This window comes from Nyctereutes procyonoides, unplaced genomic scaffold (assembly GCF_905146905.1).
Source record: "Nyctereutes procyonoides isolate TBG_1078 unplaced genomic scaffold, NYPRO_anot_genome, whole genome shotgun sequence".
Classification (NCBI taxonomy): Eukaryota; Metazoa; Chordata; class Mammalia; order Carnivora; family Canidae; genus Nyctereutes; species Nyctereutes procyonoides.
The window spans coordinates 29,020,981-29,157,069 of NW_026575046.1; the positions used below are offsets into that span (position 1 = coordinate 29,020,981).

At 45.2% G+C, this 136,089-nt stretch overlaps 4 protein-coding genes and 1 long non-coding RNA gene across 16 annotated transcripts; 2 read left to right on the forward strand and 3 right to left on the reverse strand.

The window, feature by feature from the left end:
- Window positions 1-7,201: 7,201 nt before the first annotated feature.
- On the reverse strand, window positions 7,202-8,703 carry LOC129509843 (uncharacterized). Its single transcript, XR_008664420.1, has 2 exons — window positions 8,487-8,703; window positions 7,202-7,846 (listed from the first exon to the last, which is right to left on the reverse strand). It is a non-coding gene; the product is annotated as an uncharacterized LOC129509843 (long non-coding RNA).
- A 233-nt stretch (window positions 8,704-8,936) lies between these two features.
- On the forward strand, window positions 8,937-29,571 carry SLC26A2 (solute carrier family 26 member 2). Of its 2 annotated transcripts, none has more exons than XM_055325334.1 (4): window positions 8,937-9,130; window positions 20,603-20,780; window positions 21,442-22,179; window positions 23,724-29,571. In XM_055325334.1, exons 3-4 carry the CDS (start codon window positions 21,472-21,474, stop codon window positions 25,242-25,244), a joined length of 2,229 nt encoding a protein of 742 aa, XP_055181309.1. In that variant the 5' UTR covers window positions 8,937-9,130; window positions 20,603-20,780; window positions 21,442-21,471; the 3' UTR covers window positions 25,245-29,571. The 2 variants fall into 2 exon arrangements, with proteins under 2 accessions (XP_055181309.1, XP_055181310.1); XM_055325335.1 differs by having other exon boundaries at window positions 21,447-22,179.
- Window positions 29,572-34,861: 5,290 nt separating this feature from the next.
- On the reverse strand, window positions 34,862-40,960 carry TIGD6 (tigger transposable element derived 6). 5 transcript variants are annotated; one of them, XM_055324774.1, is made up of 2 exons: window positions 40,846-40,960; window positions 34,862-38,175 (listed from the first exon to the last, which is right to left on the reverse strand). In XM_055324774.1, exon 2 carries the CDS (start codon window positions 38,090-38,092, stop codon window positions 36,518-36,520), a length of 1,575 nt encoding a protein of 524 aa, XP_055180749.1. In that variant the 5' UTR covers window positions 38,093-38,175; window positions 40,846-40,960; the 3' UTR covers window positions 34,862-36,517. The 5 variants fall into 5 exon arrangements, with proteins under 5 accessions (XP_055180749.1, XP_055180745.1, XP_055180746.1 ...); XM_055324770.1 differs by having other exon boundaries at window positions 40,797-40,960; XM_055324771.1 differs by having other exon boundaries at window positions 34,862-38,786; window positions 40,797-40,960.
- Window positions 40,961-41,020: 60 nt separating this feature from the next.
- On the forward strand, window positions 41,021-88,381 carry HMGXB3 (HMG-box containing 3). Of its 6 annotated transcripts, XM_055324763.1 has the most exons (21): window positions 41,021-41,520; window positions 44,139-44,277; window positions 45,185-45,359; window positions 48,474-48,971; window positions 50,234-50,332; window positions 55,782-55,913; window positions 61,097-61,243; window positions 61,340-61,515; window positions 63,551-63,726; window positions 63,849-63,946; window positions 66,160-66,258; window positions 68,177-68,326; window positions 72,240-72,541; window positions 73,051-73,178; window positions 77,545-77,682; window positions 78,506-78,690; window positions 82,014-82,233; window positions 83,065-83,198; window positions 84,031-84,147; window positions 85,756-85,965; window positions 86,972-88,381. In XM_055324763.1, the coding sequence occupies exons 2-21, from the start codon at window positions 44,141-44,143 to the stop codon at window positions 87,437-87,439; spliced, it is 3,789 nt and encodes a 1,262-aa protein (XP_055180738.1). In that variant the 5' UTR covers window positions 41,021-41,520; window positions 44,139-44,140; the 3' UTR covers window positions 87,440-88,381. The 6 variants fall into 6 exon arrangements, with proteins under 6 accessions (XP_055180738.1, XP_055180736.1, XP_055180737.1 ...); XM_055324761.1 differs by having other exon boundaries at window positions 61,097-61,515; XM_055324762.1 differs by having other exon boundaries at window positions 41,022-41,520; window positions 61,097-61,515; window positions 77,545-77,676.
- A 157-nt stretch (window positions 88,382-88,538) lies between these two features.
- CSF1R (colony stimulating factor 1 receptor) lies at window positions 88,539-118,469 on the reverse strand. Of its 2 annotated transcripts, XM_055324767.1 has the most exons (21): window positions 118,265-118,469; window positions 113,778-114,035; window positions 113,054-113,338; window positions 111,692-111,828; window positions 110,865-111,024; window positions 107,166-107,352; window positions 104,373-104,488; window positions 104,062-104,182; window positions 103,775-103,962; window positions 101,966-102,081; window positions 96,520-96,646; window positions 96,277-96,381; window positions 95,683-95,793; window positions 94,885-95,047; window positions 92,789-92,880; window positions 92,565-92,662; window positions 91,400-91,522; window positions 91,205-91,316; window positions 90,535-90,634; window positions 89,544-89,652; window positions 88,539-89,447 (listed from the first exon to the last, which is right to left on the reverse strand). In XM_055324767.1, the coding sequence occupies exons 1-21, from the start codon at window positions 118,311-118,313 to the stop codon at window positions 89,301-89,303; spliced, it is 2,904 nt and encodes a 967-aa protein (XP_055180742.1). In that variant the 5' UTR covers window positions 118,314-118,469; the 3' UTR covers window positions 88,539-89,300. The 2 variants fall into 2 exon arrangements, with proteins under 2 accessions (XP_055180742.1, XP_055180743.1); XM_055324768.1 differs by lacking the exons at window positions 88,539-89,447; window positions 89,544-89,652 and adding an exon at window positions 89,814-90,272.
- Window positions 118,470-136,089: the final 17,620 nt, after the last annotated feature.

Here is a 136,089-nt window from a genome sequence, read left to right on the forward strand (position 1 = left end):
GACACAAAGGAAAAATACTGAAATTAAACATAATTCCAGATATTACCATTGCAATATTTTTTGGATATTTTTAAATATATGGAATATATATATTCTTTTGGAAGATATTAAAATATGTATTTTAAAGATTTAGGCATAAAAGTAAAAAATATATACATAGTATCAATCTTGACACTTTCAACATTTTGGGCCTAGTAACTCTTTGCTCTAGAGACTGTCTTACATATTGTAGGATGTTTAGCAGCATCCCTGGCCTCCACCTACTAGACACCTACTAGTCACCTGACCTCCATCTACTAGACTAGAATTCTTCAAATTGTGACAGCAACCAAAAATAAATCCAGACATTTCTGAATGTCCTCTAGAGTCATAATCACCTCTGTTGAGAACCACTACTTTACAGTTAGACATTTAGGTTGTTCATAATTTTCAAGTATTATAAACAATGCTGTAATGAACATCATTATATTTTTTAGTAAAAAACAAAAAACAAAAAGCAAACAAACAAGAAAAACCTAGAAGGGAGATCCAGCTTATAGCTCTCTAAGTGTTTAGATAAAGAATGCTACTTTTGCTCTCCAAGGCTATACCAGAGTATATGAGACTGTTCTTACCTCCACCCCTCCCATCAGAAAGTAAGCGATTTTTTTTAAGATATATTTATTTATTCATGAGAGACACACAGAGAGAGAGAGAGAGAGAGAGAAAGGCAGGAAAACATATGCAGAGGGAGAAGCAGTCTCCTCGCAGGGAGCCCAATGTGGGACTCAATCCCAGATCCTGGAATCACGACCTGAGCCAAAGGCAGGCACCCAACCACTGAGCAACCCAGGTGTCCCAGCAATTTTTCTTAATCTCAGCATTAACAGAAATCCAGAATGTGGCTCCAAAACTCTTTCTGCTTTGTTTTTCACAATTTCTCTGTAAACACTATAAGCTCCACCCTACTGTTTTTCATTCTGGTTTTTGCACCTTCATACCTGCCGTGCCTCCTGTTTGTCCAGTTCAAATGCCATTCCCTCCATAGATTCTTTGATGCCTCAATTAGACTCTTTTTCTATTTGGAACCCCTAAGCTATTGGTTTCCTTCCATTCCAATAGGAGTTTCTTCATTCTAGGTTGTATTACTTCTGCTCATCTGTCCTCTCACCAAACTCAAGCTCTTTGAAGATAGGAGTAAAACTTTACCTTTTCTTAAAATCTCCAAAAAAACCCAGCCCAAGTATTTTATCACAATATACCAATGGGTTATATTGGGTTAGTTGCAACTGGCTTAGGAAGCAACTGTTTTTTAAAGAATATTTTATTTAAATTCAATTTGCCAACATATAGTGTAATACACAGTGTTCATCCCATCAAGTCCCCTCCTTAGTGCCCATCAAGGAAGCAACAGTTTTGTAAGAAATCTACTTTTACCTCACTTTTCAATATGCCAGAATGAGGAAATCGAGCCTGTTGAAAAACTTCAGTTCTAATCGTTGGGTAGGTACATATAAGCAGATGTTTGCAGCAGGTGACCTCCTAACTTGCTTGCCAAATGGTCCTGATTTCAGGTATCAGCAGAAGGAAATCTGAAACTTCTTTTATTGGGAACAGGGACTACCAGTAGGGTTAGGAAAGATTTTTTTCTGTAGTCTAGTCTTGAAAAAGAAACAATACTACTAGAAAGAAGAAAACAAGACTGTAGGCCCAGCAATGCCACTGATTCATTCTGTGACTTTGAAAAAGTCTTGTCTTCCTTCAAGGTTTTGTTGATTTCCCAGTTCACAGAAACATCTAATAATGTGTCTCAAACACATCTGGATCCATGACTCCAGATGGGCTCAGAGGGATGACTGACCAGAAACAGCTGACTTGTCCATCCCTGACCATAAGCCTTGCTAAAGGATTCTTTTGAAAGACTACCTAGAACCATTTATTTAGAATGATCTCTATTCCAAGATCCATGTTTCATGGGTGAAAAAAGTGAAAAGTTTTGAAAAGTTAGATGACTCAAATCATCCCATTTGACTATTTTTGTCCTACACAAACAACAATTTATATATGGTTCAATTTAAAAGTAGTTATCCTATTGTCATTAATTATCACAACTTTCAAAGACGAACTGGATTAACTTGAAGATAGTGTGCTCCCTGTCTTTGAAGGTATACAAGCTGAGGACTTGGCAAAGAGGTTTCAAACACCAGCATTAGAAAGATGAGTCTGGGGCTAGGAAGTCAGTAAGGAAGCTGTCTCAATCTTCCCAGAGGAAAAGAACAGGTCTAGGATGGAGGTTGAGAGAGTGAAGAGAAGTGAGTGGGCATAGAAGCAAGAGGAAGGCTGTTGAAGACATCCTGGCTGACTGGGAAAGAGAAACATAAGAAAGAATGGGGTAGGCCTGGGTAATTTGTGTGTTATTGGATCCCTATAGGAAACTTGGCACTGTGTGGCCCCCTTCAGAACATTTCACTGGTGTCCAATGTTGACTTGGTCTCCATTTCTTGGTTGAAGGCCTTTCCTCTTCAGGCTTGCCAAACCCCATGTCCTTGTGAGGCCACAAAAGAGAAGGCCATTCTCTAGCTACATCCTTAGAACTGCTGAAAGAAATAGTTTGGTTGGTCTCCACCCTCGTTTATACTTAGCTTGGCTCACTTCCATGTTTCACGTGTTCATACCCTTGACCTACGGTTGTTATCATTTCCTAATTGTCCAGTCATCTGTTGACTTAGTAACTTTATTCAACTCCTTGTGTTACCTGTTGGTCGATCCTTGCTACTCGGCTAGTCCATGATGTTCTCCTTGTTTGACTTTCAGGGTCTTATATGGGTCAGTGGATGCGTCTAGTAGAAGTTTGTCCTAAGTGCATTTTAACCTTCTGTTCATTTTCCCAAAGGTCAGATTCTGAAAGGAATCTGTAACTCAAAAATAGTTAGGAACTCTAGGGAATCCTGAAAAGACAAGTAAAATTAGGTCCTAAATACCTGCCCTGTGACCATAGCAGTAGAAAGGCAACAAATAGGAGAGTATACCTGGGCTTTGGATGCAGAGTGGTTTGAGTTTGAATCCTCTTCCTATATCATTCACAAACTTTGACATTTGGCAGATTACTTAATCTCTAGTCCCAGTTTTCTCATGTGCAGATTGTGGATAACAATACTTAGAGCGCTGTTGTGAGGATTGGAGGCAGTGTATCTACTGAACTTGGTTGATGGCCAGTTCTCAATAAATGTAACCTTTAATAATGATAATATAGTGGAATATGAGGCAGTGGTATTTGTAGAAAACAGAAGTAATGCAAATATATCTATTTTCCCATTCTTTTATAAGCAAAAATTCTTATTATTTTTCTCTTTATAAAGTTATACATCTTGTTATAGAAAATTGAGGAAATACAGGCAAATAAAAAGAACAGAATGGTTACCACCCAGAGAAACATTTTGATGTACATCCTTCTTTTCTAATCATATAAATATGTTCATAATGTAACTGTGACTATGTAATCTTGTATTTTATTCATTTAATAACATATGCAAACATCTTTCTGTGCCATTAAATATTCTTCTTTAATGGCCTCATAGACTTCTGTTGGGTGACTGAATCATAACTTGTCTAATGTATTTCTAGCTGTTGGTTATTTAGGCTCTTTCTAATTTTTTGGTATTCTCAATGAATATTTTTGTGGTGAAATCTTTGCATACTTGCCTGGTTATCTTCTTACCTTGTTATTAAAAAACTTGACCTGAAAGACAGAACAACTTCATTACTAATCTTTGAAGATTTTCCTTGGCTATCCCAAAATACGAAAGTTTAAGTAAAAGTTTAAGTAAAGAAGTAGTGGGAAAGTCAATATTTTAATGCAAAGATCATGTTCTATTTTGAATGACCGTCTCCCATAGCACCTGACACATACCTGTGAAGGAACAAATCTGGAACTCTGGGGCTTGTGATTGCTGAGACAAGTCAAATAACAGATTACTTTCTGTACCTAAATATTTGTAGGAAAAGTGAATTATGCTTTTTTACCCTGGTTAAGAGTCACATGTCTTTTCTTTCTCCAGATTAAATGTTCTCTGTTCCAAGCCCCCATCCCACAGTGCTGGCAAGATATTAATCTGGATAATTATTGTGACTGCTGCCCACCCCAGGTTCATGTGAAAGTCTGTCAGTCTAACTCAGGGCAGCCAGGGAACAGCCCTCTGGCCTTCCGTTCACCCTGATACCATAAATGTGGCCCTCTTTCCGTTTGGTATGGCCCCTGAAAGGCCCACAATTCTCCTCTTCCCAGGGGCTCAAAGGTCCTCCAGCCTCCCAGGGCAACCCATGTGGGAGGATTTCCTGCCTGCCCAGGGTAGAGAAAGGTCTAGATCCTTGCCACTCAAGTGTCCTACAAGGCCAAGCCCACATCAACCTTAGGGAGGCTTTCAAAAATCTCCTTTCCCCCAATGACTTGGCTCTCCATTCTTTCCTTGTCTGGGACAGTTCAGCACAATTTCCCTCAAAGGTCCAAAGAGGGAGGGGATCTCTTCTTGAGCCTGAGAATGGTTACTTCCTGTCCTGCTGCACAGTGGCCCTGAGAGGTAAGTGATCAAAAGACCAAGCCCCTTCTAAGGAGTGGGGATAGGGAGCAGAAGGAAAACATCCATAATAGTTCAAAGCACCCTTTGTAATATTAAAAGAATGGAAACAACATAAATGTCCCTCAATGCTTAAATAAATGACAGTATACCCAAACACTGGAATACTATTCAGCTGCTGTGACCAAAGATAGCCATAATATTTCCCATCCCAGGGATGCCTGGGTGGCTCAGTGGTTGAGTGTCTGCTTTTGGCTCAGGGCATCATCCTGGGGTCCGGGATCAAGTCCCACATCGGGCTCCTTGTGGGGAGCCTGCTTCTCCCTCTGCCTATGTCTCTGCCTCTCTCTGTGCTTGTCTCTCATGAATAAATAAAATCTTAAAAAAAATATTTCCCATCCCACATCCTTCTTATAATGTGACTTTGACACCTCTCCCATGGAGATTTGCGGTCTACTGCCCTACCCTTGAAATTAGTTAGGCTCGCTTGCTCCTTCCTTCCTTCCTTCCTTCCTTCCTTCCTTCCTTCCTTCCTTCCTTCCCTCCCTCCTTCTTTTCTTCTTTCTTTCTTTCTTTCTTTCTTTCTTTCTTTCTTTCTTTCTTTCTTTCTTTCTTTCTTTCGGCTCCATGCCTACAGAAAGCATGGAGCCCAATGTAGGGCTTGAACTCAAGACCCTGAGATCAAGATCTGAGCTTAACCAACTGAACCACATAGTCAGCACCCCTTGGTCAGGCTTTTATGATTTTCAACCTACTCAGTGCAATAGAAGTGAAGCTATGAGCCTTTCAAGGCTGGAAGGCTGGATTGTAAAAGGCTTATCCAGTGTCCTCTTTGGTGGAACACTGGCTCTAGAAGCCTTTAGCTGTCATTTAAACAGAGACTTCTCTGAGACTGCCATAGTGTGAGGAAGCCCAAACTGGCCCACACAGAGCCACAAGGAGAGGCCCAGACAGCCTTCAGCTTGATCCCTATGCCCTGTCCCCAACCTGGCCACTTTCTGACTATAGGTCTATGAGACACCACCCAGTCAAGCTCTTAGCAAATTCCTGACCCACAGAAACTGCAAATTAGCAAAATGATGAGCCACTAAAAGTTTTGGAATGATTCGTTATTCAGCGGTAGATAGCCAGAAAGCAGCTCTTTATGCACTGATATGGAACAGTCTTCAATGTATAATATTAATTTTTTAAAAGTGTAAAATAGCGTATATTGTCCCTTCTATTTAAAAAGAAATAGTTTTGTATATGCATAGATCACTGGTTTGCCAATCCTGTGTTGGCATTAGAATCTCCTGGGTTTTTTTTTTTTTAAATATATCAATGCCTGAGCTCAGGCATTCTACTTGAATTCGAACATAATATCTGGGAATGGGACCCAAACATTGTTATCTTTTAAAAGTTCTCTAAGAGAGGGACACCTGGCTGACCCAGTGGTTGAGCATCTGCCTTTGGTTCAGGTTGTGATCCTGGGGTCCTGGGGTCCTGGGTTCTAGTCCCACATCATGCTTCCCACAGGGAGCCTGCTTCTCCCTCTGCCTATTTCTCTAACTCTTTCCATGTTTCTCATGAATAAATAAATATAATCTTAAAAATAAAAAAGTTCTCCAGGAGATTCTGATGTATAGCCAGGATTGAGAACTGCTGGTATAGAATAACCGGAAGCTAACACAGGAAACCGGTGCTGTGTTTGACTCCAGAAGGAACAATGGGGTAAGAATGGATAGTGTGGGAGACTTACTTTTCATCCTAAACTCTTTGATCTATTGAATTTATTTACTTATACATGTTACCCATTTTCAAGAACAATCACTTTTTTAAAAAAGTAAAGTTAACCCATAGCAGTGAAAATAAATCAGAATAGCAAATCGGGAATAGCCTATTCAATAATGGGAGTCAGTCTGGGGCCCACTATAGCAAGGCCTCCGAGCAAGTGACCTGTACTACCTGGGAAGTGTGACTGGTCAGAAAGTGCTGCAGAGGTAAATCCTGACGTGGCCTCTCACCTGAAATGACTTACTTGTTGACCCACAACACCCTCAGTTTAGTTACACTTTGGAAAGCAGTTTAGGACAGAGTAATGGCTATAATACGTGACCCTCCAGCTGCCAGCACCTCTGTGAACCCTGAGACCAACAGGAGGAAAATATCCAGGCTTACATGGGAGGGGTAAACAGATCTGGGTTCTGGCTGGCTGGGGCAGCTGACCTCCTGTTATTGAGGAAAAGCAGAATAGCAAGGATTTGGTAATCTGTTTTGCCTCTTAGATTCCTGCAGGGACCTAAGCATTGACAAGGATAAGGTAGGAATGGCAGACCAAAGTCCGCTTCCAGGGGCCCTGGGCATGTGTGTGAAGGGAGGCACAGAGGCCCACTGCATTAAGTTACAGTTGGAGATGCTGAACTGGGAAGGAGAGAGGCACCAATGACTTGCCTAAACTTCCTCTCTAGCACCTTCCCCTTGCATTAGGTCATAGCACCTGTTCTTGTGTCTTGGCATCTGGCAGTTCCAAAATCCATCTCTATCCCACCTCAAAATCCACTACTTACCAGTTGTGTGATCTCTTAAATAACTTAATATTCGGACCATCAGTTTCCTCATCCATAATGTGGATTAAAAAGTATGGAATAAGAGAAAGAAAACCATAGCCATTATTAAATTATTAAATAGACGCCAGTTTTTATTGGTGTCTATTACATGCAAGGATGCAAGGTGGATTCTTACATTTGACCAAAATAGTGGGTGTGGTGGTTAAAAGTGGGCTTTGCAGTCAGATGTAACTGAGTTAAAATCATATCTATGTCACTTATTAGCTGGGACCTTGGGCAAGTCACCTAACACCTCTGAGTCTCATTTCCTCACCTACAGGACCTTCTCGAAAGTGGCTATAAGGATTAAATAAAATAAATGGAAAGAGTTTTGTGCATCCAGAAATATACATCCAGAAATCAGCATCTGTTGCCATTGTATGTTTTGTAGCCTACAGGGAGTCGGCAAAGTACCTTACATTCGTTGTTTTACTTGACCCTCTCCAGGACTTGGAAGGAGGGGTACATTAGGTGTGAGTTGGCAGGCCGGGAGCAATCAACTAACTATATTGGAGACATGAGAACACTCATCATGCCTATTGACTTAACCCTGGTTACAAGGGACAGCAAGAGGAGTAGAATCCAGGTGTTCTGATTCCCAATACGGCTTGTGACTTCTGGAAGCTCTGGATCTGATGGTTGATGGAAACATGAGGATCATCTCTAGACAAGAAATGGAGTTACTTAAAATTACTGTGACGAGGTTCACTGGAAAGGGAAAGAAAGGAAGTGAACCACTTTTCTTCTTTCGCAGCTGTTCTTGACCTTCCACTCAAGGCTACTGGCACCCGCCCTCCCACCCTGGAGGCTATCAACAGGAGGAAGAAAAGAATAAACACGAATTCGGTATCAGAGAGCGCCCAGCTAGGGGGCAGATCATTAAAGCAGGATGACACCGTAGGATGTGACTGGCAGGATACATACGTGGGCCTCGCTGGGGGGGGGGGGGGGAGGGGGGGGGAGGGAGCTCCAACTTTTAGCCCAGACCTGAGACAAGAAAGAAACCAGGCATTAAGCAGCAGTGTTCCCGAGTCCCAAAGGAGAACAAGCTTGGCGGGCAAAGGAGGCCAGATGCGTGGAGAGCAGAGAGGGAAAGACGGATACCTAGCGAGGAGAAAGGTGCCAGGGCGGGCCCAGAGCATTCAGGGCCTCAAAAGAATAGGGAGGAATTTGATTTTGATTAACAAATGTCAAGAAAAGCCTCTTGAGGATCTTAAAAGAGGCTGGAATCTCATCTCATATTTATCCTTATATTTTTATTCACATCTGAAAAGGCAACTCCGGCTCTTGGGACCTTCAGTGGAGAGTGGGTTACCCTGGGGGCAAAGCGCCTAACTTCCCATCTGACCTTTCCCCATCCTGGGCCTTCAGGCCCCGTCTGCAGAGCGGAGGCGGGAGGGAAGTGGGTCCCAAGGAGTCGGGGACAAGGACCTTGCCCCGCGCAAACGCACACCACTTAACAGCTCGAGACAGAGAGCTTCCGGGTCTCCGCCGACGGGTCTCTTTTCCTCCCCACGCGTCCAGAGTTAAGGTGCAGAGCGGGTGACACGTCCCCGCGAGCGCGAGCGCGAGCGCGAGCGCGGAGGAGGCCTATGCCTAAGATTCGGGAACTCCTGGCTCCGCGGCTCACGACAGCCAATGGGGAGGAGGAGAGCAGCCAGGGGGCGGGACCCCCGCGGGCCGGGCCGCGCCATTGGCTGGCGGCCGCGTCGCTCGCCCGCGGGGCCACGTGACCGCCACCTCGCGAGCGGTCGTCCCGGCTGGGTGTTCCGCGCCTCTCGGCGGGTGCGCCGGGCGCTCCCCGCGGTGCCGCCCGGCCGGGCCCCGCCTTCCTCGGGGCCGGGCGATGGGCGGGGAAGGGGACGGGCAGGTTAAAGCGAGGCCGGCCCCTCACCGGGCTACCGCTGCCCGCGCCGTCGTGTCCCCTCGCTCCCGCCACGGCGGAGGACGCGCCGCGGGGCCTCGTCGCGCCGGGAGGCCCAGGACCGACAGGTGAGAAGGGAGGGACAGTGCCGGCCCCGCGCCGGCAGCGGCGCCCCTGGGGGCATCCTGGCCCGCGTCCGAGGGCCGTGGCGGGAAGCGCGGGCGTCGCGGGTGGGCGTGCGTCGGGGATGTACCCGCGGGCGGCGGGGGCGGCGGCTGGGGCGGAGCCCGGGTCTCCCGCCCCGGCTCCCCGCTCCCCGGGCCTCTACCCCGCCCCCCGCTCCGCGCCCCCCGCCCCGCGCCCCTCGCCCCCCGCGGATGACGGTGCTGTTCTTCTGCCGGAGTCTTCCGTCCAGCCGTCTTGAACCCAGATAACCGGGAGAAAGACCGAGGAGACTGGAGCCACCAGCTCCACCCAGCCTCCCGCCTTTGGACAGATGGGGAGACTGAGAGGCTCGGACACGCGAGAGGACTTCATTATCTTGGCTTTTAAAACCACATACCTGGTTAGGTACAAACGGGCAACTGTACTTCTTGCAGTCTCGTGTAGGCCAAATTGGAATTCTTTCGCTGGGTAAGATGGAGAGACGCTGGAAGGACCCAGAGAAGGCCAGATCCTTGCCTGATGTTACACAGCAAGTCATTTGCCGAGATGGAACTTGCTCCCAGCTCCCCCAAACTCAGACTATCAGGCTGGGCCCCTTCCTTTGCACAGATTGGGGGACCACGTGAGTTAGAAGCATACAGGACTTAAAACTTTCTGGCACCCTAGTACCGTTTTTCCACCTCCACCCCCTCCTTATCTCTAGGGACTTTTATGTAAAATCTGGAACTCGTGTGAGATCCAGTATTGGCTTAAGCAGAAGTTCTTGTTTTTGAAAATCAAGCAAGATTGCTTCTCGGCCTTTTGGGTACGACCAAGTGAAAATCGAGTTAGAAATGGAGAGCCAATCCTGTTGGAAGAAATGAGCACATTTTTTTTTTTTTCCTTTTAAGAATCTCAAAGGACAGACTTAGTAGCTTTCTTATTGAACAAATACTATATGCCAGGCACTGCACTAAGTACCCATGTTAGCTTTATACAACCTGCAAGTCAGATAATATTATCCCCATTTTACAGGTGAGAAATTGATGTTGAGTAAAATGGGACTTTTACACCAATGCCATACAGCTGTTGGATAGTGTAGCTGGGATCTGAATAGAGATTTGTCTGATTCCAGTATATACCCAGTGATTCTCTTATGGACGTCACCTCACTGGCTCTGAGTCACCCAGGGTGCCCACTTGCATCTCATTCCTGAATTTGCCTGAGAATCTGAATTTTAACAGATCTCTGCATTTGAATATCATTGTACTATAATATGCTGCCTCCCAGGGGAAGATCTAGAGTTAACATAGGGCTTTGGAGAGGTTTAGACTAGATTTATGAGGGGTGAGCATTTTGAACATTGACATTACTTTTAGTGAGCGTAAACCCCCAAGCAGATGCTTACCAAACTGTAATTTCTTGATGTAGCTTAGTTATGGTGTATGGAGGCGGAAAGACAGGGTTCACTCCTTTCTCTTTACTCCATAGCTGTTAACCTATCATCCATTCACTCGACAAATGTTTAAGCACTTACTAGGTGCTGTATATATGGTTCAAGGCACAGGAGATACAGCTGTGAACAAAACTGCAAGTTCCTGCCCCATGAGAGAGAAACTATAAATAAGTGAATGAATGAATGTGAATGTATATAGTGCAAGACAGTGAGAAGGGCCATGGAGATAGATAGATAGATAGATAGATAGATAGATAGATAGATAGATAGATAGATAGATAGATGTATATAGTGTGAGACAGTGAGAAGGGCCATGGAAAAAAATAAAGCTAAGTAAGGAGAGGTGTGGGGATAGGAATGCAGGGCAGAGATGGGCCCAGGAGGGAGGCATGGTGTTGGTAGTGGTGCTGTTTTCTAAGTTGTGTCTGAGAAGGGACCAATTAGGGCAGTATTTGAGCAGAAACCTAAAAGAAGCAAGAGGCAAAGCCATGAACCTAGCCCCGAGCAGCATTCCAGTTAGAGCCAGCAAAAGTAGATGGAGGGAGGAACCTGCTTGGCTTGTTTGACTCTTGGCTGGGATATGAATTTGAACCCAAAGTGTAGTTACAGAGGTAAATTTTACATTGTTCCTCCTGATAGAAAAGGTAAATGAAAATGTTACCAATGCATATGTGTTCATATGAAAGATAAAAGTAATTTCACTCTTATTCCTTTACCACACCTGCTTCAATAACGTTGTGTAAACTGCTTCAGGCAGTTTGTTACCTTGACTTATTAAAATTAATAAGATTCAGAAATGAGTTGAGCACTTGACCGCGAAATATTGATTTGAGCTAGCCTTAAAACTTCTTAGCAAGGAAACGAATTTAGGGGTGAGTGGTATTTTAGAAAGAGAGGGAGCCTTGGAAATTGGAAAATGAAGGTTGAGAATCTGGTCCTGCTAGTTGAGCAAGTGACTGAAGGAAAGGATTCATAATCTGTTCTCAGATTTATTCAGGAGGCAGTTGGGAAATGTATATAAAATCTTTTTGAAAGCAGTGAATTACTGTGAAGGAACTATTAAATAATTCGATTGTGGTTTTACATTGTTATTTTCCTCTTGGGTATTTTACTTTTCTGTCTTACATTGGGCTTTATACCAGAAATGATATGTCATAGTGCTTGTACTACTGTATAAGCCTTATGGTGGTTCTTCTTTTTGAATCACAGACATAAAAGAACATTGTTGATTATTTGTGATGACTGGAAAATAGAGACTTTTTTGTCTTCATTCAAATTACTTGAAACTTCACCTGTTTGTCCATTTCAATAAATATAGGTATACCACCTACACACCAATAGAGGCATTGTGTCAGGTGTTGGGTTATGTAGGAACGAGGATGCCTTTAAATGTATACTCTAGTTTGAAAGACATGGAACCTTAAGTGCTAAAGGATTATATGGAATATGTCAGGGCAGCATAGCCACAGAAGTTTTAACCTCTTTGTCCTGTGGCATTTGAGGTAAACCTTAAAGGATTAGGAAAAGGACCAAGATCGATGGAGATAGAAGGGAAAGGCATTCCAGATGAACGAACAACATGAGCAAAGACCCAGAGAAACAAAGTGTGTGTAATATTTTCGTGGATTGGTGACTAGAACAGTAGTGCATGAAAGGAAGCAAAAGAAAGGCAAATTCAGCTCATTGATAGAAGCCTGTACTAAACTTTTTAGACTGTATGCAGGAGGAGGTGGGGAGACATTGCAGGTTTTGAAGGGTGTATCCAAATGGTTTGATCTCATGTTGTTATTGAATGCTTCTTTTGGAAAAAGAGGCAGCATAGCATGGTGGTTAAAAAAACATTGGTTCGGGGATCCCTGGGTGGCTCAGCAGTTTAGCGCCTGCCTTTGGTCCAGGGCATGATTCTGGAGTCCCAGGATCGAGTTCCTCATTAGGTTCCCTGAATGGAGCCTGCTTCTCCCTCTGCCTGTGTCTCTGCTTCTCTCTCTCTCTCTCTCTCATGTAAATAAATAAAATAAATAAGTAAATAAGTAATAATAAGTAAATAAAAAATAATAAAAATAATAAAAAATAAAATATAAATAAAATAAATAAATAATAAATAATAACATAAAAATAAATAAAAATAATAAAAATAAATAAATAAGTAAATAAATCTAAATAAAAAAGTTAGTTCCATTAAGTGTTTAAGGCTGAAATATGTCTGTAATTTTCAAGTTGTTGAATGGAAAAACCCCAAACAAGTACGTTTGGAGAGTGCAAAAGTGCAGATGTAGCAAAACATTAACAATTGATAATTGTTAAATTGTGTAATAGGTGAATTGTGAATATACCAGTGTTCCATGTATCATTCTTTTAACTTTTCTGAAGATTTGAAAAGTTTCAAAATAAGCAATCCAGAGACGGAGTAGGTGTGAATCAGACAGGCTTTGGTTCCAGTCACTATTCCAATGCTTATAAGCAGCATGGGTACTGGAAAATTATTTCCAAACTACACAGTCCACGCCAATTACAGCCTAGTTTAGTTGAGATTTTTCCACTTAAGAGAGTCTTTTGGCAGAGGACTTGTTCACATTAATATTAGGTTAATGTTAAAACTTCAAGTTTTCCAAAAACTTTAGATCTAGGTTACTATATATAGTTGTTATTTATTTCCCCTTTTCTGCTTTTGGGTTATTCAATATTTTCTGTGATTTCATTTTATCTCCTATGTTGGTTTTTTAGCCATAACTCTGTGTTATTAAGGGAATTGCACTAGAATTTATAGTAGGAATCCCGAATTTATCATAGCCTATCTTCAGTGATACTGTACCGTTTTGTGTCTAGCATAATACTGTACTTCTAATACTATGCTTCCTCTCCTCCTACTTTTGTTTATGTTAATATATATTAAACATAAAATTGGCCATTTAGCCATTTTATTTTTTTTAATTTTATGTATTTATTCATGAGAGATGCAGAGAGAGAGAGAGGCAGAGACATAGGCAGAGGGAGAAGCAGGCTCCATGGAGCCTGATGTAGGACTTGATCCCAGGACTCCAGGATCACGCTCTGAGCCAAAGGCAGATGCTTAACTGCCAATCCACCCAGGTGTCCCATTTAACCATTTTAAATTTACAGTTCAGTGCATCAAGTACAGTTCACAATGTTGTATAACTATCTGCAGTCGATATTTTTAAAACTTAAAATAGAGACTGTAACTATTAAGCAAGAAATCATTCTATGTAGTTCCTGGTAATCTCTAATCTGTTTTCTGTCTATAAATTTGCCTGTTGTAGATATTTCATATAGGCGGAATCATATGGTGTTTGTCCTTTTGTGTCTGGTTTCTTTTGCTTAGCATAACAGGTTCAGAGTTCATCCATGATGTAGATGAGGAGTATCAGAACTACATTCATTTTTAGTGGCTAAACAATATGGCTTGTACCAGTTGTATCTATCCACTCATCTATGGGTGGATACTTAAGTTGTTTCTACCTTTTGGGTGTTGTGAGTAATGCTGTTATGAACAGTGGCATATAAGTATTTGTTTAAGCCCCAATTTTTAAATTTTTTTGGGAGGTGTTATATACCTGAGAGTGGAATTGTGTCCTACAGTAATTCTCTCTGAGGAATACCAGACTGTTTTCCACAGTGGTTGCACCTTTGTACATTCCCACCAGCAGTGTATCAGTTATCTTTTCGAGAAACAAAAATCAGATTTTAAAAGTCAAAGGTAATTCTTTTTGGAGTTTTTTGTTAAAATAACTTTTTAAAAATAGAGAGTAGTTTGTCGATTAACAAAATATTTATTAAATGTCTTCTCTGTGTGCCAAGTTTTATGCTACAAATTGTGAGAGTATGCAAAATGTGTGAAACATCTCCTTGAATGATTTTTAATCTAGTTGAGAAGGTAAAGCATATATTGAACATTTATTGAACATCTATACAATGGGAACTCAGAGAAAAATGAGATACCATTTATGTGCTAATGATCAAAATACTTTTCCTTTCTTCATTTATTTTTCCAGTTTTGGCTTCTCTCTTGTACTTGACACCTCCATTTCGAAGTACTCAGTGAACATCCTCATTTGGACATCTAATAGAAATTTCAAACCTGTGAAACCTAAAGTCAAGCTTTTTGTTGTCTTCTTTCTTTCCTTTTCCTCTTCCATATTCCTGTACATAATTCTTCCTTTTGTGTGGTCCATCTCAGATTCATCTTAGATTTGTTCTTCTCCTTTACTGTCTCTTGTCTGGTTGTACACTGAAAAGTCAAACCTCTTCCATCCCTGCCCAGTCTGAGGGTTTTATCGATTATCTGTTAATAATTATTTTAACCCTTTGATTGTGGGTAAAACCTGGGTTTCTTATTTATTTTCATAGGAACTTACTGATCTATCATGTGCTAAGCATTGTTTTTGGCACTGGGGATACAGTATGTGTGAGAAAGACTGTAATAGTTTCTTTAATGTATAAATACATAATATAATTTCAGAAGTCACTGTGAAAGTATTCTGAAGGAATAAAGCCAGGTAAGGGTTTAAAGAATGATGGGATGGAGTATTATTTTATTTGGAATGGCCAGGGAAGGTCTAAGGAGATGATACATCAGCTGAGACCTGAAGGATGAGAAACAGCCTCCAAAGACCTGGGGGTGATTGTTTCAGGCAAAGAGAACTTGAGCAAGTTCAAAGACCCTAAAAAAAGGAATCAACTTGGCATGTTCCAGGAAAAGCAAGAAAGCCAGTAAGAAATGAGGTGGAGAGGTAGGCAGGGTTCAGATTTTGTAGGCTATTAGAGAGTAGCCCAGATAAGATGTGATGGTGGTGAAGAGTGAAAAGTGATTAGATTCCAGGTACTTTGGGCAGTAGAGAGAAGAAGAATATCTTATCTGAAGTAGAACAGACAAGACTTACTAATGGATTATATATATATAGGATTGATTAGTGGGGTAGGGAAAAGAAAGACTGACTTCTCAGTTTGGAGTCTAGGTTCTTTTGTTTTTTAAGATTTTATTTATTCATGAGACACAGAGAAAGGCAGAGACACAGAAAGAGGGAGAAACAGGCTCTTCGTAGGGAGCCCAATATGGGACTCGATCCCCTGACCGGGATCAGGCTCTGAGCCAAAGGCAGACCCTCAACTGCTGAGCCATCCAGGCGTCCCAGGGGTCTAGGTTCTGATGCGTTGTGTCTAGCACATTGGTTAGCTTATAGTAGGTGCTTAGTAAATATAATATAATGGAAGACCAGTACCCAGTCTCTAGGAGCTCACATAGAAAAGTTAACCAATCTAGCCATGGAAGGCTTGTTGGCACTAATGAACATTTATGGAATAAGCAAGGGTTGCAAACTCATAGAACAAAGATAAGATGGGTCTGAATTTTCATCTGTTGGGGACCAGTCTTTCCTTTTCCTCCAGGAGTTCCTATGCTCTCAGTGTTAATTTCTTAATCTAGGTCAGGGGCCCGGAATAGTAGTTTAGGCGCCAGCCATCCTGGCCTCAGGAACCTGTGAGTGGGATGGAGAGTGGAATGGAAGCTATGCTCTTCCCTGGATTTGTCTGGCAACAAACAGTTAAGTTGGAGGATCAGATGGCACTGTGTAACTGGAGACTCTCCCTTAGTTGTACCTGCTTATGGTTTAGTTTTTTCTAAAACAATCTTAAGCCTATTTCTGTATTCATAAAAGGCAAAAAAAAGTAAAATATTAATTGCTTAATAGGAAAATAATTAAAGAGTGTAACAGACCAGAAGATGTAGTAAGATAATACATAATCATTTATCAAATGAATAATATCTGAAAACCTTCTCAGAAACCTTTAGGGATGCTGTACTGCCTGCAGATCAAAGTCTACCTTTTTAACCTGGCATATAGGACCCTCCAGAATCTCTCCCAGGTACCTTGGCAGCTCCTACTTCTACCAGTTCCCCATGTACATCTGGTGCTTTAAACATTCTAATTTCTGATTCTTTTCTAACCTCAGAACTATCTCTGAGTTTTCTTCTCCCTCCTACATTTTCCAAGTCCTCTCCTTTCAATTCTGACCTAGAGTTTAGAGCCCAGGTAAGACATGAGACAGGTTCTTCCCTTGAAGCATTTCTAAACTAGTCCAGCTCTTGGAGATATCTCCCCTGTGTAGATGCTGTGATCATAGTAGTCGGCAGTTTCGGTTTTATGTAGCAGTAAGTTGTGGCACGCACATACAGGTCAAACAAAGCGTAACTACGGAACCATAATGTTTCAGAGGTAGACTCTACCTTTGTCCTCTGAAAACGATTGCCCCCTGAAAAGGCATTTCGGTTTCACAAATTGCAAAACTGCTATATAAGCACCATTAGTTAAAATGATATGCTATAATTACCAAAAGTAGACATTGTTTTGCTTATAACCAAATCTTCAAAAAAAAGTTGGCTGACCACTCTTGGGCATATATAGAAGAGATGCAACCTCTTGGGGCGTCTGGGTGGCTCAGTGGTTGAGTGTCTGCCTTTGGCTAAGGTCGTGATCCTGAAGTCCTGGGATCGAGTCCTGCATCGGGCTCTCCTCAGGGAGCCTGCCTCTCCCTCTGCCTATGTCTCTCATGAATAGGTAGATAAAATCTTAAAAAAAAAAAAAAAAAAAAGAGGAAGAAGAAGAAGAGATGCAACTTCTCTTCTAGTCCAGTGCTCTAGCTTCTCATTCACATGGGAATGATGCCAGTGCTGCTGGTTACTCATATGGATCAGACCACTTTCTAGATAGTCAAAAAAGAAAGGACAGAATATCTTTCCTTTTTGTGCTGCTTGACCTACTGTTGTACTTTATGTATGAATATGTAAATGTATTTTTCAAATGTTATGTTTTTTTCTGCAAAGTAATGTGGAAAGTCCAAGTGTCTTCCCCTTGAGCCTTTCCTTTTCTCACTCTCAGTTATCAGTGTTAATAAAGGGAGAAACTACCCTAGACAATCAATACAGTAGAATTGTCTTTTATTGAACTTCATGGGATGAATAGTTTGTATTTCAGTCTCCTTAAAATGGATGTCTGGATGTAGGCTCTATTCCAAGAATAAACACTGTCATCTCTTAATTTTCATGAAATAATTGATGAATACTGTAATTAAAAGCAGTAACTGGTTTGGGAAGTAAGAGGATTTTTGTGCAGAAAGGAATATTTGGAAAATATGTTCTGAAGTAGATATTTCCACTTGAAAATAAATACTGCTTTGCATCCTACTTTTTCTGTATTTGAGTTATTTGCTTAGCAGATGTTGTAGTTCCTACTTTAGAAAGCACATACCTGGACATTTTGGGGGATACAAAGATGAATGAGAGTGGAGCTTGCTCTCAAGGAGCTTCGTTAGTATGAAGGTCATACCTACAGTTTAGTTTAAGGCACTTTTAAGTGTAGCTTTATGTTGCTTTGGGTTTTAAGATATGTGTGAAAAAGAAATATAGTGTTGAAGAGAATTTTAGAAGGTGAATAGGACAGATAAAGGAGACTAGATGACTTTTGGGTTCAGACTGATGGCTGTGTCAGTTCTACTTCTAGGATTGTTTGTGGATGAATACCTAAATTTTTGAGAGCTTGAAGTGGAAAAGGACCATGGCCAAGAGTATAGCAAATGGAGAGGGCACAAGTTTATGGTTGTCAGTGGTAAGTTTATGGTAGCAGGGAGGTAATAGTGAGATGTGAAGGATAGCTGAATTCTAAAGTGTTTGGAAGTATCTGAAGTTAGAGAAAGCTAATTAGATAGGTGATAGGAATAGTGCCATGCTCTAACAGAGCTATGCTTAGAGTCCTAAAATCTGGATTTTATTACTTGGCTCAGTCACTTACAAGCTAAATAAATTACTATATTGAGCAAGTCCTTTCACTTTAATAATCTGTTTTTAAAGTGGGTTTCTTAGGGTACCTAAGTGGCACAGTTGGTTAAGTGTCTGATTCTTAAGACAGAGAATGATTTCGGCTCAGGTCATGATCTCAGGGTCGTGAGATCTAGCCCAGTGTCAGGCTCCACACTGGGTGTGGAACCTGCTTTAAGATTCTCTCTTTCTCTCTCTGCCTCTACCCCTGCCCCCAGCTCTCTCAGATAGGAAGGAAGGAAGGAAGGTTGAGTTTCTTATAGATAGCATATAGCTGAATCTTATTTTTTTAATCGAATCTGACATTTGCTACCTTTTAATTGACATGTTTAGACCATTCAATTGATGTAATTATTTTTATGTTTGTTTTAAATTTTACTGTCTTGCAAGCTGTTTTCAATGTGTTCCATTGACTTTTGGTCCCTTTTTTCCTTTTTTGCTTTCTTTTGGATTGAGAATTTTTTATGATCCCACTGTATCTCTACAATTGACTTACTATTTATACCTTTAAAAAATTAGTGATTACTCTTGGATTTATAATATACATCTTTACATTTTTTTAAGATTTTATTTACAGTCTTAAATTTTATTTATTCATTCGTGAGAGACACAGAGAGAGAGGCAGAAACATAGGCAGAGGGAAAAGCAGGCTCCCTGCAGGAGCCTGATGTGGGACTCAATCTCAGGACCCTGGGATCACGACGTGAGCCAAAGGCGGTGCTCAACCACTGAGCCACCCAGGTGCCCCTACAATATACATCTTTAATCAGAGCCTGCCTTCAAATAATAATCTATCACTTCACATCTAGTTTAAGACCTTACAATTCCCAATTCCTCCACTCACTTTTTGTGCTATTTTTATATATTTTATTTTGCTTATGCTATAAACAAAATACATTCCTATTTTTGCTTAGATGTTTATCTTTTAAAGCAATTAAATATATTTTAAATTAAAAAATGAATTGTATTTAATTTCCGTGTTTTCCATTCCTGGACTTTATTTCTTTGTTGTGTATTGTGTAGACCTAGTTTCTGATATATATGTACAAAGGACATATATATGTATATGTATATATGTATATATGTATATATAGTAGTGATGGTCTACTAGAAATTCTCTTAGTATTTGTCTGAGAAAGTTATTTCTCCTTTATCTCCTTCAAAGATACTTTCTATGGGTAAAGAATTCTGGGTTGACAGTTATTTTTCTGTGATAAAGGTATTACTCTGTTATCTTCTGATGTTTCAAATAAGTCTGCTATAATTTTTGTCTTTATTCCTGTGTGTTTTGTTTGTTTGTTTTTTAAAGATTTTATTTACTTATTTGAGAGAGAGAGTGAGCACAAGTGGGGGCATAGGGGCAGAGGGAGAAGCAAGCTCCCAGCTGAGCAGGGAGCCCCACATGGGTCTCAATCCTAAGACCCTGGGATCATCATCTGAGCTGAAGGCAGACACTTAACTGACTGAACTACCTAGGTGCCCTGTTTAACGTGTGTGTCCGAGCCAAAGGCAGACAACCACTTAGCCACCCAGGTGCCCCTTAATGTGTGTTTTTAATTTGGTTGTCATCAGGATGTTATCTTTGTCTTCAGGATTTTATTTTCATTTTCCATAGCTTGACTATATGTGTAGGTGTGGGGTTTTGTTTGGTTTTTGTTTCTATATTTTTGTTTTTTGGTATTCTCTGAGATTCTTGGATCTATAGTTTGGTGTCTGTGTTTAATTTTGTAAAATTCTTGGCTACTATGTCTTCAAACATTTTTTCTGACCACTGTTTGTCCTCTCCTTTTGGGATTCCAATTATACATAAGTTAGATTGTTTAATATGCCCATAGCTCTTGAATGTTCTCTTACATTGTTCTCATTGATTTTTTTTTTAATTTTGTGTTTCTCCTTCTTTTTCAGTTTGGGTAATTTCTATTGACCTGTCCTCAATTTCATGGATTCTTTCTATGGCTCTGTCAAGCATGTTGATGATACTGTCAGAGGCATTCATTCTTCATCTGTTACTGTCTTTTTCACTTTTAATATTTCAATTCAATTCTTTCTTATAGTTTCCATCACTGTTGGACTTTCTAGCATTAATTTTTATCTTTTTCCATCCCAGATAGCAGCCATGTAGGGCAAGATTTGGATTTTGTTTTTTTCTTATGCCTCTTTTGCATATCTTAGGTTTGGAAAAGCCTTTTGACCCAGGAATCACTAAAAGCTGTTCCAAAATAGAAGGACATAAGAAATGTATTCAAACTAGCTTGGCCTGAGTAGGAAGTAAGAAGAGAGTTATAGACGAGTTGCATTGAGGAATGAAGAATTGCTGTGTGTATCCACAAATTTGATTGACTTGCTCAGGGTAAGTGGTCATCTAAATCTGTTTTTTTCTTCTTTATGTACTTAATAAGACCATCAAGTAACATTATTTTACTCTTATTAAGTGGGATGACCAGCTATAGCCCCTTCTTCCGAACAAAATTAATGTGGGTTAATTTTACAGTAAAGGATGTATTTTTCTATCAATTCCAAAATAGGAAATTTTCTGAGTCTTCCATCTAATATATCTTATCTGTATTTGGCTAAAGTCATAAAGTTGTGTGTTAATTTGTTCTTCGATTCATTCAAATATTTTGTAAGCCTACTATCTCAGAGTCGTTATACATTTGTTGGTGATTACAACGATGAACAAGATATCCTTTCCTCCAGGAGCTGGAGAGACTCTTATTTAACTAACACAAGATGGAGAAAAATTCTTCATGGTTTATACTTTTGGGAAATCCTATACCCAGTGACTTATTTGCTTTGACTGGCTAATTATGGTTTGTTGGTTTTGTTTTGTTTTGTTTTGTTTTTTTGGTTTTGTTTTCCCATCAAGACATATGAGGGTCAAATAAAGAAAGTAAATATGAGATAACTACCTCCAAACTGAACTCCTCTTAATTCTCATGAATGACAAATAGAACCGTTAAAATGTGTGAACACTGAGAATTACTTGGTTAATTCTGGTGTTTTTTTTTCAGGGTAGGAGGCTGAAGTGTCTATCTCCAGAAATGTCTTTGGAAAGTAAACAACAACATGATCTGTCACTCAATAATTCAGTTGAAGGAAATGACCAACACAGTCCTCTGTCTAATATGCATCCAGAGCTTGAAAAGCAATCAAGTACTGACTTCAAGCAATTTGAAGCCAATGATCAATGCACAATTTATCGTAGGATCCATATGGAGCCTCGAGAGAAATCAAGTACTAACTTCAAGCAATTTGTCATTAAAAAACTGCAGAAGAGTTGCCAGTGCAGTCCAGCCAAAGCCAAAAATATGATTTTTGATTTCCTTCCTGTTTTGCGATGGCTCCCAAAATATGATCTGAAGAAAAACATTTTAGGGGATGTGATGTCTGGTTTGATTGTGGGCATCTTATTAGTGCCCCAGTCCATTGCTTATTCCCTCTTGGCTGGCCAAGAACCTATCTATGGTCTGTACACATCATTTTTTGCCAGCATCATTTATTTCCTGTTGGGTACCTCCCGTCACATTTCTGTGGGCATTTTTGGAATATTGTGCCTTATGATTGGTGAGGTAGTTGACCGAGAACTACACAAAGCTGGCTATGACACTGCCGATAATGCGCCTTCTGATTTAGGACTGGTTTTGAATGGGAGCACGTTATTAAACCAGACATCAGACTGGATATGTGACAGAAGTTGCTATGCAATTGCAGTTGGCAGCACTGTGACCTTTATGGCTGGAGTTTATCAGGTAAGAAACAATGGAACAAGTGGTTATTGCTAGCAAAAGAAATCACTGTAAAAAAAAATCACTGTACATGAAATCTCAGGTCTGCAGGGGATGTCTGAGATCATAATAATCAAAGCTATCATTTACTGACTGCTTAGGATATATGAAGGATAGAGCCAAAATTCAAACCCTGATTTGGCTTTACAGGTAAGATAAGGCTGCTTCTCTTTTCTCAACTTTAGGCTACCTCTTAGCCAATCAATTTCAGTCAGTCAGATTGTAATTATTTGCTTGTAAAAATGTTTACCAGAAAGGGACCTTAGATCATTTAGTACAACTCCTTAATCTTATATGCTGAGAAACATTGGGTTTGCTTGAGTTTATTTGTGGTTGGTTATTGGCAAAGTCAGCATTAACAAGCAGGAGAAGGGTAACAGGATAAGGGTTGGCAAAGGGAGGAGTAGAGGAGGTCTCAAACTATAGGTGTCTCCCCTCCATACTTCACCCCGCCTCCTGCCTGCCTTTAGGTTTGCTGCTCTAGTGAGTGACCCTCGCCAAAGAGAGCAATTTTCTTGGACTTCTGGGGAACAAGTTGAGAACCACAATTTCATATTAATCAGCCAAAAGAAAGGATTAGAAAATGAGATTCTCTTCGAGTCTCTCATAGAGTCTGCTAACCCGCCATTATTATCGTGCCCCTGTCTTTGGCATCCAGGAGACATTGCCAGCATTAAACCTCTTCTCTGTTCCAATATGGGCATTTGGTTCCAATATGGGCAGAGGAAGAGTAGCTCACTTTATATGGTGCCTGGTGAAGAGGAAAAGGAGAAGTGGGGGATGTGCAGAAGACTGGTGTTCTGCAGGGTCTCTTTTTCTTTCTTTTATTAGTATGTCTCATCAAGAATGAGGAAGGGCTCGGCAGAGTTCTGAGGAATCATTGGAAAAAGGAAAAAATAAAAAAAGTTCTCTTTGAGGATACAGAATTTGTATGGGAAGTAGTTTGGCATAATAAGCACATATACCCTGAATGAGAAGAGTTTCTCTGCGTGAGGCTAAAGAAGTGTGTTCTATAATCATTTTAAATGTGATTCTTTGATATGAATCCAGTTTTGTTTATCAGTTAAAACTTCACTTTATTATAGTAATGATTTGTAATTTAATGAAAATACATGGTTTTTTAATTAGAATTTTTTCAATTTGAGTTTCTATAATTTCTTGTGGGTCTTTAAGAATTCTTTTCTTTTCAAAAAGGTCTGAACTTTATCCACATTTAAGAAAGATTATATAAGACAGTAGGAATCCTAACTACTTGTCTCATCCAGGCTGAGTAACAGTGTGACTTTGGGCTAGTTGCTTAGCCCTCTGAGTGTCAGTGAAATGAGCCCTCCCTTTGTAAAATAAGAGCCCTCTTTGTAAAACTGATGTACAATTGTGTTTTTTCTACCTCCGACATTTTGCGATGGTCTGATGGTATGTCTCCACACAAAGTAATGCCAGGGTATTTATTAGAGTGTTTGGAAGCTCTTTTCCATTTATATTTAACACTTGTATATCCTTCCTTCCAGGTAGCGATGGGCTTCTTTCAAGTGGGCTTTGTTTCTGTCTACCTCTCAGATGCCTTGTTGAGTGGATTTGTCACTGGTGCCTCCTTCACTATTCTTACATCTCAGGCTAAGTATCTCCTTGGGCTCAGCCTTCCTCGGAGTAATGGTGTGGGCTCGCTCATCACTACGTGGATACATATCTTCAAAAACATCCATAAGACCAATATCTGTGATCTCATCACCAGCCTTTTGTGCCTTTTGGTTCTTTTGCCAACCAAAGAACTCAATGAGCACTTCAAGTCCAAGCTTAAGGCACCAATTCCTACTGAACTCATTGTTGTTGTGGCAGCCACATTAGCCTCTCATTTTGGAAAACTAAATGAGAAATATAATACCAGTATTGCTGGGTCTATTCCCACAGGGTTTATGCCACCCACAGCACCGGACTGGAACCTAATTCCTAGTTTGGCCGTAGATGCAATAGCTATTTCAATCATTGGTTTTGCTATTACTGTATCACTTTCTGAGATGTTTGCCAAAAAACATGGCTACTCAGTCAAAGCTAATCAGGAAATGTATGCCATTGGCTTTTGCAATATCATCCCTTCCTTCTTCCACTGCTTTACTACTAGTGCAGCTCTTGCAAAGACCTTGGTTAAAGAATCAACAGGCTGCCAAACTCAGCTTTCTGGTGTGGTAACAGCCTTGGTTCTTCTGTTGGTCCTCCTAGTAATAGCTCCTTTATTTTATTCCCTTCAGAAAAGTGTCCTTGGTGTAATCACCATTGTAAATCTCCGGGGAGCCCTACGTAAGTTTAAGGATCTGCCCAAAATGTGGAAGGTTAGCAGAATGGATACGGTTATCTGGTTTGTTACCATGCTGTCCTCTGCACTGATAAGTACTGAAATAGGCCTGCTTATTGGGGTTTGTTTTTCTATGTTTTGTGTCATTCTCCGTACTCAGAAGCCAAAGACTTCATTGCTTGGTTTGGTGGAAGAGTCTGAAATCTTTGAATCCATGTCTGCTTACAAGAATCTGCAGACTAAGCCGGGAATCAAGATATTCCGTTTTGTAGCCCCTCTCTACTACATAAACAAAGAATGTTTTAAATCTGCTTTATACAAAAAAACACTCAACCCAGTCTTAGTAAAGGCAGCTCAGAAGAAGGCCGCAAAGAGAAAGATCACAAAGGAAACAGTGATTCTCAGTGGAGTCCAGGATGAAGTTTCAGTGCAACTTTCCCATGATCCCTTGGAGCTTCAAACCATAGTGATTGACTGCAGTGCAATACAGTTTTTAGATACAGCGGGGATTCATACGCTGAAAGAGGTTCGTAGAGATTATGAAGCCATCGGCATCCAGGTTCTGCTGGCTCAGTGCAATCCCTCTGTGAGGGATTCCCTGGCACGTGGAGAGTATTGCAAAAAGGAAGAAGAAAACCTTCTCTTTTATAGTGTGTATGAAGCAATGGCCTTTGCAGAAGAATCTCAGAATCAGAAAGGAGTGTGTATTCCCAATGGTCTAAGCCTTTCCAGTGATTGACTGAGAAAGTAGATGGAAAGAAGAATGATGTCTAGCCAATAGCTTAAGGTTTGAAGTATGTAATACTTTCTAGTTCCACAGTGGAAAATGTTGTACTTGAAAATTTAACCTATGGAGAGATATTATTCCTTTGAAGTTGATGGCTTTTGTAGATACACAAATACAGTAGAGCTTATAGTTAAGAAAATTTTGTGGTTTTAGGCCTTTTTGCAGATATGAGGTATTCTTGAAATTAAATAAATACCTATTGAATTGAACTGTAAAGTAGGCTTCAAACTCAGTTACCATGCTGTTTTAGAAGATAAGCATTTGGACTCTTCCTTCTCCTGGAGGTAAAGCTGACATTGACGTGAGAAGTGCTAGAGGCTACTTGATGTGACTCTTAGGAGAGAATAGAAAGGAGGCAGGGAAATAGTGTTGTACCTGCTCTGATACCAGCAGGTCAGGGGACTTCTGTGGCAAAGGTTTGTTCTTACTTGTACTTCTCCGGTCCCAGTCTTTGCTCCCTATGGCAGTAGGATCTCTGGCTTTTAGTAGGAGAGCAGCATTCCTTTCCTAGGGCTAGGAACTCCACAGGCATAGTCTTATTAGGAATTTGATGGCTGGGTGGGCTGACAGGTGAAATCCTATCAGCCAGCCTCATGTTACTTAGAACATTCTTTGTAATACATTTGATGTTTTTATTCATGCCTCTTTATTTAGAGTAAGTAAGTAAGCAAAGAGCTCTTCTTCATAATCGGCCAAATACTAGGACACCTCCATGTCTTTCCTGTGATCTCAGTCTGTCCCTGTTACTGAGTATTCCTCTACTGTTACCTCTGTTGTAGCTTTCGTTCATTTAGTGTTTCCCACAGAATCTGTCTTATACTGCTACACATTACCTGCTACAAGATTGTCAGGTAAAGGGCAGAATGCTGACTACACAATTCTAGACAGCATTTTAAATGAGCTTGAGGCTACTGTAAGGATGGATTGAAAAGAAGAAATGATTGACGGTTTCCCTTAAGAATTTGTTTACTGGGCAGCCCCGGTGGTGCAGCAGTTTGGCGCCACCTGCAGCCCGGGGTGTGATCCTGGAGACCCTGGATCGAGTCCCACGTCAGGCTCCCCGCGTGGCGCCTGCTTCTCCCTCTGCCTGTGTCTGCCTCTCTGTCTCTATGAGTAAATAAATAAAAATCTTAAAAAAATAAAAAATAAAAAACAAACAAAAAAAGAATTTGTTTACTTAGCAGTGAATTTTTTTTTCCTTTCCATGGCATTTTAGCAAGGGTCCACTGGGGATTGACAGTCTTTCTCAAATAGAAGCTACTATTCATCTTTATTCAGTTCCTTTTGAAAAGCAAGAATGTCCCACATTAAAAGCATATTCTGTATGTGGACCTTGATAGTCAAGAAAAAAAAAAACAAGTTTTCCAAAGTTAGGACTAGGAGAATAATTTTTTTTTTGAGAATAATTTTTCAAGATTGAAACATTTACCCACACTATTTAAAGCAAGCAAAATAATAATTACAGAAATGTGAATAATTTTTTAACTTGTTACTACATTCTAAACAACTTAAATATTTATGAGAAGCAAACCCTATCTGTTGGGCATCTATTGGAGTTGGACACTTTTAAATATATTTAACTTTCTTTTTGGTTCCAAAACCTTCAAGTGTTGCTTTTCTACTGGTAGAACTCTGTCCATCTGTTTACATGGAAAATGCCTTTCTATTAAAACAAAGCAGTTTCTCAATAGAAAAGTGGATTTCTGTCTTGAAGGTGATTGACTTCATGATTAAGTATAATAGTACTAAATTTTGACATCCTTTTAGAATTTAAATCTAGAATTTCAGAAATATTAGCTGCTGTTTGTATTTGTGGGTTTTTTTCCTTTTGTTTTTTAGCCACTATTTGCCCTTTCTATCCAATTTTAGGAATAGTAATAGTACAATTATAGTGTCTTGGTTAGTTATTTATTTTTAATCCCTCTTATCCACCCCCTCACCCTCCAGGTTTGAATCCAGATGTCGAATGCCATGTGAGAAAGTAAATGAGTACATGTTAAAGATGACCCTATAATTTAGCAAACACTAGCACAGGAAAAAAAAAAAAAGGATCCAAAGAATTTAGAAAATGCCTTAGAATGGAGTAACAGGATCTTCTACCTGACATTTCTGTCCATATATGGATATTAACAATTCTGGAGTTTTATGCAATTAAGCAAATTCTTGAATTATGTTCTGGTTTGTTCCTCTTCTACCCAGACAAACAAACATACAGGAGATTCTGCTTTTGGCAGCCACTTGTAAAAACATTTAAGATTCACTGGAATTTATATCTCACTTCTCTGCTCAGGTTGCGGTCCACCTTTTGTGACACATTGTTGGTTGCTAGTATTTAAAGAAATCAACCTAAAGCCAAAATCTAACTCACCAACAAAACTATTTTCATTTTCTTTCTTGCTCAAGGCTTGGACTTTAGTTCAAAAGCTGATACTTTACACACTTTATTGATACAAAAATATCTTGCTTATGCTACACTTTAGAGTCTAAAGCATTTTCTCATTGCTTATTGACAAATGTATAAAATTCTAAATATCTTAAAATAGTCATTTAATTGAAACATAGTGTATATATTCTTGATGGTTAAAAACTTAGAGCCAGAGACAGAGTATGCTAAATGTGCAGAGTAAGGATAACATTCAAAAGGAATGAAAGGAATATACTGTTGAAAACAACTCTTGGGGATGCCTGGGTGGCTCAGGGCGTGATTCCCGGGTCCCGGGATAGAGTCCCACATTGGGCTTCCTGCACGGAGCCTTCTTTTCTCTCTGCCTTTCTCTCTGTGTCTCTCATGAATAAATAAATAAAATGTTTTAAAAGAAAAAAGAAAAAACCCTCTTTGACCAAAAGAGGGATATAAAGGAGAGGACTAAGTTGAACAGGATACAATCCCTTTTTAGCCCCATGTAGCAGTAGGGAGATCAGAAATAGGAGCCACACCTTAGTTTGACAGCAGGGTCAGAACTGATTTTGGTTTCTAGAAAGGGAGGGTGGATTCACCAAAGATGAAAGAGCTGAGGAGCATGTGGAACCCCAGAGTTGGGGCAAAGGCCCGGTTGACCTAATCTGGAGCATAGACTGAGTAACTGTAGCCTCTGATGGTGGTAAAAGGGACAAATGTCTAGTTGACAATTATTACTATTTTTTTTTAGTGGAACCAAAGGAAAATCTGGATAGTCCAACTTAGCTTTTAAACAGTAGTAGTCATTGAAGCCAGAATTTGTTGGTAAATTTATAGTATGATAAATGGTGATCTTTAAACATGTATCAAGATATTAGATGAGTTCATTAGACTATTCTAATGCTAATGAACATGTTTTAACAGGAACAGTTATTCTCTGCAGGTGTATACTTAAATAGTTTGTCACTGAAGAACAAACACATTGTCTGGGTGTTAGCCCTGATCTTATTATAAAAATGAAAAAAAGGCAGTGAATTTCTTGGGAACTAAAATTGAGTCTAGAAGTTACAATGATAAATTTCAGCTCTATGGTCTTTGTTACTGTTCTTAATGAATTGTTTTCCTCTATATATTGCTATAGATGAGCTATAGGATCTTTTTTGCACCAGTGTAGATAATACCTCACTACTTACTGAGGACTCGTGCAGGGGTCTAGAGTCCTGGGCCAGGTGCTGGGACTATGGTACCAAATCTAGTAGATGGGCCATATGATAACTCTCCTAGGTAACACCGGGGCACTTGGAGGAGCTTTCTGGAGGAGCCAAGCTGAGCCTGGACCGAGGTCTGAACAGGAGACAGGCAACTGAGGCAAACAAGGAGGCATGGATGCCCCTGATCTATTTAGGGAATGATTCTACAGTGAGATCGCAAAAACCCAGTCAACAGAGTTTAGGCTTTTTGTTTAGTTTTTCTGTTCTTTGATGTTTTTCTTTTCTCCCCCTGTTTTCTTTATCTATTCTAGTGATGCCTTAATTTGAAGCTGGGTTTTAAAAACTGGAAGGAGGAGGAAATTAGATCTAGGAACCTTTTCAGTTTTGAACTAACTTGGCTTTTTTCCCCTTTTGTATTAAGATTTTATTAGATAATCAAGATTGGAATCATCAAGTGTTAATACAAAAATGAAAAGTAGAATGGGGGTCTCCTGGGTAGCTTAGTCAAGTGTCTGCCTTCGGCTCAGGTCATGATCTCAGGGTCCTGGGATCAATTCCCCTGTCAGGCTCCCTGCTCAGTGGGAAGCCAGCTTCTCCCTCTGCCCCTCCCCCTGCTTGTGCTCTCTCTTTGAAATAAAATCTTAAAAAAAAAAAAAAAGAAAAATATAATGAAACAAGCCAAAATAATAAACCTACTGCTTTGTTATCATAGGCTATTATTAGAATAATTATTGAAATACTGTAAGTTAAAGGTACATTTTAGTTGTGTGTGTGTGTGTGTGTGTGTGTGTGTGTGTTAACATTAGTAACTCTCGGGAAGGAGAATTTAGATTTGGGAGTAGGGGAAGATTTATTTTTATAAGGTCATTTTTATCCTGACAAGGACTATTGTTTTTAAAAGTGTTTTGCACCTATTTTTTAAGTAAACATGTTAAATACAGTTGGGAAAGTTAAATAAGCAATATACTAACTAGTGGATTTTTTTGGTGTGTATTCTATTTTTCTCTTAGTGACATAAAAGAAGGAGGAGAAATTGAATTGTGAAAACTAGAATAATGAAGGACACTAAATGCCCTTATTTAAGATACCATGTTTGCAAGTCTACACTGGAACCTTGTACCTTTCTTGGACTTGAATTATGGCTCTGAAAAAGGCCAAATAATTATAATCTTATTTTGAAATACCAATGACAGAATTTCTAACTGAAGGTTTTTTAGTTGGCAGATAGACAAGCAGCCTTAGCCAGAAGAGATTTTTAACGGCAGCTTTAATAAACTTACTTTAGGGAAGTTCTCTCCCCCTCTTTCCCATCCCCTAACCCTAAAATAATAAAACTGGGAATCAAAAAGCTCCTGTCTTTTTCATTCAAATCAGGTGGGAAATTACTGTTTAAGTTCTGATGCTACTATGATTTCTCAAAAATTGGTGGGAACAAATCAATTTATATGAAATGCTATCCTTTTTGTCTCTGCAATTTTATATACAAAACAAGACATTATCAGGTGACAGGTGAATGAACATAAAGTCTCAGTTCTGTGTACTCAGTATACTGCCCTGTTTTATCAATTATTCACAGCTAATGACTTTTAGGAACATATTTTATACCACATATATCTTTTTTAATTAAAGCAAGTGCCTTGATGCCATTCCATATAAATCAGGCTTAACCCTTTATGGGATGAGGATGAGTTGATGGATTGCAGCTTGTTGCAGGAGAGGGGGGAGTAGTTGGTTAATAGGTCTTTTTCTTCTGGAAGGATATGTTCGTGTTGTTTATTATGTAAGATCCAACATGTGTTGAGATCTAGAGTTGTCATTTTAATTTCTGCTAATAAATTGTTATGCTAATAAAATATTGCTCTGTGTCTAAATTATTTAAGTGCAACTAAGAAACACATTCAGGTCACCAGTAAGCTTTGAAATACCATCTCTTTATATTTGCAGAGTGATTCAGTTATTAATTTTTCCCAACTATAACAAGAGGATCTGTCCTTCTAGAAAGACATAATGCACAAAGACACATTTCTTTCCTTTTTGCTTTGTGGTTCTGAGTAAATACATTAACCCTTTGGGGACTCATCAGTGAAGAGGAGAGGAGCATTAGATTGTTTGAGGACCTTTCCAGTTCTCATGTTGCACGACTACTATTCTATACCATGTTGGAATCAGAAACCCCCAAACTGTCTAATGATTTACTACTCCTAACTCTGAATTTTGATAAGTGAATTTTGAGCCACTTTTCCCCCATGAATAGGTTGAGGCTACCTACCTGATATACAGAATGAAGGAGTTGGACTGAATGGTCTTCTAAGGGCCTTTCCAATTTTACCATCCTATATACTCCCCAGGCCTTTCCAATTTTACCATCCTATATACTCCCCCAGGGCCTTTCCAATTTTATCATCCTATATACTCCCCCTGTGTGCACGCGGCACCTGGGATCCAGAGCTTTGTGATGTGCCTCACAGTCTCTGGCATCTCTCCAGCTACCTTGGAAGGCTCTGCTTCCCCACCTGTCCTTTCAGTGTTTGTGTCTTTGGCCTCTTTTCTCCTCAGCATCATTGCTTAAGTTTTGAATTTTCAGATCTGATTGAGACTGATGAAAGTATGGCTCTTCTTAGAGAAATGCCACATGTGCATGTATATACACACGATTATAAAAAAGGCTGGTTCATGGACCCCCGTGTCATGAATGCTTCGCATATAAGCTCTCTCTAGATGACTACATCCACATCTATGGCTTCAATTGCTTTATTATCGGTGTGCTGATGGCAGCCAAACATTTCTAGTCTTTCTAGAACACCAGTCAGTGTATCTGTCTATATATAAATCTTCAGAGCTGTCCAATAACAGGTGGATGCCCAGAGGCACCTCACATGCAACACATCCTCAAACTCATCTTCTCTTTCTCCGTTAACCTGTCTTGATCATGGCATGACCCAGCAACTCAAGCCAGAAACCTAGAAAATTTTAGAATATTCCTCTTCAACTCCATCACTAAGTCCATCTACCTGGTAAGAGTCTGAAATCTAACATCTCTTTCTTGCCCTCAATGTTCATTTATCTTCAGGACAATTCCACAGCCTTACTAGTTAATCTATTTCTCTATAACCCAGCCTCCACACTATCAATTATTTTCTTAAAGAAAAAAAAAAAAAACCTTTGTTACTTCTAAGTGGTTCCCCAGTGTTTTCAGAGTAAGTTCAAAATCAATACTATAGACAACAAGACCTTAAAAACTCTGGCCTTGCTTACATCTTTAACCTTTTGTCCTATCACACATCCCTTTGCTCAACCTTGGATGATCCCAAATGGGCCATTTAAAAATATCCCAGGCCTTTATATATATATATCCTGTTCCTTCTGCCAGGGGTAGCCTTCCAGCCCTGTATGTGTAACTTTTTACTCCTCTTCCAAATACTTCTTACTAAATGTCCCTTTGCTCTTGCAATATTTCCTATTGAATTCCTCTTCTCATGCAAAGTCTCGTTTGGACTTCATCTCTCCATATTCTCTAAAATGGCATTTACCACTCTATTATTTTTTCCTTTCTAACTCACCTACTAACTGGACTCGCTGAAGATGGGCCCCTGTATTTCATCCTTAAAACCTCTATGGCCGGCAGTGGGTATAAGGTCCAAGCATGGATATTTTTGGTGGATAGTTAGTCCTCTAACATTGGTTCATCTGCAGAGCATGTCTATCTGTCCAGGGTCAATTACATGGCCTGTGGTTATCAATAGGTTGGAAAAATTCCCCGGTGGAGGGATAGGTGTGTAATGGGGTAGATTAGATAGTCCAAGCTATGATTATTTCTTAGTTGCCTGAACAAGCCTCACATCCTGTCTTTTTTATCTTTCCTTGTTTTCCTTTTCAATCTCTACCATGTCAGAGAAATTACACGCGGCTGCTTCTAAGGGTTCTGGAGTTGGCTAAGTGGTCTCCATTATATAGTCTCTCTCTGCCCTCTGGTGGCCAGAATATTCTACCACATTCCACTTCAAAGAACTATGGCTTCTGGTAGCCTGAACAATTCTTTAATTGGTATGCAACTTTGGAATTCATTATCTGAGCCCATTCGTCCTTTTGCATTACACTTTTCTGGAAAGATTGAATGACAAGGAGTAAAATGGTGGTTGGCATGTAATAGGCAACAATTCTCAGCTTTCTTCTTTTTTAATGAAAGAGCCCATCTTAAGAACAGGGCAAAGAAAACTTGAGTTTTATCTAATAATCAGGCTTGCTGGTTCTGGAACACTAAACCCCAAAATCAGTTAGTGAAAGGAAAGTCTGGTAAGGGAGGGCCCTGCCTTTAGATAGTACTTGTAAAGTTCCAAATAAGGATGGATAGTAATGACATAACATTTGTAGAATACTGCTCATTGCCAGATACACTTTCTTTTCCTCATAATAGCTCAATTGAGGTAGATGCCTAGTTCCAGAATGTTGGCCTACCAAGTGAATTGGTCAACTGGGGCGAAATAAATCCTCAAGTGGGGAAGGAGGGACCAGAGAGTCAGGGAGAAGCTATACAGGCCTGATGAAACAGCTGATTCAGAAGGGATAATAGCAACCTCTTTTAGTTTAAAAAACAAAATATCAAACAAAACCATAATGTACCAACAGAATCAAAGTAAAACGTTTAGCCAATGTAAACCAGACTGCAGAAGCTCTCTCTTTTGGCTATAATTTCCACCTACAAGGGTTTAATTCATTATGATATATTAAATGAATCAAGAACGTGGTATTTTTTTAAAGCAAGTTTAAGCACATATTTACTGAGTACTACTATGTGCAAGGCACTTAAAGCTTTCGCCCCCAAAGTCTTATGTGTGTAAATCCTGCAGTGACTTTATGTGGAAGGAAATAGGCTTAACTTTATATATTGGAACTATTCACTATCAAAAAACAGATGATAATCTGGACTGGAATACTATTTGAGGCAATAATATCCATGGAAAATTTTTGCAAATTCTTTCAAATAGAGGACAGCCTTACCCTATCTTCAAGTCATTTTCTAATAGAATCAGTGCTTCATGCAGTTTTATAAAAAGGTGGCATTGATGCATTATATGTATATATCAATTTATACACAAATGTTTATTGAAGTGACTGTGATGGGCCCAGCACAGTGCTAGGCACCATTAAGGTTATAACAAAAGGTCCCTGCTTCCATGGAGTTTACAGTCTAGTCCAAGAGCCACGAAACATTGATAAAAAAATATTTTTTTCATTGATAAAAATTGGTAGAGACTGTAAGTGCCAAGGAGTTGAGAAAAGGGTAAAACAGGTACTGAATCTTCAAAAAAGGCTACAAGAGAGAACTCCAGTTCTTGAAGGGGTTTTTGTGGAGGACCTATATTTGTAGAGAGCAGGGGGAGGCATTCAAGTGAAATCATGCCAGCACACGTGGGTACAGAGTGAAAGAAAACCGGGGGCAGTGCCCACACTGAATTGTACTGAGCAAGCAAGCTGGAAATGTAGGTTGTAGCCAACTCTAGAGGGTGCTAAAACTCAACTGAATAATTAGTCTTGTATTTATTTATTTATTTATTTATTTTAGGCATTTGAGAATTACTACAGACACTCAGGCAGGGGAAATGGCAGGATGTCAATAGATCTAACATTATGTGCCAAACAGAAGAAAAGTGAAGAAAGGAATTTGAAATTGTGTCAGTAATCCTGACACAAAACGATGACACAGCAATGTAGTGAAGTTGCTGTCAATAAGTGGAACCACAGGACTTAGCTAGAAGACACTATTTTCTTTTCTGAAGTGTTAGGAATTTAAAATATGTGTAGTACTTTTAATTAAAATTATACTTGTTAAAAGGAAAAATATACAAAATAAGGTTTCAAAAATCCATTTAAACATGCTTTTTGTGATTGTTGTTTTGTTCAACATGGAAGCCGTACTTTTTTTTTTTTTTTTTAGATTTTATTTATTCATGAGAGACAGAGAGAGGGAGAGAGGCAGAGACACAGGCAGAGGGAGAAGCAGGCTCCATGCAGGGAGCCCGACGTGGGACTTGATCCTGGGTCTCCAGGATCACGACCTGGGCCAAAGGCGGCGCTAAACCACTGAGCCACCCGGGCTGTCCCATACATTCTATGATATATCTGCCTTATATATGTTTTGATTAAATGATTACAGAAAGAAAAATAACTGAATTGCAATGGGTTCCTGAAGTAACCACAAAATTAACCTGTATGGAAGGAAAAACTATACTACAACACTGACAGGTATTTGTATGTATCTTCTAAAAATGAAAGAGACACCTATCTTCCATATTAGGAACAGATACTAGGGTTATAAAGGATATTAAGGATGACTTCTTCATAGGAGAAAAACTTTAATATAAATCTGATTATAAATTTATGTAGTTCTAAATAACTTAAAATCAACTCTGCTCTTGCAGACGTCTATGCAGAACAAACATAAAGGAATTAAAGGTGAAGTGATTTTAACAAAGGCAAACAGTGTGCCTTCATCTTAACCACAAAATCTGGGCTGGATTATCCACAGGTGTGGAGAGCAGCGTGAATAATCCAAACAGGAACCAATCCAAATCCTGTCACACGTGTCCTCTCTCCCACAAACTTCCCTCTCACCTTGTCTGGAAAGTCAGAGAGGTACACAAAACTGTATGTTCTCTCCCAGGATTCTGATATACAAGGCCCCCCACATTGTATCATACCTTCTCCTTAATTCTCAAATTCTCCTGTGCCCCAGCTCCCTCTGGGTAACAAGCCTCAAGCATTACGAGATGTGTTAATATGCTCGGTGGCTCCTGTCAATGCTTTGGGCACAGACAGATGTACCTCTACTCACTACTTGGTTAGCTGGTGGGGCATTCAAGAGAAAAGCTAAGAAGATTCTAGAGTTACCAAATCAGTAGAAAGGAGTTAGTGGATCCGGAATAAGAACAGCTAATGCTCCCCTCTTTTTCTTTTGCTAGTGAGTGTGAGTATTCAGTTGGTTTGCTGAAGGGAGAAGTACTAGAATCCAGCTAGACCAGTGGTTCTCAAAGTAGGGATCCTGGACCACATTAGCATCAGCATGACCTGGGAACTGGTTAGAAATGCAAATTTTGGGGCCCCATCTAAGACCCACTGAATCAGAAGACTGGAGGTAGAGCCCAGCAATCTGGGTTTTAGCAAACCTTCCAAGTGAGCTAACATTTGGAAACCACTGAGCTCCAGACCCACAGTGTGCTTGATTTTCCTGTGGTCAGCACAGTAATTCCCAAACTTTTCTGCACATTGGAATCACCTGGGGAGTTTTACAAACTACTAAGGCTTGTGACCCAGCTCCATAGATTGTGATTTCATTGGTCTGGGATAAGGCCTGTGCTTTGGAAATTTTTTAAAGATCCTCAAGAGATCCTTAGGTGCAGACAACTTTGGGAACCACTTGATTAATCAAAAGATAACACACATTAGTCAAATTTCATTTCCAGATTCCACTCAAGGAAGTTTCCTGATTATTTCAGAGGACTGGAATGTTGTCATTATAATATTGCTTACATTTTAAGTTCAATAGCCTATCTTAAAAAAAAAAACTTTATTCTCATAAACTACATTTTCAAAATGAATAGAGGTAGGAAATGCCTATGTTATTTTGTTTCAAGGAAATCTGCAATTTTGGAGTCAACAAGAGTTTGTGTCATTTTTCTCATTAAGTATTCATCAATACCATTCAGCTGTCCAAAAATGGCATCAGGAACCCCTATGCAAGTGGAAAGGAACTGTCTAAGTTTCTGTACACTTGAGATGGCCTCTGTGATGGTGATTTTTGGCTGCTGTGCTAAAGATGCCTCCTCTTCCTCTTCACTTCCGGCTTCATCTGTATTTTCACCAACCTCCATGCCCGGGATGACCTCTGTGTCTATCAGCTCTTGCGAGATGATGAGGTCATCATCTGCAGTGATAAAGTCCTGGACATTGACTTCATTGGGGACACAAGTGGCAATAGCCACGGAGTGCCACAACTTCTCAATGGCTACCTCTGGTTCACTGACTGCTGCTTCTGTGTCAGAATCCGTCAGTTCCATAGGGATGATGCCTGCCTTCTGCCAGCACCTCACCACCGTGGACTGCTTGACTGACCACCATGCTGCAGCAATCATGTCAATGGCCTGCCTAATGTCCACCTCTTCGTGATCTTCACTGCTGCGGAGCTTGAGGAGGATCTGTTTCAGGAGGTGGCTTCGGTACAGCACTTTCGTGGTGTGAATTATGCCGAGATTCAGTGGCTGCAGGACGGCAGTACAGTTAGAGGGCAGGTAGCCCACCTGAATCCTTTCCAAGCGGGGCAGCATGTTGTGAGCAGAGCAGTTGTCGATGAGCAGGAGGATGCGGCGCTCTGCCTGCTTCATCCTGGCATCCACTTGCATCAGCCACTCATTGAACAGATCCTGCGTCATCCATGCCCACTGGTTGGCTCGATAATCACATGGGAGGGAATGGACGTTCCTGAGACAGTGTGGGTTGGCTGACCTACCAACAATCAATGGTCTCATTTTTTCAGTCCCGGAAGCATTGCAACAAAAGAGTGCTGTCAACCGCTGCTTTGCTTTCTTGCCTCCTCTACAATGGTCCCCTTTAGCAGCAAGCGTGTGCTGGGGAAGCAACTGGAAAAACACTCCTGTCTCGTCAGCATTAAAGATATCATCTGGGCTGTAGTCTGCAATCAGTTTTATAATTTCCCCTGCATGCCACTCATTAACCTTATCTATTCCTAGACCATTCATTAATCTGTCACTATCCTCTCTACAGACTGCTTTCAAAGCAATTCCGTGGCGGTCCCTAAATCTGTTCAGCCAGCCCACACTTGCTTGGAAATTGTCATAGCCAAGCATGTTGGCCAAGTTTAGTGCTTTTTTCCGAATGACAGAACCAGTCACAAGAATGTTTTTGGCATGGATTTCCTGAAACCAAGCAAAAACAGCCTTATCAATGTCGTCATAGAGAGCGTTCCTCATCCTTTTCCGCTGGGGTCCTACAGATGCCTCCCGTACCTTCTCTTCAAATTTGGCCCTATCCTTTAAGAACGTCGACAAAGTAGAAGGAGTGATACCGAATTCTTTTGCCACATCACCTTTCCTCTTTCCTGAGTCTACAGCTTCCACAACTTTCATTTTCTCCTCCAGGGAGAACTGCCGACGTTTCTTGTTCCCCTTGTTTGCCATATTCACAGAATGAGTGCTGGGTTACAACTACCAGGGCTGAGTGTGTTCCTCCTCTTGGCTTGTTTTGCTGCAAGTGTAGAAAACTGAGGAGACAAAATGTGGCGTACGTGTCAGGAACCAAAGATAATGAATTCCCCCTAAAAGATGTCAGATTTTTCAAAATCCTACTAGGAAATGATAACATAAGGCCAAAGCCAAGAGAAAATAGGATTTATACAACTGACTTTTTGTAAGGATTACTTACATAGGCTCAAGGAGTGTTTGAAATAGAAGAGATCTTACAGAGGATCTAGTTCACTTAAACTTTTGGAGCTTCTATAAAAATAATGTCAGTTCTATTGTGGGAATAGATTGAAATGATATATGGTAAAAGAGGTTCACAAACAGCAGTGCACTGTATAAATTCAAGGTGTTATTACCTGGGTCATTTTATAACAGAAACTGAGGCTCAGAGAAGGGACTTACTCGAGTTCATACAGCTCAGATTTCGTGACTCAATTAGTGCCATTTCTGCAATTCCATAATCCTGCTGGATATTCCACCCAAATCAGATCTTCAAAGCTCTATCACTATTTGGCTTGGATGGATTTTCAGTGAGGGAATATTTCTGGTAGCCACACATTCATTTAGTGAATATTTATAGGTGCCAAGTGGTAAGGATACAGTGATGAACAACACAGTCAAGGTCCCTGCCCTTATGAAACATACAATATGTTGGAGTAAGATAAACAAAAGAAGAACAGATAAATAATTATAGAGTGTTATATGACCATGAAGGAAGTAAACATAATCAGGCAGTAGCAGTTTTGGTAACTGCCTGTGAAGACATTTTATCATGAGAGTCCTCAAAGGACAAGAGAAGCTGCTGTGACTGCCCCTTTGCAAGGGCTGACTCCTACCACCACCTCCACACAAGTATCTATCCATTCTTGGCATCCCCTATGTGCAAAGCACTGTGCTCGATGCCAGCCAACCAAAGACGGAAGGAGCATACTGCTCACCATTGAGAAGCCTATCCGGGAAGCAGGGAAGATGAACACTGGAGTGCATGAAAACTATAAGAGGTTACAGAGTACTTATGAACTAGAATACGGAAATGAGGATGATCAACTGGGTGGAACACGGATGGGTAGTGTGCCTCAAAGAAGAAATGATATTGATGTCTGACCTTAAAGTATAAACAAGTGGGAGTTCATGTGATAGAAGGAAATATGTGTAAAGGCAACAAAGTAGTATAGAAAACAAGATGGCATGGTCCGGGAAAAAAGTCTTTGGAGAAGAAAACAAGAGCCAGATCATAGAAATTCTAGCTTGATCCTGGGACAATAGAAGCCATAGAGGTCTGTTTATTTAAATGATGCCATCAGGTTTGCACTTTAGAAGAGTCCTTTGGTTGCAAAATGGAGAACCTAATGGGTAAAATCCATTTTCCTACAAGGTGGCCCTAAATAAAGGCAAGCTAGGTTAGTAGGCCACAGACAGTTGGGATACGGTACTTTGAATGCAAAGGGAAGCTACTGAAGTATTTTAAGGAAGAAGAAAGACAACTACTAGGTAAAGAATGGAATTGAGAGAAATAGCAGGGGACTAGTTGGGAGGCTGCTACAGGAGTCCAGATGTGCGATAATGGTGGCTTGGACTACAGTAATCGTGGATATGGTAAGCAGCAGTCGGTTTGGGACTACGTTTTTGCAGATCTTGCTAATGGACTAGATGTCAACTGCAAGAGGAGTTCAGGATAACTCCCAGATTTCTGGCCAGAGCACTGAGCCATCAATGGATGATCGTGCCATTTTTACAGAGATTGGGAACCAACTGAAGGGATGGAAACCAGTTATTGAAGATCTACTTCGTAATCAGAATTTGTTACTTTACATGCTTTAATACAGCTGACACAATGGCAGGACTTGGATTTTCAAATCCAGGGAGACTCTGCACAAAGCCGGTGTTCTGAACATAAGAGTACTACACACCTTGTTCTGGGAACTACCAATATGGAGAGGTGACCTGAGAAGAGAATGACGCAAGGGCCAGGCCAGCGTCTGGTAGGTCAAGCGAAGTCCGAATTTTATCCTAAGTGAATGAAAAGACACTGGAAGGTTTTGAGCAGGGACTGACTGAATCAGTTACGGCGCAAAAAAAAGATGCAAAAAGATCAATCGGCCTGTTGCGTGGAGAATGGGCTGCAGAGCGCCAAGAGGGGAGGTGGGAAGAAACTGCATGGATCCAGGCGGGGGGATAGTGGGGACTCGGAGACTGGGGACAGTGGTCCAAGGAGGAAAGTATGCAGGTTGGAAATACACTTGCAAGAGAGTGGGGGTGGGGTGGGGTCGTGCAAGGACTTGTCCAAACGTAGAACAGTCTGTGACGCTGGCGGGAACGACGTACAGCATCCTTGTCTGATTGCAGAGCCTCTGCACTTGGTCACTCGGCGCAGTTCCAATCACTCGAGGAACTCCCTACCTAAGTGTGTGTGCGGGACGGTGGGGCGGACGGCTCGATGCGGCACTAAGCTGCGAGAACCGCATCCTGAACGCGCAGGGGGGGGGCAGGCCGGGCGGGGCCGGGGCCGGGGCCGGGGCCGGGCCTCCAACACCGCGCTGACAGGGTGCTGCTGGGGCTCCCCGGGCCCGACGCGGCCCTGAGAGGCGAGGCGGGGCCTCGACCTCCCGCGCTCGGCACAGCCCCGCCCCGCCCCGGTTACCTGAGCGCCCCACGGCAACGCCCGGGGCTAAGCGGCCTGCGCGTCCCACCGCGGGCGGCCGCAGCTTCCTCCTCCTCCCGGAACCTCTAGCCGGAAACAGTCCGTCCGCCTCACCAGCCCCCTTCGGGCGTCTAGGCCGTGCCCGGGGGCCCGGCCCTCCACGGGGCTGGACTGTCGCGCATGCGCCAGGGGACGCACGCAGTCACGCGCGGCCGGCCGCTTCCGGTGCGCCGCGAGGGCCGCCGGGAAGGGTCTCCCTGGCGATCCGAGGTGTGCTGCCGCCGCTGCTGCCGCCGCCGCCGCCGCCGCCGCCGCCGCCGAACCGGTGCTGCGGGGACGCCCGTGGTCCTGCCGTCTCCCTCGGGCTCCCCGGGGCTCGACCCCCGGGGCCCTCGGCAGGCGTCGGCGAAGAGCCTGCGGGGCGGTCCCGTGCTCCCACACGCGCCCTCCGCGACCCCACATCGCGACTCCGACGAGGGGGAGCGAGAGGAGCTGTCGCGACTCCGCGCCGTGTGTCGCCGGGCGGGGCCGCGGGGCCGGGGCTCCTCCAGCCCCCGGGATGCGCGCGCGAGCCCTCGCCTCCACTTCCTTGTTGCCGCTGTCACGACCGGAGCCGCCTCTCGCCGGCAGCGGGGAGCGCGAGCGCGCCGGCCAGCCCCCTCGTCCAGCCCCCGGGCCGGGCGCGTCCGGGAATGTGAGCCGCGCGGCTCGCACGCTCCTCCGGGTAAGGCCCGCCCCCGAGCGCCGCGCTGCACGGTGCCGCCGGCCTGCTGGGCGACCTCGGGCGGCTGCCGCGGCGCTCCGAGCCCCGTGCTGTCGCCCCTGCCACAGACCGGAGCAGTCCGCCCTAGTCGGCTCCTCCCGCGTTCGGTACGTGCGGGACACGCGGGACACGCGGGACACGCGGGACCCGGAGAGCGAAAGGAGCTAGCCCAGAGGCAAGCCGCGGGCCCGGCCGGCCGGACTGTCAAAGGCCACCTCCTGAGGTTTGGAGCAGCACCTGCTGGAACAGCGGAAGTGTCTCCGATTCCGTGTACTGCCCGTAATCCTGTTTTACAGATGAGAAAACCGAGGCCGAGAGCAAATAGGTTGCTCAAGGTCATAGAGCTCTGTGTGGGTGTTCTAGAAACGTGCAACTTAAATCCTCGCCTTTTGCCTTTCAAAGCCCTTGGTTTCGACCTTTGTATTGTTCTGCCTTCTTGGGCATTGCTGTACTGAGGCCGAGGGCTTGAAAAATCACCTCATAACCAGGCTGAAAATGGGGGTAGTCAAACAAGCAGAAATCCAGAGTGGTCCCTTCCTGCCCCCCACCCCAAGGCGGTTGTAATGACCACGTTTCCTGAATTATTTTGCTCTGGGTGGTAAAACCGATATGTCATCCTTTACAGATGCGCTCCTGCAGTTAACTGCTTCCCTGCAAGACTGTTAAGGGCAGAGAAAAAAAAGCACAGATCCCGCATAGCCTTGATTTGAACTCTCGCCTTCCCCTGTGAAGGCACTGGCCTATGGCTTGCCCAACCAAGTTGTGGACTATGTTCTCTTCTTGGGTTGCACCCTGGCGGAATGCAGGATTTATTCGACTTCAGTGGGAAGGAAAATCATTAAGAGATGGCGCAGAACAAGAAAGAACCTTAGGAATAACGTGTTTTTGACTGGGAGAGGCCTTTAAAACTGTAGGTCACGTTATTGTTTGTCTGCATTTGCCAGGGGAGAGTTTTTGGCTTTCCCAACATTCTCAGAGGTATTCTTGCCTCCCCCAGATTTAGGAGCTACTGATTTCAGCCTTTTTGGTCTCACATGAGGAACAACTGAAATTCAGGGTGGAATGTAGACATGTCTGAGATCACATGGTCAGAGTTGAGCCTTGGAGCCGGGTCTCCTGAGGTATCAAGCAGTGCTCTTTTTCTCATTTTACCTTACCAGGTACCTCATTTGCAGAGTGAGGTTTAAATGAGGTGTGAGTGGGTTTGTAATACACAGATCTATCCTGTGTTTATTGCCGCAACTCCCGTCTTTCCAGAATCCTAAGTTCTCTTCTGACCGATCTTAAGAGCGACTGCAGTGTATCATTTGTCTCATAAAATTGAAGTGGTTTCTGGAAACCTTTCTCCCTTCAAGGATTGAGTCTTTTGGGTAAAACCCCAACTAAGAATGTGGCCACAAATAGACTGTTCTTGAACTAGTCATTCAGGGTTTTTTTGTGTGTGTGCCTTCCTTTTCCTAGGAAAAGCTCTTATTAGATTTTCTGTTTCTGAAGCCAGAGAACCAACTGAATGCTGGTCTGTCAGATTACTGTTTAGACCTAAGCTGTCCAGTACCATTATCACTAGTCATATGTGGCTAATTTAAATTAATTACGATTAAAACAATTCGGTTTCTCAATCACGCTAACCACATTTCAGGTGTTTAATAGCTGTATTGGAGAACGCAGATACAGAACATTTCCATCATTGCAGAAAGTTTATTGAACAGTGCTGGTTTAGAGGGTTGCCAGTGGAAATAGGGAGCAGTGTAGTGTAACAAAAGAAGGCTTAGAGAGTTGGCTTTTTGAATTAAAAAAAAAAAAAATCTTGTCTTTCAAGTCCCTGTTTGGGTGTGGTGGCCTTAGGCGGGTCATTAAGCACCTCAGCCATAAGTTATTAATCTTTACTGGTGAACCCTTTCTTTTGCGTAGCACTTGACTGTTCTCAAATAGAGTTATATCTATAATATCTTTTGAGCCTTGTCACCATAAATCTGTACTAAGATGGGTGAGATACCTATCTTTTTATATCTGAAAAAATTGAACCTGAAATAGCTAAAGGACCTGTTCAAAGTCACACAAGCTGGCAGGGTGTAAAGAAATGTCTTACATATAGGCACTTCATATCTTATGAATAACCGAATGAATCAATGAAGCAGTTTGCTTAAGGTAATTAAACATGAGAGAAGGTCCAGAACTTCTGACTACTGGCCAAGTTTATTCCTTTCACCCGTTACCATATGGAATTCTTGTACTGTGGGCCTAATCTTTGAGTTGAAGAATTACTATATCTCATGAGTGAATATAAGCAAATGAGCTGTCAAAGCTAGTGATCCTAAATTTGCCTGGTCAGAGAAATCACCTGAGGTACTTAAGCATATAGAGTTCCATACCCTCTGGAGATTTCTGATTCAGAAGAGCTGAGGTGGGAACCCTGGGTTCTGTATGTTTCTTAAGTACTCCCAGTGCTTTTTAGGATCTGCTGAGTTTGGGAGATGACAACCTTGAGGCCCCAGCAGGGATAGGGGATCATTGGATCAAGTGGCTGCCACCTTTAGGATAAATTCTTGAAACCTGTTTGTATTTGACTTTTCCTCTAGCCATGGATGCATCATATGATGGTACTGAGGTAACTGTCGTGATGGAGGAAATTGAGGAAGCCTACTGTTATACCTCCCCTGGGCCACCCAAGAAGAAGAAAAAGTATAAAATACATGGAGAAAAGGCCAAGAAACCCAGGTTAGCCAACACCTTTTGGTAGCTGACATTTATAAACACAAGCTGCTTGGAGAACTGTGTTGGGGAAGACTTTAGGCTGTGTCTGGATTCGCCGAGGGTGCCGTGTCTGTTGTTGAAGTCTCTGGATGGGCATTGGTGTTGTGGGGAGAGGGAGATGGGGAATAGGAAGTGGTTGATTGATACCATCAGTTGCCATTCCTGGCCGGATCTTGATCATGTTTTCAGGCTCTCATAGGAAATTGTACAATACAAATGGTGGGAGCTGTGTACAAATGAAGTATGTTATTTATTATTAACATTGTCAACATTTAAGGATGGAAAATAGAGAATTAATGAAAGTACAGCGTTATGAGTAGTACCAATGATATCTGTAAAGATTATCCATGTTATAGCTCTAATCTCCCTCTTAACTGGACACTCCAACTTCTTGCTGAGGTCACCACTTTTGGGTTATTTTGGTAGTTAATTTACTTCTGTTTCTCAGCTCTCGGGAGGTGCTGTTGACCCGTGCGGTGATCAGAGGCTGTGTAGAGGAGTAAAGCGTGTGTGTGTGTGTGGGGGGGGGGGGGGGGCATAACCTGACTGATTAGCTCCACGAGTAACCTTTTCTGATAGTGGGATGACAGGGCACATGTGTATCTGCTCATACTGACCTTTAAAGCCAATCATTCCTGCAGAAAAAGTAGTCCATGGAAAAGTAAATCAGACAAGCTTTTGCTTCCAGGTTTCTAGAGGGAGAAACTTCCTATATACTATCTGGGGCTTTTCTTTGTTTGCTTCAGCCCATATTTAGATAAGTGCTTTGAAATGAAAAGCTAGGTTTTTGCCTCTTCACTCTCAGACCTGACCATTGTACTACTTACTGGTTGAATGAAGGAAAATCTTAAGAAATCCTTGTTTCCTTTAGGTCGGCTTACCTTCTATACTATTACGACATCTACTTGAAAGTGCAGCAGGAACTCCCCCACCTCCCTCAGTCTGAGATCAATAAGAAGATTAGTGAAAGTTGGAGGCTCCTCAGCGTGGCGGAAAGGAGTTATTACCTGGAGAAAGCCAAACTAGAGAAAGAAGGTTTGGATCCTGTAAGTAATTTTTTTCCCAGCTAATTTCTCCATTGGGTCAGTAGGGAAGGCCTTGGGAAGCCCCCACCCCCTGTTTTCCTTTTTCCTTTTCTCTTCTTGAGAAAACTTTGAGTTGAGTCAGTTTTACCTATCTTAACGGAGTAGCTTATGTAGGGATTTCTCCTGCACCATGAGTTCATGTTATTCATTGAAGGTCATGAGTATGTGTTATACTGATTGGTGTCAGTTTTAAAAATGTAATCAGCAATTGGGCTGGGGAGCTTGGAAGTAGATACAGCTGCCTTGTATAATGTGATGTTCTTCAGTTACCACTGGTGGTTATGCACTATGCCAGAAGCCGAAGATGATGGAGGAGACAGGCTTGAAGTAAAGAATGAATGAGGAGGTGTTCCAGTTTGTCAGCCATTTTGTATTTCTAGTTCATAGTAACATAACACTGACAACTATTAGTACCGCTGTTTTTTTGTTAGACTGAGATTCCTGCAGGAAAAACAACCTTGTTATTGCAAGGTTAACCTTAACTCCTTTTTTCATTTAAAATATTGTTTCTGATTTCTTTTTTTTTTTTTTTAATTTATTTATTTACGATAGTCACAGAGAGAGAGAGGCAGAGATGCAGGCAGAGGGAGAAGCAGGCTCCATGCACCGGGAGCCCGATGTGGGACTCGATCCCGGGTCTCCAGGATCGCGCCCTGGGCCAAAGGCAGGCGCCAAACCGCTGCGCCACCCAGGGATCCCTCTGATTTCTTTTTTGATGATATAGAGCACAGGTTCTTTAGGAATGCAACAGCTATGTTATAGCAGAAGAGGTTGTGTTTTCCCTTAGTGGAGGCCATCTGCCACTGCCATTTAAATGACTTGCCCTTATTGGCTTGGCATTCCTCTTCTGGAAAAGTTTTGTGTTATCTAAAGTCTTGGAGATACCAGTCCATACCCCTTCCTTTAGATGATTTATTTCTCTTTCTTTTTTTTTTTTTTTTAAAGATTTTGTTTATTATTAAGAGAGAGAGAGAGAGAGGCAGAGACACAGGCAGAGGGAGGAGCAGGCTCCCTGCATGGAGCTTGACATGGGACCCGATCCCGGGTCTCCAGGATCAGGCCCTGGGCTGAAGGCAGGCGCTAAACCGCTGAGCCACCCAGGCTGCCCAGATGATTTGTTTCTAAACTGAATCTGGGGGACAGTTTAGAGGGGAGGGGAAGTGAAGTCTAGGAAAAGTGCACGTACTCTCTGGTTTCCCTGTCATAAAGTTAGCAACCTTCTGCCGTGGTACAGGAAAATGTTACATTTTCCCAGAGGGATAACAGTTTTAAAGCTAGACACTAATGTAGGTTAATACTTTTAAGATTTTTTTATATAAATCATCTACAATGATTTTTTTTCTTGTCTGGGACTTTATATCTACTATTATCTCTACTGCTATTATCAAGACATGAATGAATTAGCTCTGATATTTACTAACTATGACCTTGGAAGAATCATTTAACCTTTGAGTCTTCATTTCCTCATCTGAAAGTGGGGAATAATAGTATCTATTCACAATGTTTAAAATAAGGGACCTAGCTGAGCCCTTGGCACATATTGCCTTGGTCAGTAAATATCACTCTTTAGTAGGTTAAGTGTCCAGTGACCATATAATAAGAAAAGGCGTGATTTAATGAGCGTCTGAATATGCCAAGACTGGGTAAGGCTTTAGGTGCCGTGTTTGACCTCTCCCAGATTGCCTGGTATGAAGGTGAGACCCTCTAGCCTGCCTACTTTGGGAGCTTTTCAGAGACCTACTGGCAGCCTGGTTTCTCGGCAGCCCTTCTAGTCTCTTGCTGTACCAGTGGTTCCATGTCATTCAGGCCGCCGTGGTGTCTAGGTGCCTGGATTTGTTGATTAAGTCCAGATCATTCTATGCATTTGCTACCATTTAATCTTGTTCTGACCTGTCTGCTTCAAAGGGTGACTTGAGAATGTCATTTCTCCATTATCTCTCCAGTAAAGGCTCCATAAAGGATTTGGCCTGTCTGCTTTTATGTTTCATCTGAGTGCTTCTTTCAACTTTCATCTCTGAGTGCTTCCTTTGTACCTTAAGTAGTCTCATCGACTTCTTGCTTTTGATGTATTTAAGGATCCTTTTGTAATGGACTTAGTGTTCCTTTTAAAAGATGCATCTGAAATTATTTCCATTTAATTTCAGCTTTCATTTAACTTGACTTTGAACTTTTCTGTTTTCCTTATTGGGTAACTTGCAGCTTAATTTGAAAAAAATAAAAAACAAAAGTACCTTTTCCTTAGCCATGAAAGGTTGCACTTCTAGTACCTGGTTTCCTTGCTCCTTAGAAGACCTGGCTTGGAATCCTAGCTTTACGACTTACTGATTTTGTATTTGGAGAAGGTTTATCTCTCTGAGCTTCAATAGGAACAGTAATATTACCCAACTTAATAGCACTGTTAAGGTCAGGACAGTATTTTCTAAACTTTAAGATCCTAGTCAGTGTTAATATTTGTATCCCCCAGTATATTCAGGTCCTTGTCAGATATCCCCATCCATACATACTTTCTCTCGTGAAGAGATCAGTTCATTTTCTGCTCTGTAAGTCTGGGAGAAACCAGTGTTATCAGAACCCTTGCTTTCTGTCTTGAGGTCCAGTATAGCCTATTGGCTTGTATTTTATGCTTTTGGGGGTTTTACTGAACATTATACATTCTACTACCTTGGAATTCTAAAGTATCAGAGCTGGAAAGGAGCTCATAAATAACTATATTCCGATAGGGCAGCAAGACATAAAAGTGGAAAGTATTTGCTGAAGGCTGTGCAGATTTGGGATTCCAGCTCACAGTTTCGAATGCCGAGATCATTGCCCTTTTCAGAGTCTGATCCCTGTTATGAGCTCCTGTGTGATTGAGCAAGTAAGCTACATGGGCTTAAGTGTGGTTCAGAGGAAGATAGCGTTGCTATTGGCAGAGGCTGACCCTCTCAAAATCTTAGGTCAAGAAAGGAGTCTTTCTGGTCCCTTTTGCAGAAAATAATCCAAAAACTGAAAAATGTAATCATAAATATATGTGCATGTGGTCTTAACTCCATTTATCTCTGCTTGTCTCCCCCTCACCGGTTTCCTGGTCCTCAGAACTCCAAGCTCTCTGCACTGACTGCTGTTGTTCCGGACATCCCAGGTTTCCGCAAGATCCTCCCCCGCTCAGATTATATCATCATCCCCAAGAGCAGCCTGCAGGAGGACCGCAACTGCCCTCAGCTAGAGCTTTGTGTGGCCCAGAACCAGATGTCCCCTAAAGGACCATCGCTTGTGTCCAACACTGCCCCGGAGGCAGTGCCCAGCCATGCGGGCATGGCAGAGCAGTGCCTGGCTGTGGAGGCCCTAGCTGAGGAGGCGGGAGCCCTTGCCCAGCCGGGTGTTGTACAAGAGATCACCACCTCAGAGATCCTCAGCCAGGATGTGCTCCTGGAGGAGGCTTCCCTGGAGGTAGGGGAGAGCCACCAACCATACCAGACAAGCCTGGTAATTGAAGAGACCTTAGTGAATGGCTCACCAGACCTCCCCTCTGGAAGCCTGGCTGTGCCCCACCCCCAGGTTGGGGAGAGCATGTCAGTGGTAACTGTCATGAGGGTAAGTGACTTTGTACTGATGTCTCTTGGTTTATCTGGAACTACTACAAAGGCAGCTAGCACCGTGCAGTGGTGATTAAGAGTACTGGTGTGGACTTCTAGTAGGACTACAGTCCTCTTGAACCTTTTGCCCCTGGGCTTACTTAAAGTTCTCCTCAGTTTCTTAAGCACTCAACCAACTCCTTTTGCCCAGCATAGCCAGGACTTTCTTCACATGAGAGTACATGTAACAGCATTTAAATAATACAGGCTATCCATGAATCAAAGCCAGGATCTCTCAGGCTATTAGGATTTTATGTTCCCTGAAGATTGTGTCAGCAGACACAATGGCACCTTGAACTGTTTAGTAGGAGAATTTCCAAATAGTCTTCCTGGGTGCAGAGTGGGTAGGAATAAGAAAGCTCTCTTCAGGGCAGCCCCGGTGGCACAGCGGTTTAGCGCCGCCTGCAGCCCAGGGCATGATCTGGAGACCCTGGATCGAATCCCACGTCAGGCTCTCTGCATGGAGCCTGCTTCTCCCTCTGCCAGTGTCTCTGTCTCTCTCTCTCTGCAGCTCTATGAATAAATAAATAAAATCTTAAAAAATATAAGAAAGAAAGCTCTCTTCAAGGCCAGGTTGATAAGAACGATAGAAAAAAAAAAAAAAAAAGAACGATAGTTAAGAGGGAAGTCTCTCCAGTGGCATAAGTCCAGCCATGCCCGGTTGAAGGGAAAGAGCAGTTTCAGCAATCCCACAGCCTAGTCCCCCCAGAAGCAGGGGAGCTACCACCACGCCTTCTATTACCCTGGGTAGTGTGGCATCCTCAGAGAGGAGGAGTTCTGCCCCGGTCAAGAGGAATATAGGATGGCCTATATGTATGAGAGCATTGTAGCCCCTTGCAAAGGAATCTGTGTTAGACCTAAATCCATTTTATTGTTACTGCCTTAGTGCTATTTATGATAATGAAGCATGCCACCTGCCTCGTTAAGCTAGATCAATAGGATGTTAAGAACACTTGGCAGGGTCAGAACAGTTGGGTTAACTAACTGCTTATGTGATTTTAAGTCTTAAGTCTCTTAAGACCTCAGTTTTCTCACCTTTAAAATGAGGATAGTCCACATTCTCTGCGGTAACAGTTTATTCTGTCTTATTTTTGTTCTTAAAGTTTTGAGATAGATTCATCTTTTTGGATAAGCACATTGTTTGTGATTTTTGGACTCGATCAGTCTCGGCCCTGGGTGTTCTTCATTCCATAACTGTCCTTCTCTCCGTTGTGCCCACAGGATTCCAGTGAGAGTAGCTCCTCTGTGCCAGCCACACAGTTCATCATGTTGCCTCTTCCTGCCTACTCAGTTGTGGAGAACCCCACCTCCATCAAACTGGTCAGTGTGTGGAGAGTTAATGGAGATAAGGGCTCTGTAAGAATTCTCCCCCTCGTAGTTTTCTAAAAGTCTTGATGACGTTGAGGGAGATAGGACTGCCAAAGGTCTCAAATCACCTGCTCCAGGTATTCTTTAGCGGGTGTGGGGGTGGTGAGGAGAGTCTTTGAATGGAGCTCTGCAGGATCTTAAACTCCTCAAGATACATACAAATCTTTCTCTTTAAGAACCTTTACCTGGGATAGATTCAATGCCTCTTACCAAATTTTCAGAAGTATATGTGGTATAGAAAAATTGAGGGCCACTGATCTGATTCAATCCTATTATTGTACAGATTAGAAAAAAGGCCTAGAGAAGGGGAAGGACTCTATGATTCAAAGACACTGAGCTGCAAAACAGGCCAGAACCAGGACTCTGGTCTTTTGATTCTTAGTTAATGGTTTTCCTCATCACATACTGCAGCATCTGAGCTGAAATTTCTCCCTAAATATTTTACGGTTTTTTGTGCTGTTACAATTGGTAGTTCAAAACTTTTCAATATTTGATTATTCACTACTAATATATAATAACATAGTTGACTTTTTTTTTGCATATTAAACTTACATTCTACAACTTTTATTTTGCATATTAAACTTGTGTTCACAACTTTAACATTTGTAGTTTCTGTTGTATTTTCTACATAGTTTTGTTTGTGAATAAAGACAGTTTTATTTCTTTCTTTCTCATCTCGATTCCTTATTTCTTTTTCTTACTGTACTGTTTGGGATCTCTAGTACAATATTGACTAGAAATGGTCAGAGCAGATATTGTCATATTGTTCCTCATCTTAGGAGGAAAACAGTCTTTCACCAATCATTATGTGTAATATTAGCTATAGGTTTTTCATAGATATCCTCCTCAAGTTTAGGAAATTCTCTAATATTCCTAATTTGCTGGGAGCTTTTATCAGGAATGGATGTTGGATTTTGTCAAATGTTTTTCCTAGGTCTGTTGAGATGGTTGTAGGAATTTTCTTTTTTAGTTTGTTAATATGGTTAATTTCATTGTTTTTCAAATGTTAAATCAATCCTGCATTCCTGGAATAAATGCCACTTAGCAATCATGTATTATCCTTTTAGTATATTGTTGGATTTAATTTGCTAAAACTTTTCTCAGAAGTTTTGTGTGTATATTCTAGACACAAAATGAGGGATGTTGGTCTCTAATTTTCTTGTATGATGTTTGTCTGGTTTTAGTATCAGGTTTTAGTATCTACTATTACCTAGTAGAAAAAGTCAGGAAATACTTTATCCTCTTTACTTTTCAGGAAGAGTCGTGTAGTATTGGTATTACTGCTTCCTTAAATGTTTCAGGTCAAATCTGGGCCTGGAGATTTCTTGTGGGGAGATTTTTAATTGCAAGTCCAATTTTTAAAATATATATAGGACTATTTAGATTATATATTTTTAAATTTTATATAGATTTAGATTATCTGTTTTTGAGTGAGCGTTTATAGTTTGTCTTTCAGGGAATTTGTCCATTCCTCTAGGTTGTCCAATTTATTGACATAAAATTGTTCAAAACATTCCCTTATTTTTAAAATTGTGATGAAATATACATAATAGAAGTTTACCATTTTCACCATTTTTTTAAGTGTGCAATTCAGGGTCATTAAGTATATTCACAGTGTTGTGGGGTCATTAACAATACCTATTTCCAGAAGTTTTCACCATCCCAGACAAAAACCTTATGCCCATTAAACTGTAACTCTCTTCTTCTCCCCCAGCTCCTGGTAACATCTGTTTTACTTTCTGTCTTTGAATTTGCATATTTTAGGTGCCTCATGTAAATGGAATCATGCAAATATCCTTATGGTCTCATTTTTTTCACTTAGCATACTATCTGTCTTGTACCATGTATCAGAATTTCATTACTTTTTGTGGCTGAATAATATTCCATTGTGTGTGTATACTACATTTTGTTTATCCATTCTTAGACATTGATGGACATTGAGTTTGTTTTCATCTTTGGGCTATTGTGCGTATTGCTGCTGTGAACTTGAGTGGATACGTGTCTGTTTGAGTCCCTGATTTCAGTTTTTCAGGAGATACCTAAGAGTGGAATTGCTGGATCATACGGTAATGCTGGGTTTTAAAATTCTAATAAATGCTTATCTTTTAATATTTGTAGACTGTAGTGATTTTTACCTCTCTCATTACTGATAGTGGTAATTTGGGTCTCATTTCTATTTTTCCTGACAAGCTTGGCTAGAAGTTATCGATTATATTGACCTTCAAAGAACCAACTGTTGGTTTCATTGATTGTCTTTATTGTTTTTCTGTGTTGTATTTCACTGATTTTTGCCCAGATCTTTATTATCTCTCTTCTGTTTCCTTTGGGCTTAATTTATTCTTTCCTAGTTTTTTTTTTTTTTTTTTTTTAAGATTTTATTTATTTGAGAGAGCTTGAGAGCAAGCACGAATGGGAGGGAGTGGCAGAAGGAGAGGGAGAAGCAGATTCCCTGCAGAGCAGAGAGCCCAGTGTGTGCAGGCCTTGGTCCCAACACCCTGAGATCATAACATAAGCCAACAGCAGACACTTAACTGACTAAGCCACCTAGGCACTCCTCTTCTCTAGTTTCTTAAGATAGAAGCTGAGGTCATTGATTCGAGACCTCTCTTTCCTAATACAGCTGCTTAGTACTATAAATTTCCCTCTAAGCACTACTTTGGTGGCATCTCACAAATTTTAATATGGTATGTTTTCATTTTCATTTTGTTCAAAGTACTTTCTGATTTATTCTTTGACCCATACGTTATTTAAAAGTACATTATTTGCTTTCCAAATATCTGGGATTTTCCAGATATCTCTCTTTTTTTTTTTAAAGATATCTCCCTTTTATGGATTTCTGATTTAATTCCATTATAGTCAGAACTCTGCAGTTTGTAAAACTTGAATCCTCTTGAATTTATTGAAACCTGTTTTATGGCCTAGAATGTGTTGTGTCCTGAAAAATGTTCTGTGTGCCCTGAAAAGGAATGTATCTTCTGCTGTTGAGTAGTGTGTTCTATGTATGTCAAGTTAGGTCATGTTGATTGATAGTGGTCAGCTCTTTTATATCCTGACTGATTTTCTGTCTGTTTCTTCCGTCAGTTACTGAGAGAAGGCATCCACCTATCACTATAAATAAGATTTATCTTTTTTTCATTTTTATTAGTTTTTTGTTATGTATTTATTTTGACTCTGTTAAGTACTTAAACATTTAGGATTGTTATTATTTTTTTTTTTTTAATTTTGCTTATTTGAGAGAGAGCACAAGCAGAGGGAGGGGCATAGGGAGAGGGAGAAGCAGTCTCAACTCTTCATGGGCAGGGAGCCCAATAGGCAGGACCCTAAGATCATGACCTGAGCCAAAGGCAGATGCTTAACCAACTGAGCTACCCATGCGTTTCAGGATTGTTATGTCTTCATGATGAATCAACTCCTTCATCATCATGAGATAACCACCTTTTTTATCTGGCAGTATTGCCTGCTATCTCATTTACTTTGATAATGAGCTTTCTTTTGATTATTGTTATTAGGAAGTTATATCTTTTTCCAGTGTTTTAACCTGCTTATCTTTGTATTTTTTTTTGTAGGCAGTAATACAGTTTAGATCTAAAAGCAAGACCTATCTGACAATCTCTTTTTTAATTGTGGTATTTAGGCCATATATATTTAATGTATAAACACATAGTTAGGTTTAAATCTGTCATTTTACTCTTTGTTTTCTCTTTGTCCTGTTTTTTACTTTCTTTGGAATTGAATGTTTCTTATGAATCCATTTTATTAATAACTCCTTTCTTGGCTTTTTAGCTTTTAACTTTGTTTTAGCTATTGTGGTTTTTTGGGGGTTTATAGTGTACATCCTTAACTTGCAATAGATTATCTTCTAAAACCTGTGGATAAACAGTATATTTTTAGATGAGAAAGTTTTCATACCTTTAACAGGAACAGCCACTGCATTCTCATTCATGGAGAAATTACATGTTTCTCCTGAGCCTTTGCTTTCCTGGAAATTATTATTGTTCTTTCATGATTTAATAAGTGTCAGCCAGACTTTTCCAGAAAGCCTTCATAAATAATACTTAAGAATGAAACATCAGCCTGGAACACTGACATTTTTTTTTTCTAAAGCTATTTCTATAAGCTGCTATTTAGGAGTCTTTCCAAGTTCATGGTAATTTATTGATAGAACTGACCTAACTTAAGTTTTTACTCTACTTTCTGGTGGTGTTCAGAATGAATATTCTATATGGAGCCACAGTGAACAAAGATAGAGATGTTTTATATCCTAGCAATAATTTCTCACAAACCTATAGAATCTTGTACAGTTTAAGTGACATGGTTCCTAATTTCTTACCTTGTTTGCTCTTCAGGATACATCCATGAAATAGGAAGGGCAGATGATTTTACAGAGGAGGAAACCCAGGGCCCAAGAGCTAAAGTGACATACCTCCAGGTCATCCAGTGTGTCTGTGGTAGAGTTGGAACTCAAAGCCCAATCTCTTTCCTCAGTGCCACACCATTTCACCCTCATCCTTGACTTGCTGCTGCTACTACCATCACCTTTTCCCTAGTCATTCTGGCAGGGATAGCCTACTAGCAGCTTGGTGTTTCCCTAAGAGAGGTTTTTGCTTTTTGGCCAGGCTAGGGAAGGTGGGATTAATATCTGATAAAGCATTCATAAGTAACAGAACAAATCTGAGACGGAAATGTTTTCTTTGCAGCATTAATCAAGAAATGGAGCATGGCTAATTTCTGTTTGTAGCTGAAATGTAATGACCCATTGTAATCATTACGTTCAAAGGGAAGTCATTGGAGGGAATGAGAGCCACTAGCTGAATATATTCATATGCAAATAAATTATTGAGGTCTATTGGAATTCCTTTTTTTTTTTTTTTAAGTGGCCATGATCTATTTTTATCTCTCTGAACCCTAAGTCCTTGGTTTTCAAGTAGTGGAGTATGTGGAAGGAATCTTGGACCAAGAATCAAAGACTTCAGGTTCTAGGTCTACGTGTGCCCTTGATTCACTGTAAAATTTGAGCCAAAGTGTTTAATCACTTTGAATCGCAATAATTGTATCTACTTGATAGCATTGCTGAGAGTGTTAAATGAGATACTGGTAAAGCCTTTAGCACTGTGTGGTACTTGGTTTAATTAGTAGTGGTTGTTGCTATCTTTATTCCTCCTGTACCTATCTGTGTAACCTTGAGCAGCTGTCTTCTCTCATTTGAACTCAATTTCTCTATTTCTGAAAAGTGAATTAACTGTATCTTAGTACCTTTCCAATTCTGACCTTTTGAGATATCATGAATGGACTATTCTTCTGCAAGCTGGCATCCTCCTGGCATTGTGGGGTTATAATGGTCATCAGGATCTGAGAGGGGTTATACTGTGGTATTGATTCTGACTTGCTCTTTTCCTTACAGACCACTACGTACACCCGCCGGGGCCATGGGACATGCACCAGCCCAGGTTGCTCCTTTACATATGTTACCAGGCACAAACCACCTAAGTGCCCTACCTGTGGTAACTTCCTAGGAGGGAAGTGGATCCCAAAGGTAAGGTCCATTGGCCATTGCTGCTTTCGAAGCCCCACAAAGTAGGCTCCCTGTTCCCCTTTAGAACAGAGGACTTAAATATTTGTTTTTATTTTCTGACTATACAAGTTAGTTTTGTAGACTGTTTAAAAACGAGAATAAAATATTACCTATGATGTTATACCATCCAGAGAAAAGCAATTATTATCATTTTGGTGTATTTTCTTCCAGTCTTTCTTTCTTTGAATTTACAAGTTCTGTAGCTTGCCCTTTTTTTTAACTTAACGTAATTAAATACTCTTCAAGACCATTATCTTTAATTGCTCTATAACTTCTGTGAATGACTACACCATTTTGATTTACTCATTTCCTGTTAGGGTTAAATTTTTAATAATCTATCCTCTACACTGTTTAGTTCTATTTAGATATATAATTCACATCTGTTCACTTTTTAGCTGAGTCCTTTCAGTATCCTATAGTTCCTATTAAAAGCAAAGGTCCTTAACCTGATATTTAGGTCTTTCATTATTAACTTTCCAAATGTATACCTCTGTCTCTGTTTTTAAGTAAATGATGCTTGATAAATAAATGAGCACCAGAGCTACGCCCTGTAAAATTCAGTTCAACATGTTGTTACTTATTTTATGCTTTGCACTGATTATATAAATCATACATACTTGCCACATTTTTTGTTTAAGACTAAATTATTAGGGTCAAAGAACTAGAGTAGTCAAGGTTGGGTTATAAAGCAGATGATCTTGAAAGATCAGTAGAATTTAGGTAGAAAAAAAGAGGGCATTGTTTTTGTGAAAATAACTTAGGCTAGGTTTGTGTTTCTTAGGTGTCTAACTCAGCATGGTCCAGACTTAGCTGTGTGGAGAAAACTTATATAGTGGCATATCTATTAAGTTCCTCAGAGGCAGTTTCCATAGAACATCTCTGTAAAATACTAGGGTGGTGACTTTTTTTCCCCTCTGGCTGTGTGTTGGGAGTTTAGAGCATCACTAATTCCAGGAGACAGAATAGGTTCATAATTAAGAATACACTGGGGAAGCCTGGCTGGCTCAGTTGGGAGAGTATGAGACTCTTGATCTTGGGATCATGAGTTCGAGCCCCATGTGTGGAGGTTACATACATACAGACATAAACATGAAAGAAAAAAAGAAAATGTATTTGGTGTCTGCACCAGGTTCCTGGCACTGAGTTCCTAAAACCCTAGAAATTTCGAGTGATAAAAAGAGCGGGGAGCATCTTTGGGGGGGAAAAAGCTTTTGGAGTCAGCTTTCCTCAGTTTAAACTTTGGCCTCCCAAGGATGTTAGCTGTGAAACCTTGGACAAGTCACTTTATGCCTATTTATTTGGTTTATCTTTCATTTGTAAATGGAAATTAGTTGTTGTGCCTGCTTCATTATGATTGGCAGAGGGATCAAATGAGATTATCTCTCTAAAGTGGATGGCATATTTCTAGTATAGAAATCCTTCAGTAGGGGGGTCACTGCTGTGACTATTGGCACCAATGTAATTGTCTCTATTATTGCTTTTCACACTATCTCTTCAAGGGCAGGAAGGACCCAGGGGCAGTGTGTTTGAGGAGATTTTGTTGAGTTTCTTGTGCTCACCATCTCTGTTGTGCTGCTGTACAACACTTGGTTTCCTCCTACCCTAATTATTTGCCCCAACCTCATCTGCAGTAGAGAGATTGACTAGGATAGTCGGGATTCTCCTTGGCCCTTCTTCACAGGTGCTCAGCAGGTCTGTCAGATGACCTTATTTCTTGTGCTTTTGTATGGAAGGGTTCTAACTGATCCTGTGGCTGTGTCTCCTTCAGGTTCTGTTTTTACTTTGACTTTTTCTTTTTTCCCCCTTTGACTGAAATAACTTTTGAGCCATGGTTCTGAGATCAAACTCATGATGTGAAACCAGTTTTTTTCTTAGCTACTTGTCCCTCATCTTGACTTGTTAAGCCAGATTTTTTTCTCCAAAGGTTTTTATAAAAATTACTGGTAGGAGGGCAGCCCGAGTGGCTCAGCAGTTTAGTCCCGCCTTCAGTCCAGGGCCTGATCCTGGAGACCTGGGATCGAGTCCCACGTCGGGCTCCCTACATGAAGTCTGCTTCTCCCTCTCCCTGTGTCTCTGCCTCTCTATCTATCTATCTATCTATCTATCTATCTATCTATCTATCTATCTAACAAAATCTTAAAAAAGAAAATTACTGGTAGGAGCACCTGGGTGGCCCACATTGGGCTCCCTGCTCAGTGGGGAACCTGCTTCTCTCTCCCTTTTGCCCTCCCCCTCTGCTCCTGCTCTGTCTCTCCCTTCCTCTCTCTCAGATAAATAAAATCTTGAAAAAAACAAAAAAGAATTACCCTGTAAAGAGTAGATGCTCTACTTACTAAATCTCATAGGATCAGAATAGGTGAGTGTAAGAAGAAAAAGTGTAACATTTAGCATTAGTGCACTTAGAATTTTAGAGATAGGGAAGCCTGGGTGGCTCAGCAGTTGAAAATCTACCTTCGGCCCAGGGCATGATCCTGGAGTCCTGGATCGAGTCCTACGTCAGGCTCCCTGCATGGAGCCTGCTTCTCCCTCTGCCTGTGTCTCTGCCTCTCCCTCTGTGTCTCTCATAAATAAATAAATAAAATCTTGAAAGAAAGAAAGAAAGAAAGAAAGAAAGAAAGAAAGAAAGAAAGAAAGAAAGAAAGAAAGAAAGAAAGAAAGAAAGAAAGAAAGAAAGAGAAAGAAAGAAAGAAAGAAAGAAAGAAAGAAAGAAAGAAAGAAAGAAAGAAAAGAAAGAAAGAAAGAAAGAAAGAAAGAAAGAAAGAAAGAAAGAATGAATTTTAGAGATAAAAGTAACTTTGGTTATCAGATAGTTCAAGTCCAGATCTCTAGCTGAGGAAAAATAGATTCAAGAGAAGTGACTTGTTAAGGTCACATAGCTAATTATGTCAGTGCTTTTCCACTAAATCACACTTCTCAGGCATTGCTGTGCTGTTTAGCTGCAGAATCTTAAGATTTCTTGAGTTCTGATTTTTGAAGCAGCAAGTATAAATAGTTTCTAAAAGCTCCAAATGTGTTCATGCCCGTCAGGAAATGACTCACCTTTTCTTGCATTGTTCCAGAGTTCATACTGGCTAAAATTAACCCAAGAAACGTTCAGCACAGTTCCCAATGAATTGGATGGAACAAAAGATGGCATATAAAGTTCTTTAGCCCAAGGCCTTACTCCTTTAGCTCTCTAATAATGGTAATTGAGGTCTCTGTAAGCGGGCGACTGGTAGTATTTACCTTCCATCTTGAAAGAAAGTGACATCTAAAAAGGGTAGGTTGAGTTAAGGAAATTAGCTCACTAGCTAATTTTTTTGCTGTGATTTCTTAAATTATTCAGTCTCCCTGCAAAGGATTTTTAACTAAAATAGCCTCCTTAGTGGGCCGTGCTTTGCTCAGAGATTTCTTTACAGGGATTTAGTTTAACTTGTCTCCTGTTTTTCTGATGACTTTTCCCTTCTCCAGTAGTCAGTAGGCTCTGTGCAGTTTACTGGGAATTTTTCTCTGTAATACTTACTCTCATGGATTATTATTGTGTGTTAGAATCTGAGAATGCTTTACTGGAGGTTGTTTTTTTTTTTTTTTTAGATTTTATTTATTTATTCATGAGAGACCCAGAAATAGGCAGAGACACAGGCAGAGGGAGAAGCAGGCTCCATGCAGGGAGCCCGATGTGGGACTCGATCCCGGGACTCCAGGATCATGCCCTGGGCCGAAGGTAGATGCTCAACCGCTGAGCTACTCAGGCGTCCCTTTACTGGAGATTTCTTAAAGGTCATCCTTATTTGTTCTTAACTAGAAGCACTGTCCTGCCCAGGTGGCTTTGGAAATATAAGGGGTTTTGGTAGTCAGTGACTGGGTGAGAATATGGACATTTAATTTCAGTAGCCACAGATCTTAATCTAATGCAGTGTCGGGAATCCTGCACCACAAGTTGGGCCACCCAAAAGGCTATTGCACTGTTGTTGATGAACTCTGAGAGCCTGTCTCCTATTTCATGGTGGCAGAATGGGGGGTTCTAATGAAGTTTGTCTTGTGTGACATAAGTAGGTAGAGGTGAAGCACCACCTAGGTAGAACTCAGCTTTTATGTTTTATACCTCCTTGTTTATAGTGCCTTTTGCTATTCACATGGAATTTAAAAACCTTTCTGAGACCTGTTCTTGAGACAACTACAGACTTTAAAAAATTTTGTATGTATATGTATTTAAATATATGTGTATAGGTATATGTATAAATAATAGTATATTTCCACAGCAGAGCTGATGGAATGAAAGCTACCATGCCAAGGAATTTTTTAAAGTAGGTTGTTCTGAAATAGCAGCTGGTATTTTTAGTGAGTTTGAATATTTTCTAGCAAGTAATTAATATGTATGGATTAATTTGACCAAGGGAGAAGTTTGTGGTATGTGTGTAAGTTAGCCTTAAGACTCACCTGAAAAGAATCTGGGACGAGGGATCCCTGGGTGGCGCAGCGGTTTGGCGCCTGCCTTTGGCCCGGGGCGCGATCCTGGAGACCCAGGATCGAATCCCACATCGGGCTCCTGGTGCATGGAACCTGCTTCTCCCTCTGCCTGTGTCTCTGCCTCTCTCTCTCTCTCTCACTGTATGCCTGTCATAAATAAAAATTTTAAAAAAAAAATTAAAAAAAAAAAAAGAATCTGGAACGAAAAATAGAGGTTTTCCCAAAAGAATTGGAGGCTTTGAATCTCCCTATGTGAGAGTTGACTACATTGGGATTAACTGAATCTCATAAAGGGACCACCAAGATGACAATTTAGGATTTCTAGACCCAGTATGGCAACATGTCAGCTTCTTTCTAGATGTGGAGAAGCAGGCTTTGAACAAAGATCAGGCTCAAAATATCAGCATTTATTTGCTGGAAACTTAAAGAGAAATTTGATGAGAAATTTGTTAGGGGAAGAACAGCTTTATCCTATCCTGCATGTTGAATACTATAGTAGAAGGGACCTGTAGTCAGAAGACTTAGATTCAGGCCAGTTTTGTACTTGGCCCTTACATTAGCCTGTTGCTCTCTCTTGGTCTTCATCTCTTAATCTGTTGTCCATACATAGCTGTGAGGATCGAATGAGAGAATATTTATGATGTGTTGTTCGCTGTAAAATGGTGTGTGCATACAAGCAGTCTTATTTTTTCTAGGAAAAGCCATCCAAAGTCAAAGTGGAATTGGCTCCTGGTATCTCCTCCAAAGGTTCGGTGGTTAAAAGAAATCATCAGCCTGTCAACACTGAGCAAAATTCCCCAAAGGAAAATGCCTCCAAACTGACTCTGGAGAACTCGGAAGCTGTAAGCCAGCTCCTAAGTGTAGCTCCTCCAAGAGAAGTGGGTGAGGAGAATGAGTGGGAGGAAGTGATCATCTCAGATGCCCATGTTTTGGTCAAGGAAGCTCCTCGGAATCGTGGTACAACAGCCATGAAGACGTCGGTGGTCAAGAGTGGTGTGCAGCCTGAGGTCTCTCTGGGGACAACTGAGAACGATAGTCCTGGACCAGACTTACCACCACCAGCTGAGAGGACTAGCACTTCCAGTCCTCTCCCTGCTCCTAAGAAGCCTACAGGGTAAACTAATATGTTCATTTATTATAGGACTGTATTTAGAATGGCAGGTTGGGAAATGAGCCATGTTTTGTCCTATGTCCTTACAGCATTCTTGAGAGACAGGAGACCCCAATTAATGGTTCTTATTTTAGAGATAAAGAAACCAAGGCCTAGAACCATGGGATGATTTGCCTTTCCTCTTACACTCTTCTGTCTGTGCATTGCTATCACATTCCTGTACATCTCTTTTTGTCATTTTCCCTAAAACAATTATTAGAGTCCATTTGGTACACACTGAGGGTGGTGTTACAAACTAGCATCGTGGTTACTAGATTTGGAAAGAAAAGCTTTATTAAGTCATCTTACAGAATGACTCTTGTCCTGGTGGTCAGAGAATTCAATTGTAGTTGTGATCAGTCTCTTGATTTTTTTTTTTTTTTTAAGATTTTATTTATTTACTCACGAGAGACCCAGAGAGAGAGGCAGAGACACAGGCAGAGGGAGAAGCAGGTTCCATGCAGGGAGCCCAATGTGGGACTCGATCCCAGGACTCCAGGATCACACCCTGGGCTGAAGGCAGGTGCTAAACCGCTGAGCCACCCAAGATCCCCTTGATTTCTGTTTGACCTTGGACATTGTCCCTTCATATCCATTCTCTCCTCTGAAAAATCTTGAGTTGGGTATTGAAAAAATCTAATCTTTAATAGCTGACCTTACAGACTTACAATCTTAACAGAAAAGATTGTATGTAAAGCTTGCACAGCCCAGTGCCTTGCAGATAGGAGGAGGCCCATAAATGTGGACTATTTTTCCTCCTACTTCCCTCCTTAAAGGCCTGACTGGATTTTTCATGTGGCCCTTTCTCAGAGTCCGTTGTGGTCTTATGACTAATGGCCCTTATTTGTTTATATCAGTGGTTCTCAACAGGGAACACTTGTGCCCCCAGGAGACATTGAGGCAATGTTTAGGGACCTTTTGAGATTGTGACAACTGTGGGGGAAGAGGTGCTGCAGGTATCTAGTTGGCAGAGGCCAGATGTGCTTCTAAACATCCTAAAGTGCACAGGACAGGCCTTTGGGAACAGAATTATCTAGGCCAAAATGTCAGTAGTGCCCAGACTTAGAAATTCTGGTGTATATTATTTGATTTAAAATGTTTTGTTGAATAGGAAATAAAGTCACATGGTTCAAACTCAAAGGATATAAACTGAAATAAATCTGTATTCTAGCCTGTCCTTCACTCATCCATTTCCGTTTTTCTGACACAATCAGTATTCCACCTTCCTGGGCAGCCCGGGTGGCTCAGCAATTTAGCACCAACTTTAGCCCAGGGCGTGATCCTGGAGACCCGGGATCGAGTCTCACGTCGGGCTCCCTGCAGCGGAGCCTGCTTCTCCTTCTGCTTGTGTCTCTGCCTCTCTCTCTCTCTGTCTCTCTCATGAATAAATAAACAAAATCTTAAAAAAATATTCCACCTTCCTGCTTTCTAGACATAATTTTACACACATACATGTATACGTATGTGGAGATGTGTATTTGTAGGTATAACTTTTTCCTACCCTTTTTACACAAATGGTAGCATAACTTACATACTTCTACGTCTTTCCTGTTTTTATTTAATGTATACTTTGGGATGGTTCTGAATCTTTAGAGAATGAAGCCATGCAGTTCAGACCTTTTGTTTTGGGTAACTGAGTCACTTGGCAAATGTGTATTGAGGCCTTCTGTCATGTAGACTCTGCTACAAAGCTGCAAAGAAAACATGGATTTTGTTCTGCGGGGTCTTTTAGCTGCCCTCTTGTGGGAGACTGATATACTTGAAATACTAATTAGAGGCAGGTCAGGTCATATAACTCTGATAACTATTGGTATTCTACGTTGTGGGCACTGTTTTGTGCTTTTTTAATCTTCATAATGATCCCGTGAAAAGTATGGCTAAAGCCCGATGGTTTACTACACTATTCCTCTACTAAAATGCTATTTGGAGATTGTACTTTCGTTTTCTTTCTCTTGGTCTGAAATTTTTAGATTTGCCTTCTTGTTTTTTTTTTTTTCAGAGTTGAGCTGCTCACTCCCGGGGCCAGAGCCCCAGAGCTTAAAGGCAAAGCTCGGGGCAAGCCCTCATTACTAGCTGCAGCACGACCCATGAGAGCAATTCTCCCAGCCCCATCTAACGTGGGCCGAGGCAGCAGCATGGGACTGCCCAGGGCCAGGCAGGCCTTCCCCTTGAGTGGTAAGGGCTGGGACAAACCTGGGAGTGGGGAACTGTCCAATGGGAAAGGGACAGGAATGGGAATTGTTGAGGATGGAGACTCAGTGCACTTAAGTCACCAGTTTGGTTCCTGATTGTCTCAGATAAAACCCCCTCTGTGAGGACTTGTGGCCTGAAGCCAAGCACGCTGAAGCAGCTGGGCCAGCCGCTCCAACAGCCATCTAACACCAGTGAGGTGAAGGTAAGATCTACTACTGTCCAGAGGTGGGCCTTTTTGCGGGTCTACTGCTCTGAGAACAGGGCTTCTATTTAGTGTATCAAAGCTATAAGCAAAAAGCCTGTTCTTATACTGGTAGACCTCTGAAATGAAGCTGAGCATGAGTGAGTCACTCATTTTTAGTTAATTTTTTTTTTCTTGTTATAAAATGAATGCATGTTTTTAAACTTCGGCTTTCAAAATAATTTTGAGGTGTGCTTGGATGGCTCAGTCAGTTAAGCATCCCACTCTTGATTTTGGCTCAGGTCATGATCTCAGGGTCCTGGGATAGCCCTTTGGTGGGCTTCCTGCTCAGTAGGGTGCCTGGTTCTCCCTCTCTGCCCCTCCCCCCCACTTTTTTTCTCTCTCTTTCATTCTCTCAAATAAATAAAACCTTAAAAAATAATAATTTTGAAACTTAGGAAACGAGTTAGTAGCATAAAGATTGTACAGAGAGCAGCCATGTACTTTTTACCTGTAGTCATTTACTGTTACCGTCCATTTTGTCATTTGTTATCACTTTGTCATTTGTGCTCCAATGTACTTCTAAAATACATGTAATTTAAGGGGAGGTTACATGGCCTATTGCTTCTTAATATTTCAGTGTGTATTTCATAAGAATCAGGATATTCTGTTGCTGAAACATTGATACAATACTTCAGTCTGTCATTTGCATTCCCATTTCATCAGTTTTACCCAGTTATGTTCTTTATAGCATTTTTCCACTTTAGTACAGGATTCAGTCTAGGACTAGATATTGCATTTAGTTATATTCCTGTAGCCTCTTTTGAAACAAATGAATGCATGGCTATCGTAGAAAATAAAGAAAATTTAGGTTAAGGCAGAAAGAAAATAAATCCCATGAAATCCTCCTGCCCAGAACTACTGTTGGCATTCTCTGCCCATTCTGAGCATCCTGAGTCCTTTCCTATATTTGTGTTTTTTAAAGATTTTATTTAAGAGAGAGAGTCAGCATGAGCGGGGGGGGGAGAGGGAGAAGCGGGCTCCTTGCTCAGCGGGATGAGGGACTCAATCCCAGGACCCTGGAATCGTGACCCAAACCAAAGACAGACACTTAACCAACTGAGCCACTCAGGCACCCCTTGTGTGTGTATTTTGTATTGTATGTTTTATTTATTTGTGTTTTAATAGAAATTTTTAAAACCAAAAACAGCTCTTACTCTGCATTCTAGTTTATAGCCAGTATAATCCATTCAACTTTAATGATAGAGTTTTTAGAGGTTTCCCAAGTGCCAAAAATCCAGTGTTTTAGCACACTTACTCTTAGATTTTTCTTAGTTCTTTTTCCATTTGTGACTAGAATAATTATCAAAATTCCCTAAATCAGCATTTTTTACTAGACCTCTTTTTTTTTTTTTTTAGATCATGACCCTCAATAGTATATTTCACATCACAGCCCAGTAAACTTATCCATATTCCTGCATATGTAAGAAGTATAAGGAAGTTATGCCTTGATTATAGGCAGTCATTTTGGTATTTTCCATTTTTGTAGAATGCTGGCTTTAACTCATTAAATTAAACTCTCAGTCTTCTCTGTAAATAGTTTCCTTTTGACTGACAACATTGGGTTGTTAAAAGCCATAGTCCTTTTGCTAGTCTTTTTTTTTTTTTTTTAAGATTTTTTATTTATTCATAGAGACAGAGAGGGGGAGGGGCAGAGACACAGGCAGAGGGAGAAGCAGGCTCCACGCAGGGAGCCTGATGCGGAACTCGATCCCAGGTTCTCAGGATCACACCCCGGGCTGAAGGTGGTGCTAAACCACTGCGCCACCAGGGCTGCCCTCCTTTGCTAGTCTTAAGCCAGTTAAGTTATGTGAGATTTTACATTTAGTGAACAATCTTTCAGTTGTTTTTTTGTGCCAACATTATTCAACCACATATTTACATGTATAACTATTAGGAGCTTTTCTCACTTGGTAGTGGTTATAAATCTGATTCACAATATTTCTAATATACTGTGTTAGAAGCTGCACAGAAGAGTGTGGCAACCCTGGACTTGGAAGTGATACTCAACCTCTGGTGGGCTGGTGATGCTGACTAGCACCTTAGAGGGTTCTCATGGTGCATAGCTCCACTCATTCCCTGGGAAACTATTTCCTCAAGCTGTTTCAGGACACAGCACCTCAGCAGTTTGAGGTTTTATATTAAAACACTAAATCACTTGTTCTGATCCACAGCTACCAAATGGCCCAGCCAGTAGGACGTCTCAGGTGAAAGTTGTAGAGGTCAAGCCTGATATGTTTCCTCCATACAAGTACAGCTGCACTGTAACACTGGTAAGTGCAGCCACAGGTGATGGTGAGTTGACATGGAGGTGGTTTTGGTTTTCGGGCAGAGGGTGAGTAGAAGTGTGAGGGAGGTGGGGAGTGGTAGTTGGGAGTGAGAGTAGGGTCAGGGACAGATCATTGGTTCTAAATATTCTATTACTAAAAAAAATGATAGTTGCTGGGTAAATCAGCTAGATTTTTCCCAGATGAGATCTACAGAGTGTAGGCCAACTGAGCCATGGAAGGTTCTTGGAGAGTAATTGGAGATGAAAATCCAGTCCAGCTTTAGCATTCAACAATCTTTGGAACTTTCAGCCTCAAAAGTGTTTTCCACAGATAAGCTTGAGAAAGTTATATTTTTCCTCCTTAAAACAGTGTTACATTCGGTACTGATATTTCAAAGGATTTGAGAAGTACTTTGGTAAAGCAACTTTGTTTCACTTGGCATTTCCTACCAAGATTTTCCCTCCCTACCCACCTTTTATTTTTGTATGACTGGGGCATTCTTCAGCAAGGTAAGCCACATGGAGCAGTGGGATAAACACTCAAAGGACTTAGTCCTAAAGTGGTTCTGGCTCTGTTGGTTGCCAGCATGCCATGTGACCTTGGCCAAGGCTCTTTGCTTCTCTGGTCCTCAGTTTTCACCATCTGTAAAATGCTGCATTGTTTTAGATATCATATGGGGGGGGGTTGTTTTGTTTGCTCTTAATATCCTCTAATTTTGTTGGTCCTTTAGGTATCAGGTAGGCGGTTCTCTGAGTTGAGTAAGACACACAGGTTTTGAGAGAGCAGCTGGATTTTTGAAAATTCTTATCTGATGAAGGCAGACAGATGGAGAACCATTCATTCATTCAAAAAATATTTCCTGAGCACCTACTCTGGCCAGGCCCTGTGCTGATGCTTCCACAGTAGCAAGACAGCACAGAATGGTGGATTAGTGCATAGTCTGCGCTGATCCTTAAGAATATCTCCTTTAGGGATCCCTGGGTGGCGCAGCAGTTTGGCACCTGCCTTTGGCCCAGGGCGCGATCCTGGGGACCCGGGATCGAGTCCCACGTCGGGCTCCCGGTGCATGGAGCCTGCTTCTCCCTCTGCCTATGTCTCTGCGCCTCTCTCTCTCTCTCTGTGACTATCATAAATTAAAAAAATATATATATATCTCCTTTAGGGATGCCTGGGTGGCTCAGCGGTTGAGCACCTGCCCCTGGCTCAGGGTGTGATCCACGTCTCAGGATCGAGTCCCACATCTGCCTACATCTCTGTCTTTCTCTCTCTGTCTTTCATGAATCAATAAATAAAATCTTCTTTAAAAAAAAAAAAGAATATCTCCTTTACCCTGGATGTCTGCTCAGGTTTCTTTTTCCCAGAGACCTAATTACTACCTTCTCCATGCCATCTGTACTTTTACTTCCCTGTCCCTTGGCTACAGGAGGCTACTAGGGTTACCATCCGGGGCAACTTTCAGGACCTTTCTTTTTGGTTGATTAGATAGCTATTTGTCATAGAAGCCTAGATCCCTGAGATTTGAGCTTAGGTTGTACAAAGGTCACGATTGTCTTTAGGCAGGGTGCACACTCTTTAGTTCACCACAGTGACCAGCCTGCTGTTAGAACAGGCGTACTTCACTCTGTCAATGGCCTTGAATACCTGACTCTTAAGAGTCCACTCATCACTTGTTTCTTTCACAAATGGAGGAGAAGGACTTGCCAAAATTACTCAGGCTGTATTAAGTCGAAAGGGGGTAACTTTTAACTTAATACAGGAAAAGGATCTTGCTTCAAGGCCCTTTGGAAGTTAGTCCACATCTGCTTTTGCAGTTGTCACTCTTTGATTGACTGATAGCTGGTCATCCTGGTTTTGATTCTGCTCAGGTGTCACTTTTGTAAAATTGAATATTGTTTTTTTTTGTTGTTGTTGTTGTTTTTAGGATTTGGGCCTGGCTACTTCAAGAGGCCGGGGAAAATGCAAGAATCCCTCTTGTAACTATGTCTACACCAACAGACATAAGCCGAGGATTTGTCCCAGCTGCGGTTTTAACCTTGCCAAAGACCGGACTGAAAAAACCACCAAGGCTCTCGTGAGTTCTTTCCCTGAACACACTCCCTAGCCCTGTGTTGAGCTCTTAGTGCACCTGTTTTAGTAGAAGTAAGATGATTTCTTAGTACGTGACGATAGAACACCAGAATTAGAACCAGTTAAGTTCTGAGCCTAGCCACCTTTTCTCCAGATTTGCTTATCTTTATTGTTAAGTTTGGTTTAGGTTGCCTAGGTACCCTAATCTCTGAGAACTTTCTAGCCCAGTGGACCAAGAGTTCATTCTCCAAAGAGAATGGAATACAGGCTGTAAGGAGGGTTCTGAAGAAGAGAGGGATAGAAGGGTTACATTCTTTAGCTCAGAGACTATTTTGGGAATTGGAGAAGGCTGACCCAAAGACTTTGTAGATTAGATCACTGCTTCTCAGGTTCCTTGCAGAGCTTGTGGCTTAACACAGAGCTTTACTTCTAGCAGTCTTGGCAAATTTCTCTGAAGTTGGACCAAGCTGTTTGGATAGTAAAACACATTCCACTTGGCTCCTTAGGGCTGGTGTTTTTATTTATCAGAACCAGGAAAAATGGGTGTTATCAGAGGTCCTGTGACTTTCCTGAACTGAACAGAAAAATGTAACACCTGAGACAGCAGATAGAATGAGTAGGATGGGGGTGAGAAGACAGTCTTCCCCATCTGCCTTGGGGCAACACAGGATGGCATCCAGACCAGGTCAGGTTCCAAGGTGGAGCCTGGCCACTCCACATCTAAGCTGGACTTTGCACAGTGGGCAGGATTTGGATGGAAGGGGAGGGCATGCCATACTCCGGGTTAAGCAAGGTTAAAAGTGAAGAGCTAGAGAGGGTGGTCCAGGCACCTAAAAGAGAAGGATATTTAGGGAGGGGTATGGAAAATAAGGCTCAGAAGGCATGTTGGGGTCATATTGTGGAAGATCCTTAGTGCTAGACCAGGCAATTTGGTTTTTAGGCAATAGGGTCACATTGAATGTCCTTGAGCCAGAGTGAGGCCCAGATGTTATGTCAGGAGAGAGACTTCTGGGGATTTGGGAGTGGACAGGACTACTGAGGTGGTGAGGAACTATTTCAAGCTGTTTTCAATACATGTGGAGGGGTGGGGCAGGGGGAACTCCTGACTGATGAATCTCATCCCCCTGGTCCTGGCTTTGTTTCCATGCTCAAGGTAGTGGTCTGAGGTTGTCCTTGTGAGAAAGTGAAGTGGAGGTAAAGTATGTGGGCACTGATGGCCTAGTAGAAGAAACACAGGGACCAGGAATCGAGAGACCTGGCCCTGAGCTGGATGCCTTCCCTCTTCAGAGTTTTAGTTTCTCCATTGACAAAAAAGGCAGGCAAGGTGGATTCCGTCTGGATATTTTATTCTCAGGGCCATCAGACCCAGAGAAAACTCAGAATTGAGCCTTAAGGAGTCTGTAGACCCTGAGGAGCCTCGGTGGCAGTTGGGCATCAGACTCTTGGTTTCAGTGCAGGTCTTGATCTCATGGTCGTGGAATTGGGCTCTGTGCTGAGCACAGAATCTGCTTGAGATTCTCTGTCCCTCTCCCTCTCCCACTTGTGCTCATGCAAGCACACCCTCTTTCTCAAATAGGTAAATCTTTAAAAAAAAAAAAAAGTGTAAATCCCTGAAATTGCATGTAAAATAGATCCATAGCTTCCATCAGATTTCTCTTGCTCCATTGGCTGTCCCTTGCTGGCAATGAGCTTCCTGGATCTTCCATGCTCTAATGTGGTACTCTTCACTTAAGGTTGACCACATTGTGTCTTGACTTCCTCTTAGCTCCTTGTGACATCATAATCTCTTTTAGGGCAGGTATATCTATTTTCCCATACCACCTTCTTCTTTTTTTTTTTTTTAATTCATGAGAGACACAGAGAGGCAGAGACATGGGCAAAGGGAGAAGCAGGCTACCTGCAGGGTAGCCGATGTGGGACTCAATCCCAGGACCCCAGGATCACACCCTGAGCCACCCAGGCATCCCTTCATCGTACCTTCTGACCCTGGAATATGCATACTCAATGTGTGGATCAGTGATTATAGAATGGAATTGAGTTCTGTATAAGTAGAGGCTCTGAACATTCTTTTCTCCTATTTGATTGTAGCTGTTGATGTGGTATGCAGAATGGAAATGAATGATGGTCCCTAGATCTGGGGTAATGAGATGACCTACCTTTCCAGGTCAAATGGGAATGGTCAGGACTTCTGGCCATTTGATTTCAAATCCTACTTTTTGAGATTTGTATTTATATTCTTCTGTCTTAGGCTGATAGCTGCCTACCCACAGGACACTTATTTTCTGACATTCTGTCTCTTTTCAGCTTACTAAATTTTAGAGAAATAAAATGTAAGTCCTGTTGTTCATAAACTAAAACACTGGTCAGAGACCCCGGATCCTTTGTCATGCTCTTTGGAGTCCCCTGGTGGCCATACATTTTCCTGTGCATGGCCCATGCTGTAATTGGAGGCTGTAATTAAGACTTTTAAATGTTTTTTTTTTAAATTTTTATTTATTTATGATAGTCACACAGAGAGAGAGAGAGAGGCAGAGACATAGGCAGAGGGAGAAGCAGGCTCCATGCACCGGGAGCCCGACGTGGGATTCGATCCCGGGTCTCCAGGATCGCGCCCTGGGCCAAAGGCAGGCGCTAAACCGCTGCGCCACCCAGGGATCCCTGTAATTAAGACTTTGGACAGGAATGATATTCATCCCTTTCCATCTTGCATCTGTGACTCCGAGCAAAAGGATACAGTATTCCTGCCAACTCTTCTTCCAGTCCATGGTTCACATAGTCATGACTGGGAACACACTATCTTCCAGGGCAACTCCTCATGTCAACTCTCTGCAGCCATTCATTCTTTCTTTCAGCAAGCATACATTGAATGCCTACTATAGGTCAGGCATTTGGAGATACAGAGATAAATAGGAGGTGGTCCCTTCTCTTGAGGAGCTTACAGTCTAGTGTGGGGATAAAGATAGGTAGCCAAACTTATAATGAGGTAAGAGTTCTTGTAGGTGTGCAGAGTTAATAGAAAGTTCCTTCTTGTTATTAAGCAATTAATTTCTGCAAAGCAACATGTAATATGTCCAGCAGGTATGAATTAGCATTTTTGTGTGCTCTTATGCTGGTATCGAGAATGTGTAAACAAGCACGGAAAAGATGCTTATACTCACCAAAGATGAGGGAATAGTCTCACCAACTTTGAGTCAGTGAATTCTGCAGTAAAAGAATGGACGCTGGGAGTATCAGGGAGGGAGTGATTCCTACTGCATTTGTACAAGGGATTAGGGAGGAACCTCCATTAAAAAGGACCTATTTTTATGAGCATTTCAGAACCTTGTTCCTGAAAGCCTCCGACTAGTGTCTAAAATAGTTCCCTTGTACCCGCAAGATAAAGGTGTTAGAGAAATACTTGAAGCAATGCAGCTACTTATTTACATATTGAAACTGTTGTTCATAGAGCTTTCATTGTTTCCCCGGTACTATCCCAAGTACTTTACTTGCAATATTTTATTTACTCTGTACAACTATAGGAGATAACTAGTATTTCATCCTTCATTTCATAGGTAAGGAAATTGAGGCTCAGAAAGATTTAAGTATATTGCTTTGGGTCACACAGGTGTAGCTCTTAGGTGGCATGTCCAGAAGTGAGACCTGGGTGTGTTCTTTTCCAAACCCTATCCCTGGTGAATGGAAGCCGACTCTTAGAACTGTTACTAAGCAGTGTGTGTCATCCTCTTGTTTCACTGAGAGAGAACCAGCGCCAGAGAGAGAAAGCATCTGCCTTGAGTCACAAAGCAAATTACTAACTGAGCTGGTTTGAAGCCTTGGTTTCCTCCCCTCCACCATGGCCAGGCCCGTCCCTCTGTTACCTGTAGCCTCTCTGATTGAGTCTCGGTGCTGGCTGATCATTCAGTCTGCTCTTTTCCCAGGAGGTCAGCTCCCCCCTCCCAGATGTGCTGAGTGCCACAGAGCCGCTGAGCCTGGCCCAAAGGGAGATCCAGCGCCAGTCCACGCTGCAGCTGCTGCGCAAAGTCCTGCAGATTCCTGAGAACGAGTCAGAGCTGGCCGAGGTCTTCGCCCTGATTCACGAACTCAACAGCTCTCGACTCATTCTGTCCAACGTGAGTGAGGAGACAGTCACCATCGAGCAAACGTCTTGGTCGAATTATTATGAGTCTCCATCCACGCAGTGCCTACTCTGTAGCAGCCCATTATTCAAAGGGGGACAAAAGTAAGCACCCCTTTCAGAATTACCCTGTCTGTAGTGCCCGGTCTTCCTCGGCCATATTGTACCTTATTTCAGACAGCTGTGAAACTATAGCCTTTGAAGGTGTTATTCTCTGCTTCTCTTAAGTTTCCTTTGCTTTTGAATTGCTAAAGTAAAATAATAGTACTTATCTATTATTTCTATTGGAAAATGCCTGAAAGTTACTGTCACCAAGTTAGGATTTTATTTACATCTGGACTATCCAGCACAAAGCTTGGATTTGGGAGTTCAGGGGGATTGGTTAAATTGGGTAATAAATCCAGAGTTACGTTAACTTTAGGGGTGATTTCACAGACCTCGTTCCAACAGAGTGGGAATACCCACCTAGAAAACCCTGGAACACAAGTCCACTCGGCACCTTCATTTGCCTACCTCATTAGAGTCTTGAGAATTTTGCCATTGATCCCTGAGCCCAGGAACTGCATCACGTTGATTTCCCTTCTGTTCTTCTGTTGGTGATGTTTTGGTACTAGCTCCCTGGCTGGGCCGCAGGAGTGCTGGCTGCTGACAGCCAGCCGGCTGCAGGTGGTGACTGCCCAGGTGAAGGTGTGTCTGAATCCTCATTGTCTGGCCCTGCACAGTTTCATGGACATCTATACAGGTGGGTGTCAGCCTTTCTTCCCTCAAAGGTCCCAAAGCAGGCTTGGGAACAGCCTCTGTGGGTCACACCTCTGCTCCTTTGAGCGCTGGACCTTCTCTCAGATGGGGCTTCTGAGGGAGAGGGAATTTTTCCTCCTGGGTGTCTCAGCCCCAGAAGATGATGTTTATCTCTCAAGTGTTAGGACTCTTAATCTGGGATCTTTAAACAAAGTTCATTCCTAAATAACATCTCCATTGTGGAAAAAATGGAACATGCTGACAATCTAAAAAAGAAACTAAAATCACTAGTAATTGTGCTGCTATGAGATAAACACTTAACATTATGCTCTTTAATCTTTCAGATGTGTTATTTTCATCTATAGAGAATATAAGGAAGTATGAGATTAATGGGTTTATAGTTTTTGTTTCAACAAAAGTGGGATTGTGCTATTCATCATTTTGGAATATTCTTTTTAAGTTTAGCAGTGTATCATGGGCATCTTCCTATGCCAGCAAGTAGAGAAATCCATGACCATTTTTAAGGGCTGTGTGGGACTCCATTTTAGAATTCTCTTTATAATTAACTCATGGTTAATTATAGGCCTTAATTATTTCCTTTGGATAAGTGCTCCAAATGGAATTGCTGTGTGTTCACGCATTCCCCCTATACATTCATCAATGTCAAACATCTGTGGAACATTCACCATGTACCAACACTGTCAGAATTTGGATCTTGAATTTCACGTGTAGAACTGAGTGCTGAAGATGAAAGAATATTTGTTTTTCTATTTGTCTTCAGAACCTTATGGTGCCTTATTTTGAATTCATGCTCTTAATGTCTTGTGTTGCTCTATTTGTACTATTTTATGCTCTTGCCAGCAGTTAACGAGAGCGCCATTTCCCTTCAGTCTGTCTAGTGCAGTAGTACACAGGATTATGTTTTTTAAATTTTAGCTTTACTTTTAAATTTACATATAGTGAAGTTTTACTTTGTCGTTTGACAGTTGCATGAGTTCTGACAAATGCACCTAGATGTGTAACTGCCAACGCCATAAGTAGATAGAACAGTTGCATTGCCCAGAACCCTCCTGTACTGTGCTTTGATAATCATACCTGCCCCTCCCCCTGAGCCTCTAGCAACCAGTTGATAATGTTCTTCATTCCTATAGCTCCATCTTTTCCAAATGGCATTTATCATAATATGTAGCATTTTTTAAAAATGATTTTTAAAAATGACAAAATTTTTAAGTATAGTTGATATACAACGTAAGTAGCATTTTAAGTGAATCTGGCTTCTTTGATTACACATCATGCCTTTGAAAGTCATCCATGTTGGGGCCACTTGCGTGGCTTAGTCAGTTGAGTGTCTGTTTCAGCCCAAGTCATGATCTCAGGGTCCTGGAATCGAGCCCCCACATCAGGTTCCACATTCAGAATAGAGTCTTCTGGAATTCTCTGCTACTCTTCATGTTCATGCACACTCTCTCAAAAAGAGAGCCATCTATATTATATTGTTTAAATGTTTGTTGAGTAGTTTTCCACAGTGTGGAATACCACAATTTATCTGTTCACTTGTTGAAAGACATCTATGTTGTTACCAGATTTTGACACTTAACCAATATAGCTGCTATAAACATTCACATACCAGCTTTTGTGAACACAAATTTTCATTTCTCTTGGGTGAATACCAAGGAGTCAAATTGCTGAGCTATATGCTAAGTGTAGGTTTAATTTTTTTAAAGGAATTGCCAAACTGTTTACCTAAATGTTTGTACCATTTTGCATTACCCCCAACAGTTAGTGAGAGTTCTGGTTTGCTCCATTTGTGAGCACTTGGTATTGTCCATTTTTTGGTTCTTGTTTTTAAGCCACTCTGATAGTTGTGTGAAGTGGAATCTCACTATGGTTCTGATTTGTATTTCCTCAATGACTAATGAAATTGAGCATCATTTCATGGTTTTATTAGCCATCCATGTGTTTCCTTTGGTGAAGTATTTATTCCATCTTTGGCCTGTTGAATTGGATTGTTTTCTTACTATCAAATTTTGAAAATTCTTTTTTTTTTTTTTTTTGAGAATTCTTTATATATCCTGGATCCATAAGTCTTTTGTCAGATAAGTGATTTACAAATGTTGTCTTATGGTCTCTGGCTTGACTTTTCATTCTCTTAATGGAATTTTCCACAGGACAGTTCTTAGTCATAACAAAGACCACTTCATCAAGTGTTTCTTTTAGGGATTATGCTTTTAATGATCTAAGGTCTCTCTCTGTAGGTGAAGATTATCATAAATATTTTTTCTATGTTTTCTTCTGGTGGTTTTATTATTTTGTAGTTTGTGTTTAGGTCTGTGATTCATTTTGAGTTAATTGTTAGTGGGAGACCCAGATTGAGTTCTTTATTTTCTTCTTTTGCATGTGGACATACAGTTGTACCACCGTTTGTTGAAAGGTAGTCTTTTCTGCATTGAGTGAGTTTCATGTTTTTTAAAAAATGAGTTTCTTATGGAATGTAGTTGGGTCATTCTTTTCCACTTTTTTTTATTGTGTTATGATTTATATAGTGTTAAACTCATTTTAAGTGTACAATTCAGTGACTCGTAAATTAACAGAGTTGGTCAGCCATCTCTGGATTGCTTTGGCTCCTTTGTTGAAAAACAGTTGATCATATATGTGTGGGTCTATTTCTATGGTCTGTTCTGTTCCGTTGGTTCATGTTGTCTATTCTTTTGCCAATACCACACTGGTCTTTGTCACTACGGCCATGTAGTAGATCTTAGAATCAGTGTGGGACCTCCAGCCTTCTTCTTACTGAATTGTTGTTTCCTGAATTACTTTGGCTATTTTAGTTCCTTTGCATTTCTGTATAAATCTTAAAATCAGCTTCTCAGTATCTGCAGAATCCTGTTAGAATTTTAATTGGGATTACGTTGAATCCATTGATCAATTTGTGAAAACTTGACATGCTTAAAAATATTGAGTCTTCTAATCCCTAAAAACTTATCCCTTTCCATTTTATTAGAGTTTCTTTTATTTCTTCCATTAGTGTTTTGTAGTTTTCAGCATGTAGATCCTGTACACGTTTTGTTATATTTAAGTTACTGTGTTCAGTGCTAAATGATGTGGTTCAGTTTCTAACTGTTCAGTATTAGTGTAGAAACACAGTGGGTTTTGTCTATTGAATTTTTATCTAGTGATCATGCTAAACTCAGCAGCTTTAGGAACTTTTTGTAGATCAATATTTTTTTGAAATTTGCCAGATTGATGGGTAAAACCTGGGGTATCATTTCTTAATTTGTTGCATTTCTTTGATTACAAGGAGGATTATATGGGGTTTTTTTGTTTTTTGTTTTTTTTAATTTCTTTGAATTTTGTAAACATTTCCATTCATTGGAATATTTTGTTGACTGAGTTCTTTCCCATTCATTTTATCAGTCATCTTTTAACTTGTTTGTGGGTTTGTTTTTTTGTTTTGTTTTGTTTTGTTTTGTTTTTTGACACAAAGTGTTTTTGTCTTTTGGGGATTTTATTTGCTTTTTGTTTTTGTTTTAATTTTTATGTAATCAGATTTGATCTTCTTTATGGTTTCAGCATTTGGTATCATGCCCAGAAAGGCTTTCCCCACTCCTCCATACTCTTCTTTCATGGTTGCACGTTCCAGAACCTGATTTTGTGCAAATTTGTGAATTGTACTTTGTGCAAAAAAAAAATTTATATTTATAAAATCATCCTCTTTTATTTGTCTTAAATTGACTGCATATAAATCCCTCTGAGTCTTTTATCTTGGGATTTGTTTGGTTAGGGGTGATTTTGTAGCTTTTTTATATCTCCTACACATCTCTGGGCTGGAGTGTGCTCCTGGCCTTTACCCACAGTGCAGTCATTAAGAAATAGAGGAAGAGTGGGCCATGGTGGTCGTGAGGGCTAAGGTGGCCCATAGAGAGGATTTTTGTTCTTGTTTTTTAAATTTCTCTACAGATTTCATGGCTGGCTTTTTTCATTTAACAGTGTATTATGAACAACTCCATGTCAGAGCAATTAGGTCTATGTTATTTTTATTATTTTATTTAAAGATTTTATTTGTTCATGAAAGACACAGAGTTGGGCAGAAACATAGGCAGAGGGAGAAGTAGGCTTCCTGCAGGAAGTGCGATGTGGGACTGGATCCCAGCACTTTGGGATCATGCCCTGAACCAAAGGCAGATGCTCAACCACTGAGCCACTCAGGCGTCCCTATTCTTTTTTAATGAGGTATAATTTTCTGTTTTAGGAATGTATCATAATTAATGTAACTGTTCCCCTACTACTGGGTATTTAGTTTATTTCTAATTTTTTGCCATTTGTGGATGTTTTACAGTGAGTGTCTCTGTTGCCTCTTTTTAACTTTGCAGGTCTCTTTAATGTGGGGAACAAGCTACTAGTGAGCTTGGACTTGCTTTTTGCAATCCGGAACCAGATCAAGCTGGGAGAGGACCCCAGGGTGTCCATCAGTGCTGTTCTGAAGTCGGTGCAGGAACAGACAGGTACAGGTTGGCTTCCTCCCTTTCCCGTACTAGTCCTGAGTTCCCTGGGAACTTTTAGTGATGGGCTTTGGTTGAATCACCTTAGAGGAGAGTCTAATAGTTGAAAAGGAGACATTCTTGGCTTCCCTGGTACACTCCTCCTTTTGAATTTTACAAATGCCCAAAGTGTGAGTCTTTCCATCCATCCAGAGACCCTCAACACAAAAGTAAGCTGACTCTATGATCAAAGGATCATAGTAGAGTTGGCCTTGCTGCATGTTATATTGAGACCTGAAGGTGGAGACCACCCTCCTTAATATTAGAAATTGTTTTTCTACTTGCTTTCCTTCTTTTGATACTTTTCCCTCCTAACCCTGTAGACTTCAGTTCCCTTGCACCTTGCCTGCTATGAGCTCAGATGGAGTAGGGCAAAAGTTCTAGGGTCAGACAGCCATGTGTTTGAGTCTTGGCTCTGCCACTTAGTGGCAGTATGATTTTTGAGCCAGTTATTTTCTGTGCCTCAATTTCTCCAATTATAAATTGAGAATGAGAATAGCTTGTTTTGTAAAGGTGTGAGGTAAGTGAAATAACGTATCTGAAGCTGTCGGCACAGTCTGGTGCCTGGTAGGTGTTAGTGCAAGACAATTATATAACTGACTGGAATTGCCCTTAGGGGTTGCCACCCAAGCCCTTGAAGGCCAGGGTGTTTGACCCTTGGGGTGGTTGGTGCTCTTGAGTGTCCTTAGAGGAACACTCTTGAAGAGTTGCTATTCTTGCTGGTCCCTGGCTCATCCCCAGTGACCTAGGGGTCTTTTTTGTGACCTTCTCAGAGCTCTTGCTCTCCTTGCAGAAAAGACTCTGACTTCAGACGAGCTGAGCCAGCTGCAGGAGCTGCTGTGCAATGGCTACTGGGCTTTCGAGTGCCTCACTGTCCGAGACTATAATGACATGATCTGTGGCATCTGTGGTATTGCCCCCAAAGTGGAAATGGCCCAGAGGAATGAAGAAAACGTGTTGGCACTGAAGAGTGTGGAAGTAAGTGCCTCCTGGCCACCTTTAGAACTGTCTTCACACTCACTCGGCAGCCACCTTCCTACATGCTGTCCCAGGAGCAGATGGCTCTAGTCCTGCCTGGGGGAGGCGAGTGGCTTTTTCATCTAAGGAAGGCTGGATGGAAATAGAGGCATTTGTTACTTTCCAACGAATTATTAAACATGAACCAGGTGCATTTTTTAGATGCTTGTACATGGCAGTAAGAAACCCATAAAGTTTCTGTGTTCATGGGGCTCAAATTCTGATTTGGGGAGACAGGAAACAAACATTATTAATAATTGTATATATTATATTAATGTCTATTGTATAAACAGTATGTAGTAATTAAAAGTAACATAGTAATAGTAAAGGAGGTAAGAAGAGAATAGTGTGGTAAAGAGGGGGATTCCTGTTTTCTAGAGGGTAATCAGGGAGGCCCTCTCTGATACGGTGGCATTTGAGGAGAAATCTGAAGTCCAAGTAGCTTTCAGGGGAGGAATATTCTAGGCAGAGAGAGAAGCAAAACAGTCTGAGTTGGGCTTACTGTGCATGGTTGAGGAACAGCAAGGAGGCCATGTGACTGGAGCACGTGACTGGCAGAGAAAACAGTAGGACGTGTGAGGTTCGAGAGACTGCAGGAAGCCACTCTCCATGGGGGCATGTGGGCCACTGTGAGGACTTAGACCGAGTGAGATGGAGAACTGTGGATAGATTTTGATCTGTGACTTGGTTCTTAACTAAAAAATGTTCACATAAAGATAATACCAGATTTATACGGCTTCATACATTAATTCTAACAGTTACCCGAGAAATATTCTAATCATAGATGACAAAAGCAGATAGATTTCCCCACCTCATTGTATAAGGCTAGATAACCTTGAAAATAAAGCCAGACTTTTAATATAAGAAAACAAATTGGAGCTGCTTGTATTCATGAATATAGATGCCACAGTGCTGAATAGGATAATAGCCAATCATATCTAACAGTGAAGGAAGTAACCCATCATGACAGGCTTATCCAAGGAAAGCAGCATTGTTTCAACATGAGAAAATATACAAATATAATTTGCTTTTGTACAGTTTATTTTTATTTTTTAAAGATTTTATTTATTCATGAGAGACACAGAGAGAGAGAGAGAGAGGGGGGCAAAGACACAGGCAGAGGGAGAAGCAGGTTCCATGCAGGGAACCTGACAAGGGACTCGATCCGGGGTCTCCAGGAGTATGCCCTGGGCTGAAGGCGGTGCTAAAGGCGGTGCTAAACCGCTGAGCCACCTGGGCTGCCCTGCTCTTGTATAGTTTAAAAGAAAAAAACCCATATGATTATTTCATTAGATGTAAAAAAGGCTTTCGTTCTCATTCAACACCATCTATGATAAAACTCTTACTAAACTGAGAATAATAGAAATCTTTCTTGACCTGGTACATGGTGTTTTTTAAAAAATTGCATAGATTGCTGAACTTTCTCCCATGATCATACTCAGGAGGTCTGGTCTGCCTGCATAGGGATGGAGTACCTGTGAGTGTGCTAGTAGTAGCGGGTGTGAGGGGTGGGGGTGAGTTTTCCATCCCAGAAGGAGCACTGCAACATGAAGTGTCTGTTTAGGCACTGGACCTGCAGCTCACCTGTTCACCACCAGGGGTGCTGTGAGCCCTCTAGAGAAAAGCTTGGATGCGTTTTGGCATAGCCAGCTGAGGCTCTTAGAGATTTAATGTATATTCCTCCTTTTCTTCCCAATTAAAAAAAAAAAAGTCTATATCTTGTTCATGTATCCCATTTGAAGGATGCTGGTGCATAACAAGACATATGAAAGTAAGTATAATGCTTTTTGGAATCTTCTAAGTGTTCTTCATAGATAAAATGAACTATAAAAATTTTGCTTTTTTATGTTATCTCACCAAGAGTCTATTTTCAAACTCTTTCGGATGTGCTTGTCAAATGGTAATCTAATGGCAGTGTTAATAGTGACACAGCTGGGATTCATTGAGCATGTTACTACATATGCCAGTTCTTTTTTTTTATATAATTTATTTTTTATTGGTGTTCAATTTACCAACATACAGAATAACACCCAGTGCTCATCCCGTCAAGTGCCCCCCTCAGTGCCCATCACCCATTCACCCCCACCCTACATATGCCAGTTCTTATGCTGTGCTCAGGGCTTGACTCACTTCTCACCTCAGCCCTGTGAATTTTTGTAGATGAAAGGACCGAAGCCCAGGGGTTTTATTTAAGCTTACTCAGCCAGGAGGGGTGGAGCTGGGACTTGACCTTGGTCTGACTGTCTGACTCCAGAGTCTGAGCTCATGAGCATTGCCATGCTCACTAGAATTTCCTGGGACTCTGAGCCCAAGTTTTATTTTAAAAACACATCTAGCTATAGAGACCACAGATGCCCACCTCCCTGCAAAAACTCCTCTCCTAGTCCTAACTGGCACCTGCCTTTCTGATCAAGGCTCTTTCCCACAGAATCAAGTAGAATTCCCTTCACTTTCGGTATGCATGTCTCTTCTTCTCTACGGTACTGGCTATATCTCTCTAGAGACCAGGGTCTACTCTCTTTTCTCACCACTCCCTGTGGCAAGTGATGTGGTGCCTGTGTGGAGAAGCAGGTAAAGGGTATTCTGAAGTCAGTGAGGTGAAACAAGTTTCTGAACTAAACTCAAATTGGCAGTTGTCCATGAGGAGACTGTCTGGTGGCCTCTCCCCTCAGGGACTGCATAGAGAAGGACCCCCTAGACTGATGACAGTCAGACAGTCACACATCAGTTTGTACACACAGCAGTATGCTCAGTTGGCATTCCTTGCCCCCTTGTTTTATGGAGAGGGTGGCTCAGTGACTGCGAAGTGTGGTGGGAGACTTGTGTAGTTACAGTGTGCACTAGCCCTGTAGGTGGCGGGGAACAGGGGGCTTGGCCTTTGGAACTAGACCTTCAGTCACATTCTCTTTCTACCCCTTGCTGTGGTAGTCTCACCTCAGACAGCCCCCAGACTTGTGCAATAGTTAATCAGACAGTGTCCGACCTGTAACAGGTATTTGGTGGTAGCTCCCCTTTCCTTGCAGGTCAGGGAAAGGACTTGAACAAAGGCAGATGCAGAAGGGCCTAAGAGCTGTTCAAATATTGGGGAGAGCTATGGTATGGGGGAGATGGATGTGGCCAAAAGGCAGTTAGGTACTAAGATATCAGATTTGGGGGCGCCCAGCAGTGCATGGCTGGCTGACACCTTCCACCTTTGTTGTCTTGAGTGGATCAAGATGGTGGACTCTTGTGTTGCTGATACTCTGTGGCTCCTATAGTTTGATCTTTTTATCCTGACCTTTTAGTTCACCTGGCCCGAGTTCTTGGGCCCCAGTGAGGTAAACGTGGAGGACTTTTGGGCCACGATGGAGACAGAGGTGATTGAGCAGGTGGCCTTCCCTGCCAGCATCCCTATCACCAAGTTTGATGCCTCTGTTATTGCCCCCTTCTTCCCACCACTCATGAGAGGCGCTGTGGTCGTCAACACCGAGAAGGACAAAAACCTGGATGTGCAGCCGGTACCTGGTAAGATCACCTGGTGGCTCACTCGGGTCAGGGAAGGGCCCAGTCCAGAGGCTGGAACATTTCCATGGCCAGATAGCATCAGTGGCAGAAGGGGGTGGAGGAAGGCCCACTTAGAGGGCTCTTAATAGAAAGATCATGACAAGGGGTCATGAAATTCCCTAGAGGTTAAAGTCAGGTGTAGAATTTTGAAGAGCCGCAGCCACCTTTCACAAAACAGTACTTTTCCTTACGAAGTGGAATGTATTTTCTGTTCTATTTCATTTTTAAAATTCTGGATATGACCCACTGAGGTGATTTTATAAGTATTGAGTATGTTGTGATCCACTAGTTCTCAAACAGTACTTCCTAACTTTAGATGCTGAGGTCCCACCTCATACTTGATGTTTTAGGGCCTAAAATTCATTTTCCTTTTTAACACCTCCACATAGTTCACTGTTGGTTAGGCGGTACAGTTTTGAAATGAGACCCACTGCTCATCGTGTTGCTGCCCTTGTGGTAATCCTCTGAGATCTTGGTTCTGAAAAACCTTAAAAGATGAAAAGCATACCGATTTTCGAGTTCTTTGCAAGGGCACTCTGCTGGATCTCTATCCTAGACGTTCAAGGTCAAAAAGCCAGTTCTGAGAGACTTGAAATATCTGCAGAAGTTAGAAGACCCGCCTGGAGTCCACCTCCCTCAGCACGGAGGGCAGTGCTCAGGGCAGAGCCTGCTTCTACTGCTTGCCGGATTTAGGCCTCGTTCCCTGGTTCTCATCCTCACACTTGAGGGACTCCCTGTAACCCCTGTTGCCTGGTGGCAGTGTCCTCCCTTCAGCAGGGTCGTCTCTTACAGGCCATGGTAGTGCCCTGGTGAGGCTGCTCCACGAGGGCACTTGCAAGCTCGAGGAGATCGGCTCCTACAGTGAGGAGGAGCTCCAGCACCTGCTGAGGCAGTGTGGCATCCCCTTTGGGACAGAGGACTCCAAGGTGAGTGGGGGGGGGCTTCAGTGCAGACAGGGACTTAGGGAGCAGACTGGTGGTTTGCTTTCTGAGCAAGGAGATGAGCATCTGCAACAAGTGCCCATGTGGTACACAAGGTACTTGCTGGCAGTCAGGGAGACCTGGGGGATCATTTGCAGCCAGGTCATGACAGGTATGCAAGGCCTTTCCCTCCAATCAGTTCTTCTGGCCAAGGTAATGGGTCCAGACTCTGGGGTCAGGAATACTGGTTTTCCCGCTAAGTGTGACTTTGGATAAGCTATCTTTCATCTCAGCCTCATTTTCCTGGTTTACAAAGTGGAAATAACCAAAATACTGACCTGACAAGGTTGTGAGGAAGGCGTTTTGCAGTGTGTGGTTATCGCCTCTCCAGGCCCTTTGTGAATGAGCATTGTTATATCCAGAGAGAGGGGTAGGGAGAAAGGGACAGAGGCTATGTGTGTGTGCATTATCCATTCATTATTTACTTTTCTTCAAACTAATGTTCTTTTGAACATTTTATGCTTCCTTCAAGTTCAGATTCAAATATTAGCTTCTTTTTGAAGCATTCCCTACCCTGTGAAAAGTAGGAAGACCCCCAGGCCTCAAAGACTCTGGCACCTTGATCACTCTGGCTGGCTTTCTCTGGGACCTGGTCCTTTCAGGGCGTCAGAGTCCCCATCTGTACCTAAAAGACATTAAGTTAGTAAGGCTCCAAGGCATACTCTGGCCTTGACAGTTTATTCTCTTACTTTGGGTATTGAAGTGAGCATTTGGTGCTGCACACCAAGCCTGGTCCCTTAGCATTTACTACTTTGTTTTTAATCTTGTCCTGCTCCAGGAACAGCTCTGCTTCTCCTTGTTGGCTCTCTATGAATCTGTACAGAATGGAACCAGAGCTAGACAGCCCCCACCTCATCTCACAGGGGGTAAAATCTACAAGGTGTGCCCCCATCAGGTAAGTGGATAACGAGGAGCTTGGGGTGAATTTGTCCATGACAGATTGCCCACACAGAATCTGGTTGATCAGCTTATCCTGTGGGAGCTGGCACTTAGATCACTGGACAGCCTGTGGAATAGCTCATTTTGGGTCAGATGCCACGCTTTGGACTAGGAAGGGAGCTTGGGTCATCATCAGTGAATATTAAGCACCCTTTCAGATGCTAGCCCTGTGTCAGTTGTTGAAGGTACAGAGGTGACTAGTGAAGATGTCATTCCTCTCTAGTTGACCTCACTTAGAGAAGAAATAGAGCTACCATGGCCTAGGGGGCTAGCTCTGAAGGAACAAGACAAATCCCTGAGATAGAAGGCAACAGGGAGCTCCTGTCTGGGGCAGCCAGAGAAGGCTGAAAGTCCAATGATGAGATATGGAAAGAATGTTCCAGCAGAGGGAAGGGTGACCACTAAGTTCTGAGTAGGGAAACATGGTGAGCCCAGAAGAGGAAGACTGGAGAGGTAACCAGAGACCAGATCATGTAGTGCTTTGTAGGCCGCATTAGCAGTCTGGGTTTCCTTCTGAGGCACTGGACTGTTCTGAGTAGGAATTGGGGAAGAGGTAGTTCTGATTTGGTTTAAGGAGGGCACACCTCAAGTCTGTGGAGCGTGGACAGGGTAAGTCACTGGGATAGCTCTGGGAAAGTTTCACACTGTATGACAAAGCAGGTTCAGGAAGATACTGGGTTTGAAGACCCCCTGAACAGGTACCAAATGGGGGAGGGACTCCTAGCAGAGCCCTCAGTTCACTCAGCTGCATGAGTGGGCATGGCAACTGGCTGTCAAAAGAGAATCTGATTATCAACTTCTTCAATAAAAGCTGTATTTGAGGGGCAGGCTTGATGCCTTTCCCCTGGCAGAACAGACCCTGAGCAGAGGACTGTGTTTGTTGACTAGGGACTGTCTCATGAGAAGCACATGACCACACAGCTGTGAGAGCTACAGAGCTCGGGGCTGTGATGGGCGAGCGGTAGACTAGAGGTTATATCTAAGACTGGTGGGGGTGAAGGAAGGGAGGTGGAGGGAGACACCGGGTCCCCACTGCACACACAGCTCCTCCTCCCCAGCAATGAAGTGGCTCCTGGGAAGCGCAGTCAGTGGAGGCGTTTACTAGTTTACATGGGGTTCCCATCTGGCTGGCATATCCGGGTCTGGAGGGGAGCTGCTCAAAAGCCCAGATGCTGAGACCCCATCCCCAAAGGCTGATTCCTTAGGTTTGGGATAGGATCCAGGAACCCCCACGTCTAACCAGCTGTTAGCTGCTGGGGCTGTGTGGCTAGGAATTGGAGCCTGTGGACAAGATGGTACTTAGTAGGGCAGTGTGGAGGGTGGGGTTGGGGATCTCTTGGCCTCGATTGAAGACCAGATGCTCCCAGCTGTACTCTTTCAGGAAGTCAGGGATGAGCTGGCAACTTTATTTAGGGACAGAAATAGGAAGCAGAATGTGTTGGGCTCTGGCAGGACAGCCATGGCTTTAGTCATGAAACCTGATTATTCATCTTTCTGGGAAGAAGACTCAACTCTGTCTGCTGATTTCTTAACTCTGTGCTACGCCCTCCATCTCCCTGCTCAGGTGATCTGTGGCTCCAAGTATCTTGTGCGAGGTGAGAGTGCCCGTGACCACGTGGATCTGCTTGTCTCTTCCCGCCATTGGCCACCTGTCTACGTGGTAGACATGGCCACACCAGTGGCCCTATGTGCTGACCTCTGCTACCCCGAGCTGACCAACCAAATGTGGGGGAGGAACCAGGGCTGTTTCTCTAGCCCCGCAGAGCCACCTGTGGTAAGTTCCCTTCTGAGAAACTAGAATAAGTCCCACAGACTGACCATGTCTCACCTCCTGGTTATTTGGGAAGGCCTTCTGGGAACCATCTCTAGCATCCTTTGTCTCAACTACTATTTTGTCTTGATGCTCTGAGCCAGCATTACTGCACAGATTTTTACTGACCTGTATGTGTGTGTGTGAGTCCCCTACATATCACTTAAGAGTGCCCAAGGTGTCCCAAGCACAGATATTTTGGGGTCAAAGGGGTTGCCTTCCAAGTACTGATAAGCCTTTAACAGTACTGCCTCTGGGAGATGTCATGCACATTGGCATACTAAAGGCCTGGATCAATCAGGTCTTGGTTCTGACTGTGAATGTACTGCATGGCATACCTGTTGTGATCTAGAGGCCCAGAGGCTTAGAAAACCCCACTCTAGCCAACCCTCTCCTTTTAGGAAAATGTAAAGTAAGGTCCAGAGAGGGGAGATGGACTTTGTCCAGTGTTACATAGCAGATAAGTGGCAGGACCCTCATCTCAGTATTTTAGTGCTTTGTACCAGGCAGTGATTCCTACCAGACATACGTGCACTTTGCTGGAAGAGCCGTTAGGACTGGCAACAGGAAGAAGGGGACGTTATCATCACTTACCTTCTCCTTATTCCCAGGGACTCACTGGCTCTGGGAGGTTGTGCCAGGCACTGCTGAAAAGCACCTGAGCCTCAGTGAGAGCCCCGCTCTCCACTCCCCTGCAGCCCAGCCTGAATTGACTAGGCATAGTAATAAGCAATAGCAGCTCAGGTAATCTAACATCTGTTCTGGGAAGTGGCCTCTGTGACTGTCACTGTCCTCCCAAGGAGACGGAAGCCCAGGAAGAGGAGAGGGGACTTGCCCCAGGAGATGTGAGCATATGTGGTAACTTGAGGGTTTCAGTAGGGCTGACTGACACCACCCCCCTTCACTCTCACCCACCATACAGCTTTTACCATAGTCATTCTCTCATGTCAGAGTGGTTTCTTATCTCTAGAGCGTATCCTGCCCGGAACTCTTGGACCAGCATTATACCGTGGACATGATGGAGGCTGAGCACTCTGTCCAGCACCCAGTCACCAAGACTGCCACACGTCACATCGTCCACCTAGACACACAGCCCAGTCCTGGTGACCCCAGCACTGGGCACCACTCTTCAGCCCTGTGCCCTGAGTTGGCACCCTATGCGACCATCCTGGCCTCCATAGCAGACAGCAAACCAAACAGTGTCCGCCAGCGGCCCATTGCCTTTGACAATGCCACCCACTATTACCTCTACAACCGCCTCATGGACTTCCTCACCAGCCGTGAAATTGTCAACCGGCAGATCCATGATATTGTGCAGAGCTGCCAGCCTGGCGAGGTGGTCATCCGAGATACCCTCTACCGCCTTGGGGTTGCTCAGATCAAGACAGAGGCAGAGGAGGAGGGTGAGGAAGAAGAGGTGGCCGCAGTGACAGTATAAGCTGGGCTCTTGCACAGGGACTGCACCGTCTCAAGCCATAGTGAGGCCCTTGCCCAAGGCAGATCCATCCAGGGGACTGACAGGAATGTTCACCTTTGGGGAGGCCTCTGATGCTGGGACTGACCAAAGAGCTTCCATTTCCTGAGCACGGTGGGGCCTGGGGTCCGTGGTTCTCAACCTTCTGGGGGTCAGGAGAAGCACCAGGACACTCCTTACGAGCCCTGAGAGAGCACTTGGGGGACATCGTATGCTCAGCAGAGAGGAAGGGAGGGCTGAGGGAGTGCTGGTAGCTGGTGGCTTCCCTGGAGCCTCCTGTGGGTCAGGGTGGAGAACCTGGGGTAGGCTAAGGCGGAGTCCAGCGCTAGGTGGGGAGGCTGCTGCGGTCTCTCTTGCCACCCCTGGGGAATGTTCTTTCTAGCCCCTGCAGCCACATGACTTCCTTAGCCTGTTGCCTTTGACTTGGGGCCTTGGGGGCCTCATTAACTCTAGGGGTCCCTTTGGGCTCTTGATTTTCCCAGAGGAGGGATGCATTTTCCTCCTCCTCTTCCTCCACCCAAGTTTAAGGGAAGCTGAGGAGGGAGAAACAGCCACAGCTGTCTTCCAGGACTGTCTTCTCTGCTCTGAGCTTTGAGGAAGAGGATCCCCTTCCTCCTTTCCCTGGCCACTGCTGCTGCATCCTACATCCTTTCTGGGCCCTGGACCCTCACCTCAGAGGGGATGTGGCCCGTTGGCATGACATAACCTGGCGGCAGTAGGAAAAAGTCCCTTCTGTGAAGGGGAAGCAGACTGGGCCATAAGGAAACAGCGGGACTGGCTCAAGTGCCTAAGGTTTGCTTAGGGCACGGGAATTGGCCGTGTGTTATTTAATTTATTGAGAGGAGTGGAGTAGGTGGCTTTTTTCCCCTCCTTCTTCCCCTGCCAAGAATAAAATTTATTAAATTATCTGTTTTGGTGAAGCAAGAGTCAATTCCATGCTCATTGTGTGGGGTGCAGTGTGGTTGAGCCTCTGAGGTGCCAAGCTGGTCACTTGACATGAAGGGTGGAAGAGACCCTGGGGAATCCACAGGCCCCCCAGGGACACAGAGAACTGGAGGCCAGCTGTGTTAATGCTGTTAGTTTAATGACTGAGACATCCCGCAGGGCAACTGTTAGTTACGGGGAGTCAGCTTGGAGTGCATGCTGCTTGCTTGGTGTGGCCAGCCACACGGGCCCCTGCCTTCCAGCTCAGAATGACCGGGGACTGGTCAGAACCCCGAACTTTTAGCTGCCACCTGGCTCATTGTAGCGACCAGATCCGGAGCGAGTGGGGCTGTAGAGACCAGGTTAGAGGGCGCGGACTAGAAGGTCCAGTTCATTCCTAGGAGCCACCCTGCTCTGAGGTGCCCGGGCCAGGCACAGTCTCTGAGCACCCTTCTGCTCTTGCCATTGCACTCGGCTGCAGGGGGCGTCCTACTCTGACAAAGCCCAAGAAGCCTGGTTTTCCCAACGTTGATAGGCACAAAACCGGTCCGTTTCCAATGAGATAAGAGGGAGAGTAGGGAAGGGGGTTCCTGGGAGTGGGAACAAGGTTAAGAGGGTGAGCTGGGGGTTCTCCCCTTTGGCATAGCAAGCATGAGGCCATAGCATTGAGAACAGTGGGCGGGGGGCTCAGCCCTAGCCCCTGACTGGCAGTGACGGCCCAGGTCCCGGAAGGGTTCTTCCCAAACTCCTATGGATCTCACATTCCTGAGATTCAGAGCTGGGCCGAGCTGTTGAGTGAAATGACCAAGGGCAGAGTCCGTAGGCTCCCCGCCGTGGTGCCCCATCCACAGTGGAGTTGAAGCTTGGAGGAAGGGAAAAGCAGTGCTTCCCGGTCGTCTCCTCAGCAGAACTGGTAGTTGTTGGGCTGCAGCAGGGGCTGGGCAATATCCCCCTGTTCACAGCAGGCCAGGTGCTCGCTAGAGCTCTCCTCCTCTGGCTCACTACTGCTGCCACTGCCACTGCTGCTGCTTGGCAGATTGGTGTAGTCCTGGGTTGGAGAGGCCAGGGGTGGTCAGTCCTGATGGTTCAGGCCCAGCCTGGCCTGCTGGAACCACCCACCCACCCTGAGGCTGGCCCCACTCACTGGCTCTCTCCTGTCTGCTTGGGCCTGCTCCTGGAGGAGGGAGCAGATCTGCTGGAAGGTGGGTCTTCGGGTGGGCTCCAGGGCCCAGCAGGCCTGCATGACGCTGTATCTGATGGGACAGGAACTGCTTATGGGTCTGGGGATCGTGACACAGCTGTGCGCGGCAAGAGGGCACACACACACACCCCACACCTTGCAGTCTTGCCCAGCAGAGGTCCTGAAACCTAGTGACAACGGGCCTGACACAAGACCTGTGCCAAGCCCTTGACATGCATTATCTTAATCTCCCCAGTAGCCCTTGGGAGGTATTTATTTCACGCCCATTTGACAACTGAAAGGAGAAAAAGCTCAGAGGTGTTCTCTTGCCCAAGCTCCCAGAGCTAAGAAGGGGCGCTCTTGCTGCCGGCAGGTAGGTTTGAGGGCTGGGCTGAGAGATGAGTAAGTGGCTGACTAACGGGAGACTTAAGGGCAGGCGGGCTGCAGGGGCTCGGGGCTGGTGAACCCGCTGGGGCACGGGGAGCGGCTGTGCTGAGTGGCCAGGGAGGAGTGCAGTGGGTCGATTCATGGCCGGCAGGCCTGTGCAGAGGCCGCGGTGCGGTGGGGGGTCAGCAGCTCCTGGTGGGCCAGCTGTGCTGAGGCAGTGGAGAGGCCGCAGTGGCTGCAGGCTGTGCAGTGAAAGGCTGGCTGACACTACGGCTTGCCAGGACAGAAGAAATGACAGGAGCCCGCCTTGAGGTCATGATAAGAGTGATTTAAAAATCATTTGTGTAACCAGTCCCAGTTAGGGGACCTCTGAGAACACCCTCTAGGCTACCTGGGAAACCAGTGCAAACCCTGAACTCGCTCTGAAACAGGTTTGGTTTGGCCCACTGTGGGGGAGGTAAAGCCTGGCCCTGGACCACCCGACAGGGAGACTGGGACCAGGTGCACTTCTAGCTCCTTCAGCCAAAGCCTGGGGTATCTTCTTTCCTCCCTGGGGTCCCTCACTTACATGTTCTTGGGGGCGAATGCAGGCTGGGCCATTTGGTATCCATCCTTCACTAGTTTATAGAACTTGCTGTTCACCAGGATGCCAGGGTAGGGGTTCAGCCCTGCAAAGGCCAAGATCGCGTAGGAGACCATGCTCAGTGCTCACCTTCATCTGCCCCACACCCACATACATCTTGGGAAGGCTGGGGTGCGCATTACAAAGGCCGTAGGCTTCAACAGAACTGGGGGGTTTTCACCACGCAGCCCTCGCAGGCAGCCCTTGCAGGCAGCCCTCGCAGGCCTCGTTCGTTACACCCAGAATTCCAGCACAGGCTTTGGAATAAGTTGTTAGAGGAGCTTGTTGAAGGGCTTAGCCCAAGTCCCTGGGCCTAGTGCTCCAAAAGCAAGATAGGCACATTACAAGAGAAAACTGCATCGAGGAAGTGGCAACTGCATGGGCAGGCAAGTGAGGGAACAAGTTGGACAGGATGCCCGGTGGCGTGGAGCTTCTGCTGAGCCCTCACGGGAGCTGCACTGCTTGGTTTTCAGACTCTTTGCCCATCATTTCACTCCCATCAGCCTTTGCCCTGGGCACCAGGTATCCTTGAGTGGCATCCTCCATGAGGTATCGGACACCATGGTAACAACACGAGTCAGCCCCAGGCCGATCCTGCACTGGGCCAGCGGCTTACCGAGTGAGAAGATTTCCCAGAGCAGGATGCCGTAGGACCAGACGTCACTCTGAACCGTGTAGACACAGTCAAAGATGCTCTCTGGAGCCATCCACTTCACAGGCAGGCGGGCCTGGCACAGCAGACACCAGTCATCTCGGACCCTGGCTCACCCCCGCTCCCCAGCCTGGCCCACCCTCACATCCCCGCACTCACATTGCCTTTGACGATGTAGTTGGAGTCATTCATGATGTCCCTGGCCAGCCCAAAGTCCCCAATCTTGGCCACACGCCCACTGGTCAGCAGGACATTTCGGGCTGCCACGTCCCGGTGGATGCACTGAAGGGAAGCGCTTGCAGGGTTAGTCTCAGCCCCTCCCCTACTTGAGCCTGAGGTGCTGGGGGGGGACCAGCCAGGGCCCCAGAAGGCCTTGGGCTCCTCATTGAGGGGGTGGGCATCTGTCATGGTCCTCTATTCTGGCTCCTGTCCCTACCTTCTACTGAGACCCAGGTGGGAGGAAATTTAATGCTGTCAGATAGTTTAGTATTTAAAAACCACCAATTGCTGTGGCCCTCTGGCCCTGAGCACCAGGTCTTGACTTGGAGCTAAGCAATCTGCTAGGGCACAGAAGTAGTGAGCCCTGGCACTGGGAACAGCCTCTGCCCCCCTCGCTGGTTACTAACAACAGCACCTGCCACCTCTAGAGCTCTACCAAGCCAGGCTCTTCTCTAAGCATCAACCCACATTATAACCCTGTGACTATGCCCATTTTTATAGATGTAGAAACTGAGGCTCAGAGAATCGCAATAGTTGCTCAAAGTCGCACAGCAAATGGCAGAGCCAATAATCAAACTCTGGACTCCCAGATCTGCTGTAAGGAGGACGGTCACAGCTCCCACTCACTGGGCACTTCTTGGGTTGAGTGTGTTGTACACATACCCTCACAACACCTTCTCATACTCTCACAACAACTCAGGGAGTTCCCTTCATCAGCCCCACGTGACCGTGTGCTTCACAAGGGGACACATGGGTTGTCCTGTTCACACTGTTGACCCAAACCAAGGAATGAAGCCTGTTCTTGGAAATGCGGTCCTCTGCAGCCTGCTGCACACCAGGGAAACGGGGCTACTCAGGCTGGGGCTCTCCCTGTCCTGCGGAGGAGGAACTCGCAGGCACAGTTTTCTCCCACTCACTCCTAGAGGCTGTGTGGCCACTGCCCACTTGCTCTCTGGCACTCAGGCTCCTCCTTGGCTCCATCACATGCTCCCCTTTCCTCCCCTTCATCCTCAGTCATCCAGCCTCATGGGGGTAGGGGTGGGGGAGAGGTTCAGCCATCCCCCCTGCCCAACGTGATCATGCTCAGACCCAGTTTATGACTCACGTTCTTGGATGCAAGGAAGGCCATGCCCTGAGCCACCTGGCTCGAGAAATGGAGCAGGTCCCGCAGCTCTAGTGGTCGCCCATCCTCTTTGTCCAGGTCTGGTGTGGGGAGAGATGTCACGGCAGCCCCATCACACACCTGCCCCTCCCTGCCCAGACCCCAGCAGCCCCTCTCTGCACAGCAACCCCACCCCCACCCCACCCTGCAGCCCAGCACCTCCTCACTTTGTTCAGAAAAGGAGTCGTTTGACGAAGAAGTAGAGACAGGCCTCATCTCCACGTAGGTGTCTACACCCTGGCTGGAGAAGCCGCTGTCCCTGTACAGGAGAAAGGGTTGGGGATGGCAGGTGAGTTCTTATTGCTACACCACTCAGCTCAGGCCTTGGCCTCACCAATGGGCAGGGAAGGACAGTGACCTCAAGGTCAACTTGAACATCCTTTTCTGACCGGGAATCCCATGCCACGTTCTGTGTGAGTAATCATTGATCTCTGCTTGGCCTTCCATGAGGAAGCTGACAATTTGTTCTATCGCTGGGCAGCTCTCTGCCTGCTAGAAAGCTCTTCACTGTCCCTCATGCCGGTCTGCCCCCTGGGATTTTCCTCCCGCTGGTTCTTGCTCAAAGGCCATAGACAATTAAGCTCCCTTTCCCCATAACAGCTCTGCAGGCATTTGAGCATATTCTAGGGCCCCTTCTTTGAGCCTTCTCTGTCTGGACAGTGTCTCTCACCCACCTGGGGAGTTGTCAACTCTCCCTGTGCCCAGACCACCTCCAAAACTAGGGGCAAAACCCAGTCATTCACACTTTGAAATCTGGCCAGGTGATTCCAGGGTGCAGCCTGAGTTGAGGCCACAACTAATTTGTGAGCCTATGAATAGCGATCTTATTACTCAGCAGGTCTGGTGTCCTGAGCTCCTACATTTCTAACGGTCTCAGGTGACGCCTATGAGCTCATGCTTTGAGTTGGCAGTTGAAGAAAGCACTTCTTTAGATTGAATAGTCACTACTGCTTCTAATATTCCAACTAGGTATGATTTCTGGACTCTCTCCACCCCCTCCTGTTCCCTCTGTGATGAAGATGTGCACCTTGTACAATACCCATACTCTAGTGTTCCCAGAAAGAGAAGGGAGTGTCTTATTTATGCTGTGACCATGGCAAAGCCATCCCCTCCCTTGGTTTAGAAACTATACTTCCATTAATGTGGCCTGGGAACCCACTGGCAAGATTGGTTCACATGCCATTTGCCCTTGAAGTTGCTCCACTGAGCACTTTCCCCACCTGTATGTTTGAAGATAAGAAGTTAATACTTTACTTTAGTTCTCATTTTGATTTGACCTGGCCTGAGGTTCCAGCCTGCAGGGGCCCGGCGTGAGCTGCCCTCTCAGAGGGACAACAGAGAATAGAAGAGGAAGCAGATCCTGCCAGCCCTCATATTCGAGGATACTGGGTGGAATGAAATGGCCTCCTTCCCCTTTCGCCTCCCCAGGCTTGGCAGCTGACAGTGGCTAAGTTAGGAACCCAATGTATACCCTTCTCGTTCTGCTCCTGTCTCAGCAGCCTGACCCTGAGGCCCCACATGCCCCAAGACTGAGACTTCAGGACAGCGGTGTGGGCTCAGGTGAGTACTGGACCAGGAGTCCAGGGAACAGAGTTCTAGCCCAGGCTCCGCCTCTGCCCCTGAGTCATGTGTGACAGGGAACTGGCCACTTCCTCTCTCTGCTTCCCCATGTGGCTTTGTCCATCTGCGTCTGGGTGGCTTCCAGGAATCACAGCATCATAGGATAACAGAGTAGGAAAGACTCTGAGAGGTTCAACCCCCTGATAGCTCACCCCAGGGAAACTGAGGCCCAAGTAGATCAGGGACCTGGCCACAGTCACATTGTTTTGCCCCTTCTCACCCAACAACCAGCAGACTCTGTCCAGGTGCTGTGCAGCCAGCCCCTGACAGCATCAGCCCCTGACAGTATGGGAGAAATAGGGCAGTTGCCCCCAAGATCTGCCCATCTCTGCCCAGAGCCCTGAATGGATCTTGTTTGATCTTTTATATACATTAAAGTGATGATTTTATTAATGCCTGTCTCCACCAGACTCTGAGCTGCACATCTTTGCCCTCAATACTCCTAGAACATAGTAGATGCCCAAGTATTTGTTGGATGATAGGAATAAGTAGTAGAAAAGCTGAGTTGGCCCATATAAGCTGGGGTGACTTCTCCCCATGGCAGAGATAGGAATGCGAAGGCCACACAGCCACCTAAGCCTGAGTTAGCTTTACGGCCACCCCCAGGGCTTACCCCTGCTCCTGTCCTTTGCCAGGATCTTACCTGCGGACATATTTCTTCTCCAGGTGGATGTTCTTGTAGCCAGCACCTGCCCCGGGGTCCTGGCCCACACTCAGACTGGGTCCCAGCATGGCCTCAGCCTTCCTTCGCAGAAAGTTGAGCAGGTCACCATAGCAACAGTACTCGGTGATGACCAGAACCGGGCCTAGAGCAGCCAAGAAAGTGGGGTAAGGGCACGTGGACAGGAATATGAGGTGGGGCAACATGGCCCCCTGGAATGGGACTCGGGAGCCCTAGATTCTAATCCTGTCTGTGAACAGCTTTTTCTGCTCTCTGCACCTCAGTAATCCCATCTGTCTAAAGCAGAGGATCTCAAAAACTGTAGCTGAAGAATTCTTTCTTCAAAGGAAGTCTATGGTAGTTCCATATGGGTCAAGGTTGCTCTGGAAGAGGAAGGGAGAGACCGAGAGTCCTGACAGGCCCTGAGGCCCATCAGTGGTGAGTGTCCAAGTGTCTTTAGATGGGAGCTTCACTCTAGATCCCCAGAATCAGACTTTCTGCACTCTAAGGATCTGCACTCTATCCCCTCTCTGGCTGACTCAGACACCCACCAAGGTCAGAACCACTGATCAGAGCACACAGAACTGTCAATCTGTCATAAACAGCTTCTGACCAATCCAGGCACCTGGTCCAGGAATTTGAGGAACTCTGAGGTCTATAGAAATCCTACAATCACTTGGAGGAGATGGGAAGGAGAGGATGGAGTGAGGTGGCCCTGGGCCCTGAGACACTCAAGAGGCTCCAAGACCATGGGCTCCACTGCCTGCCAGGACCCCTCACCTCCATGGGTACAGGCTCCCAGAAGGTTGACTATGTTCTCGTGCTGGCCCAGGTGACTCATGATCTTCAGTTCCGACATGAGGGCCTCTTTCTCGTCTGCGTGAGCTGTGGCTGGAAGATGGAACCACAGGTCCCATAGATCGGGAGAAAGCAGGACATAGAGAGTCACACAGACAGATGGGAGACACCCAGGAGAGCAAGCAGGTGCACCCAGTGCCCCAAAGTGATTAGTGGCCAAAAAAGGGAAAAGGAAAAATGCAGACACACAGATGGCAGTTAGGGAGAGAAGAGAGTTGGCTCATCCCTGAACTGCTCTTAAGTGGCAGAAAACCAAGCTGTGGCCAGACCATGGCCCAGGGTGGCCTCTGTGTGCCTGGCCTCTTTCAGGCTCCATCAGAAGCCTCTCCTGACCCAGGAGTTAGCGGGAGGCTGGAGCTCACAAAAGAGGCCAAGAGTCCTTGCCCCCAATCTCAGGCCCTGTCCCCCAGGCTCTGATAGGGTGGTGCCTCTTGTGAGGCCAGGGCAGGCCCTCCCCTAACATACCCACCTTCTCCTCACTCCCCCAAATTTCCGAAGCCCCTGCCCCTCACTCACACTTCAGCATCTTCACAGCCACCTTTAGGACAGCATCCTCCTTGCCCAAACCAAAGGCTGTGGCCTCTACCACCTTCCCAAAGGCACCAGCTCCGAGAGTCTTCCCTGTGACACACACACACACATAGCCTACTTAGAGCCCTGGACGACAAAGGGCCCTTCATCTGGGGGCCCACAGGCTCCCTGCAGTGCACGCTGGCACCATGACGGGAGGGCATGGTGGGTGCTGAGATCCCATCTCACCAAACTGCAGGTTGTTTCGTGGAAACTCCCACTTCTCATTGTAGGGCAGCTGGGTGGGGTCAATGAACGTGTAACTGTTGCCCTCGTAGCTCTCGATGATCTTCCAGCGCACCTGGTACTTGGGCTTCTGCAGGGGAGAGGGGAGGCATATGTCAGCTGGACCCACAGGCTGATCTGGGATCTCATCACTGACCCCCGAGAACAGGGGTGTGGGCAGTTCCAAGGCAGGCAGGAGGAGGCAGGGGTGGCCTGAGATGCGGGTGGGAGGGGCTGGCACTGAGAGCCCTGTCCCTGCCTGGATTGGCCTCACCATGTGACCTTCCCTTCGGGAAGACTGTGTTTCCCCATCCCTGTATTGAAATGCGTGGGCAGGGTCACCTCTGAGAGCCTTGGCAGCTCTGACAACTTGGTAATTCCTGAGCCAGGAGGGAGGGGAAGATCTTGAGCTCTACCCATTCATCCATCCATCCTCCCATCCAAATGTTGTCTGGTTTTATTCTTAATTGTGGTAAGCTACATACAACATAAAATTTACCATCTCAACCAGTTCTGAGTAGACCCTTCACTAGTTCATTCACACTCTTGTGCAACTTGTCTCCAGAATTCTTTTCATCTTGCAAAACTCATTAAGTGACTCATTAAGCGTCTCATTAAGCGACTCTCCATTCCTCTCTCCCCTGAGCCCCTGGCCACTTATCTCCTGAATCCGACGACTCTAGGTACCTCATTTATTTGGAATCGTGCAGTATTTGTCCTTTTGTGACTGGCTTATTTCCCTGAGCCTAATGTCTCCAAGGGTCATCTGAGTGTCAGAATTTCTTTCCTTTTTAAGGCTGAATAACATTTCCAGACAAATATTTCACCAGGTTCCTATTAGTGCCAGACACCATGGACTCAGACCCGAAGAAGATAAAGCCCCTGCCCCCACGGAGTTTGCATGCAAGGGGCTAAGACAGGCCTTCACCTCAACCAAATGTATATGTCTGACATTTTCGTATAGTGCTGTGGAGAAAATAAAACAGGCTAATGGGCTAGAGAGTGCTGGTCCGAGGGCAGGTCAGGGAAGGCCCCTGAGGAGGTGCGAAGCCGGTCGGATGACCGTCGCAGGCTCAGTAGGTAGCAGACGCAGAGGCCTGCAGTGGGCAAAGTCCTAGCCAGTGTGCGGGGCTGGAAGCTGCCGTGGGCTGCAGGGAGGTGGGGATTGTTCCAGAGGCGGCAAATCTTGAGCACTGGGATAGGTGAGTGGATTCCCTCCTACCTGCACCGAGGAGCCCTTGAGGGTGGGATGGAAGTGAGGGAGGCATCAGACTTTATATTGGTAAAGCAGGAAGGAGGGAGAGGCCAGAGCCAGATCTGGGAAGAGAATGGCTGCCTCCCTTTCCTGCCCAGGGAAAAGCACAGCCCAGCTGCCTGGGGGCATCATGCCAGGGGGGGTGCCCATGAGAAGTGCTGATGGAAGACGGACTTTAGGGGGAAAGTGGAAGCTGGGCTTGGATGGTAGAGGACACTGAGGCCTTGGGTCAGCAGTCCCACTCTTTCCGGTTGGCCCCAGGGGACAGGGACCAGCTGGGCTGTGCTTAGCAGCTGGGCTCCTTCTCCAGGCACCCAGCCTGGGGGAGCTAAAGGGTACGTGAATGGGTGTTGGGGAGGCAGGCAGCCGGCGGGGGCTGCAAGTTGCACCCGATGAAGAGAAAAGACTCCAGAGAGCCGTAGGGAAGAACTTCCTGATGGCAGTTTGGGAGAGGAGACTGTGGTTAGACACAAGGAAGAACTTCCGGGTTCTGACTCTGGAGGGAGCCTGCCGGCAAACTTAACATCCATGCCACGGTTTGGGGAGGAGAGTCGGAAGCAGGCGCAAAGGAGGAGGCTCCCGAGTCACAGAGGACTCCAGCCTCCTGTGGGGTGACTTCCCCAGCTCAAAACATGGAGAGAAAGCCGCAGGGGGTGGGGGGGGGACTCTCTGACCTCCCCCAGGCCACTTCCATCTCCAGGGGCTCCTGTGGCCAGAGCTGTTTTTCCTCCTCGCCACTTCTCCTTCTGGCCCCTGCAGCTGAGTCAGCCCCCTCCCCAGCGCTGCCCCGCCCCCAGCCAGGCAGGGGTGTTGGGGAAAGGGGGGGCTCCAAGGAGGAAGATGTCCTCTGGCTGGATCTCAGGTCTCTGAATCTCAGACTCTACCTGGAGGAAGACGCACCTCCCCCCCGCACCCCCCCCCCCCCGCCCGCCTCCCCCTCCACACCTCTGGCATCCAGACCCCTTCCTGGGAGGCAGCCTGCAGCTCGGCTTCTGTGCCCTTGGCCGCCCAGGGCTTCTCCCTTGGGGTGCCCGCCTGACGGAGAGCCCTTCCAGGGAAGTCGGGACGGGCCACCTGGGCCAGGTTTCCTAATGGCAGTAGTTGTCCCTAATGGCAGCGTGCTCCCTGAGCACCCCCTGTGGCAGCACACTGGGTGTGCGTCATCTCACTTACTCCGTAGGACAGGCCCAGGCCCAGGCCTCACCCCACTTCCCCTCAGTGACTGAGATGGACAGGCCGGCCTCCATGCCCTGTGACCCTCCCCATCTAGGCCTGCCGGTTCTGGGCTGCTGGATGTTCTCTGTCTTAGGAAAAGGTAGGACCTCAACACTTCCCACTGGAAACGCTGGGGACCTTCCAGTACTGCCCCAGTTGGCCTCCAGGCCCCAGAGCTCAGTTCTGACTCCAGGATCCCAACCCTTCCTGCCTCCCTGCCTCATCTTTTCTTCCTTGCCTCCTTCCTCCTTCCAGCCTGCTGACTCCTGCCTTTCCCCCCCCCCCACCCCCAGCCCCACCCCCGTGGTCTCTCTAGGGGCCAGAAAGGTGATGACTCAGGCCTGAGGCAGAACCAACCCTTCCCCCCCCTCACTGCAGGCACAGGCAGGGCGGCTGGGCCAGGCTGGGTCCCCAGTGCAGAGGCAAAGCTCAGAACCCCATGGGGCAAAGCAGAGGGGAATTGGACGGAAGGGCCTAGAGGCAAGAGCATGACCATCTTGACCCCTTGAGGTTTTGTCCCATGGGATGCCCTCCTTTTCTTGGCCTTAGATTGATTGGTTCAGGGGGGCAGTTACATTTCCTGGATGGGAAACAAGGTGGCTGGGATCACATGTTCCAAAAATGGTCCCATGGAGAAGAGGGTAAGGTGTCCCCAAGCCAATGCTGGCCCGGGGAGCTGGGCACCTCAAGGTAGAAAGGGCTGGAGAGGGAACTGGGCCCTACTCTGGAATCTCTGCAGGAGTGTCCTGGGCTGAGGAGGCAGTTCTGGGGGGGGGGGGGGGCAGTGGGAGGCAGTTTTCAGCTCCATAAAAGGAAGAAGTTTGTAACAATTGGAGCTGCTCAGAGAAGGAAGAGGTGGCCACAGGAGTGAGTTAAGGCCTGTCCACAGAGGTGGGCGAGCAGGGCCTAACAACCACTGTGGGTGTGTGGTCAAGGAGATGCCCAATCTGGGACACTCCTACAATCCCAAGATGCATGAGCTAACATGGGTTCCCTAGGCCACTTCCTCCTGGAACAGGGCATGCAGCTTCTGTCCTGAGCACTGTCTGTGCCCAGAACCTTGCTAAGTCCCCTACATGCAGTCCCTTGTTAAATCCTCATGACAACCTGGTGGGGCAGCCACCATTATTAAACCCATTGCACAGATGGAGAAACAGAGACACCCCCAACTTCCCCTGAGTTACCGTAGTTGGAGACTGGCAGAGGCAAGACCCACATCCATCCAACTCCCAACCCCTGGCTCTTAAACCAGACTATCAGTAGGCTCTTGGAGTGTCAGAGGAGGAAGACTGGTAACCAGTCCCATGGTACAGGTGGGGAAACCGAGGACTGGAGTGGGCAGTGAGTCAGCCAAGGTCACACGGCAAATAAGAGTTTCAGAGCGGGACCCAGATCCTTCAAGTCTTGACCCGGCAGCTTCACTTCTTGGAGGCTGTGGTCAAAGCTGCCTCTTCAGGCTGGGTGTTGGCATGAGCATGAGAGCTGAACCCATGGACCCCCATGGGCCCCCTCATCCCATCCACACTAAGTCCTCTTCTCATACTAAAACCCCCAAGGCAGGGGTGCAGAAGAGAAGGCCCAGAGGAGGCTCGCAATGTGGGTTATTTAACCCTAAATCACATTGCTCCCTTATTCGAACCCACTGATGGCTCTGAGCCTACAGGATGGATCCCAACTCCTTGGACTCCCCAACCTGCCTCCTCTTCTAGGCACCATTTCTAAATCTTGCCTTGGTGGTCCCCCCCACCCCACCCTCCCCCGGGTACACATTGCCCTCTCCCCCAGAGATACCGTTTCCATCCCTTACCGTCCCCCTGCTGCACCCTGCATTCTCCAAGATCTGTCCCACTCATGACAACCACCTTCTCCAAGCGGTCTCCCTTCCCCACTAGGGGAAGACATCCATCCCGCTCTGACCTGGCCTCAGCCACTGTTGCAGGGGACACCATCTTTTGTGTAGGAAGGCAGCGAGGCGGGGTGGCAGGAGGCCTCAGGCTGCCAATGTGGGAGGCACTTGGGACCTTTGAGCCGGTTCTTCAACCTCACCAGCCCTCAGCGCCTTTAACTCTACAATACTGACTGCCAAAAAAATGAAATAAAATACTGACTGCCAGACAGTCCCTGCTTCCAGCTTGTCGGGAGGGGAAGATAAGATGATTCAGTGTTTCACATGATGACTAGGAACATGGTTTCTTAAAACCCAGCCTCTGCCACCGACCAGCCGTAGACTAGGGCAGCTGCCTCCACCTCTCGGAATCTCAGCTTCCAACTCTGTAAAATGGGCTTAGCGATGCTATCCACGCGCTGTGATTGTCGAGGACATTCAGTGAGAGGAAGTAAGTAACAGGCTTCACAACAATGTCCCTAAAATTGCCATCGCTGGCTGAGAGCTCAGAGTGACAGGCAGTGCACTAAACGTCAATGTGCCGTCCGTGGCAACTTCCATTAGCGGTAACTAACGAAGGGGATGATGATGGTCAAGCCTTCCTCCTCCACTAGACCGCCCACCACCGGACGTGAGACACAGACCTGGCCCCGTGAGGCCATCTCTGTGTGCTTGAATCCCCCAGCGGGGACAGACCCCCTTGTTCCTGCTCGCCCGGAACACCATTCCTCTCCCCACTGCATCCTTGGCTCTGTAATCCTCACCCTCCCTTTTCTGGTTGTTTGACAGGCAACCACCTCTTGCTCTAGACAGTGAACCCCTCGAGGGAAGAGCCTCAGAGGCTCTGAGTTTTGGCTCACTCAGCACCCGGCTGCTCATGTTAGCATACAGTTGGTGCCCACTAAAGAGCTGTTGGCTGAATGGCTGACAGAATGAGGGAGCTTTTAGGGGGGCTACAGGGTGGATTGTCGCAACCTGGTGGCACCGTCCCAGGGTCTGGCTCATTCTGGTACCCAGATGCGCCCTCCCCCCGCCATTGCTCTGCCCAGGCTCACCTGCTTATATTTGTAGAAAAGCAGCAAGAGCAGCAAAAGCAGCAAGACCATGATGGACATGCAGGTGACCAACACAGGCGTGAAGAGTGGCTCGTCAGGAGGCTGGATGTGGGCTCCTGGAAGGGGTGGAGCAGAGGAGTAAGCCGGCAGAGGGGGCCTCCAAGACCTCCTGCCTCCACTGAGATCAGGCCACTGCACTGCCTGGAACACAGTAGGTGCTCAGTAAATGCCTGTTGACTGAACAAAGTGTCTTCTCACCCAGAAGGCCCCAGAGCCTCAGGGAGTATTCCTATAGGCCTTCCGCCAGCCGTGGGCAGGGAGGACAGCCCCTCCAGTTCTGCTCACGCCCAGCCCCAAATCCTGCTCAGAGTCACAGCCTCTGTGGCTGGGGAGGCCCTCAGGTCACTGCAGTACCCCCTCCTGCCAGTACAAGGAGCCTCTGCAGCAGGCTGGCCTAGTGCCCACGCATGCACACACTCATGCACACCATACACACTCCCACCCACCCCCACCCCCAGGGATGGGCGTTCACCACCCACACCTCCGGGCAGCTCACACAGAAAGACCTAGCGCTTAGACTGTAATCTGCCCTCCCAGCATTTTCCCCACTGCTTTCTCGAACATCCCTTGGAACCACAGCCTTTCTGAGGGTCTGAAAGCTTGGCTTATGGCCCCTGGGCCTCCTCTTCCCAGATCAATAACCTTACTTCTTTCAATACGTTTGAAGGACACAGTGTCCATCATCTTGCCCAGATCAATAGTGTGGGGGTCTGAGGCCAAATTTCCCCTCTGCCTCATAAGAGGTGTGTGACGTCGAGTCTGTGACTTCTCCCTAAGCCTCTGGTTCATCGTCTCCCAGGTGGGAAGGAAAATAGTGCTCACCTCCCAGGCTTGTGTGAGCTGAGACAATGACCGTAAGGTGCTCAGCACGACGCCTGGCACAGCGTAAGTCAGTGCAACGTCCGTTTAGATTTGTTCACATACACCCCCCAGCAGTGAGACAGAGCAGCCGCAGGCAGCTGCGTGTGGAGTCTGGGCCTAGTCGCAGCTGCTCCGAGGCCCCCGCAAGGCCCCCGCTGAGCTGGGCACACGCTCGCCCTGCGCTGTCCACCCAGAGAGCCTTGCCAGGGCCAGGCACACAGTGGTGCTGAGTCCTGGTTGGCAGAAGTCTGAAGGTGCGGCGGGTCTCTGCAGCTGCAGGCCTCTCACTCACACTCAGACAGCCGGAGCCCTTGTGTGACAGGGAAAGTGACCCCTACCTCTAAGCAGACGCGGCCTGCGTCAGTGCCCGGCTAGCCATCAGCACCCCCTGGACCGTGGCCCGGAATGAACAAGACTGTATCTGGAGGGAAGAGTGTCTAAGAGGGAAGGAGGAGGCTGAGGGGGCTGGCCCTGAGGTGTGGTTGGGCCGTGTCCACTTGTTGCCTGTCTCTGTCCCCGTGCTCGAAGCTGCATGGATGCCCCGTTCCCCTGTGCATCCCTGAGTGCCTGGCACACAGCTCATGCTAAATACATACTTGTGAAGCCACGCTTCAGGCTGCTTTCTCTCCGGACCTCATGGCTTCCTGCCCTCCGCTCTTCCTCCCTGCCCCCCGTGCTTCTAGTCCTATGGGTTCTGGACTCCTCCACCTGCCTCTTCAGGAGACCTTTGTTCAGGAGGTGGCTGGAGTCGGACCCAGAGAGGTGGAACTCGGTAGGGCTGGGATCTGCTACACTTTGGCCCTCCGGCTCCGGCCCCCTGGCTCCCTGTGGCTGGGGCAGTTTCTTGGGCCCAGCTCCCACGCTGGCCTGGGAGGGGGGAGGGCTCACCTATGGACATGGACCTGAAGGCCTGGGAGCTGTTCCCCACGCTGTTGAGGGCCCTGCACTCATAAGTCATGTTGTGTTCCATGGTCCCCATGGCCAGCAGGCTGTGGACGATCACCTTGTGGAAGGGCTCCTGGCTCAGGACCTCTGAGTAGGAGTCCTCTAGGACCAGTGCTTGGGCCTCATCACATCTGAGAAGAGCAGAGTGTGGCTTAGAGTTTCAGGATGCCCAGTCCCTCGGCCCCTCAGCCCCTCGGCCTGGGGTGAAGAAGGTGAGCAGAGCCGCTTACCTATCTGTGTGGCCTCTGCACTGCAGCCATGTCACATTGGGCTGGGGATACCCAGAGGCTTCACAGAGCAGTGCGTCAGAGCCGTTGACAGTGGTCCATGTGATCCTGACCTCTGGGGGGTCTGAGGAGAAAAAGAGGAGTGGACGAGGGAACAATCAGCCCCAGAGGCCCCAAGTCCCCTGCACTGAGATGCTTTCCCTCCATCGTCCATCTGCAAGCCCCAGGGACCTACAGGCAGCCCAGGGACCTTACTCCCCAGCCCCCTAACCGAACTCTCGCTCCCACCCCCACGCACCTGCCCCATCACTCACATCGTAGGGTGAGCTCAAAGGTCAGAGAATCCCCGCCTCTAGTGTTTCTGGCCAGGAAGGAATAGCGACCGGCCTCTGAAGGCTTCAGGCGAGGCAGGGAGAGGGTGGAGGTATACCTGCAAAGAGGGGCAAGCTGTCTGGAGTGAACCTCAGTCCTGGTACTTGGACAACCTTCCTAAAGGGCTTTTTTATTTTTGGTAAAGTGTCCAGGACACAAAGGCCTTGGCTGAGCCAGGCACAGGCTGAGTGCCATTGAGACATGGGAAAATCAGCAAACCCAATCAGCAACCCAATTCCTTAATTGCTTCTCTCATTTGCAAAGTAGTTTTGTCCTGAGATTTCTTCTTCTTCTTCTTTTCTTTTTTTTTTTTTTTTTTTTTTTGTCCTGAGATTTCATAGAAATGATGTCTGTGAAGTGCCGACCCTGGAAATCACATCAAAGCCCTCCCCACCCCCGCCCCGAATGTATCTACTTACACCACCATCACTGGGTTAAGCAGTCCCTGCTCAAAACACCAGCACCCAGGTTAGCTGCAGCCCCGAAAGCACCAACCCTGCCAAGAGGGACTGTGAGAGGGATGAGAGGCAGGATGTAGCCACAGGGCTGCAGAAACCAGGGTTCAAGTTCTTGTGCTGTTGTTTCTTAGCTGTGTGATCTCAGACAAGGTACTCAACGTCTCTGATCCTTTGCTTCCCTTTCTGTGAGGGTTACACTGATAGTAATTAATTCACAGGCTTGGCCTGGAGACGAAAGGGGCATATATTCGGGGGACTTGACTCAGAGCCCAACTCAATGTAGACTGTGTTTATATACCAATTTAATGGTGCCCTTTGTTACAGAAAAGACCCAGAAGCAAATGCAAATAACATAAGTTATCCTCAGCTGATTCCAGATAATTTTTCCTTTTTTTTTTCTTTTCTTAAGCTCTATTTTAGCATTTGTCCATTATGGACATGCACTGTTTAGGTTACAGATATGTTTTTTTAAAAATAAATTACAGCATATCATTATAAATTACACTGGGCTAATACCCATGGTTATCAAAGGGCAATCTCATTCAGCTAGACCTTAGGCATACAGAACCCCTCTACACACCTGCCTCTTAAGCTGGAAGAATTTAACTTTTTTGTGTGACTCAAAGTCACCATCATGAATGAACACATCCATCACATGAACTCAGTTTGGTGGCTGTTTGGTGACCAGGTTTTTCTGCCCTGTGCTGGATGACCCCACACTACCGTGTTTGGGGGATCTCCAGGGTTTCTTTTTGCAATGTCCCTGTTGCCTATGGATCCCTGAAACCTGTCCATAGACCATCCCCCTCCCAGGGGTCTATAGACTCTAGATTCAGAACTTCTGCTTTAGACAAGGAGAAGCTAGAAATCCTGACCAGAATGGATGAGAAAGGAACTGGGAGGAGAAAAATGAGGAGGACAAGGAAACGTTTTTGTCCTGCTGAACATTTTGTTCTGTTTTGATTCTGAAAGTTGGCAAGCTGGAAGCCAGGCATTCATGAAGTCTGGGCTTCAGAAGCTAGAAAATAACTCCGGAGAGTTCTGGAGTTAGAAGTTGGCTAAGGGAGTATCTAGCAAACATCTAGCAAATCCCTAAATAATGGCAAACATGTCTCCTCTCCTAAGTCAGTTAATGATAAAGATACTGGCTGGAGATGGTGTCAAGGACTCCCAGGCTGCATGGGGACCCTGAGGGAAAGAGCTCGACGGTAGATTAGAGATGTCTGTCAAGAGCGTGGGATAGGAATGGGTTGCATGCACAGCGCATGCTTGCTGTTCTTGAGCGCCGTACTCTTGTTCAAACACAAGTGGGTAAAGAAGCTATTGTTTTAACACCTGCTACTGGTGTTCCTCCTATAGACGAGACTCTTATGTAGTAGACAAGCTGGTTACACCACTTTGGATGGGAAAGTGACACCCTGAGGTTGTAAGGAGACAGAAAATAGACTTCTAACGTGTGTGGGGGATAAGCCAGATTCTAGAAGTGGAAAGAAGGGGGAAAAGAGGAGATAGAGTCAGATGGCACTTTATGAGAAGCATTTTGAGCCTGTAGAGAAGAATGAGCCCTTTAAAGAACTTTTGATGTATATGTGATTGTGTGATGCTAGTTCTGTCTACCCCCTAAATCCATGTATGCGGCAGATTGCCTGTGTAGTCATTATTAGGAGGGTGTCTAGGAGTAGAAATCATGAAGCATGGGGCAGCCTGGGGGGCTCAGCGGTTTAGCGCTGCCTTCAACCCAGGGCGTGATCCTGGAGACCCGGGATCAAGTCCCACGTCGTCAGGGTCCCTGCATGGAGCCTACTTCTCCCTCTGCCTGTGTCTCTGTGTCTCTCTCTGTGTCTCTCATGAATAAATAAATAAAGTCTTTTAAAAAAAAAAAGAAAAAGAAAAGAAATCATGAAGCACTGTCTTCTATATTTGGATTGGCCACAAAAGAAGAGAATTAATGGGATTAAGAATTATTCAGTGAAAAAAAAAAAGAATCTTCAGTGAGCCTGAGAATACACACCCCAAGAAATAGTAGAACTCTTGAGGAGGGCATTGGATTTTCCAAGGATGTGGGACAGAGGGGCAAGCCAATTTTATCAAAGTCTCAAACACAGATGACTGATATTGAGGTTCTATAGTCAGGAAAAGTGAGACCCGGAAAAGGGAAGGGATTTATTTGTTCCAGGTCACTAGCAAGGTTGAGATATGACCCAGTGTCCTGCCTCCTGGCTGAAGTGTTCCCCTTCTGGCTGTGGGGCCATCCAGATGGGAGCTGACAGGTGGTACCTGTATGTGTCCTTCGTGATGACAAACTTGAGCTTGGCCTGCTGGTCGGAGAAAGGTCCCAGATAGGTCCAGTTATAACCTTCCAGGCTTGGGTAGGCCTCCACCTTGACTTGGAGATCGACCTTCTCACCCACAGTCACTTCCTGGAGGAGGCTCTGCTCAGAGGTCAAGTTCAAGTAGGCACTCTCTGGAAAGCAGAACACGTAAAGATCTGGCATTGCTGGGAAGATGTCTCAGTTTATTTGCTTATTTGGTGATCCACCCTTTGACTCAGCCATTTAGCTGGACCCTTCCTGTGTGCACCACGTGTGCAGCCCCCACCCCTAACCAAGACTCACCCTCTGGCATCTCCCTTCCCACCACTGTCCCACAGAAACCCAAACACTTCGCTGAGCCCCTGGGAGAACTCAGACAAATTCTTATCCTCTTTGCTACCTCTGCCTCCTTATTTATATAACCAAGAGATTGGATATTTTGTGTTGTTATAACTTTTTGAAAGTTTTTCAGTGGCAAAAAAAATCAAAGTGGCAAAATGCAAAGACACCCTCACTCATTTCCCCTTCTTCTGGTTATAGTTCAGGCAGTGAAGCTTCCACGTCTAGCTCTAAGGAGGGCATGTGACTCAGGCCAGCCAGTCAAAGTAGTTTGTCCCCTTTGGACCAGTGAGTGGTTTAGGGTAGGCACATGAGCCCTTGGGTCCTTTGACACTTACTTCCATGATTTTTGTTGGAGCTCTGGGAAAGGAGAAGCCCTAACTCCAGGGGGTTGTCAAGCCTGATATTTGAAGGAGTCCACAAGAAAAATGTTGAGCTGAGAGCCAAGAAGCAACAGGTTCTTGTCCATATCAACTGAACACCAAGATCCAGTTCACCTGAAGCTCAGATCCATGGGCTTTTTAGCTATAAGGCCAATAAAATCCTCTTGTGATCAGGCTAGTTCAAGTTGATTTCTGTTACCTACGCCTGAAAAAGTCCTGACTTGTTTCTTCTAATTAAATCTTGCATGAATTAAAATCAAGTTGCTTTGATTGAATCTCAGGCAGAGGAGCTATGGCAAGAATCCCCACTTACCCTCTCCATGCCTCTCACGGAAGCCCCTGAAATACTTTCTCAAATCCCCCAAGACTTTACAAAAAGCCTGGAACTAGATGATCTCTAAAGGTTCTTCTCCTTACTCGTCTATGAAATCTAAAACTCACTCTTTTACCCTGTGATATGCCTGCTCCAAAGTCCCTTTGGCTCCCCATTGGAGCCATACAGATTGGCATTCAAGGCTCTCCTCTATCAGGTCTCTCTTCATGCCCGTCTAGCTCTCGCCCCTCTTCCTACACACACACACACACACACACACACACACACACACACACACTGCTCCACCCATCTGGGTGTCCTCATAGGCCCTGAATACCCCACAGTCATTCCTACCTTGGAGGTTTCTATCAAGCCAGTTTCTCCACCAGGAGCCCCCTCCACTTCCTCTTTTCTATTTCAATCCTTCTCATCCTTCCAGGCTCATCCCTATCAGGGGGTCCCCATCCACCACTTCAGGCCACAGGGGGCTCTTCCTCCTCAGGACTCCTGCTGCCCTTCTAGACTACACATCCATTAGGCACCACATCTATTCTACTTCATACATCTTCTCCCTTCGGGTAGCCATCCTCTCTAACTAATCTGGGAGCTTTTAGGGCAAGGCTTCTGTCTTCTTCTCTCTCTCCCCTCAGCCATCTATCTGAGGAGGATGAGTCTCTCCATCCTCCATCCATCCTCCCACCACCTCCACCACCACCACCCTAATCAAGCCACCATCACCTCTAGCTTGGACAATCACAGTAGCCTCCTACCTCGTCTTCCTTCTTCTACCCTCCACAAAGCACCATGTTAAATCTTATTATGCAAGTCGGATTGTGTCACACCACTTTACTCAGATCCTCCAACGGCATCCCATCTCTCTCAAGGGGAAAAGAACCAAGTCCTTACATCGGCTTACAGGGCCCTGTGGAATTGGATACGATACGTCTTGGCTCACTTTGTACCACTCTTCCTCCCGAGCTCCACCCCAGCCACACTGGCTGAGTTATTCCTTGCACATGGCCAGCACAGTCCTGCCAAGGACATTGCTTGCCCTCTGCCTGGAGCTCTGTTCGGCAGTACATCTGCATGGCTTACCCCCTCACCAACTTCAAGTCATTGCTCAAATGTGAGCTGGCCAGTGAGAACTTCCTTGAGGACACACTCTACTTTAAATGGCAAACTCTAGAACTGATTCAGCTTTCAGAATTTGTGTTGCTCATCACTTGTCTTTTCCCAGCTCGAGCACAAACTTCATGTGGGCAGGGGCCTCCATGTATGTTTCCTTTGCAGCCGCACCGTCAGCATCGAGAGCAGTGTCTGCCCAGAAGTGTGCACGAACACGAACATTGAGTGACTGTGGTACCCGTACACTAGGAAACACACAGGCTCAGAACCCGTAACTGGGGATGAGCTCCTCCCCTCTTTCACCTCACACAGCTCCCAGCAATGGGGCCTAGGGGAGTGCAGGTGCTATAAGGGTGGTGATGGTCATGCTTGGCCTCCCCAATACCCCTCTATCTCCCATAACATTGAACATATGAGGTGTGGCCAGACCAAAGTCATTCAGCCTCCCCTGACCTTGAGAAACTCCCACTTAGCCTGCCCAGACTCCCATCTCCCATCTAATGCACAGGACATCTGGCTGGCCTTCTGAGATCACAGCTCCTATGCACACGAGGCAGCATTTAGTCTGTGCCAGAGTGAATAGATAGATAGATAGATAGATAGATAGATAGATAGATAGATGATAAATAGATTCACTCAATTCCCACAACAAACCTATGAGACAGTGACTCCTAGTACTGTTAGTATCCCTGTTTTTTAGAGAAGCAATGTGCTAGTCATTGGCGGAGCCAGGTTGGGATGCTGCCTTGGGAGTAGGGGCTGCAGGCCACCACCACGTACCCCTCCACACAGTCTCATCCCATCACTCCCCTCTTAGACTCTCAATGACTTCCCAACAGGATATGATGCAAACCTCCCACCCGTTTTACTATCTGGATGGTGCCTCCATCTCTGCTTCTCTTGGGCCACTTGTCACACCACTCACATCCTAGCCATGGGCAACTTCTCTCCACGTGTCAAATGCTCTCTGATCTCTTTCCCTTTAGGCCTTCCACATGCTGTGCTGTTACCCTTCTGCCTTGCTAACCTGCCTCGATTTTTCTGAGCCTAACGTAGGCCACTTTGTTCAAGTCAGGGTTGGGGGGTCCCCTTGGTGTCCTCAGGACACTCCATACTTCCTGCATGGATCACACTGGGTGAGCATTGTCTGCTCCCGTGTCCATGTGATGTGGGTGTTCCAGGCATGAAGGGATGAATGAGGGAGTGAACGGCAATCCAACAGGCAGTTACTGGACATCAGTCACAAAACAAAAAAGCACGATAGGAGCCCTAGGAAGGGAGTGAGGGATTCTGGGGAAGGACCTGGGAAGGACCTGGGAAGGATCCCAGTGGTGTGGTTCCCTAGCCAGGCCCAGGATAAGGGGAGTCTAGTGCAGGTGTTCTCAACAGTGTCTCTTCATTCTGTGCCATCAACCCCCTCCTTCTCAATCCCCTCACACACTCTCTCTGCACCCCCCCCCACCTGGGATCTCTGTCAGCCTTCCCCCATCACCCTGATGCTTACCTACCACCCGGAAGATCATGGAGGTGGAGCTGATGCCTCGAACATTGGTGGCCACGCAGGTGTAGTTGCCAGCGTCCTGGAAGCCTACGTGATCGAGCTCGAGGGTCAGGACTTTTTGGTACTGGTTACCTTGGAAGTCGGATTGTTGAGGGATTGTGAGCTGTAGCCAGAAAGAATGAAAATGGGATACCAATATTGTTTAGGGATTAGAAAACGCTGCGTTCAAATCATCAACCCTTAAAGATTACCATCTGCCTTTCCTTGGGCAAAAGACTGAACTCTGAGCCTTGGTGTCTTCATCTGCAAAATGGGACTAATACTAGCCCATACTCCTAGGGTTGTAGGGAAGAACGATGAGCTATTGCTTGTAAATGTGGGTAGGGTTGTGCCTGGCACACAGTAGGCACAGTGGGACAGCAAGGGGCTCTTCGAAGCAGCCCAGTGCCGTTCTCTTTTGGAGATGCTCTCTGCTTCCCTCTCTCCAATCTTTTTGAAATGGCCTTTATATTCCTGGGCTTTGAGGTGGCCTAGGAACCCCTCACTAAGTCAGAAGTGAACTGACCTCTGGCTCTTGTCTACAGACTGGGGCAAACAAAGGTCATGGGTCAAGGTGGTAGAGTATCACCTCCTTCCCCCCACAAGATTCAGTGGCGTGAGCCTCAGTCCTGGTTCTGAATCAGCCATTGATGGGCAGTGAGATCTTAGGGCCTGGGCTGTGCCCTCAGTCCAGAGAGCCAGCTCGTAGGGGGACTCGGGCTCCATCCTGAAGGGCCTGGTGTGGTGGGAGGATGGGCACACCTAATCCCACTGTCACCCCAGGGACTGACCTTGGTGTCTTCGTGTTGCAGGAAGACGTCAAAGTTAACATCAACATTGCTGGCTGAGCACTCGATGTTGGCGGGCTCTCCCTGAATCCGTACCAGCTCTGCAGGCTTCAGCGTCAAGGTCGGGGGCCCTGGGATGACTGAGGCCAGGGAAAGCGACCCATAAACACCCAGGCCGGAGCTGTCATTCTGCTCCCTGCCACAGGGAGAAACTGGCTGAGGCCCTCACCCCACTCCTATCGCAAAACCCGGGAGGCAGCCTTGGAGGCCTCAGACAGCAGGTCCTGTTTTTTAAACGGACTCTGAGAAGCCTACTCCCCTGCATCGCCACACCTCTCCCCAGTCTCACCCTGGTCTCTGCTCTGGGTGCCTGCAACAGCCACCTGGAAGGCCCCCACTTCTCTTCTGACCCCTGCACAACACAGACTGCTTGCAGCATCCCAAGGAGCTCTTAAGAATGTGGATTGGATCACATGCAGCTCCTGGGCTGGGATCTGGTGGCTTCCCATCACTCATGGGATGCTAGCCCAGGCCCATTACTGACCATCCGAGCGCCTGCTACCTCTCACCGCTCTGCAGCCGCACCGGCCTCCCGGCCACACAGACTGCACACTTGCCCACCCTCCTGGAGTGCTTTTTCCTTCCACATTGTGAGTGGGTGGTTGCTCTCATCCTCTAGATCTTTCATTCTGAGAAGCCTTCTGTGACCAGTCAGCTGAATGAGCCTCCCCATCCCACACACATCTAGCTTTCTCCAGCTTGGCTTCTTGTTGATCACCATCAGCATGTTATTTGCTCTCTCTCGTCTGTCTCCCCCACCCCTGGTGGACAGCAGTATCCCTAGTGGCTAGCGCGGTGCCCGAGACAGAGTAGACACTGAATTCAAGTTCAATGAATTGAGTGGGAAACCCATGTCTGAGGATGTGGGACAGCTTCAGGCTCTCCTCCCATTCCTGGAACAGTCAGAACCTGTTCCCACCTCATGCCTTTGTACCTGCTGTTTCCTCTGCTGAAGCAGAGCTTTGCACGGCCACCTGCTTCCCATCATTCACAGTTCAGCTCCAATAAAATGTCACTCTCTCAGAGCACCTCCCCTCCCCACTCTCTCCTATCCCCTTGTGGAATGATTTGCATAGTGTGTCTCATGAGCTGAGATTATCTTTGGGCTGCCTCTGGGCCCAACACTTTGCTTGTCTTGCCCCAAAGGGCCCCTTATCGATGACCATGATGCAATTAGAAGGAAGAAGTGAAAGAAGAGGGACACCCCATTACTCCCCATCAGGCCCAAGCCCTGCCACGGCTCGCAAGTCACTGGCTTTCTGTCCCTGCCCTCCACGTTGGCCTGTCCCTCCCAGCCCCACACACCTTTCTGCACTTTAAGCCAGATGCCCATCGACGTTACCGTCCTGCCGCCTACTCGAGCGCTGCATTGGTAGCCCTGGGTCTCGGTGAACTGGGCCTTGTGGATGGTGAAGCCATACCAGGGCGAGAAGGAATAGTTGGTTTGGCGCAAGACAGGCCGGCCACGCACCCGCATCAGCGAGACGCCTGCCTCCAACGCTGGGTCGGTAAGCAGGCAGGGCAGCAGCGCATCCTGCCCCTCCAACACCGTCACGTCCTGGGTCAGCACCTTCCAAGGCCGAACAGGGTCTGCGGTAGAGCGGATATGGGGTTACAACTGTCTCCCTCTACCAGGCCAAGTGGTCTCTGAACACTGGTGACAGGGAAGCTCAGAGAAGCTGATTGTTTGCCAGAGGTCACACAACACCTGAGAAGCTCAGCCGATACTTCAGAGTGGGGGCACTGAAACCAGGTTCAGCCCTACTCCTTGGTGCTGTGTGACCTTGGGCAAATGACTCAACCCATCTGAGCCTCCAGGAAATGAGCATAGTCATGGAACCTACCTCCAGGGTTATTATGAGGACTACATGAAATTGGAAGCACTGCCACTGGTCTTTGTCAATGGCAGGCGCTCAATAAATGTAGAGCTGGCTTGTTATGGTTATTAATATTAGGGCTCAGCCCTCCTGCCCGTTCCTGGTGGGGCTTGTTGGGCCAGGCCTCTTGGGAGTGGGCTCAGAGTCCTCACCTTTGACATAGAGGTGGATGGTGGCACTGCCCCCCAGGGGGCTTCCAGGCTCAGTGCAGCGATAGGTCCCGGTGTTCATGAAGGTGGCATTATTTGTGCTCAGGATGCTGCTGGGGGAATTAGGGTCCAGGGTCCAGTGTGGGGAGATGGGGCCTTCCCATTCCACGCTGCCGTTGCCCACACATCGCAGGGTCACTGTTGTGCCTGGCTCCACGACCAGCTCCGGGCCTCTGGGTTCTATCACTGGGACTCCTCGAACTGGTGGGGCAAAGAGGGGATAAGGGTGAGCCCTGAGGAGGCACTCCCTGATCTGCTGACCCTAGCCTCTGAGATGGGTGGTGCCCTGGCAGGGGAGGTATGGGGCTGGGGTTCAACTGTGACTTGGGGTCACCTTGAGCAGTCCTTGTCCCCTTTGTCACTTGCTTGGGCCCTCCTCCCCGCCACCCCCCCTTCCCCGCGCCTCAAATCTACTCAGGTGAGGGACTGATGTCCGGCAGGCCCCTCCTCTGAGAAACAGAGGCCTGGGAGTTTTCTCAGCTCCTAGTCAGCTGCTGTCCCACGGAGTCTCCCCCAGCCTCAGCCTTCCCAGCTGTGAAGGGGTGGACCCCTTCAGCCTCATGTATAAAATGGGCTGTATCCCTTGTGCGAGACCCAGGACCTGGCTCAGAGCAGGGGGCGCAAACAAGCAACAGAAAAAACAAATAAGTGGAATGTTCATAGCAAAGTCCTCCAACATAATTTGTATGGGGAAGAAGAGAAAGGCCATTGGATCTTGGCACAGCAGATTTAGAAGGGCTCCAGGAGACTTGTGTCATGCCCACCCCCACCACTGGACATCTGCTCTGCAGCACCATGGGATGGTTCAGAGGCTCTGTGTCTCACTTGCCCCACCTATAAAATGGGAATAATAATTATATGCATTTCTTGGGATGCGAGGAGGTTTAAGTGCCTTTGGAACCTCACCTATCTCCAAATAAATAGTAAGAGTTGGTCATCACTCTAGCCAAGTACACCAGCACTGCTGTGTTTACTAGGAAGCCAATCTCTTTTAAGGAAAATTTTCTTGAAGGAGAAAAGAGAACTTGAAACCCATATCAGGCCCTCCGGGAAGAAGGCCCGTTGCCTCTGCAGTGTCAGCATTTTTCCAGGCCTAAAATAGGGGTAAAGGAGGGAAGTGAGAGCTGATTCAAGGCCTTGGAGGGGCGGCCAGGCACCCCTGAGCCTGTGTGGGCGGAAGCACATTGCTGGCATCCAGCCTGGCCCCCAGTTTCCGCTCAGCCTGCAGCCCTTGTCCCAGGGATGTTCTCACTTCTGTTTCCTGGCCCTCCTGGCTACTGTCCCCTCTCCAGTGGAGAGACCCCCAGGAGATGGAGTGCCACCTGCTGCACATTGGAACATGCTGGGCTGCAGGGCCTGGCTCTGCCACTGACCAACTGGGTGTCTCTAATGAATCCAACCCCTCTACTCCGGTGACAGGGCCATGGACACTGCTGCCCCCAAGTATCGGCTGAATTCAGGGTTCTCTACTCTCCTGCACAAAAGTTCTCTGGGTGGGTATTTCCACCCCATCCCCACCGTGGACTCCAGAATTGGGAAGATCTCCTCTGTCGAAGTATTTCAGGATGGCTTCATTAAATGTTTTGACTTTATATCCATTTAGAGGTGAGTTGCCTCTCTGCCTGAGCTTCTGAGCCGCATTAAAAAATGGAGTGACCTGGTGAATACTGCCACAGCCAACACGGGGGTTGTATCCCTCCTGGGCTACGTGACCACCAGGCAGAGGAGCAAGCGCCATTTCTGGGAGCCTGTGCTCCCCCATTATAGCTGCAGCTATGCAGGGCCCCAGCTGGGGTTTTACTGCAGGGAAGAGCTTGGATGGTAGGGTCACACCCCCATGGGCTGAAACTTGGTTCTCCCTTGTGCTGGGTAGCTTGCTTAACCTCTCTGACTTTTAGGCTACTCTTCCATCCAATGGGAACAGTGTGTTTCCGCCTCTGAGGTCTTGGGAGAATTCAATGAAGCTATAGCAGTCCCAGGCTCAGTCAACTGCGCTTGTCCTGGGCTACAGTTTCAGTTATGACATTTCTAACCCCCCGTTCTGATCCTGACACTTTAACGCCTAAAGTTTTTAACTTGTTTTTTAAAAAAAAGTTTAAAGTAGATTCCATGCCAGCCATGAAGTCCAACATGGGGCTTGAACTCACAACCCCGAGATCACAACCCCTTAATCTAGGGGGTTGTGAGTTCAAGCCCTGAGCAGAGATCAAGAGTTGGACACTTAACTGACTTTGCCCAGGCATCCCTAAAATTTTTAACATTTATTTATTTATTTATTTATTTATTTATTTATATTGTATTTATTTGTTCATGAGAGACAGAGAGAGAGAGAGGCAGAGACACAGGCAGAGGGAGAAGCAAGCCCCATGCTGGGAGCCCGATGCGGGACTCGATCCCAGGACTCCAGGATCATGCCCTGGGCCAAAGGGAGGCGCTTAACCGCTGAGCTACCCAGGAGTCCCAATTTCTAACTTTTAAAGGTCACAGCCTGTGACTGTACCATCCGCTGTCTTGAATTCTGTAATTCTCGTTGTGTTCCTCTTCTGCACCCGCCTGGTCTCAGTGGTGCCTTCTCCTTCCCCTCCCCTGCCCTGTCCCTCTAGCCCCTGTCTCAGCCTCCTGGAAATGTGGTCAGAGAAATGTGTCCTGTTTTGTCCTGTCCTGTTGTCCCGGATATTCATGCAGGGCCAGGCTGACACCCTCAACTTCTGCCCCTCACTTCCCCCTGCTGGTTTGGCTGGCGGGAAGGGAAAGCCTGCTCAGGCTCATCCTCCTTGGGGTGGGGGCTGGGGCCTTGGCGGACACTGATCAAGGTCCTCTTCTGTCTTGTTTCCCATCTCGGCTCCCAGGATGTGCCTCAACCTCCACACCTCTCCCTCAACGCCTTCCCCACACTGCACACCAAGGCCTAGGACATCGCGGTCTCCTCAGTGCAGGATCTTAGTGAGCCTCTCCTCGTCACTAGGGTGTTCAGAGCCCGGCCCTTGACTCCCTCACAGCAGCCCCTGCACCCCCACTCACTCACCACTCACTCATAAGTCTCCTGGGCTGAAAGCTGAGACTCCTGGCCTGCTGCCTCCCATTTTTTCTTTTTTCTGGGTCTAGATACTGAACAACCCTCCCACCCCCCAGTAGTGAGAATCTGGACAGGAGGATCGGACAAGGAAGTGAAATAAAACCCAAGGGGCTTTCTGGAGAGAGGGGAATCGTTTCCATCTTAATTGGGATGCCGTGTCCACAAGCATATGCATTTGTCAAACCCCATCAGGCTGTATACTTAAGAATCTGCATTCTCTTGTATGTAAACTACATCTCAATAACAAGAACAGACGCTCAAGCCCAGAGAGCCTGGGCCACCAAAAGACCCTCGGTGGGCTATCTCCTCATGGGGACCAGCTGTACCTACTCCTCAGGTCCTGCTATGGGGAGGCCAGAGCTGAGTCTGCCTTCCCAACCCCACACCATCACCATCCTGGCCCAAGGTCCCTCCAAACAAGCATGTGATAAAACAGAACTGTAGCTACAAGCCAAGCCGCCAGCCCCTCACCTCCAGTTGGGCACCCGCCTGGGATGAGAGTTTCTGCACCAATGCTGCTGCTACCAGAAGGTTGGAGGTGGGACAGGGTCTGTCACAGAGCTACCTATCCTGAGGCCAGGCAGCCTGTGTCTGGGAACGTGCTGGCCAGGGCCACCTGCACTGTCCTCTCCGCAGGCCCTCCTCGAGTCCTGCTCTAGTAGCCTCCCAAATTTGCCTCACCTGAGCCCTGGACCAGAGAGGCTAACCTCTTATTTCCCTTCCCAGGCCCTTATCCAAGCCTCCCAAGAATAACCCCTGCCTCTTCGGCCCTTTCCAAGTCAGGTCCTGCCTACTTTGTGGCTCACGGGCTGGCAGAGCTGGAGGGCCATTCAGAGCTCTCTAGGGCCTTCCAATGAGCTGTAGGTCTGGATCAGCAGCATTGGCATCTCCTAGGAGCTTGTAAGAAATGCATAATCTCCTACCTGGGACCTACTGACCTACTGAGTGAGAAAGTGTAACAAGATCCCCAGGTAATCTGTGCAGAGCTGAGTTTGAAAAGCATTTTTTCGTCTAGCTCACCACTGCCCCCCAACAACCTGCCATTGAATGGATGGGCACACAGAAGCCCTGGGGCATCAGGGGCTTGTTCAGGACACACAGTGAGTCAACATCTGAGCTGGGACAGATCTGCAACCCTGGCTGGGCTGGTCCCACCCCACTCACACTTTCTTTTTCCCTCCGTTGCCTCTCGAAAGCAGATACCCACAAACCTGCAGTCCAGGCTAAGGAGATGGAGGCATAGAGTGGGGACACTCAGGGAGAGTCAGGAGTTTACGAGGTCCTTACACAGGGGCTTTCTCTGTCACTCATCTCCCACCCCCCCAACCCGAAGAGTTCCCAATTTTGCTCTTACCATGCCAAGCTGTGGCCACCAGCAGGACCAGCGGAGCCCCTAGGCCCATGGCCTCAGTGGGGAGGTGGCAGGTTGATGCGGGGCTGAGGGATAGGCAAGGCACTGGGGTCTCAGCTGCTAGCTCCGCAGGGACCAGGGCTGCTGGACACACACTCCTCTCTGCTGTACTGGCTGTTTCTCTTGTTTTCCTCTTCCTCCTCCTTGGGCTGATCCCCTTCTTCCCCTTTTAGCAAGGCAAGGCAACCACAGAGTTTGGAAATCTTGGGTCTTCAGAAGAAAACAAAGCCATGACCCCCAGGGGGAGGAGTTGGAGTCTGGGACAGGGCCAGCCTGCGCTTGGGGGAGCTAGCTAAGTTTAGGGCCCTTCTGAAGTCACCTCCAAAGGATCCTGGGAGAAGAGACACACCGAAGGTCAAGTAGTCAGTCAGCAACACAAGTAGGGGGTCTTTAGAGTGACCAGACAGTTCTGGTTTAGCCAAAAGAAAAGTTAGTTTGGTCTGAGACAGCCTGATGATAGAAGAAGCTTCTATTTCCAGGACACTCCCCAGCTAAGCCCTTCACATTCACTGTTTCCTCCAGTTCCCATAGATCCTTTATATGTTGGGTACCATTGCCATTCCCATTTTGCAAATGGAAAACCTGAGGCTCAGAGAGATCAAACACCTTGAACTTGCCCATAATTACATGGCTATTGAATGGCAAGGTGGGATTTAGATCTAGACAGCCTGATTGTAGAACTCTTGTTACATCACCTATTAAGTTATTTGTTTGTTATTTTTACAAAGAGTCTAATTGTGCAGCTATATTTCTTCAGAAAAATAGCATTCCTCTGCCACTTCCTTTCCTGGAGTCAATTGCTTTTATCCCTTTCAATGGATTTCCTTAGTATTTTCCTTCTTATTTCTAAATAACATGGTTATGAAGTTACTTCTTGAAACTAAAAAAATTCCAACATAAAAAAATTCCAATGATTAGTCTTTCCATGTACTTAAGTATATGTAATATATTTTATATATACCTTTTTTTTCAGAAAGGTGTTTATTTATTTATTTTTTTTTATAAATTAATTTTTATTGGTGTTCAATTTACCAACATACAGAATAACACCCAGTGCTCATCCCGTCAAGTGTCCCCCTCCGTGCCCGTCACCCATTCACCCCCACCCCCCGCCCTCCTCCCCTTCCACCACCCCTAGTTCATTTCCCAGAGTTAGAAGTCTTTATGTTCTGTGTCCCTTTCTGATATCTCCCACACATTTCTTCTCCCTTCCCTTATATTCCCAGAAAGGTGTTTAGAGGGGCTCCTGGGTGGTCAGTTGAGTGTCTGCCTTCAGCTTAGGTCATGATCCCAGGGTCCTGGAATCGAGTTGAGTCCCACATTGGGCTCCCTGCTCAGCAGGGATCCTACTTCTCCCTCTCCCTCTGCTGCTCCCCCTGCTTGTGCTCACTCTCTTTTTGTCAGATAAATAAATAAAATCTTAAAAAAAAGAAAGTGTTTTTAACATCGAGTAACCATGAATACCAACCAAAACTGACTCAAGAACAAATAGAAAATCTGAATAGATTTATAACTAGTACAGAGGTTAAATCAGTAAACAAAAATGTCCCAACAAAGAAAAACCCACAACCAGATAGCTTCACTGATCAATTCTACACAATACTCAAAGAATTCACCCCAATTCTTCTCAAACTCATTCAAAAAAATAGAAGAGGAAGGAACCCTTCTTAACTCATTCTATGAAAGCAGCATTAACTTGATACTAAAGCTAGACAAAGACATGACAAGAAAATAAAACTACAGACAAATGTCCTTGATGAACATAGATGCAAACATATTCAGCAAAATAGTAGCAAAAAACACCTTAAAAGGTGTTTATATCTAAAAGTTTATATCTATAGTTAACTGATTTTCAACAAAGGTGCCCAGATCACTAATGTGGAAAGAAACAGCACATTACAGTGATTGTACACCATGACCAAGTGAGATTTATCCTAGAAATGAGAAGATGGTTCAACATATGAAAGTCAATCTAACATATTACATTGATAGAGTGAAAAAAAAACCCCACATGATCATCCCAAGTGATGCAGAAAAAACCTTTGGCAAAATTTATGATTTAAAAAAAGAAACCAACAAACTAGGAATATAAGGCAACATCTTTAACATGATTAAAACCGTACATAAAAAACTCACAGTTAACCCAAGGTGAAAGATTGAAAGTTTCTCCCCTTAAATCAGGAACAGGGATCCCTGGGTGGCGCAGTGGTTTGGTGCCTGCCTTTGGCCCAGGGCGCGATCCTGGAGACCCGGGATTGAATCCCACATCGGGCTCCCGGTGCATGGAGCCTGCTTCTCCCTCTGCCTGTGTCTCTGCCTCTCTCTCTCTCTGTATGACTATCATAAATAAATAAAAATTTTAAAAAAAATTTAAAAAAAAATCAGGAACAAACAAGGACATCACTTTTACTGCTTCTGTTCAACACTGTACTGGTAGTTCTAGGCAGATCAATCACAAAGAAAAATAAGTACCCAAATTCAAAAGGAAGAAGTAAAATGATCTCTCTTCACAGATGACATAATCCTATGTATAGAAAAATCCTAAAGAATGTATGGTAAAAAAAAAAAAAAACACCTATTAGAGCTAATAAATTCAGCCAGGTTGAAAGGTACAAGATCAACACACAAAATCCAATTTTATTTCTATACAATTACCATGAACAATCCAAAAAAGGAGGTTTAAAAAATTATTTTATTTGCAATAACACCAAAATGAATAAAAATAAGTGGGAATAACTTTAACCAAAAAAGTTGCAAGACATATACCCTGAAAACCACAAAACACTGCTGAAAGAAGTTAGGAAGACTAAGTAAATGGAAAGACATCTCATGTTCATAGACTGTAATATTTAATATCATAGAGATAGCAGTAACTCCCCAAGGTGATCTGCAGATTCAATGCAGTCCCTTATTAAAAGTCCACTGGCCATTTTCTCAGAAATGGAAAAGCTGATTCTCAAATTCACATGGAATTTCAAGAGACTCCAAGTAGACAATACAATCTTTAAAAAGAACAAAGTTGGAAAAGTCACACTTCCTAGCTTTAAAACTTAGTATAAAGCTACAGATATCAAAACAGTGTGGTATTGGCATAAGGAAAGGCATATAGATCAACAGAAGAAAATTGAAAGTCCCAAAAGAAAACTTTATATCTATAGTTAACTGATTTTCAACAAAGGTGCCCAGACCATTGATGTGGAAAGAAAACTCTTTGCAACAAATGATGTTAAAATAACTGGATGTCCACGTACAAAAGAAAGAAGTTAGACCCTTCACACCATATATAAAAATTATAAAGGATCAAAGACTTAAATACAAAAGCTAAAACTGTAAAACTCTTAGAAAACATAAGGGTAAATATTCATGATCTGGGCGTGGAAATCTCTTAGATATGTCACCTGAAGTGCAAGCAACCAAAGAAAGAGTCAATAAGTTGAACTCCATCAAAATGAAACATTTTAGTGCATCAAAGGACAATATCAAGAGAATAAAAAGACAATACACAGAACGGGAGAAAATACTTGCAAATCACATGTATGATAAGGATTAGCTCTCCATAATATATGTATCTCTTCTAATTCATGAATCAAAAGGTCAACAATTCAATTAAAAGTGAGCAAAAAAGTCGAGTAGATATTTCTCCAGAAAAGATGTATAGGGGATCCCTGGGTGGCTCAGCGGTTTAGCGCCACCTTCAGCCCAGGGCGTGATCCTGGAGACCCGAGATTAGGCTCCCTGCATGGAGCCTGCTTCTCCCTCTGCCTGTGTCTCTGCCTCTCTCTCCTTCTGTGTCTCTCATGAATAAATAAATAAAATCCTAAAAAAAAAAGATGTATAAATGACCAACAAGCACGAAAATATGCTCAACATTATTAGTCATCAGGGAAATGCAAATCAAAACCACAATGAGATACTGCCTCATACCAACTATGTTGTCCGTAACTTTAAAATCAGAAAATAACAAGTGTATGATGGGGAGAAAATTGAACCCTTGTGCATTGCTGGTGAGAACATAAAATGATGCAGCTGCTGTGGTAATCAGTTTGATAGTTCCTCAAAAAGTTAAACACAAGAGCGCCTGGGTGGCTCAGTCAGTTGAGTGGCCCACTCTTGATTTTGGCTCAGGTCATGATTTCAGGGTTCTGGGATCAAGCCTTGTGCTCACTGGGAGTCTGCTTAAGGATTATCTCTCTCCCTCTCCCTCTGGTGCTTCCCCAGCTCATGCATGCTCTCTTTCTCTCTCAAATAAGTAAATCTTAAAAAAGAAGAAGAAGAAGAAGAAGAAGAAGAAGAAGAAGAAGAAGAAGAAGAAGAAGAAGAAGAAGAAGAAAGAAAGAAAGAAAGAAAGAAAGAAAGAAAGAAAGAAAGAAAGAAAGAAAGAAAATTTAAACAGAATTACTATATGACCCAGCAACTCCACTCCTAGGTATATCCAAAAGAATTAAAAACAGAGACTCAAGCAAATACCTTCACACAAATGTTTAGTGCAGCACTATTTACAATAAGTGAAAGGTGGAAACAACTGATGAATGGATAGACAAAAACATTTCATCTCCATACAATGGAATGTTATTCAGTCATAAAGAGAATTAGGGACACCTGGTTGGTTCTGTCAGAAGAGCATGCAACTCTTGATACCAGGGTCGTGAGTTTGAGTCACATGTTGGGTGTAGAGATTACTAAAAAACAAAATAAATAATACAAAAAAAAAAGAAAGAATAAAGTACTGATAAATGTCACAACATGAATGTACTTCAAAAACATTATGCCAAGTGAAGGTAGTCAGGTGCAAAACTCACATATTGTATGACTACATTTGTATGAAACATCCAGAATACATACATAAGTCCACAGAGACAGAAAGCTGACTGGTGGTTGCCAGGAGGGGGGTAGGGAGGTGGGGGGTGGGGACGGGGAGTGACTGCTCCATGGGGACAATGTTCCCTTTTGGGGTGATAAGAATGAACTAGACATTCGGACGCCTGGGTGGCTCAGCAGTTGAGCATCTGCCTTTGACTCAGGGCATGACCCCAGAGTTTGGGAATTGAGTCCCGCATCGGGTTCCCTGCAGGGAGCCTGCTTCTCCCTCTGCCTATGTCTCTGCCTCTCTTTCTGTGTCTCTCATGAATAAATAAATAAAACCTTTAATTAAAAAAAAAAACAGCAAACTCCAGCTATTTGCTTTCTACAAGAACCCCACTTTACTTATTTATTTTTAAAGAGACACAGAAAGAGAGAGTGCTGGCGTGCTGCATTGATATCAAACAAAGTAGACTTCTGAACAAGGAATACATCTAAGGATAATGAAGGACATTACAGAATGACAAAGGAGTCAATTATCCAAGATGATGTAACAATTCTAAATATATATGCGCCTCAATTAGAGCAGAGCTTCAAACTATAGCAGACAAGACCAATAGAACTGAACAAATAGACAAATCTCTGGCAACACTTCTCTCTCAATAATAAATAGTACAGGTAGAGAGAAAACAGTAAGGATATAGACCTGAACAAAACTATAAACCAACTCGACCTAATTGATATTTATACAATAATCCACTTAATGGTAGCAGAATACACATTCTTCTTTAGGGCACATGGGACAATCACCAAAATTACTATATTCTGGCTCACAAAAAAATAAAAATAAAAAACACCGATAACTAAATTTTACAAATTATTTCAGCCCCACAACAGAATTGAACTTGAATTAACAGAAAGATATCTGGGAAATCACAAATATTTGAAAATTGAATAACACACTTATAAACAACTCATGAGCCAATGAGGAAATCACAAAGGAAATCAGAAAATATTTTAAACTGAAAGAAAAAATAATCAATGATCTGAACTTCTATCTTAAGAAACTAGAAAAAGAACAAATTAAACCCAAAGCAACTATAAGGAAGAAGCTAAAGATACTACCAGAAATCAATGATATCCAGAACAAAAATGTTGGGGAAAAACCAGTAAAACTCTTGAAAAAAATCAATAAAATATCCAAGAAAAAACAAACAAGAAAGACACATTACTGATATCAAGAATGAAAGTGTGGATAATACTACCAGCCCTATGGACACTAAAAGGCTGGTAAGAAAATACTACAAACAACCCTATTCCCATAAATTCCTTAGATTAGAGAAAATGGACTACTCCTTTGAAAGATACAATGTGCCAATCTCACGTGAATGGTCCTATATTTATATAAAACCTTCTAACAATAACAACAGACCCCTAGAAAACAAAACAAAACAAAATTCCAGGCCCATATATTTTTGCTGGCAAACTCTACAAAACAAGGAAGAGATAATACCAACTTTACACAAATTTTTCCACAATGTAGCAGAAAGAACACTTTCCAACCATTGTGTTATGCCAGCACTTCCCTGATAGCACAACTCTACAAAGACACAAGAAATAAAACTACAGGCCAATATCACTGATGAACACAGAGGCAAAAAATCCTCAGAAATATTAGCAAACCAAATCCAACAATACATTTTTAAAAATCACTCACCACGATCAAGTGGAATTTATTCCAGGGATGCAGGATGGTTAAAGTGTTTGTAAATCAATCAAGGTCCTACATCTCATTAACGGGAGAAAATATAAAAGCCCCTATGATCATCCCAACAGAGTGCAGAAAGGCATTTGAGAAAATACAACATCCATTCATGATAAAACTCTCAACAAAGTAGGTTTAGAAGGAACATACTTCAACGTAATAAAGGCCGTATATGAAAAACCACAGCTAACATCATACTCAATAGGGAGAGCTTTTCTCCTAAGATCAGAAACAAGACAAGGATATCCACTCTCATTACTTTTATTCAACATAGTACTGGAAGTCCTAGCCACAGCAGTTAGATAAGAAAAAGAAATAAGATACATCCAGATTGGCAAGGAAGAAGTAAAACCTTCACTATTTGCAGATAGCATGATATAATATATAGAAAACCCTGAAGACTCTACCAAAAAATTACTAGGACTGATAAATGAATTAAGCAAAGTCACAAGATACAAAATTAATGTACAGAAATTTGTTGCATTTCTATACACTAACAATGAAGTAGCAGAAGCAAAACAATCCCACTTATAATTGCACCAAAAACGATACAATACCTAGGAATAAAATCAAACAAGGAGGTGAAAGACCTGTACTCCAAAAACTATAAAACACTGATGAAATAAATTGAGGATGACACAAATGAACAGGCATTTTATGCTCAACGATTGGAAGAACCAATATTATTAAAATGTCCATACTGCCCAAAGCAATCCACAGATTTAACACAATCTCTTATCAGAATACCAACAACATTTTTTTTGTAGAACTAGGATAAACAACACTAAAATGTGTATGGAATGTGTATGGACCCTGAATAGCCAAGGCAATCTTGAGAAAGAAGAACAAAGCTGGAGGTTTCTGGAGTACTCAGATTTCAAGAATACTACAAAGCTGTAATTATCAAAACAGTATGGTACTGGCACAAAAACAGACACATAGAACAACGAACAGAATAGAGAGCCAAGAAATAAGCCCATACCTGTATGGTCAGTAAACGTATGACAAAGGAGACAAGAATATGCAACAGGGAAAAGACAGTCTCTTCAACAAATGGTGTTGGCAGAACTGGACAGCTACATGCAGAGGAATGAAACTGGACCCCTGTCTCACCCCATACCCAAAAATAAACTCCAAATGGATTAAAGACCTAAATGTAAGGCCTGAAACCATAAAAATCCTAGAAGAAAACACAGGCAGTAATTTCTTTGACATTAGCCGTAGAAACGCTTTTCTAGATATAGCTCCTCAGGCAAGGGAAACAAAAGCAAAACTAAACTATTTGGACCACACCAAAATAAAAAGCTTTTGTGCAGCAAAGTAAACCATCCACAAAACGAAAAGGCAACCTACTGAATGGGAGAAGATCTTCGCAAATGATCCATCCGATGAGGGGTGATGGAACTATATCTTAATTGTGGTAGTGGTAACATGACTATATACCTTTGTCAAAAGTAGCACCATAGGGGTGTGTCCTCAGGCCAAAGAGCATGCAACTCTTGAGCTCCAGGTGTTGAGTTCGAGACCTAAGCTGGGTGCAGAGATTACACGGAACAAAACAGAAGCAGCACTATAGACTACTATAAAGAACTGTAGATTAATAGGGCGAGTTTTCCTCTGTATTATTTAAATCTTAACAAAGAAAACGAGAACTAAAAGCATAGGGCTAGGAATAGCCAAGATAGTTCTAAAGAAGATGAAAGAAATGGAAGGTCTTGTTCTACTAGATATGAAGAAGAAATACTGTGATAAAGTGTGGTTGAGTTTGCTCTTGACTCACAGGCAGACAAATGGTACAGAATAAAGATCCTAGAAACAGATCTCTACATGCAGGCATTTGATAAATGATGGACGTGGCACTGCAAGGTTGCAGGGTGGGGAAGGACATTGGACGGATCTGAGGTCATTGGCTATCTACACGTTTTTTAAAGTGTATTTCTTCTAGATATCCTTTGTCCATGTTTCTATTTGCTTTCGTCTTTTGCTGATTTGTTGGGACTATTTGTATTCTGCATTATGTCCACTAACCCTACCATCACATATGTTGAGGTATTTTCCACTAGTCCACCGTTTTAACTCTCTTTGTTGATGTCTTTAGGTTTTTACTCTATATGTAGTCAAATCTGTTGGGCTTTTCATTTCTGGCTTCTGGGTTTCATGTCTTACTTAGGCAGGGCGAGCCATTTATTGTTTACCAGGCACTTTCATTTCCACGTTCTCATACAGGCCTGAGCCACAGGCACGAAGCACACTATCTCCACCGTAAAGATAAGAAAACAGGAAGGTCAAAGAGGGTAAGTGACTTATCTCAGGTCAGGGCTACTTTGGGGAAAACTCAGAGCCAGTTTGGGATTCTCAGCTTAAGCCAAGGTCACCACTCCCTGCCTCTGGAGGCATTGGGTCAATACCATTCCCCTCCCTGTCCCCTGGCAGGTCACCCGCGTGCCTCCTGATGTTGGAAAGCTGTAGCCCATGCTTCTCTACCAAGGAACAGACTGCCTCTCTGGGGCACCTCTTGTCGCTTCTGCTTCTGCCTTCTGTACCCCCAGACAACTGTGTTCCTTGCCTCTTGATAAGCCTCCCGTGATGTGGAGGCAGCCCTGTGTTCCCTGGAGACACCACATCTCTGGGTTGGGCACTCTCATCCCTTAATAGCCCTCCTCCGACCTGGTCTCCAAAAGCATCTGGTCATCTTCACTCTCATCAGATCTTTAACATACGCGAGGTCATCAATGTGACATTAACTTTTTCAAGTCCAACACATTTAGACGGAGCTCCTTCATGTAGTGACAGAGGTCCAAAGGGGTGCAGATGTCATAAGGGGAAAGAGGACCGATCATCTGGGAGGCCTTTAGAGTGGGCCGTGGAGGAGTCCTCCAGGCAGAGGTTATTTAGTAGAAGGACTAATGTAGGGGCAGAGAGGGTGAGAAATCCGGGCCAGCCAGAGGGAGGGAGCGGAGGTGGAAGTAGGAAGCAAAGAGTCCCTGACAACCTGGCCTGGAGCTCCGACTTTACCCTGTACACCATGGGCTCCTAATGGGAGCCTCCAAGGTGGTCTGGGGAACTCCAGCCTCAGACTCATAGAAGTACCTTTTAAAATGCAAAATCTAAGGCCATCCCAGGCCTGCTGAATTAGGGGTGCACAGGAAACACGCTCCCTACGGGACTCCGATGCTCACTCATGGTGGTGGCCACTGCTCTCAAGAGCCCACAGATAGCCTCAAGGAAACCTGAGAACCCCTAACATATCAGTAAAGTTTGCATCTGAGCCCAGGATCAGATGCCCAGCTTCCATGCTATTCTCACAAAGTCCCTGACCCAGTCTGGCAGAGACCACTCCCAGGTGGAAGTTGTTGAGGTAGAGAAGGGGCATGGCTGGCCTGGGGGTCGGAGGCCACGGTGGGTGGCCCTGAGGGGTGGCTTAGGCCACCTCAGCAGAACCTGTCTCTGTCCCCAGATCAGAAGAAGCTGCTCCCTCTGTCATTTCTGTCCACCCAGCAAACCCCTTTTGCTCCTCCCACCCCCTACCTCCAGGAGGCCTTCTTAGCCCTGACAGACTGGTAAGTGTCCTTATGCATCCCAGGCCATTCCAGTACTTTCCTCACTTAGCAGATGAGGTTTAGCAAAGGTTTATCAGGTGCTTACTATGCGTCAGCAGCACACCACGTGCTCTTTGAAATTTTCTCATTGAATCCTCAACCCTAGAGGCAGGTGTTGTTATTATTCCAAAGCTCCGAGAAGTTAAGTCACTTTCCCAAGATCACACAGCTAGTGAAGGTATTTCTGCCTCCTGAGCCTATGGTGTCCATGACCATTCTGATCCACTGACTTTAGATATTTGAAGAATGAATGAGTCCCTGGATAAAGGCTGTGTTCTGAAACTCTCCAAGCAGGAAAGTACTCTCCCCTCCTGTGAATATGGTCTCTGGAGGCCTAACATGCTCTGATTGTCATTTATGTGGCAGGCACCACGTCAGGCTCTTTGCATATTTATCTCATTTCATCCGCTCAGCCATGAGTCTGGTTCTAGTAATTATTCCCATTTTGCAGATGAGGAAACTTAGGCTCAGGGAGGTTAGGTCACTTGCCCGAGGTCCCAGAGCCAGCAGGTGACACAGCTGGGGTTGGAATGAGGCAGCCTGGCTGCAGAGCCTGTGCCAGTGACCACCACACTCACTGCACAGAGTGCTGCTGAGTACCCCCCAGCAGCAAGCCTGCTGACCACCAGCAGCCGTGGGATGGAGGTGGCCTGTGGTCCAGTGGGGCGATGCCCAGCAGAAGCCTCAATGATGCAGCCGGGAGGCTGATGAGCAGGAATTCTGGATTGACATCACTCCTTCCTGCAGCAGAGGAACTTTAGAAAGAGTTTGCACGTCAGCCCGAGGATTAGGAAATCCCAGAGTAACTGTGTGAGCCTTGTCATGCTTCTGCACATACTAAGGGCCTGAAATTCATCTCCCTGCCTGGCTTCTGGCTCTTGGTACCTCCAGACCTCATGGCAGGGACAACTTGGCCCCCACCCTGCAGGTCTCTCAACCCCAGCCCCAACCCATGCCCTCGAATCTGGAAAGTTCACCCATCTCAGAGCGGAGGAGCCTGAGCCAGGAGCCAGGGACCCAGGAGAGTTGGCTACTGGTCCTGCTTCGACCCCAGGCCAGAGAGGTCCCACTGGCCCTCCCTCCAGGCTGGAGGATCAAGTGGGCGCTAGCATCTGGTATAGGATACCGTGGGACCCTATTTCAGCCCAGTAGTGCAGCTCACATCCCTACTCAAGCAGGGCCTCTGGGAGCCCTGTGATCTCTTCCCTGCTGCTCTCCTCTCTCAATCCGCCCTCTCCCTGCACTGCATGCTGGGTTTTCAGCTGCTGACCTCACTTGGCTCCTTCTTGCTGCTGGATGTGCCCTGCCTCTGTCTGGTCTGAGCTCACGGCTCCATTCTTGGCCTATCTCACCCTCTCCCTGGCCCCTGAGTTCACAGCACCCAGCACAAGTGCTGTTCCAAGGGGGTTGCTGACTGACTCCACCCCCAAAGCAAGCTCCTTGGTGGGACCCACGTTTCTCCTCATCATTTCCTGTTCACCCAGAGCTGGGCCCACGTCTGGCAGAAGACAGTGGAGGGAATTCTAGGCTCTCAGAAGCCACTACACTGGGTACTTCATGCATCTGGCCCTGCTCTTTGCCTGGGAAGGAGAAGGCTCAGGGCTCTTCCTGCCTGCAGGGCCCTGCCCGTCTCAGTGGAAGGTAACATGAGCACTAAGCAGCCGCAGGATCTGTGCTGCCATGTCCATGGTCCAAATGGGGGCCTTTGAGACCAAGAGGGTTGCTATGCATAATTTCACCAACACAGGGGCATGAGGAGGGATCATTCTCCATCACCCTGCCTGTTGGGCACTCCCCTTGTGTCAGTCTCTGCACAGACCAGCTCATCTTATCCTCACCACCACATCTGGAGACAGCTATAATTATCCCACTTCACAGATGCGGAAAGACAGGCTCAGAGGTGGCAAGCGACCTGCCCAGGGCCATATAGCTAGTAAGTAGCAGAACTGCATTTGAATCCAAAAACTTGGCTCCAGAACCCATCTGCTTAACCATCTGCCTTCAGCAATGGCAGGGGCTCTCAGAAAGGGAAGGCTAGAGGGGAATGACCAGAGCCTTAGAGCCAGAGAGACCAGGAATGCTCCACTCCTAGCTGTGTGAGCCCAGCCAGGTCCCTGGCCTCCCTAGGCCTCAGTTTTTTCACTGGTGAAGTGCGGGAGGGATCATTGACTTAGATCCAGTGAGACAATAACACAGGCTAGTGTATGCCCCAAATATTTACCTAGCATTTATTCTGTCCTGGCCCTGGGAACACAGTGGTGAACATGGCTGTCATCATCCCCTGTCCCTGCTCTGGAGCTCAGAGCCTGGTTGCAGAGCCAGGAGAGGAACCAGGAACTCAGGGGGTGGTAGGACTTCCTTGGAACACTGAAGAGGGGAGTCAAAAGGAGTCTGCCTAAGCTGACCAGGAGTTGGAGGGAAGTGCAGGGGAGAGTAGGGAATATCCCGGAAAAGAGAGATAGCATGGAACAGGCCAAGAGATAAAGACATTCAGAGACTGAGGCTGTCAAAGGGCTGGGAAGAAAAACCACTTCCCACTGAGTGATCAGGAAGGCTTCTTGGAGGAGATTGCTTTGATCTGGGCCCATTTGCCCTTAGCCATAGTGGGCTGGGCACCCTCAGTGGCAAGGACTACACCGATAAAAGTACACAGGTCACACTTCCGCAACAACAGAAGAAACAGTCAACAAAATGAAAAATCAACTTACTAAATGGGAAAAAAACATCTGCAAACCATCTACCTGATAAGAGGTTGACAACCAAAATATATTAAGGAAGTCATATAACTCAATAGCAAAAAACAAAAACAACAATAAACCAAAGAATCTGAGTTAAAAATGGGTGGAAGTGGAGCACCCAGCTGGCTCAGTCAGTGGAACTCAAGGTTGGGAGTTGGGATCAGAGTTGGGATCAGAGCTGGCTCTTGATCTCAGAGTTGGGAGCTCGGGCCCCAGACTGAGTGTAGAGATTACTTAAAAGTGAAATATTTTTTTAAAAAAATGGGTGGAAGAACTGCCTAGACATTTTCTAAAGAACACATTTAAATGGCCAACAGGTACATGAAAAGATGCTCAACGTCACTCATCATCAGGGAAATGCAAATGAAAATCACATGAGATGTCACCTCACACCTGTCAGGATGGCTAGTATTCCAAAGACAAGAGATAGCAAGTGTGGGTGAGCCTGAGGAGAAAAGAAGGCTGTTATGCACAGTTGGAGGGTTGGAAAGCTTGTGGTCCATGGGGGGGTAGACAGTCCTTGGAGGGTCAATGACGGGGGGAGACATTGGAACCAGGTCAAGGATGGCCTTGAAGACCACTCTAGGGTGCCTAGATTCTGTTTGTTGGGCCATGGGGAGCCATTGAAGATGTCTGAGTGAAAGAGAGTCAAGACCATGGTATGCTTCAGGATCATCAATAACAAAGAAGAGAAACTCTCAGGCATGGAAGCTTCCACCTTGTGCCTTCAGAAGGGGAACAAGCACCCTTGAGAATTCAGTGATTTTCCAGAAGCTCTGTTACTTCCCCATGTTTATGACTTTTCTAGTTCCTTGCAGTAATTACCATGAAACCCCAAACCAGAAAGAGACTATGGAACTGCCCCCACGCCTATGAAGAGAAGAGCCCTAAGGGGTGTAAGGAGCTATTGGAGAGGGCAAGCATGGAACCACCCGGGGCCCAGAGAGAAGGACCAGGGGCTAAGCCAGTGAGAGGAAGTCACAGGGAGACAGTCTGGTTTCTGTGGTATCCCTATGTCACCGCTGGATCCTGAGAAGAGCCAGCCCCCTGCCCAGGCTGGGATCCTCTCATCAGGCCGTTGTGGCAGCCGTGGCAGATTTTATTCTGAGCTGTGGGAGTCTGTCGTAGCTCAGAGAAGCTCCTGGATCCCACTCCAAGAAGAAACCACCCAGGGATTCCAGGAGCCCCACTGAGTGGCAGCCAGCACCCTGATGCCAGGGTTCAGTCTGCTGTTCCCTGTGAGTCCAGGAAGTGGCCTTAGAAACTCCTTGAAGAAGGCAGTAGAAGGACACCAGACTGGCAGGAAAGAGCCTTGCTATGTGTGACCTTGGGCCGGCATTGGATGGCTCTAAGCCTCAGCTTCGTCATCTGGGACTGAGCCCTTAGCTTGTCTCACAGGCTGACTATGAGCTTCACATGTGGCCACTGTCAGGGACACACTCTCTAAACAGCAAGGGGCCCTAGGCAGGGCGCGGGTGGCCAGGGCAAGCTGGGTTTCCCAACAAGTGGGGTTCCTCTGGATGTGGGCTGATGGCCAACCTATGGGAGCACTGAATAGAGTCGCAGGCAAGTTCCTGCCTTGGCGGGTCACTCCAGGGGGAAGATCTCCACTCCCTACACTCTGTCTTGAACTCTGTTCCACCACTTGTTTGTGGCTTTTTCCAACAAATGGAAGAGGCTCCAGACTTCTTTCAGGAGGTCAGAGCACCTAGCTAGAATTAAATAATGTTGTTTTCATCACTTGCATGCTTGATCTTCTTAGCTTCTCGGAAGCTTAATGATTTTGCATATTTTAAAGGCAACTTTTAGACTCCAGTAACCTTTTAAATGCTTATTTTGTTTACTAAGCAACTCTGTGTTAATTTAACCTATGGAAACAGCTACTTACCAAAGTGTGCAAATATACATATACTTTATGGGGGCACCTGGGCTACATGTCTGACTCTTGATCTCATGAGGCTCAGGTCTTGATCTCAGGGTCATGAGTTCAAGCCCCACATTGGGCTCCACCCTGGCTGTGGGGCCTACTTTAAAAATAATAAACAAACAAACAAACTTGATGAACAATGGTCATTCCAGCATAATTTAGAACTTGGAACCACTAAATGTCCATCATCAATAGGGGACTGGTCAAATAATGAATGGCACAGGCATGCTTTAAATTATGCATGACTCTCAAAATGAACGCATTGCTACCTACATGTACCACTGACCTGGGAACATGTGTGGCCATGACATGTTCTTAAGTGAAAAACAAAAATGTTGCAAAATGGTAGCAGTCATTTTATTTAAAATTGTAATTATATATTTACACAGGTACAGAAAATACAAATATATTTTTTTAATTTTTATTTATTTATGATAGTCATCACACACAGAGAGAGAGAGAGAGACAGAGACAGAGACAGAGACAGAGACAGAGACATAGGCAGAGGGAGAAGCAGGCTCCATGCACCGGGAGCCCGACATGGGATTTGATCCCGGGTCTCCAGGATCGCGCCCTGGGCCAAAGGCAGGCGCCAAACCGCTGCGCCACCCAGGGATCCCAGAAAATACAAATATTAACATAGATGTAACGGGGCCAGGGGAGGGAAGCCCTGGAAGGATATAACTAAACTGTTAACAGTGAGAGGCAGGATTTCCATAAGATAAATTCCTATACTCAGAGCTGCTGAGTGAAGAAAAGATGCATTTACAATGTTACTGGAGTCTAAGATGCAAAATACACAAAGGAAAGACCTTCTAGATTATTTATTTTGATGACGGATTTTTTTAATACACGTGTATGATACATAAATACTTTTATAAAAGCAATTTTTAATCCTTATGACATCGAACAAAGAAATCAAAGAGGCTGTTAGACTGTGTGCCCTGGTGCAGAGGGGGTTGCGAGCTGTGTGTCAGCTGAGACGCAGAGCCCCTCAAGCAATAGCTCCTTCTAGTCTTTCCCTCTTTTTCCAGGAACAAGGCCCCTTGCTGTGAATGGGGTGGTGGAAGAATTGTACAGCCCAGGTGGCTCATCTGTCTGGGAGGAAAATTCTAGCTCACCAGTTCCCTTGGGCCTGCCTGAGAGGCGAGGCAGGAGCCAGCAGCAGAGGTGACCTATGGTCCTCCCCTCCCCCGACGCCTGCACGCCCTCTGCTGGGGGGGGAAGGGCGTGGGGTCCAAGCCCTCTGCTAGCCCTCAGGTTCACTTAGCTCTTTCCCTCCTTGGTCTGGGCACCAGACAGGTCCAGAGTCTAGAGACAGGGGTTGGGACTCAGGTTTCCCCCGTCTTCAGCTCTGCAACCTTGGCTGAGTGCTTTCCCTCCCTGAGCACTGACTTGGGAGTCTGCTGGGCCCATGCTCCTATCCTGTCCCTGCCACCCTGACCGGAGGGCCTTGGGAGGTCGCCTCAAAACCTTCCTGAACTGGTTTCAAATGTAATATGGGGACAGTAGTGGTACCTGGATCCTAGGGTTGGTGTGAGGGTGAAATGAGAAAACGGGACAGGACAACCGTGGCCCAGAGTAACTGTTCAGTAAGTGCTCACCAGGGTTTCATCATCCTTCATCCCTTTGTGACATCAGTAGCTCCATTTACTGCTGGGGAAATTGAGGCCTGATGTGGTGTAATCTAGCCAAGGTCCCAAAAGGAGCAGGCCTGCGATGGAGGGAGCCCAAGTCTCCTGACCTCCAGATGGAGGCTTTTCCCATGAGCAAGGATAATCCCCGTCTGGAATGTGGGTTGTTTATTCTCTTCACAGGGCAGATCCGAGTATTGGCTTATTCATCTCTACTACCAGGAAAGAGAAGGTCACAGGCTCTGGGTGTTCTCTGAAGCCAGGACCCCCAGGAGGGTGGGCTTTGTGCAGCCAGGCCATGCAGCCTGCGGGATTTCCCCTGGCATGGCTCAGCTGCCCCTGCGTTGGCGGCTGGGCCTGTGAGTCAGAGCTGCCCCACGTCTCCCCACGGGTGGCCGCAGCCCCAGACCCCTGGCGGCAGTCCAGGGAGGCGTGTGGTTCCAAAGAGAGGTGCCTGCCCCCCAGAAACAAACGGAGATGCCCCCTCCCCCACATCAGAGAGAGCAAAGGATGGCTGAGATCACACAGTGAAGTGTGACAGATCTTGGGTGACCCCTGCCAAAAGGCCCAAGTGAGGAGGTCAGGAAGCCACAGCCTGGGTCTAAGACCCTTGCACTCCGGCACTTGCCCTGTTTGGCTCTATGGCCCTGGCCCCGCGCTGCTAGGGTCTGTCGGGCCCGGGGTGGGTGGATGTCTGTAGTCTATAGTCACGGAGCCTATAGTCAGGATGGAGTTGGCTAGCAGGTGCCCACATGCTCAGCTCAGGCCAGCCCCGAACCACGGAGCAGCTGCGGCTGTGAGGGGCCTGGGGCCTGCTGGGTCTGCACCCCCCTGAGCAGCCTAGCCACCCTGCCCTCAGAGACACAGCTGGGCCCCCGTTCCTGCCCTGGCCTCACCCCAGGGCCTCACCCTGGCCGCACCCACCCCCTCCCGCCCACCTTCCTCTCTCTCTTCCCTTTCTCCTCTCTCACTTGCCCTCTCTCCTTGCTTCTTGCCACTCTCTGGCCCCCATGGGTGCTCTGTCTGCCCTGCTGCTGCTTGCGCCCCAGCCGCTACTCACCGGGGCCTGGGATCTGGGCTGGAGCGGCGGCCTGTCACAAGCCACGTTAGCCTTCATCTGGCCTGTGGGCAGCACGCAGGGGAGGGCAGGGGGTGTCCCAGCTTACCAGCCAAAGCCAAAGCACGTGGTGGGGCAGGGTGGGGGCCGCAGGAGAGGCTCGGGCTCCTCAACAGGAGCCTGCGAACAGTCCGGCCTGTCCCAGGGCCCAGCACTGCAGAGTCACAAGGGCCTTTCCATTCCACACC

What these genes read in the sequence shown, in the direction of transcription:
- SLC26A2 (XM_055325334.1), top strand. Translation starts at nt 21,472, where the DNA reads ATGTCTTTGGAAAGTAAACAACAACATGATCTGTCACTCAATAATTCA. An exon ending in TTATGGCTGGAGTTTATCAG is followed by an intron (nt 22,180 to 23,723) that starts GTAAGAAACAAT and finishes CCTTCCTTCCAG; the next exon opens with GTAGCGATGGGCTTCTTTCA.
- TIGD6 (XM_055324774.1), bottom strand. Translation starts at nt 38,092, where the DNA reads ATGGCAAACAAGGGGAACAAGAAACGTCGGCAGTTCTCCCTGGAGGAG.
- HMGXB3 (XM_055324761.1), top strand. Translation starts at nt 44,141, where the DNA reads ATGGATGCATCATATGATGGTACTGAGGTAACTGTCGTGATGGAGGAA. An exon ending in TTATTCAAAGGGGGACAAAA is followed by an intron (nt 72,542 to 73,050) that starts GTAAGCACCCCT and finishes TTTTGGTACTAG; the next exon opens with CTCCCTGGCTGGGCCGCAGG. An exon ending in TGGCACTGAAGAGTGTGGAA is followed by an intron (nt 78,691 to 82,013) that starts GTAAGTGCCTCC and finishes CTGACCTTTTAG; the next exon opens with TTCACCTGGCCCGAGTTCTT.
- CSF1R (XM_055324767.1), bottom strand. Translation starts at nt 118,313, where the DNA reads ATGGGCCTAGGGGCTCCGCTGGTCCTGCTGGTGGCCACAGCTTGGCAT. An exon ending in CTTCAGGTCCATGTCCATAG is followed by an intron (nt 102,082 to 103,774) that starts GTGAGCCCTCCC and finishes CACCCCTTCCAG; the next exon opens with GAGCCCACATCCAGCCTCCT. An exon ending in AAGCAGACAGGAGAGAGCCA is followed by an intron (nt 89,448 to 89,543) that starts GTGAGTGGGGCC and finishes TCTCCAACCCAG; the next exon opens with GACTACACCAATCTGCCAAG.